This window comes from Salmo salar, chromosome ssa09 (assembly GCF_905237065.1).
Source record: "Salmo salar chromosome ssa09, Ssal_v3.1, whole genome shotgun sequence".
Lineage (NCBI taxonomy): Eukaryota > Metazoa > Chordata > Actinopteri > Salmoniformes > Salmonidae > Salmo > Salmo salar.
This window is the reverse complement of record NC_059450.1, coordinates 21606307-21748123: the sequence shown is the minus strand read 5'-3', so window position 1 is coordinate 21748123 and position 141817 is coordinate 21606307. Positions and strand designations below refer to the sequence as shown.

At 43.0% G+C, this 141817-nt stretch overlaps 9 protein-coding genes and 1 pseudogene across 19 annotated transcripts; 3 read left to right on the top strand and 7 right to left on the bottom strand.

Annotated features, from left to right (window-relative positions):
* The first annotated feature begins 2437 nt into the window (after positions 1–2437).
* Positions 2438–4401, top strand: LOC106611094 (maleylacetoacetate isomerase-like; annotated as a pseudogene).
* A 16-nt stretch (positions 4402–4417) lies between these two features.
* On the bottom strand, positions 4418–8758 carry zgc:163014 (rab9 effector protein with kelch motifs). The gene is made up of 13 exons (XM_014210844.2): positions 8433–8758; positions 8113–8289; positions 7930–8035; positions 7613–7726; positions 7364–7480; positions 7100–7268; positions 6889–7011; positions 6566–6753; positions 6264–6460; positions 6045–6136; positions 5898–5952; positions 5530–5627; positions 4418–5425 (listed from the first exon to the last, which is right to left on the bottom strand). The coding sequence occupies exons 1-13, from the start codon at positions 8492–8494 to the stop codon at positions 5199–5201; spliced, it is 1725 nt and encodes a 574-aa protein (XP_014066319.1). The 5' UTR covers positions 8495–8758; the 3' UTR covers positions 4418–5198.
* A 6700-nt stretch (positions 8759–15458) lies between these two features.
* Positions 15459–17643, bottom strand: LOC106611095 (protein TMED8). Of its 2 annotated transcripts, none has more exons than XM_014210961.2 (5): positions 17433–17643; positions 17116–17212; positions 16946–17042; positions 16414–16725; positions 15459–16246 (listed from the first exon to the last, which is right to left on the bottom strand). In XM_014210961.2, the coding sequence occupies exons 2-5, from the start codon at positions 17158–17160 to the stop codon at positions 16029–16031; spliced, it is 672 nt and encodes a 223-aa protein (XP_014066436.1). In that variant the 5' UTR covers positions 17161–17212; positions 17433–17643; the 3' UTR covers positions 15459–16028. The 2 variants fall into 2 exon arrangements, with proteins under 2 accessions (XP_014066436.1, XP_014066437.1); XM_014210962.2 differs by having other exon boundaries at positions 15465–16246; positions 16414–16707.
* A 5308-nt stretch (positions 17644–22951) lies between these two features.
* On the bottom strand, positions 22952–40923 carry LOC106611034 (autophagy-related protein 2 homolog B). Of its 2 annotated transcripts, none has more exons than XM_014210846.2 (43): positions 40788–40923; positions 39734–40141; positions 39459–39621; positions 39150–39302; positions 38948–39050; positions 38640–38802; positions 38379–38558; positions 38166–38262; positions 37902–38066; positions 37615–37766; positions 37408–37519; positions 37071–37314; positions 36818–36980; positions 36575–36667; positions 36147–36335; positions 35743–36016; positions 35531–35639; positions 35235–35436; positions 34969–35111; positions 34629–34792; positions 34209–34384; positions 33937–34087; positions 33604–33797; positions 33373–33453; positions 33148–33254; positions 30565–30657; positions 30406–30476; positions 30226–30302; positions 29960–30130; positions 29525–29657; positions 29233–29432; positions 28899–29128; positions 28602–28719; positions 28313–28504; positions 28102–28203; positions 27851–27929; positions 27494–27713; positions 26306–26375; positions 25992–26074; positions 25701–25822; positions 24225–24379; positions 23940–24089; positions 22952–23799 (listed from the first exon to the last, which is right to left on the bottom strand). In XM_014210846.2, the coding sequence occupies exons 2-43, from the start codon at positions 39893–39895 to the stop codon at positions 23569–23571; spliced, it is 6237 nt and encodes a 2078-aa protein (XP_014066321.2). In that variant the 5' UTR covers positions 39896–40141; positions 40788–40923; the 3' UTR covers positions 22952–23568. The 2 variants fall into 2 exon arrangements, with proteins under 2 accessions (XP_014066321.2, XP_014066322.2); XM_014210847.2 differs by having other exon boundaries at positions 40779–40859.
* A 13432-nt stretch (positions 40924–54355) lies between these two features.
* LOC106611035 (iron-sulfur cluster assembly 2 homolog, mitochondrial) lies at positions 54356–59279 on the top strand. The gene is made up of 4 exons (XM_014210849.2): positions 54356–54505; positions 57140–57314; positions 57540–57655; positions 58671–59279. The coding sequence occupies exons 1-4, from the start codon at positions 54402–54404 to the stop codon at positions 58843–58845; spliced, it is 570 nt and encodes a 189-aa protein (XP_014066324.1). The 5' UTR covers positions 54356–54401; the 3' UTR covers positions 58846–59279.
* A 5363-nt stretch (positions 59280–64642) lies between these two features.
* On the bottom strand, positions 64643–120469 carry LOC106611036 (echinoderm microtubule-associated protein-like 5). 4 transcript variants are annotated; one of them, XM_045723476.1, is made up of 44 exons: positions 119955–120469; positions 102421–102580; positions 99943–100041; positions 99454–99522; positions 90961–91146; positions 89945–90080; positions 89109–89310; positions 84443–84580; positions 84033–84289; positions 83213–83425; positions 82950–83117; positions 82078–82184; positions 81816–81934; positions 81490–81676; positions 81145–81250; positions 80631–80724; positions 78944–79044; positions 78652–78845; positions 77857–77968; positions 77530–77657; positions 76560–76701; positions 76285–76437; positions 75633–75764; positions 75119–75207; positions 74576–74752; positions 73940–74141; positions 73669–73795; positions 73278–73292; positions 72782–72790; positions 72501–72579; positions 72021–72150; positions 71665–71763; positions 71191–71211; positions 70144–70317; positions 69805–70013; positions 69213–69370; positions 68906–69020; positions 68602–68790; positions 68295–68467; positions 67999–68161; positions 67789–67892; positions 67001–67154; positions 66381–66481; positions 64643–66173 (listed from the first exon to the last, which is right to left on the bottom strand). In XM_045723476.1, the coding sequence occupies exons 1-44, from the start codon at positions 120149–120151 to the stop codon at positions 66137–66139; spliced, it is 5925 nt and encodes a 1974-aa protein (XP_045579432.1). In that variant the 5' UTR covers positions 120152–120469; the 3' UTR covers positions 64643–66136. The 4 variants fall into 4 exon arrangements, 2 of the variants coding, with proteins under 2 accessions (XP_045579432.1, XP_045579433.1); XM_045723477.1 differs by lacking the exon at positions 73278–73292; XR_006770960.1 differs by lacking the exons at positions 64643–66173; positions 66381–66481; positions 67001–67154; ... (4 more) ...; positions 68906–69020; positions 69213–69370 and having other exon boundaries at positions 69889–70013; positions 71669–71763.
* A 776-nt stretch (positions 120470–121245) lies between these two features.
* On the top strand, positions 121246–126900 carry LOC106611037 (tetratricopeptide repeat protein 8). Of its 3 annotated transcripts, XM_045723473.1 has the most exons (14): positions 121253–121515; positions 121901–121930; positions 122127–122247; positions 122460–122523; positions 122713–122962; positions 123101–123145; positions 123371–123456; positions 123552–123639; positions 123896–124006; positions 124261–124400; positions 124574–124748; positions 124945–125067; positions 125363–125446; positions 125550–126900. In XM_045723473.1, exons 1-14 carry the CDS (start codon positions 121402–121404, stop codon positions 125664–125666), a joined length of 1548 nt encoding a protein of 515 aa, XP_045579429.1. In that variant the 5' UTR covers positions 121253–121401; the 3' UTR covers positions 125667–126900. The 3 variants fall into 3 exon arrangements, with proteins under 3 accessions (XP_014066330.1, XP_045579429.1, XP_014066331.1); XM_014210855.2 differs by lacking the exon at positions 121901–121930 and having other exon boundaries at positions 121246–121515; XM_014210856.2 differs by lacking the exon at positions 121901–121930 and having other exon boundaries at positions 121256–121515; positions 122100–122247.
* Positions 126236–130689, bottom strand: LOC106611040 (C-type lectin 1). Of its 2 annotated transcripts, XM_045723475.1 has the most exons (6): positions 130354–130614; positions 130043–130159; positions 129373–129941; positions 128223–128385; positions 127214–127349; positions 126236–127028 (listed from the first exon to the last, which is right to left on the bottom strand). In XM_045723475.1, the coding sequence occupies exons 3-6, from the start codon at positions 129397–129399 to the stop codon at positions 126902–126904; spliced, it is 453 nt and encodes a 150-aa protein (XP_045579431.1). In that variant the 5' UTR covers positions 129400–129941; positions 130043–130159; positions 130354–130614; the 3' UTR covers positions 126236–126901. The 2 variants fall into 2 exon arrangements, with proteins under 2 accessions (XP_045579431.1, XP_014066337.1); XM_014210862.2 differs by lacking the exons at positions 128223–128385; positions 129373–129941 and having other exon boundaries at positions 130354–130689.
* Positions 130690–130760: 71 nt separating this feature from the next.
* LOC106611038 (C-type lectin domain family 4 member G) lies at positions 130761–133223 on the bottom strand. Of its 2 annotated transcripts, none has more exons than XM_014210858.2 (6): positions 132989–133223; positions 132678–132794; positions 132313–132606; positions 131928–132091; positions 131237–131376; positions 130761–131044 (listed from the first exon to the last, which is right to left on the bottom strand). In XM_014210858.2, the coding sequence occupies exons 1-6, from the start codon at positions 133113–133115 to the stop codon at positions 130861–130863; spliced, it is 1026 nt and encodes a 341-aa protein (XP_014066333.2). In that variant the 5' UTR covers positions 133116–133223; the 3' UTR covers positions 130761–130860. The 2 variants fall into 2 exon arrangements, with proteins under 2 accessions (XP_014066333.2, XP_014066335.2); XM_014210860.2 differs by having other exon boundaries at positions 132313–132576.
* Positions 133224–133422: 199 nt separating this feature from the next.
* On the bottom strand, positions 133423–135583 carry LOC106611039 (C-type lectin domain family 10 member A). Of its 2 annotated transcripts, none has more exons than XM_045723474.1 (6): positions 135325–135583; positions 134871–134987; positions 134419–134712; positions 134171–134334; positions 133813–133952; positions 133423–133693 (listed from the first exon to the last, which is right to left on the bottom strand). In XM_045723474.1, exons 1-6 carry the CDS (start codon positions 135404–135406, stop codon positions 133528–133530), a joined length of 963 nt encoding a protein of 320 aa, XP_045579430.1. In that variant the 5' UTR covers positions 135407–135583; the 3' UTR covers positions 133423–133527. The 2 variants fall into 2 exon arrangements, with proteins under 2 accessions (XP_045579430.1, XP_014066336.2); XM_014210861.2 differs by having other exon boundaries at positions 134419–134682.
* Positions 135584–141817: the final 6234 nt, after the last annotated feature.

The following is a 141817-nucleotide window of genomic DNA, read 5'->3' as shown; positions in this document are numbered from 1 at the left end:
TCAGTAGAGGATGCCTGGTTGTTTTTTTAAAAGTGCTTTCCTCACCATCTTAAATAAGCATGCCCCATTCAAAAAACGTAGAACTAAGAACAGATATAGCCCTTGGTTCACTCCAGACCTGTCTGCCCTCGACCAGCACAAAAACATCCTGTAGCATACTGCATTAGCATCAAATAGCGCACCGCGATATGCAACTTAGCAGGGAAGTTAGGAACCAATATACACAGGCAATTAGGAAAGCAAAGGCTAGCTTTTTCAAACAGAAATTTGCATCCTGTAGCACTAATTCCAAAAAGTTTTGGGACACTGAAGTCCATGGAGAATAAGAGGACCTCTTCCCAGCTGCCCACTGCACTGAGGCTAGGAAACACTCACCACCAATAAATCTACATGAATTGAGAATTTCAATAAGCATTTTTCTACGGCCGGCCATGCTTTCCACCTGGCCACCCCTACCAACAGCTCTGCACCCCCCGCAGCTACTTGCCCAAGTCCATTGTCACCAAAGCCCCATATACTACCCACCACTGCGACCTGAATGCGCTCGTTGGCTGGCCCTCGCTACATATTCGTCGACCAAACCCACTGGCTCTATGTCATCTTTTAGTCTTTACGAGGTAAAGCCTCACCTTCTCAGCTCACTGGTCACCATAGCAACACCCACCCATAGCACGCGCTCCAGCAGGTATATTTCACTGGTCATCCCCAAAGCCAACACCTACTTTGGCTGCCTTTCCTTCCAGTTCTCTGCTGCCAATGACTGGAACGAATTGCAAAAAAGTATATTAAAAAATGTAATCACTGAAGCTGGAGACATATCTCCCTCACTAACTTTAAGCATCAGCTGTCAGAGCAGCTTACCGATCACTGCACCCATTCACAGCCCATCTGTAAATAGCCCACCCAACTACCTCATCCCCATATTGTTATTTTTTTGCTCTTTTGCACCCCAGTATCTCTACTTGCACATCATCATTTGCACATCTATCACTCCAGTGTTAATGCTACATTTTAATTATTTCACCACTATGGCCTATTTATTGCCTTACCTCCATAATCTTACTACAATTGCACACACTGTACATAGACTTTTCTATTGTGTTATTGACTGTACGTTTGTTTATGTGTAACTATCTGTTGTGTTTTTGTCACACTGCTTTGCTTTATCTTGAGCAGGTCGCAGCTGTAAATGAGAACTTGTTCTCAACTGGCCTACCTGGTTAAATAAAATGTGAAATAAAAATAAAATATAGCTGCACACCTTGACAGAGAGCGGATATGATAAGCACTTAAAAAAAACAATAGCAGGAGGTTGATTTGGTACCCATTTCTAAGGAGGAATGCTTCCTAAAAGTGACCTACAGAATAGTCGATAACAAGACATGCGCCAAGCCACGAGATCTATCATTTTGTAAACAAAGTGAAACCTATCAAAAGCATTTAGTCGTCATTAACTCGTGGGTAAAGCATTATAACATGATTTCTTACACCTTTCTTCAATAGGGATCTCGATACAGTCCATGCCATGATGAAAATGTGTTTATTGCTCGATTTATCCCCAAATTACGTCCCTGGCCAGCGGTGTCAGCAGAAACACCCTTCCTCACCTACATCGAAGAAAAGAGGGAGCGGTCTGGAAATAGCTGATCACTTATTGGCGTAGAACACTTCCCACAAAAATATGAACCTTATTGGCTGAAATTACAATTGTATTAGCCAATCTCTATGTAAAATTATAGACGAGCCAACTTTTTAGAAAACATTTATAAAGCGCAGATCCGTCTTTTTGACAACACGACTGGGTTATTTATGGTCCACCACAGACAATAGCTGAATATGGTCCAAAGATAATGATAGAGGTCTCTAGTGGCCAAAAGGCTGTTTTAGAATGGGCAGCGCCACTAAGGGCTTCCACCATTTTAAATGTAGTCAACTGGGTGGGACTTCTACTTTTGTTGGCTGATCCCTTCTGGTGACCCTGTTGGAGTCTTGTCCAACCAGGTCATTAAGGAGGATTTAGCCTATCATGAAGAATAAAATGTACTTCTTTAAAATCGAGATATCATGTGTAGCGCCATTGAGGCTGTCGCCGACACTATAGTTGCACAGCTACAAAAACGAGTACTCTACCTATCTCTATGATGTGGTCGCCTACGCTATATAGGAAAAGTACCTACAAATGTACAATTAGTTGGCGCTAATTTTATGAAACACGGGGGAATTTATATAATCAGCATAATATAGTTAACGTTTCCGTCTTGCAGTATTGCGCAAAACCGCATAATAAGCTGTCATCGAAGTATTCTGTGACATGTAATGCCACATCCGCTGTTAAATGCACAACAAAGTAATAGTTTGTCTACTGTCTCTAGCCTACCTACCCCTTTTAACCTGCAATGAGTCCCTCACTCTTGTCTCACAAAGGAACAGTATCAATTATTGCTTGCAACGTTTCAGTACTAGACACTGAAACGTGGAATGAATTGAAGATGCCGGGAAAGTGCTTAGTCATAGACAAAAACCAGAGAGGATGGTATTTGGGCGCACATTATATTGGCTGCAAGGAACAAAGTTGTTTTCGTTATCATTCTGGAGTAACAGAATTTGCAGTAGTTAAATGCCTGATCTGTCTGAAAACTATGGCAAATCAAACCAAGGTGAATCAATGAGGAACGTTAAGTATGATATGAGAATATGACGTATCACGTGCACTGATGTACTTTTCTTTCCTTTAGCCCATTATTCATGAATATTTTAGGAGTTCGTGCTCTTGGAGGGTGTTATGGGTGTAAAATGGCACAGTGATGCCATCTGTTGGTAAATGTTAATTACTGAAACTCCAGTGTTTTTACCGGTGTGCTTGAAATACCCGGATGTATTGCAATATACTGAACAAGACTGGGTTACTCGCGTCAATCTCGTCATTTAACATTCAAACAGAGGGTTCGAATCAGCAAGTACCTTTTGACTATGTATAGTCCACATCTCTGCCTACTTTACAGCATAAGAAAAGTGTCAATTCCTTTTGACACTGGAAATAAATAACCTACGTTGCTTCTTCCAGCTTTTGCGCTGAAAGGTATTGAATTTGACCAAGTCCCAGTCAATCTTATCAAAGATGGGGGTCAGCAGGTAACTTCCTTACGCTTTTGTTTTTAGGAAGCGGTATTGAACATCAATGGTGTAAAATATATATGTTCTCATACTGTACACATCAATTTACAGAACAATACAAGGGGTTAAACCCTATGCAACAAGTGCCCGCTGTCCAAATTGATGGCATCACGCTGTCACAGTCGGTGAGTCCAATGATGTTATTGGTTTGTCTTTGTTTCAACAGTGATGTACTTCTGATACACTGATAAAAGTTAAGACAACTTAAATCTAGCTCCAAATTCTTCAAATGTAACATTGACAAGACTCATCCACTCACCCTCAGCTGGCAGTGATCCAATACATTGAGGAGACCAGAACAGGACACAGGCTTCTCCCTGCAGACCCAAAGAAACGTGTGCATGATCTCTGACCTTATCGCCTCTGGGATCCAGCCTGTGCAGGTAAGTGAATTACACCACAAAGAAAGTGGATAAACAAGAGATAAGTATATAACAAATTGAAGGCACACAGTCCGCTGCAGATCTGACCAAGTTTGCAAAACAAACTTTGTTTACTGTATGGACATGTTTGAATTGCCATTGCAACAATGATGACTGTAGAGCTTCTCAGTCACGTCTGATAATTTGTATTTCAGAATTTGTACGTGCTACAGAAGATAGGAGCCGAGAAGGTGCAGTGGGCGCATCATTTCATCTAAAAAAAATTGCCTTACATACAATACCAGTTTCGCTCTAGACAACCATTCCAGTCCTGATTAATGTCCCTGTGTCTTTCAGCCCTGGAGCCCATTTGGAAAGAGACAGCTGGCAAGTACTGTGTAGGGGACGAGGTGAGGGACACTCATCACATCACATCTCTTCAAGTTTAGGAATTCTTGAACTAACCATGTTTACCTTTTAGATTTCCATGGCAGACATCTGTCTCGTCCCTCAAGTCTATAATGCTGAACGGTAAGGCAACCAGTCATTCAGAATTGTTACAGAAGAACACCACAGTATGAGACCGATTCGTCGCTGAACATACAACCCACATGACTTGTACATTTGCCCAACAGGTTCAAAGTGGATGTTGATCAGTTCCCATCTATCAAAAGGCTAAACCAAACCTTACTGAAGGTAGATGCTTTCAAAGAGAGTCATCTGTCCTGCCAACTAGACACACCTGCTGAAATATGTACATGAGAACCCCTCTGATGTCTAAGGGAGCCAGTAGTGCCACCATCATTGAATGCTTCTATAAAATACCTTTGTCTTTGGTTTCAATCTCATTAAATAAGACAATCTATTACCTGTATGATGAGAAGTTTCGTTATTTTAATATTCATAATCACCCATCTACACAAAATATGCCAATGCTGACCAAAGTGGATTTGTTAAGGGAAGCAATACAAAATGTAAAAACATGAACAAATAGTGATGTATTAAATCAATAAAAAAACATTTACTGTACAAATTCCCAAGTACCATACTAGCCCGTTACATGTTACTGTAGAAGTTTATGGAAAGTGAAAGTGGCTGCACTTTGTTAAATAATCGGTTTTGTAAAAAAGCTGAAGTTCAACTTACTTAAATTCAAATAAAACAGAAAATTGATTTCAGCTCTACCATGTGATAACACACACATTGATGAGAAAATATCTAAAAAACAGAAGAGATTGCTTGTCAGATCTGATGTGTATACCATCTTCTCAATGGGAAAAATGCCACTTAAAACAAATGGGCCACGACCCATAATGTGAAACACCACAATGGGATAAAAAGGCATCACTTGCACCATAACTGACAATCAGCCCCCCCCAGGAAAAAAAGCTGATCAGATAAGACTACAGCACAGATCAAACAAAGGGGCCTAAAGCAGCCACAATAAAACTAACTGAAGACTTGATGAAATCTAAGCCAAACGTAACAGAGCCTTTACGCAGAACAGAAAATACCAAGGACTCAAAAGTCCTTGTACGAGTTCCGCCCATGGCACATTCATATTATTTAGAATGTGTAAACCAGATACATGGATAAAAAGTCAATTTATTTTCATTATTTCCCCAATAAGGTCGTTATCGTCTCCCCCTAAGATCCAGTCTCTTATTCTACAGGGATCTCCACTGTGCACTTCATTGTGTTATTGTAGAAGGTCCCAGCGCAGTCGGAGCCCCCAAACACCAAGAGGGTGCAGTGGATGTTGGCATACTCTCCCTGCTTCTGTTTATCAGCATCTGAGATGACAGAGCCTCCCAGATTAATCACACTGTGTCCAGCACAAGGCCTGGCACAGAGCAGAGGGGAGACCACTGAATGCCACATACTGGTGTCTGAAAAGAACCAAGACAGGCATTTTTATTCAGAGCAAATGAAAGAGGCTGGATTACCATCAACTTTCTTAAAAAATGATAGTCCTTGGTGAGTGTGTACTCACCCGTGTTGAAGATATGAACGTCCTGCAGGGCTCCAACAGCACTGCAACCGCCACTGACCAGCATCCTGTTGTCTGATACTGGCAGTGCTGCATGATATCTGGCCACAAAGATGACAGGGCAACGTTAACTTAGTGAAAAGGAATTTCTACACCAATGTACATCGTTGTTGTTTACAGATACTCAGCAATAAATATCAGATTAAACAAATGGCATAGAATTAAATGGTTGCAATATTGGTCTGTGTGGCAATATAGACATTTTTCATCACACCAAATACTTGTTGATGTCCTAGATATCTGAAATACGAAAAATGGCAGATGGGCATTGTGTTCATATTTTACAAGGTTTGTTTTGTATATGTTCTCACCCTCGAGGCAGCGGTGGCATGTTCTCATATTTCACAGCTGTGTACTCCATGAAGCCTTTTGCCAAAAATTAAGAAAATTACATTTGAAGATCGTGGCAACTAGCTTTTTATATAGAGTACTCCACATCACCACTGTCAGTGCCTTACCGAGATCCAAAATGTGGAGGTCGTTTAGGTAGGTTGCAGTCTTCCTGCCACCAAAAATGAGCAACTGGTTGGACAAAAGCGTGGTTGTGTGCCTGTAATGTAAACACAAAATGTGTTTATTAAATAAGCACTGTCGTCCTGTAATGGTTAGATACAGTAAGTGAAATATTCTAATAGCCCAATGCCTTGTCTACAGAAATATAATCAAGGAACACTGACCCAAACCTAGGTAGAGGTCGGTCCCCCTCGACAATGGGTTGGTACCAGAGCTCAAACTCTGGGTTAAAAATGTACAGAGCATTACTGCAGGCCTTGACTCCAGGACAGCAGCTTGGGTGAACCCCCCCAAAAACAAAGAGCTCTTTCTTATAGATAGTTGCAGAGTGGTAGGCCAACATGGGGATATCACCTCTTGCCTAGAGGAAGAATTTCCACAAGAGAGAAAATCAAACTTTTCATTTGAAGGTCCTTAAGGTCAATTAAACTATAAAGTGACAAGTGGCACTGGACAGGACACTCACTGTGACAAGCTTCCACTTCCAGGTTAGAGTGTTGAGGATATAGAGGTCGCTGTAGCGCTGGCCCTCCCTCAGGCCACCGTACACGTAGACGACCTTGGAATCAGGGTCATAGGTCGCAGAGTGGCCATGGGCACATGGGGGGACAGGTCCAGAGGTGGTGGAGTTCATTGGGAACCAAAAATCGTTGTCTGAGAAGATAATGTTGACAATCAATTTGATCAATTAAATGTGTGCTGGGCATTTCAAGATGCCAGGTAACAAATATTTAAATTTTGGCTCCAAATTGTTTTATACAAGTTATTAAAATGGGCAACTCATCTCACCTATCTCCAGTTTCCATAGGGAGTCCTCGCAGTGAGTCTGGTCAGAAGCTTCTCCTCCAATGACAATGGCCGTCTCAGGATCACTCAGACACATGGTGTGGCTCCAGCGCTTTGATGGGCAAACTGAAAACAAAATATCCTTAATGTTTTTCATTCAGCAGAATAGCTGCTATTTGAAATAAACAAATCATTTCATGGCGAATTCTGTAACCTGCTCTGTAGTTGGTCTTCTTCATTCCAGTCTTCTCAACACTGTTCCCTCTAGATAACTTGATTTTTTTGGGGCTAGATGCTCGACCAGTATCCTCCTGAGGAATCATTTCAGGGCTCCACGCGATGCGACCCCTCTTCCCAATCACCGTCCGTCTGGGGGTCTTATCCTTCAAATACCATTAAGATAAAAAAAAACAGGTTACATTTCTCTCGCCCCACCACTCCCTACTTGGAAAGTTTCTTATTCAAGCATGAGCCCTACCGTAAGCGAAATACAGGGTTTCTCAGATAAAGTGGAATCATCGATTTCTGTCTTGTTAGCTTTGAGTTCGGCATAGCAAATGCTGTCTCCTAGATGTGAGGAGTTGGGGGTTGTAATCTGCAAAGAGTGACATATTTGATTTCTGTCTCACTGAACTACAATTTTAATGACAGTGGAGACCAGAAAAATGCCTCAAAATCAAGAGTGTAGTGACAGGTCTACTAACTAGTGGATAACCCTGCAATTTACCCTCTGACTCCCAGAGGTGTTGAGCAGAGTATGGGAGAGATTGCTGTTGTGCTCAACTGGGCTGGAATGTTTTCTTGGCACACATGGAGTATTGCTGTTGAAACTGGCTTCATTCTTTTTGAGGAAAGAGTTGAATAACATCATTTAAGACACTGGTACATTATGTAGGCTGTTATTAATCATTCCAGAATCCTTTGCAAAGACCAATGTAGTATCTGGTCAGTATTTAATTGATAATGTGAGATGTCACAACAAAGTGACACCTGTCACATTAACAATATTGAAAATGTACCGAATAAAAACGCTGGAAACCATACCTCTCCACAAACAGTGAGCAAAACCTTCCCATATACTCCTCTCCTCCCTTTCTCTGTTGCCTCTTGGACAAGGTCAGCATTCCAATCTCCCTCCCAAGTCAAGCACCTTTAAAACAAGCAATATAGACCTTGTATGCATTTTTGCAATTGTTATTAATTAGAATGCATATAGGGCTAATGTACCTTGTTTGGTCTGACAATGTACCAATCCTCTGCGGTTTCACGTCCTGGCTAACCAGAACATCAACTGAAATGGTTGTCTCGCTAGATAAGAACCGCCATTCCCCAAGACTGAATACAACAAGTTGTTTGGGCAGTGGCAATGGAACATGGACCTGGTGGCACTGGCGATTGGATTTGCTACAATAGATACGGACAAACATTTATGCTGTGAACTACAAGGATGGAGATTGGGCATGTCTGTAATGAATAACGATGGCTCAAATTGGGAGTTGCTGCGTGCCCACTTTCAAAATTTCAGCAACGAAATACCTGATAACTACCTGATAAACTGACGGGGTGCATCGTTTAACGACCAGAGGACGAAAAAATGTAACCGTCCCATGTTGATTTCCTCTGAAGTGAATCAGCAAAATTGCAGATTTGCGTTAACGAAGATGGTCCCAATATCACCAGGACAAATCGCTCGCCAGTGCAAGTGAAAGTGGCGTGTAATTTATAAACTGCGCACCTGTTATCGGCTCTATTGGGTTGCAGTGTGCACAGATCTAGGGTCAGTTTAGTCTCAACCCAGTCCAAATCTTCACCATTATGCGGGCCGACTTTACCCTGCTGTCGTGTGACCTCGTTCTATCCTCATCTGATTACTTTTTGGAACAGCTCAAAATAAAACTGTTGATGGATGTTTCATCAGCTGTGTTATACTTACATCAACTCCCTCATGATTGTTCTTAATGGAGAATCATGGGACAAACTCCCATAAGAGCATAGGCCTTAAGCTGTATGTGTGAGATAGGTCAGCTCTTATGATCAAATCCTATAGCATTTATGTAATGGTCTCAATCTTAAACAATTCAGTTTATCCAACTGATTCCGTCATTTCAGCAGCTGCAGGATAACAAAACAAAATCAGATTATATTTGTCACATGTTCCTAATAAACCAGGTGTAGTAGACCTTACAGTGAAATGCTTCCTTACAAGCCCTTTTTACCAACAATGCAAAAACATTTTTAAAGAAAGAAAATATTTGCTAAAAAAATACACAAAAAAATTAAGTAGGAAAAAAACTGACACAATAAAATAACAATAACGAGGCTATGTACAGGGGGTACCGGTCCCGAGTCAATGTGTGGGGGTACAGGTTAGTGGATGTAATTGAGGTAAAATGTACATGTAGGTAGGGGTTATTGTACATTTTTCAGTACATATGTGGCAATTATTTATTTCTGAAGAAGCCAGCCTCTGGGTCATTAGACACCATTAGACCTGGATACACCTCTTGGGTTTATTCCAGAGGACTCAGCCGGAGGACATGGATTGGTTATTCCTGTAGCGTGCCAAGGTCTGTTGCTATGGTCCTACACGCATGAAACTATTTCTGTGAGACTCTACAGGTTGCATGTTCACTAGCGGTTCTGGGGGGGGGGGCCCTAAATGTCGAGTATGAAATTATTTTTACCAAACTAATTTTTGCTATCATTCTTTTTTTACATCCGTTATTAGACAGTGTCAACGATGATGATTATGAACATGGTCTTTTGCCTGCTAATGCCTGCAATGCAGTGAAGAAAAACGATACGACAACAATAACGTCTAATGTAACTGGCCCCTCTAACAGTACAACTGGCCCCAGCTTGCCCCCCCCCCCAGTTGAAATGGTCTAGAACTGCCACAGTGCATGTCCTAATGTGAAGGCAATATTTATTTATTTATTTTTATTTCACCTTTATTTAACCAGGTAGGCTAGTTGAGAACAAGTTCTTGTTTACAACTGCGACCTGGCCAAGAAAAAGCATAGCAGTTCGACACATACAACAACACAGAGTTACACATGGAATAAACAAACATACAGTCAATAATACAGTAGAAAAAAAGGGAGAAAAAAGTATATATATATGAGTACAAATGAGGTAAGATAAGGGAGGTAAGGCAATAAATAGGCCATGGTGGCAAAGTAATTACAATATAGCAATTAAACACTGGAATGGTAGATGTGCAGAAGATTAATGTGCAAGTAGAGATACTGGGGTAGAAAGGAGCAAGATAAATAAATAAATACAGTATGGGGATGAGGTAGTTGGATGGGCTATTTACAGATGGGCTATGTACAGGTGCAGTGATCTGTGAGCTGCTCTGACAGCTGGTGCTTAAAGCTAGTGAGGGAGACATGGGTCTACAGCTTCAGTGATTTTTGCAGTTCGTTCCAGTCATTGGCAGCAGAGAACTGGAAGGAAAGGCGGCCAAAGGAGGAATTGGCTTTGGGGGTGACCAGTGAGATATACCTGCTGGAGCGCATACTACGGGTGGGTGCTGCTATGGTGACCAGTGAGCTGAGATAAGGTGGGGCTTTACCTAGCAGAGACTTGTAGATGACCTGGAGCCAGTGGGTTTTGCGACGAGTATGAAGCGATGGCCAGCCAACGAGAGCGTACAGGTCGCAGTGGTGGGTAATATATGGGGCTTTGGTGACAAAATGGATGGCACTGTGATAGACTGCATCCAATTTGTTGAGTAGAGTGTTTTATAGTACCAGGCGACTGCCTCGCCTGGTTCACCAACTACTTCTCAGAGAGAGCTCAGTGTGTCAGATCGGAGGGCCTGTTGTCCGGACGTCTGGCAGTTTCTATATGGGTACCACAGGGTTCAATTCTCGGGCCGACTCTTTTCTCTGTATATATCAACAATGTCGCTCTTGCTGCGGGTGATTCCCTGATCCACCTCTACGCAGGCGACACCATTCTGTATACATCTGGCCCTTCTTTGGACACTCTGTTAACTAACCTCCAAACGAGCTTCAATGCCATACAACACTCCTTCCGTGGCCTCCAACTGCTCTGAAATGCTAGTAAAACCAAATGCATGCTTTTCAACCGTTCACTGCCCGCACCCGCCTGCCCGACTAGCATCACTACTCTGGACGGTTCTGACTTAGAATATGTGGACAACTACAAATACCTAGGTGTCTGGCTAGACTGTAACTCTCCTTCCAGACTCATATTAAGCATCTCCAATCCCAAATTAAATCTAGAATCGGTTTCCTATTTTGCAACAAAGCATCCTTCACTCACGCTGCCAAACATACCCTCGTAATACTGACTATCCTACCGATCCTCGACTTCGGCGATGTCATTTACAAAATAGCCTCCAATACTCTACTCAGCAAACTGGATGCAGTCTATCCCAGTGCCATCCGTTTGGTCATCAAAGCCCCTTATATAACCCCCCACTGCGACCTGTATGCTCTAGTCGGCTGGCCCTCACTACAAATTTGTCGCCGGACCCACTGGCTCCAGGTCATCTATAAGTCTATGCTAGGTAAAGCTCCGCCTTATCTCAGCTCACTGGTTACGATAACAACAGCCACCCGTAGCACGCGCTCCAGCAGGTATATCTCACTGGTCATCCCCAAAGCCAACAGCTCCTTTGGCCGCCTTTCCTTCCAGTTCTCTGTGGCCAATGACTGGAACGAATTGCAAAAATTGCTTTAGCTGGAGACTTATATTTCCCTCACTAACTTTAAACATCAGCTATCTGAGCAGCTAACTGATCGCTGCAGCTGTACATAGCCCATCTGTAAATAGCCCACCCAATCTACCTACCCCATCCCCATATTGTTTTTATTTACTTTTCTGCTCTTTTGCACACCAGTATTTCTACTTGCACATCATCATCTGCTCATCTATCACTCCAATGTTAATTTGCTAAACTGTAATTACTTCGCTACTATGGCCTGTTTATTACCTTACCCCCTCACGCCCTTTGCACACACTGTATATAGACTTTCTTTTTTTTCTATTGTGTTATTGACTGTACGCTTGTTTATTCCATGTGTAACTCTTTGTTGTTGTTTGTGTCGCACGGCTTTGCTTTATCTTGGCCAGGTCACAGTTGTAAATGAGAACTTGTTCTCAACTAGCTTATCTGGTTAAATAAAAAAAATGGACAAAATTACGTTGGATGACCAAGGATATTACTTCTATTCTCCAAAACTACTAAATATATGCTTTCAGTTGAGGGTTATGTAGCACTCAGGTTAACACACAAATGCTTTCACATAGAGCCAGACATTAGTTTAATCAATATATATAGTACCAGTCCAAAGTTTGGACACACTTACTCATCCCTTTACTATTTTCTACATTGTAGAACAATAGTGAAGACATGACAACTATGAAACAACACATATGGAATCGTGTAGTAACCAAAAAAGTGTTAATCAAATCAAAATCTATTTTATATTTGAGATTCTTCAAAGTAGCCAGCCTTCGCTTTGAACACTCTTGACATTCTCTCAACCAGTTTCACCTGGAATGCTTTTCCAACAGTCTTGAAAGCGATCCCACATTTGCTGAGCACTTGTTGGCTGCTTTTCCTTCACTCTGCAGTTAAAGAAAAACCCTTGAATGAGTAAGTGTGCCCAAATGTTTGACTAGTACTGTATATATGACCCAAAAATCCTTGATTGATCTTGAAAGATAATCATTGGCCGAGACCAAGCTCTCTATACTTTACTACTTAATGGGAACATAAAGTAAATGAGCTGTTGAAAATGTAAAAAATAAAACATAATGAAATGCAAATGAGAATCTTTCTTCTTTATTGTGATTTATTTTCAAAGGAAAGCTTATAAGAAACAGAACTGCATGCAGTACAAAGCACAGCAACCATGGGACACTTATTTTCGGTTCCTTATATTTTAACAGCACAATTCATATGATACAGTACCTTGGAAACATGCACAACACAGATGGATGAGGTACAAACATTCTTTTTTGGAACCACGTATGGGCGGCTATAATCATTTGAGATCATGATTAGGTGCATACAGAGCTACAACACAGAAAACACACACGCAATACAAATTTTCCTCCTTTACAGAGATCTGTGCATAAAATTGTACTTTAAAGGGACGATCCAAATCATACTTTTATACTGAACAAAAAATAAACGCAACATCTAAAGTGTTAGAGCCATGTTTCATGAGTTGAAATAAAAGATTCCAGACATTTTCCATACTCACAATATTTCTCTCAAATGTTGTGCACAAATTGGTTTACATCCCTGTTAGTGAGCATTTCTCCTTTGCCAAGATAATCCATCCACCTGACAGGTGTGGCATATCAAAGAAACCTATTAAGCAGCATGATCATTACACAGGTGCACTTTGTGATGGGGACAATAAAAGGCCACTAAAATTTGCAGTCACTCAACACAATGCCACAACCGTCTCAAGTTGAAGGAGCGTGCAATTGTCATACTGACTGCAGGAATGTCCAAGAGAGCTGTTGCCAGATAATTTAATATTAATTTCTCTACCATAACCTGTCTCCAACTTCGCTTTAGAGAATTTGGCAGTACGTCCAACCGGCCTCATAACCGCAGACCATATGTAACCACGCCATCAGGCAGCTTGACCTATGGGATTGTCTGGGGGGGGGGGACATCTGAGGAGTATTTCTGTCTGTAATAAAGCCCTTTTATGGGTAATAACTCATTCTGATTGGGTGGACCTGGCTCCCAAGTGGGTGGGCCTATGCCCTGCCCAGTCATGTGAAATCCATAGATCAGGGCCCAATGAATGTATTTAAATTGACTGATTTCCTTCTATGAACTGTAACTTAGTAAAATCTTTGAAATTGTTGCATGTTGCGTTTATATTTTTGTTCAGTATAGAAATATATTGAATCTGTTAGTATTTACAATAGTCTAATGCTAGTGTCCACAAAGACCAACCCACCACCTGACAACCAGCAAACTAAATAGGGACTTGGCAATGTAAATATTGAACCCATATTACATAAGAGCTTTTTGTGATAGGGGGTGGCTTTTATTTGTGTCATAAAGACAGACGGTGACCATTTGCTTTATCATTGAACTCGGAGCAACATTCAATATTCTTTCATTGACAATCACTCATTCCAATCACAGTATGCAAAAAAATTATTGAATTGTTGTGCAGAATATTTGTTTAACTGCATTTGGATTATCATACAATTCAAGTAAAAAAATAAAATAAATAAAAGGCTAAAAAGTGACATAGATGAAGCAAAAAATAAAACAAATACAGTTCTTTGGAACCTCTCCTGATTAAGCATTCCACCTAGCAGTCATCTTTCTACCAGTGTTCTTTGATCGCTGCCACCAAAGAAATGTTGTGTCTGATTAATATACAGTACCAGTCAAAAGTTTGGACACACCTACTCATTCCAGGGTTTTTCTTTATTTTTTACTATTTCCTACATTGTAGAATAATAGTGAGGACATCAAAACTATGAAATAACACATATGGAATCATGTAGTAACCAAAAGAGTGTTTAAAAAAAATCAAAATATATTTTTGATTCTTCAAAGTAGCCACCCTTTGCCTTGATGACAGCTTTGCACACTCTTGGCATTCTCTCAACCAGCTTCATGAGGTCTCCTGGAATATATTTCAATTAACAGGTGTGCCTTGTTAAAAGTTCACTTGTAGAATTTCTTTCCTTCTTCGTGCGTTTGAGCCAATCAGTTGTGTTGTGACAAGGTAGGGGTGGTATACAGAAGACAGCCCTATTTGGTGAAAGACCAAGTCCATATTATGGCAAGACCAGCTCAAATAAGCAAAGAGAAACAACAGTCCATCATTACTTTAAGACATGAAGGTCAATCAATGCAAAATATTTCAAGAAATCTGAAAGTTTCTGTGCCAAATTCTTTCTTTGAAAGTTTTGATTGTAAAAACAATCAAGGGCTATGATGAAACTGGCTCTCATGAGGACCGCCACAAGAAAGGAAGACCCAGAGTTACCTCTGCTGCAGAGGATAATTTCTTTAGAGTTACCAGCCTCAGAAAGTGCAGCCTAAATAAATGCCTCACAGAGTTCAAGTAACAGACACATCTAAACATCAACTATTCAGAGGAGACTGCGTGAATCAGGCCTTCATGGTCGAATTTCTGAAAACAAACTACTACTAAAGGACACCAATAAGAAGAAGAGACTTGCTTGGGCCAAGGAACACAAATAATGGACATTAGACCAGTGGAAATCTGTCCATATTTGAGCATTTTGGTTCCAACCACCGTGTCTTTGTGAGACGCAGAGTAGGTGAACGGATGATCTCCGCATGTGTGGTTCCCACCGTGAAGCATGGAGGAGGAACTGTGAGGGTGCTTTGCTGGTGACACTGTCAGGGATTTATTTAGAGTTCAAGGCACACTTAACCAGCATGGCTACCACAGCATTCTGCAGCGATACGCCATCCCATCTGGTTTGCGCTTAGTGGGACTATCATTTGTTTTTCAACTGGACAATGACCCAACACACCTCCAGGCTGTGTAAGGGCTATTTGACCAAGAAGGAGAGTGATGGAGTGCTGCATCAGATGACCTAGCCTCCACAATCACCCAACCTCAACCCAATTGAGATCATTTGGAATGAGTTGGACCACAGAGTGAAGGAAAAGCAGCCAACAAGTGCTCAGCATATGTGGGAACTTCTTCAAGACTGTTGGAAAAGCATTCCAGGTGTAGAGGCATTCTACAATGTAGAAAATTGTCAAAATAAAGAAAAACCCTTGAATGAGTAGGTGTGTCCAAACTTTTGACTGGTACTGTACATATACTATATATCTTTAAAATATGGTCAATTTGCCTTAACTCACGGCACATAACTTTTAAACAGAACATGGCACAAACACAAGGCTACGTCAAATCTTTCTCTATAAACACAGTAAAACATATGAGCAAAATGTCCCACTTCATAATTCTCTGGTCGTCTTAGATTTTAAGTGTAGATAGACTAGGAGCGAGCAACATACGCTGATTGTGATGAAAAATCTATGCACCTATAATTAACCATAACATGTTCTATGGAATCAAAAATATATGTAATTCTAGTAAGTCATACAGTCATATGCAATAGCTGACGCTTACAGTTCCTCAGGCACTGTAATACACTCTGTAGTACAGAGTCTTATTTCGCCATAGTGAGTAGGAGTTATTAAACTTCAGAAGGTAAGTGCCTTTTCCTGGATACTCGTGACTGCCACCTTGCACTGCCATGTGACTGTCCAGACGATACACAGGTAAGATTTCCCTTATGTTGGACTTGGCCAATGATTTAGAAGCCTTCTCAACATCCCCTGTGTTGATAAGTCCTGCATGAGACAACACATATGGCCTTCAAGACAATTACAACCTCAACTAATTTAAAGAGAAGTTATTATTAAATATATTCAAATCTTTTCAAATAAAATTGAGATTATTTCGTATTAAATTAGTTTGGAACTAAAATTTCAAACCAAAAGAGGAGGTGCCTACTGACCTTCTAGCGGATTTTCCTCCTCTTCGTCGTCACTGGATTCACTGATGTGGACTGTAATGGCCTGGCTGGTGACAGGGTTCCAGTCAAAGAAGATTCCAAAGGCTATGTCATAGCTATCTGTGGCAAACTCCCAGCACACCTGCTTTCCCTCAGGAATGGTGGGCACATGGACTGTCATAATGTTTCCTCGTTTCACTGTCACCACACTGTCCTTCTCCAGTCGCAGCTTGGACTTGAGCTCCTTAATCGCCATGGAGGTCCACGTGGAGGGAGGCTTCAGCGGTGGCATTTGGGCTAGAGCACAACCATAGACTATATGTGAGGACAACATAGGAACCAAACATGAGCAGCGTTCAAAAATGTGTGATATAATTACTCAATTTGAGATCCTTTGTCAAATATATTTTTTTTCAGCATACTCATTATTTTATTAATATGTTGCAATACAGACATCAGACTTCAGAACATGGATGAAAGCTATGAGTTCTCTTTAGTGGTAGTGGGTGTTAAACCCTAGACTAAATTGTCTCACCTTTTCTCTCTCCAGGGTTCTGGCTATTCCCACTGCTGTTGCTCTCCTCAACATCTCCCCCTGTGGCCTGCTGCCCGGCAGGAGACTGTTGATTAACCTGAAAACACACAAGTGCTTGCAGTATTTTCATTTCATTGCCATGTACTTTTTTTATGTGGCATGATGTGTACCTCAGCTGGCTGGTTGGACCCCTCTGTGCCATTGGTTCCATCCATATCAGGGTGACTTATGGGGTGGTTTGAGTTAGAGAGGCCTCTGCTCTGGAGCCTGTACACAGACAGTATGACCATTCTAACTTCTAAACACAATTCAGCATACAATACAATTGTGCTATGTAAGGCATACATAAAACAGGCAATGCATTACAACTATACAAAATGGTTATGCCGTATTTAAATTGTATTTAGTAATAGCATATTGCAGGAATTAAATACAGTAGATATACAGCAAAAGATCAAAGTAGGTCTAGCAAGAACAAGTGAGTAACCTGTCTAGCAGATTGGTCTCCGACGTTATCCAAGGGAAAGAGGAAACCGATAACACTGTCAGTCTGGATTGACGCTCCGAAGTAGCCTCTAATTCATCTATCTCTAAAATGAATGCATAAACACCGTTCAATCTCGCTCTAAATAGCGTACTGTATTAAGTCCCCCACCACTTCTCTCTATCCCTCCCCTTTACACACACACACACACACACACACACACACACACACACACACACACACACACACACACACACACACACACACACACACGAATGCCGCGTTCAAAACAACTTGGAACTCGGAAATCTCCGACTACAGTGTATTCAAGACAACTGGAAATCAGAAAAAAACGAGCTGGGGAAAATTGTTTTGAACGGTCACCTAACTCGGAATTCCAACTCGGACCTCTTTCTTGAGCTTCGACCTGAAGATCAGTGTCGTCATTATTTGACCTCGTATTTTTCACAGTTTCAAGTTGTCTTGAACACACCATAAAGCGCAGTTTACCATCATATCAGAAGACATTGTCAATCTGTCTGGAAGGCATTCAGATCCTGTATCATGAAAGAAAACGAATAGACACCAGAATACATTTTCACCAACGTAAAAACGAATAGACACCAGAATACATTTTCACCAACGTAAAAACGAATAGACACCATCATTGTTTTTTTTTACCAACGTAAAAACATACGAAAAAGTTTTTGGGGGAGGGGGGTATTGTTGTTGAATTGATAGATATTGCTACATTGTTGGAGCTAGAAACATAAGCATTTCGCTGCACCGTGCTTCTACATCTGCATTGCTTACTGTTTGGGGTTTAGGCTGGGTTTCTGTACAGCACTTCATGACATCTGCTGATGTAAATAGGGCTTGATAAATACATTTGATTGATTTTGCGTACGCAACCAACAAACTGATTTGATTTAGTCCGCGAACTTAAGTCCGATTGGTGCGCGCGCGGTTACAAAGTAACATTCCTAGATAGCTTCCTGGTCACATAATTGCAACAGATTTGAAACCAATTTCATGATAAAATGTAACAGATACATTGAGTTGTTACAGACTGCTACTGGCATGCTGATGTCCCCGCTGAGCAATCACTGCACCCACTGGCTATTCTGAGCTGGAGGTACGCGTGCTAACGTTAGCTATAGTTAGCTAGCCAGTTGAACTAGTCGTAAGATCCCCTGACATTCTTGGAATCGATGCATCTCGACATAATCTTGTAACTCGTCAACAAATTACAAATAAAATAAAAAACTACCAGAGATAATGATAAAGGCACTCGCACATCTGAGCTATCTTTTTTGCAGGTGCATGGTAATAGGTGAATAAGATTAGAAATAAGAAGAAACCCGCACACTGCTCTTTAATACGCCTTACGTATCGACCCCAAGGCTTTTGTGATTTAAAAAAAATATTAGCACCCTTACGTAGACACCCACATCCGTTCAATGCATCGAATGGTGTTGGAGTCGAGGGAAAATAAGTTACCAAATATAACAATGTTCATTTCATAACTATTCTTATAAAGTGTGTATATAAAACGTCTGTAAAACCACAATGAGGACATCGACCCATCAATTAAGTTTTCATAAATCATTGGGAACGTCAGAGTAATCTGAAATGGGGGCATTAATTCATGTTCACATTTACAACATAACAATACATAGGCATTTCATCATTAAGACCTCAGCCACAGTCATCTAACAGACTCCCATCCAGAGCGACACACATAAGCAACCAGGGTCAACGCCCTGCTCAAGGGCACGTCGACAGATCTCCCACAAGATCAAAAACAGGGACCGGAACCAGCGATCCATCAACCACCGGCCCAAGCTCCCCCCCACAGTTCACCAAGAGCTGCCCCTCAACCATCCGAGACCCCCCCAGAGAAAAAGAATATTCCATTCCCCACCCCTCAATGCACCAACAACTGAACAAAAGAGAAAAAAGAGAGACAAAGGAAAACAGAAAACTATGCAAAAAAACAACAAAGATATCAATGACAACAAAAATCATAACAGCAAGGCCAACTGAATATGTTTGAGTGTATGTATGGCACTATTTACCTTTGTGCATGTGCATTTGATTGAGTGTGTGTGTGTATATGCACGTGTACAAACACCTGCAAGGCATCAGCCTCAGGCAAACCGGTATTAGATGGAAAAACACTGCCCCTCAGTGTCATTCAAACTTACTTTTTCTTATGTTTTATTTTTACTTTGTTTTTTATACTTTTGTCTTTGACCTTCATTCTATCCCCCGCCCTGCAACTCCACTCCCACATCCCAACCCCTTATCTTGTCAAAGGAGAAATGCTCATTAACAGGGATGTAAACAAATTTGTTCACAAAATTTGAGAGAAATACGATTTTTGTGCATGTGGAAAATGTCTGGGATCTTTTATTTCAGCTCATAAAACCAACACTTTACATGTTGCGTTTATATTTTTGGTCAGTATAAATCCAATCTTTAAAAAAAAAAATTGGACATATACATATTGCCCCTTACAAAAAGTATCTGTACGTTGTGTCGCAATAAAACGTTTCATCCATTCTACTCAGGAGCACTTCTATTTTCCAAATCCACAGAGTTTACACCCCAAGGAGTGTTGCTGCTCAATTTGCACCCCTTAAAGAGTTTTTGATATTGGACATATACATATTGCACTGTACAAAATGATTTGTATGTTGTGTCACAGTAAAAGGGGGTCCATTCTCCTCAGGAGCACTTCTAGATTTCCAAATCCACAGAGGTTACACTCAGGGGGGAGTGGCTGCCCATTTGATGGCCCTGATATAGAGCAGCCCATCAACTTAAATCCAATCGTTTTTGTCATATTGGACATACATATTGCGCCATACAAAATAATCTACTCACTAGAGTCCATAGCAAAACAGATGAGTTGGAATGAAAAAGTTTGCGTGGGGCCCCTTGACACTATATGGCACAAACATAGCACTGTAAGGGAAAAAACAATTGATTGTGTCCATAAAACTACGGTCCAGTCTGCACTTTTGTACTGTCACTTTAACTCTCTGCTGACTGACTAATTCAGGAATATACAGTAACTATTTTAGCTTACTCTTTGTTTGCTTCCAGTGTGAAATAAAACGCCATTCCAAACCAGACTTACACTCTTGGCTTGCCTTATAATGGAGATGCCAAATTCTGACTATTAGCAGGTGATTAGGTGAGAAGCGAACTGCTTAAGCGAAACAATGCAATCAGTAAATGTATGTCACGAATTTCGAATGTGTCTATTTAATAAGCTGTGATAGTATTGGGCATGACAATGTACTATTGTAAGGTTACGTTTTATCAATATTTGCACAAGTACGGTATGCGAGTAGTACAACAAATTTACCAACTGGCGTCGCACTTGTCTCCTATTTTTTTATGCTGCACTGATGAACATTATTATAAAGGAGATAATGTTTGGCCACAAAATCTTTGGTTTTCTTCTCAAAAGGCAATATATTTCAGTGGACATTAGTTTATTTCCCTTTTAAGAATATTTCATGCATTAAATACAAATTGTGAAGATCAACTGTACACTTATGTACAATAAACAATATTCTCTATTATCACATGCATTACAATTCCCATTACAGTTAAACATTTTTGTAGTGAACTATTGTCCAAAACAACTCAGGGGTGTAGAGCAAATGTAAAGGCTGCATTATCACATGAGCTATCTCCAAAATAAGCACATAGGCCAAAAAAACTAGTCCAATATTTCAAACATGGGCATGATATTTAAGACCAGACAGCACAAGCCGACATAGGCAAATTTATATTGAAATAAAGTTTCACACTGACATTTGAAAAATGTCAAATTGAGAAGCAGTCTACTTCGCACATTAAAGAACTTGCTACACAGGCAATTATACCATACGACTGCTGCCTGCATCTCGCTTATAAATGTATTTCAAAGACAACAGCCATAAAAATCAGGGAAAAGTCTAACACCCCCATTGTACTGGTAACAAGTGACCTTCACATCACTTGTAATTAAAAGTGCAGATGATCTATATATTGTACCGCAACACATTCCACAATGCTGAGACTCTTTTAGGATGCTCTCTGCAAGAAATGTTACATAGAATGCTATAAAGCTCACACATACATATCCACATATGCTAAACCTTATAAAATGTTAGGGGACATACACTTCAATAGCTTACAACATCTCTGGTCGAGATATAGTGTTATTTGACACCAAGTAGGATAAGATCATGTTGAATATGACAAACTACAGACTTGCTGTTATCACAATTATGAAAAAAAAGATTCAATGAAATGCTGAGCTTCCAGACACCACTCCTTATCTCTGTCCCTTTTAAGGACATGGTATATTACTTTTCCTCACTGTTACCGTTATGGAAAGATTCTCCACATTCAAAACTATCCAGTTCTATCCTCAAAGCAAAGCTAATCAATTATGATCCACAGTAGGGAGGGACATGACAGTGACCTCTATGACTCTACATGAACTGCTCCTATGAGTCCCTCTATCTAACATATGGTATTACAACAGTATATTACCATGAAGGCACTGCAGGGGAAAATGTGCTAGGAAGTTAACACAAGCTGATTCACACTAGTTCAAACTGCAACAAGTCTACGAGATGAATTGTGTTTTATTTACACCAGCGCTGACTTTTCAGTGCCACTACATTTTGGCTATATACTCCATCCTGTATATAACCATGTTATTTTCTACTCCCTATACAGTGCCTTTGGAAAGTATTCAGACCCCTTGACTTTTTCCACATTTTGTTACATTACATCCTTATTCTAAAATGGTTTAAATAAAAAATCCTCAGCAATCTACACACAATACCCCATAATGACAAAGCGAAAACAGGTTGCTAGAGATTTTAGCAAATGTATTATTGTTTTTTAAACAGAAATACCTTATTTACATAAGTATTCAGACCCTTTGCTATGAGACTCAAAGTTGAGCTCAGATGCATCCTGTTTCCTTTATGGTAGAGTGGCCAGATGGAAGCCACCCTTCAGTAAAAGGCACATGACAGCGCTCTTGGAGTTTGCCAAAAGGCACCTAAAGGACTCTCAGACCGTGAGAAACAAGATTCTCTAGTCTGATGAAACCAAGATTGAATGCCAAGCGTCACGTCTGGAAGAAACCTGACACCATCCCTACGGTGAAGCATGGGGGTGGCAGCATCATGGTGTGGGGATGTTTTTCAGCGGCAGGGACTGGGAGAATAGGCAGGATTGAAGGAAAGATGAACGGAGCAAAGTACAGAGAGATCCTTGACGAAAACCTGCTCCACAGCACTCAGGACCTCAGACATAGCCAAGACAACGTAGGAGTGGCTTCTGGACAAGTCTTTAAATGTCCTTGAGTGGCCCAGCCAGAGACCGGACTTGAACCCGATCAAACTTCTCTGGAGACCTGAAAATAGCTGTGCAGCAACGCTCCCCATCCAACCTGACAGAGCTTGAGAGGATCTGCAGAGAAGAATGCAAGAAACTCCTCAAATACAGGTGTGCCAAGCTTGTAGCGTCATACCCAAGACTCAATACTGTAATCACTGCCAAAGGTGCTTCAACAAAGTACTGAGTAAAGTGTCTGAATACTTACGTAAATGTGATATTTCCGGTTTTTATATTCAATAAATTAGCATAAATTTCTAAAAACCTGTTTTTGCTTTGTCATGATGGGGTATTGTGTGTAGATTGATGAGAAGGAAAAAAAACTATGTGATCAACTTTAGGCCTGTAATGTATAAGGCTGTAAAAAAACAAAAAGTCAAGGGTTCTGAATACTTTCTAAAGGCACTGTATATAGCCATGTTATTTTGACTCTACATTTTTATTTGTTATTTACTATGTATTTGTTCCTCGCATCACTATTTCTATTTTATCTTTAACTCGGCATTAGTTAGTCTACAACGCCGGTTGTCTACGAAGCATGTGACAAATAAAATGCGATTCAATTTTTTGTATCAAAAAGTAAATCTGCAGAGCCAGTTCCTTCCAGCTTGTAAGACTCAAAAGGCCTTGCAACAGCTGAGACGGAGTGTGTTCTCTAAAACAAAATACACCGCCCTCTGATTCCGCACAATCATCTCTTCAGTCATTGGACAGCAGTCGGCAATCACTCCTCCCCTTGCCGCCATTTCTGGGATTCCTCCTGGCGTGCGTCTGGGTGAATCTGGTTCCTCATGCCCCCCAGTACGTTGGAGGTGGCCTCGGTGGCCATGATGAGAGGCTTGACCACAGCTGGGGGGAGCTGTCTAAGGACCCCACCCACTGCCCCGGTCATCCCACGCTGCTCGTGCTCCCGTGTGGCCGTGTCATAGATGGTCAGAGCAGTGTCCGTGATTCCCTGTGGGGACACACACATTGAACATGATTTATGACAGTCCTGATAAGTAACTTCATTCTGTACTCAATCTTGTAGTGTGTTACACTTTAAGCAGCACTACAAGCAGATGAGATGCAAATTGCTAGCATCTTGCAATTTACCTCTTTTACAACACTGTAAGCATTGGCTACTCCTTCTCTTAGATCAACTGGCTGATGAGCAAATCGGTAATGAGAGAACCGTTTTATTCTCTTCATTTCCCTCTCATCGGATCCTGGAGATACCATGTCATAGGCAGTCTCTGCTGCTGCCTGAAGAACACAAATACAACAAATTGTTTTGCATTACATTATGGAGCCTGACAAACTGGTAACACAGAAGTTGAGATGCAGGACAGTTACAACCTACATTAGAAATATTCTATCTGGACCAGGGTGTGTTTTTACCTGGATAGTCCGCACCATACGGTTGGTAAGCTCCAGAGCAGCCATAGCTGTGGAGGTGCCAAAGGAAGCAGTACCCCGCTGCAATCCACGTACAACCCGACCATCCTTCCGGTACTGCTCTATCGGGAGCCACACCAGATCCCTAAATCCCTGGACTGAACAGGCAGAACATTTTATTTGGTCAATACAAAAAAGGCCCAAAAGATCAGGATTTCTGACTTTTAATTTAGTTTATTAATACATTAAAAATACTCTAAAATACATACTGAACAAAAATATAAACGCAAATGTAAAAGATTTTACACTTCAAGTGTTACAGTTCATATAAGGAAAAATCAGTCAATTGAAATAAATTCATTAGGCCCTAATCTATGGATTTCACATGACTGGGAACGCAGATAGGCATCCCTTGGTCACAGATACCGTAAAAAAAGTAGGGGAGTGGATCAGAAAACCAGTTAGTATCTGGTGTGACCACTATTTGCATCATGCAGAGTGACATCTTTGCATAGAGTTGATCAGGCTGTTGATTATGGTCTCTGGAATTGTGTACAGATCCTTGAGACATGGGACAGTGCATTATCCTGCTGAAACATGAGGTGATGGTAGTGGATGAATGGCATGACAATGGGCCTTAGGATCTAGTCACCGAAACTCTCTGTGCATTCAAATTGCCATTGATAAAATGCAACTGTGTTTGTTGTCCGTAGTAAATGCCTGCCCATACCATAACCCCACCACCCCAATGGGGCACTCTGTTCACACGTTGTCTGCGGTTGTGAGGCCGGTTGGACGTACTGCCAAATTTTCTAAAACGACGAGAGGCGGTTTATGGTAGAGAAATGAACATTCAATTCTCTGGCAACAGCTCTGGTGGACATTCCTGCAGTCAGCATGCCAATTGCATGCTCCCTCAACTTGAGACTTCTGTGGCATTGTGTTGTGCAACAAAACTGCACATTTAAGAGTGGCCTTTTATTGTCCCCCGCACAAGGTGCACTTGTGTAATGATCATGCTGTATAATCAGCTTCTCCTTCTATGCCACACCTATCAGGTGGATGGATTATCTTGGCAAAGGAGAAATGCTCACTAACAGGGATATAAACAAATTTGTACACAACATTTGAGAGAAATAAGCTTTTTGTGCATACGGAACATTTCTGGGGCGTTTTATTTCAGCTCATGAAACATGGGATCAACACTTTACATGTTGCGTTTATATTTTTGTTCTGTGTAAGCATAACAATAGTATTTTTTATGTTGATCCAAAAGCTTACAGACTAATTTCCTGTGTAGCGCAATTGGCCAAAAGCATGACCTTTGTCACAGTATCTGTGTGGTGCTGAGAGGCTTAGACAGAGTCTTCTTACAAAGATCCAGTTAGTAATTTAAAGAAGCCCTTGCAAATGAAACCACATGCAACAAGACATTAGTGACTCAAAACCAGTTTATCAACATACACATGTCCTACTTACCCAACTGTACCAGCGAGTGGATAGGTCCCACTCCACCCAACAGTCCTGGCAGCTGGTTCTTCTTGATGTCGTTCAGCCACTCATTTATTGCATAGGAAAAGAGCTTATCCACTCCCAACAGTCTGGAAGAAACCAATAATGTCCTCACAGTTACTGCATACTGTATTATTCATACTATACATAGATACCCTGTGTGTCATATTTAACATAACGAATGACCAAAATAAGTGTTGGTAGGTCCAATCATAACGAATCATACTAATATGAGGGGACTGTACTGATTAAACCTACCCTTGTCTGTAGCATAATCGCCTTAGTTTCAACTCGGAGCAATTCAGCTGCGTCAACCCAATCACAATACCTGCAAACGTTCCCTGTAACAGAGGAACAGCGTAGGAAACATGAGCAAAATGTGCTACTGTGAGGGTAAGAAATGTTATACTTATAAAGAATGTGCTTATCCATCAGAGCTTGTGAACCAAAATATTGCACAATATGTAGGCTGGACAACACCAGTTGTCAAGCCTGTCAACACTGGAATCACTGAACACAAAACTGAATGTGTTGGTATGCAGTGTTTTGAAGAGATTGTTAAAACAACATACCTGCTCCATTGAAACATGTTTCCCATGGTAATCCAGACGAATGGGAACTTCAGAAGTAAACCGAAACTCTCTGAGGGAAATCAAACAAAAGAAAACAAATATTTCATAATTTCCTAACAACATCAATAAACACAATGTGGACACCTGCTTATCTCATTCCAAACTTATGGGCATTAATATGGAATTGGTCTCCCCTTTGCTGCTATAAAAGCCTCCACTCTTCTGGGAAGGCTTTCCACTAGATGTTGGAACATTGCTGCGGGGACTTGCTTCTATTCATTTCTTTATGGACCTTGCCATGCTGAAACAGGAAAGGGCCTTCCCCAAACAGTTGCCACAAAGTTGGAAGCACAGAATCGTCTAGAATGTCATTGTATGCTGTAGCATTAAGATTTCCCTTGACTGGAACTAAAGAGCCTAGCCCGAACCATGAAAAACAGCCCCGAACCATTATTCCTCATCCACCAAACTTTACAGTTGGCACTATACATTGGGGCAGGTAGCGTTCTCCTGGCTTCCGCCAAACCCAGATTTCTTCCGTCGGACTGCCAGATGGTGAAGCGTGATTCCAGAGAACACGTTTCCACTACACACTAGTCCAATGGCGGCAAGCTTTACACCACTCCAGCCGACGCTTGGCATTGCACATGGTGATCTTAGGCTTGTGTGTGGCTGCTGCTCATCCATGGAAACCCATTTCATGAAGCTCCCGACGAACAGTTCTTGTGCTGACGTTGCTTCCAGAGGCAGTTTGGAACTCTGTAGTGAGTGTTGCAACCGAAGACAGACGATTTATACGGGCAACAGCCCTCTGTGGTCCCGTTCGGGGAGCTTGTGCGGCCTACCACTTCGCCGCTGAGCCGTTGTTGCTCCTAGATGTTTCCACTTCACAATAACAGAACTTACAGTTGACAGGGGCAGCTCTAGCAGGGCAGAACTTTGATGAACTAACTTGTTGGAAAGGTGGCATCCTATGACGGTGCCACATTGAAAGTCACAGTTCTTCAGTAAGGCCAGTCTACTGCCAATGTTTGTCTATGGCAATTGCATGGCTGGGTGCTCGATTTTATACACCCGTCAGCAACGGATGTGGCTGAAATAGCTAAATCCACTAATTTGAAGGGCTGTCCACATACTTTTGTATATATAGTGTACCTGTCCACTTCTACACATAGTAAGGACACCTACCTGAAGAAGATGGGCTGGTCAGTGAAGGATGATGCAGTGGCAGCCTCAGCTTCCCCAGAGTCGCTGTTACTGGGCAGGGTGAGGCCATTGAGACTGAGGCTGGAGCGGCTCTGGGCAGGCACAGAGATGATGGGGGCAGGGTCCTGGCTCCCACCTCCATTCTTAGTGAAGCTGCACGAGACCTCTGGGGCAGACGGCTTCTTCATTGAAACACACAGTGCTGCAGACCAACAAATGCATCATTGAGGGTCAACATTTTGCTCAGCGACAAATCATGAAATAAAAGCTGTGATGGAAATGCTATTCAATAGGCTACATATTTCATACAGTAGTAGCCTCTAGCCAAGGATATTTTACCTTCTTGATCAGGTGGAGAGAACATCTCAACTTCAGCAGCAAGGCTAGCAAAGAAGTCTTTCAAGAAAAACAATGCATCCTACATGAAAATAAAAAGCCTGTGTCATTTCAAAGGGATCAATATTAAAACTGAAACATGTTAAATGAGATCATGTGAAAGCCTACCAATTTCCATGGCTTGAAATATTTTGCAAACCTCAGAAGGATGTATGATTAACTAGATAAAACCAGCACGTTTTTCTCTGGCTCACCTGATCGATGTTGAGGCGAAGGGGCATGAGTGAGACTCTCAGACAGCACTCCTGGGGTGCTTGACCCGTCTCTGGACACATGTGCAGAGCCCGAACTGTCAGCTGCAAGAAAACAAAAACACATTCAGCCTCAACATGCCTTATCCACTACCATGTCTTTGATATGACCACAGTCACATGGGCATTAGTCTAGATGCCCAGTGTCCCTCACCATGTTGGAGTGGGCCGTGCGGGGCATCTCCTTGCTGGAGTAAAGGTACAGGAACTTGTTCATCTGGGAGGTGGCCAGTCTGTCTCTGATCTCCAGGTCCTGGACGATGAGCACCTGCCGGGACACAGGCTGGTCCGCCGCCGACCCAGAGGCCACCGGGGACTGGGGGTATACCTCATGTTGGAACCGCACCTGAGAAAAGAGCAATTAGTCCTAAACTTTAGCTTCAGACTCATAGGCAGCATGTTGTATAGTTACAGGAGAGGGGGGTTGTGTCATGTTCTCTTACCTTGCTGAGCTGGATCTCCATCAGGACATCAGGGTTCCTGCCCCGCCCTCCCCCGGCCCGTCCTCCACCCCTGCTCTGTCTGACTGGGGTCTGGGAGGGGGAGCTGTGTGGGGTACACCTTCAACATAACCCAAATATTAACAGAGGACACTTGATCATCTGTTGCACCTTTTGACCATTATATCCATTTCTTTCTCTAGCCATCCTGACATTTCACACAATCTCAGTTCAATCACATCTCCCAGTATTGTTGTTGTAATAAAGAACAGCTGAACAGTCCAAAGCACAAACACTCACCCCCAACTTCTAGCTGGAGAGGAGGTGAATGTGGAGCTCCCAAAGTCCTTCCCCCCGTACAGGTGCCAGATGACAGAGATCTCCCTGATGAGGTAGCGCAGCTCTGGGACAGGGAAGTTCAGGGCTCCCCTGCTGGAGTCGCTGCTGTCCAGGGGCAGGCCAAAGTGGTCGTCTTTGATCTCAATGGAGTCTGGGATTAACTTGTTCACCAAGGGCTCCTCGTCCCGATCCTGAGACAAACACACCCATCACACCAATGCAATGGAGTGACACTAAAAATGTACAAGTTATTCAACATGCTGAGTAAGTAAGTGTATGAGATGCATGTTCTTACGTCTGCTCTGGAGCCTGGGGTCTCTAGAATACAGAAGTCGTCGGTCTCTGGGACCAGGCTAGGGGCAGGGGTGATGAGGGGTGAGTGGAGCGTAGGGTAAGTGGGACTCAGCTCCTGAGGCAGATTTCCGCTCTCGTCCGGGAAAAGGAAGAGGTCAGAGCGAGGCTGGTCGAGGTCATGATTCTGCTCCTCATGAATTCCTGTGGGGGAGAGTAAGGACAAGGTAAAATCACTTAGACAACTACTATGCATGTAGTAAATCTCCAGTCGTTTTAGTTGTATGTAGTCTCACCGTTGTGTTGCAAGGCCAGGCTGTGCTGGTTGTCTGTCTCCTCCATGGCCTCACTCATCAGGTCCTGCAGCATCTGCTGCTCAGCGTCGGGGAGCGGAGGAGCCTGGGAAGGGGGCCGGCTTGAAGCCTCTGACTGACCAAACAAACAATGACATGAACACCATTTTAACTCAGCAGACAGCAGTCCATAGCCTCACGACAGTATTTACACCAGTATAAATTCTACACAGTCCAGACTGGTCTTCTGTCTCAAGGCAATAGTTTGATATACTGTAATTGTAATGGCTATGTTGAGTCATAAATAAGCCTCACAATTTACAGATACAACAAATTCTCCACTGCCCAGTCACTGCTCTTCACTCTCAAGGCAACAGTTTGATATAGCGTAATGGCTATGATAAATCATACATGTATATGAGGGGTATAAATGCTGACCTTGGCTCTATGCTTGGAACACGTGCTTTTGGCCTCCGGCCCAGGAGGGGGCACTAGGTCTCCATAGCTGGCCACATACTGGATGAGGTTCATCAGAGCAGCACAGGAGTCTGAACACGTTCTGATGTGGATGACGTCACTGGAGCAGCGCAGCTCAAATCTGGGCTCAGTCTGTCAAAAGACACAGTGAGAAGACTGGATCAACGGTGCTGTCTTGCTGTTGGAAAGACTTTTCTCATAGATCAACAGAGGTTGTCAGCTCTTACCAATTCTCCATCCACTCCAGGTTTGACAGCAGTGATCCTCAGCTCTAATGTTCCCATGTCTACCACCTGCACATAGTCTGGGAGATAAAGCACATGGGTTACTGGTCCAAACAAATCTGTTTAAATAGAGAATATTTTAAAGCATCTTTGAATAACACATTTTACCAGAGTTTGTCTCACCTCGCATTAGATTTACAGAGACGGCGTTGCTCTTGTCAGAGAGGAACAACGCTGCTTCATCCAAAATGATCCTAGAACCAGCACAAAATACATACTGAAACACATAAACGTCCAACTTCTCATTTCCTGTCAATGACACGTCCAGTGCTGCAACTGTACCTGAGAGTGGAGGATGAGTGGTCTAAGGAGACACTGCTGGAGATGCTGAATGTCTCCACTACCAACAGAGACCTGAGTGGCAGGTACAAGGGCCTGCAGAGAGGATATACACCATGTTAAAATACAATCATCCAGATCAGGTATTCCCAAACTGCCGTCATTTATATTTTCCAACGGGGCTATACATTTGGGTGATGATTTTTCTTGCCTGAGTAGCCTCGTTTCACTGCCAAAAATAAAATAGAACCATCTTGTGTTCAGCAAAATAACACAATGTCAAATACAGGTAGCCTAGTCAAATAATTAACATCCAATCACATTAACCGTTACTCTCTCGCGGGAAACCTTCACTCTTGCGCAGACATTTAGAAACGAAACATGACAATTCGAAAAATAAGCCACAGGAGTTTGAGCGAGAATAAAGACGGCTTTCAAGTAGTAAGACATGTATAAAAGCAACAGATACCATTAATAAGAAGGGGCTAGAAGCGTCTTATATGGTGAGCTACAGAGTGGCTAGGACAGGAAAGCCCCATACTATTGTGGAAGACTTAATTCTTCCTGCTGTCGCAGATATGGCCGGGACAATGCTGGGAGAAAAGGCCCAAAAAACTATACAGACAATGACTTCATCAAACAACACTGTTTCACGACGCATCAGTGAAATGGCAGGAGATGTTTTGAAACAATTACTGCTTCGCATACAAGCCAGTGAATTATATGCATTACAGCTGGATGAGTCAGCAGATGTGGCGGGCCTGGCACAGCTGCTGGTATATGTCCGTTACGTTTATGGGGGGTCAATTAAGGAAGACATCCTCTTCTGGAAACCAGGACAACAGGACAACAGGAGAGGATATTTTTAAAAGTACTGGACAGCTTTGTGACATCAAATGGACTTTGGTGGTCAAGATGTGTTGGTATCTGTACTGATGGTGAAAAAGCCATGACAGTGAGACATAGTGGAGTGGTAACGCACGTGCAAGAAGTTGCTCCCGACACCACTTGGGTACACTGCAGCATCCACCGAGAGGCTCTTGCTGCCAAGGGTAATGCCTGACAGCTTGAAAGATGTTTTGGACACTACAGTGAAAATAGTTAACTTGGTTAAAGCAAGCCCCCTGAACTCTCGTGTATTTTCTGCATTATGCAATGATATGGGCAGCGACCATGTAACACTTTTACAACGTACAGAAGTGTGCTGGTTATCAAGGGGCAAAGTATTGACACGTTTTTTTTTTTAAATGAGAGACGAGCTTAAAGTTTTCTTTATTGACCATAATTTTCACTTGTCTGACCGCATGCTTGATGATGAGTTTCTCACACGACTGGCCTATCTGGGTGATGTTTTTTCTCACCTGAATGATCTGAATCTAGGATTACAGGGACTCTTCAACTATATTCAATGTGCGGGACAAAATTGAGGTTATGATTAAGAAGTTGGAGCTCTTCTGTTTGCATTAACAAGGACACCACACAGGTCTTTCCATCATTGTATGATTTTTTGTGAGCAAATTAACTCAAGCTTACGAACAACGTCAAATGTGATATAGCGAAGCACCTGAGTGAGCTGGGTGCATCATTACGCAGGTATTTTCCCGAAACGGATGACACGAACAACTGGATTCGTTATCCCTTTCTTGCCCTGCCTCCAGTCCACTTACCGATATCTGAACAAGAGAGCCTCATCAAAAACGCAACAAGCGGTTCTGTGAAAATGTTATTTAAATCAGAAGCCACTGCCAGATTTCTGGATAGGGCTGCGCTGAGAGTTTCTTGCCTTAGCAAATCAAGCTGTTAAGACACTGATGCCCTTTGCAATCACATACCTATGTGAGAGTGGATTCTCGGCCCTCACTAGCATGAAAACTAAATACATTTACAGACTGTGTGGAAAATGATTTAAGACACAGATCTCTCCAATACAACCCAACATTGCAGAGTTTTGTGCATCCTTTCAAGCACACCCTTCTCATTAACCTGTGGTGAGTTATTCACAATTTTCAATGAACAAATAAGGTTTTATATGTAAGATGGTTAAATAAAGAGCAAAATTATTGATTATTATTATATTATTATTTGTGCCCTGGTCCTATAAGAGCTCTTTGTCACTTCCCACGAGCCGGGTTGTGACAAAAACTCACACTCATTCTTATGTTTAATAAATGTATCGTATAGTGTGTGTGTGGCAGGCTTACAATGATGGCAAAAAAACTACATTTGAGAGTACGCTGACCCTGGTGCTAGAGGGGGTACGCAGCTGGAGGTTGAATGTTTGAAGGGGTACGGGACTATAAAACGTTTGGGAACCACTGATCCAGATACACAGCCAAGTTAGGTTACAAACGTGACCTATCTACACTGTAGTCTAGTCCACTGTTTCCCCAACTCCAGTCCTTGAGTACCCCAACAGTACACATTTTTATTGTAGCCCTGGACAAGCACACCTGATTCAACTTACCAACTAATCATAAAGCCCTAAATGAGTTGAATGAGGCATGTTTAGCTGGGGAAACAACAAAAACGTGTGCTTTTGGGGGTACTCGAGGACTGGAGTTGGGAAACACTTCTAGTCAACAGCACCTGTAGTCCAATGAGCAGCTCCACAGGTGCAGATGAAGGGTGGTGACTGAGGCAGGTGGGATGTAACCCAACACAGGCTCATCAGACACATTCAGGAAGTCCACAATCTGTTACACACAACAAAGAAACACTGATCAGACAAGAGTATGGTTTAACCAAGGGATGCTTAATGTTGTGGCCTCAGACCGTACACAAACACCTTGGATGGACAGGTGTTGCGTTTACCTGGTCATACCAGCCCAGTTTGGGGGGAACCACTCGGTGCTGGAGTGTGGTCCCTCTCACTCCCACTGCAACCAGGAACTCCTGCAGAGGAAACACATAGTAACAGTGAGCACATATCTCCCCGTCTGTCAAAAATGACATGGCTTTTCTTTCTCAAGCAACAGGCTAGTGTTTCAAACACTGGCACAAGTTAATGCACACCAATAGAAATGTAAAATGGGGTGTACCTACCTTGACATTGCGCTCCATGTTCTGGGAGGAGATCTTGACGGCGACAGACAGCATGCTGTGGTCCTCCAGGCCGATGCCCTCCGAAGGGGACGCCCTATCAGTCTCAGAGCGGTAGATGGCCGGCTCCAGCCAATGAGGACGCGTCCTGCAGGGCAGCTTGATGTCGGACACTGGGGTGTCTCCTTCCACCAGACCTAGGTAGAGATATAAACCCATACAATGTAACAGACACAGTGGCATCACCATGAACAATGGCATATTTACTCATTTGCAGAGGGGATCTATGAAGCTCCACCTCAAATGTGTGCCCAGGCTTAATGTCTCCAGTCTTACCTTGGTGATAGAGACAGATGTTGCTGGTGTGGAAGCAGATGTAGTGCCTGTCTTTGTAGCCTTCGTACTGTGTAACACTGAACAGGACCCCATTCTTCACCTCCAACCAGAATTCTCCATGTCGGTTATTCAAAATAGTCTTATCCTCCTGCTGGAAAATAAAAATAAAAATTGGGGGACCAGTCAGTCAAACAGTCTCAGAGAATACCCAGCTGTTTAAATGCAATGTAATTGAGAAATGAAAGATCATTGTGTATGTAACTCAGGGTTACCTTAGCGCTGGTCTGCAGAGCCACCAGGCCATGGTTGACAGTGAGGATTACAGAGAACAGGCTCTGTGAGGTCTTGCTCTGGGCCTTGGGCTTCTTCTTCCTGCGAGATCTGAAGCACTGCTCAGAGGCAGGGGAGTAGTGGTGCATGGTCTCCTCCTCTGATCCACTGTCCTCCTCTACAAGCACAGGACACCACAGCCATACGGGTGGGGAAAGTTGCAGTTCATTTGATATGAAGGGATAACATTTGAACCATTACATTTCAGTACTTTTTTTACCTGGAACAATTGTACACCTCAATAATATTAATGCACAGAACCGAGTGCACTACAGACTAGCAGCAGCGTATGAAAACCATGAATGAGATTGAGATGCAGCAGATGTTGGTTGAACTATGTAACTATGTGGGGAGAGTCTCACCCTCAGGGCCAGTGGAGCGGAACGGGCTGAAGCTGTCCTTGGTGTAGTGTGCAGCGTTGATCAGCTGGCTGGCTACAGACAGCCCTACTCCATACGGCATGTTCTCCACTGTCTCCACAGGCGAGGGAGCGTTGGGCTCCCATAACAGCAGGTCATTGTTTATCCTGCAAGAGAGGGGGTTGACTATAGACATAGTAAAATGATCATAATAATAGCCAATAGTCAATAGTCAAAGTAATAGCTGTGGTAGAAGCAGTGGAAGATGTAGTAGTTATTGTGATACTATTGTTTTCGCATTCCTAGAACATTTGATTAGTTTCCCGTTTTTTGTGCATAGTACCTGTTATGCAGTTTCTCATAAAAGGCCTTGTTGGGTAATGATAATTGCACATTTGGCAAGCATAACTCTAGGATAAAGCGGGAATTGCTCATGGTTTTCTCCTGGAACTCTGTCATTTCAGCCACATCACCAGGAATGACCATCTAAAGGAGAGGGGAAGAAATGTCAATCATTCAAGTTCCCAAATTGCCAGTCCTAACTAAATGTTGATCAATCAGTCCTAATTATGTTCAAATTAGCGTATCAATAATAAAATGTGCTCCTACCTCCTCATTCTCATACATGACCCGGCGTGAGGAGAAGGGGGAGGGTTCAGGCTTCCCAAAATCACAGACATCCTTCAGTGAGTGGGCACCTCCCCCCTCCTCCTCCTCCTCTGGGGAGTGGCCTTCAGCCCCCTCGTCCTCCTCCGCAGTCACACGCTCCAGGATGGAGTGGACAGCGGTGGGGTTGACTTTCAGCACCACTCTGGAGGGTTAGTAAGGAGTTTCACAACATCTAAGGGACAAGGTGTAGGTATGACATGAAGCAGTACAGTACTACATGGACAGGTGTACAGTACCTGGGCCAGTCAAACTTCCCACTGTCAGAGGTGGTCATGTCTCCATCCATGGTGTGGGAGACCCTGAGGAACCTGGCTGCAGGCTGGTCCTCCTGTTCCTGGAACTTCCCTGTGCGAATGGATGAAAAATGAATGCAGAAATTATATATATATCAAAAGTGGTTCTGGTTTTGAGGCTAACCTGTACGTTAGCAGCTGGGTGACATACATACCGACTAGCTCTCTGAAGGTGAGCTCCATCTTGGTCTGCTCTGGGGAGCTGCTGCCTGTGAACTCTGTCTTCACCTCCAGGTCCTCCAGCTCCAGGTACAGAACCTCCTTCTGCAGGGACTTCTTAAACCAGGGGCCTCTCTCCTGGTCCGAGCGCAGGTCTGGGATGGGGAAGCGCACCACCAGGCTCAACACAGGAGCGTTGACTCTTATCGACACGTGGGTGTTGGCTGGAGTACGGCTGTCATCAAGGAAGACCTCTGTAAAGGCCTTGTGCTATGGGGTGGACGGAAACATTTGAGATGATTTACTTTTTCATAGTTATTGCAATAATAGGCAGCTTCCTTAAACACATGGTATAATCGCTGCTATGACTGTGTAAAGATGGTATTAAGACGGTCCTCACCAAGCTGATGTGTTTATTATAGGACGTGTACATGTGAGAGGCCATCATCTCCGTGGTGACCAGTTTCTGTGGCTGTAGCAGAGAGTTGAGGCGGTCCACGATGCTGATGTCCAGTTCAGAGCGGACCGCCCCCAGCTCCACCTGGAAGTCAGCCTTCCTGGGCATGGTGCTCAGACGCACCTGTCCACCCTGGAGGAAAGCATGTAAGGGGGTACTGTATGAGGCACTGTACAGGATTTGCTACGTACTGTACATTGTGGGCCGAATACTAACTTGAGATGCACACAAATCTCAGTTTGACATTAATGCATGACTGATGCAGAATTAAGTTGCAGTTACTTGAGAGTATGGCAAGTTGGGTTGCAGAACTGGGAATCTAATTACGGTGCATTCACTGCAGCTTTTAATCTCCCTAAGATTGCTCTTACCTGCGGCCCTCTGCGTTCAGACAGTTTGTAGAGCAGGTGGAGGCAGGTGGCAGATGGTGCCTCAGTGGTGACAGGGGTATCAAATGTCAGGAGCTGAGGTGGGACAGACCGAGAGAACATCAACATCTCGACAAGCACATGCCATCTATGCCTAGATCCAAAAATAGACTTAAACATCTGTTATGTTGTTATGATATCTGTTTACTGGGACACTGTGGATGTTGTTGGTGGGGAGGCCTTTACCTCTGTGTACTGGACCCCTCTTAGGGACACACCCCTTTGGGCCTCAGAGGGGAAGAGACACTCCAGCAGCTCCATCTGGCCCAGGGACACGTCTGTGCTGAAGCTGTGCAGGCTGGAGCCCTGACAATGCTCATATGTCACCTTCATCCCCTGAGCCACAAACCTGGAGAGATAGAGGACACATATGACATGGGATTGAGTCAGTCAGGTTACTAAGGTGGCAGGGGAGTGCAAAATATGTCAATAAGATCACCTGAGGTGGTCATAGGGGCAGGCATCGTCAAACGCTGTGCGTAACTGGATGAACCCTGCTGGGGGGAGCTGGTCGGAGCAGACAACCCTAAAGAAGTCAGCAGCCATGGGGGCCAGTGGGCTGGGGGCAGCATCTGGTGGGGGCAAGGGGTCGATGTGGAGAACACACACAGCCAGGCTCCCCAGTGTCAGCCTGAAGACCAGCTCCGGCCTGGACTCATCACCATGGGCTTTGGTTGGGTGGGCTGAAACACAGGACAAAATGAGTGAATTACTGACTTGTAAACACTCTGCTCAGTTTATTCTAAATGGTAGTGACAGTGTATCCTGGTTCTTACAGGTCTGTCTCAGCAGCTTGTGTTGGAGTGGTGAGTCCCGCATCAGGAAAGGGCTTTCTTGGGTCTGCTTCTCCCTCTGTCTGGGCACATCAAGGTAATCGTCCCAGAGGTTCTTAGAGGACAAAGGAACAAAGAATTACTCTATGTTACAATAACCATGTCATTAGATCAGGTTAAGATGCTTTTACTAAGTCTAGTGAGACGTACCGTGGCATTGCCAGAGGGAGACTCTCCTGGAGAGGGGGAGTAGTTACTGTTGAGTGACAGGTCCAGGTCCACAGTGGGCGGTTCCCCCAGTGGGGGGAGGGACGACAGGCTGTGAGACATGTCCATGTCAGCCATGGAGAAGAAGACATCCTCTGCTCCAACGAGAAAGAAACTAGATCAAACAATTGTTCGTGATATTTAGATATAAGCCTACAATAACTATCAAAAAGCTCAATACAAGTCATCAGGTTATTAAACAGTGGTTGGAGGTAACAATTCATCTGAACCTCGGCTGGACACAGTTCTGGTGGTCTGGCTCTCGAAAAGGTCAGGGTCTTCCCCGGCCATCATTGAGTCCTTCTTCAGGCAGCGGTTTAGCTCCATGTGGAGCCGATACTCATCCTCCTGCTGCATGGGACGGTTCCTCTTGTCCTTCCCCCACTCCGGCCCACCTTCGGACACAAAAGCAGAGGCTTATAGTGTTTCACTCACCAACCTCTGAGGCAGCTCCTTTTGAGATATCATCATTAAATTGCAATCATTAAACCCACCTGAGCCTGAAAAAACTCCAAACATGTCCAGGAGTAGGTGAACTTGCCGTGGAGATAGCAGCATGATCATTGTACTGATCTGTCCATCAACATCCAACTGAAAAAGAAAAATACCCTTTCAAAGACCAAGACAATAGACATTCTGTGCATTTCAGTGTGTTCAAGTTTCACAGCTGCTGTGCCATTTGAATCATGTGAGAATGCTGACCAAACCTTTGCTCCAGGCATGGTTTGGTTCTGTTTCAGGACAAGCGACAGATCGATTCTGCCACTAAGGTGACCAATCTGCATGGGTTCAAAGGGTGTTGCAGAGGAAACAGGCTCTGTGAACTGGGGGTGTGGCTCACAGATTATTCTTGGGTTCCAGCTGGGGGATAGCTTGGCCTCTGTCTCCTAAGGGGGTGCAGAAAAGGGAAGAGCGAGTGAGTATCTGTGCTTAAAACTACACAGGAGATTATTTGGATGTAGACTCACTGCTGGGATGGGTGAGGATTTGAAGCCAGGTCTGGCCGCCTCTGAAAACTCGTCCCAGAAGACAGTGACTCCCTCCAGTTGCAGGTTTTTATGTGCAAACGTGGTGGGCTGGTGCACATTCACACTGGAGCTCTCCTCGCCCGTCTCATCACAGTAAACAATCCTGAACAACACAAAACAGATAAGGATTTAAGAGCTCATGTAAAGAGTGGAAAGCTCTGTAAACTGCTCAATAAAATCAGGATTACCTAAGTAAAAGTTATTGGACACTACTTGAATGTGCAAGTAGTTGTTATAACCTAACTTACTTGTTGATTCGCATCTCAAGAGCGATTCCTGTTTTGGAATTTTCTGGAACATGTTCTATTCTGAGAACCGTGTCCAAAAAAGTCACCTTGACTCTTCTCAGAACTACAGAAATGAAAGTAGAAATCATAATCAACCCTACTGATCCTTGGGAAAAAGGCCCACTCAAGTGTTGACTTATTGTACAGTAATTTTGTACTGCACCTGTTTCTATGGTCTCTGCAAACTTCTCCAATCCCTCTAGTGGCTGAAAGCTCTCCCCCAAGTCATCCGTTAGTCTCTGGCTCAGACACTCTTTGGCAAGCTGCATGCTGCTCGTCATGAAGCTGGACCAGTACATGGGTTCCATACCTGATGCTAGGGGCACACAGGGAGAAACAGTCATGGTGAACATGATTTATGCAATCTATAGTCGATGTGGAATCGTTAGCTAGTTAGCTGTGTGCGCACTAGTAGCAGGCAGCCATAGTACAATGATGCTGGAGAAACAAACAAATGGAGGTGTCCTCTTACCCATGCGTGGTCTGGGTCTGAACACCATCTCCAGTCCCTTGACCTCGAGGGCACAGTTCTCCTGCAGCAGGGACGCCCATGGTACGGTCAGAGAGATGGTCTGGATGAAGCCCTCTATTACCTCGAAGGGGGCATCCACCGACTCCAAGATCTCATTTAAAGACTGAAGGGGAAGAAATAGCACTTAGGCAAAGGTACACTTAAAGCATTTATGTCAATACAAATCCAATTATGCCATTGCTATTATTTGTTTACACAACAAAGGTTGAACTTACCCACTTGTCCAACGGCACTTGTGCCAGGGATCCAGTGCCTTGATAGAGGTCTAAGCTAAGCTGATCTAAACTCAGTTTCTCTTGTAGGAAATTGCCCAAATACCGATGCAAAAGGTATCTGCATGCCCGCTTCTTTATAGACTCAGAAAATGGCCAAGGCATGTTGGTCTGATAATTGTGGTGGTTGCCAAATGGCTGTTGAATACAGTATTCAACAAATATGGAGAAAAAGGATGTTGGAGAACTATATATTTATCTTAAAATAATTTTGCATTGGTAGTATCGGGCTTGTCATCCTGGCAACTTAAAATCAGGAAAATGTCAACTTAAACATCCTATACATACAGGGAGAATTATATGGTTTCTATGGAGATATGTGGCAGTAATTCCAACTTCAGTTTGCTGTACCTATCAATGAAAAGGAACATAAGATTGAAACTCAACTTCACATTTGAACACCACATCAGATAGCAAGTTAAGGCTTCAGTACCAGTACTATAGCAATATTGTTGTCACTCCTAGGAAGAGAAGTAGACAGTATTACTGTTGGTAGCTGCATGTTAGTGACACTACCCTGACTTCCAAGCGTCGGGCTAATATATATAAAGAATGGGTGGCAATATCTAGCTAGCATCACATCACATCATTGTTTGCTCAAACCGGGTGTCTAACGTTACTCGCTTGATAATCCTGTCTATACCGTTAACTGAAAGGATCCGTCGAAATATGATAGGTTTTAATGGTTTGACAATACTGCTAGGTTATTTTAGTTTGATTACAAATATGTAGCTAGTATGACAAGCTTACCAGGGTATGTCGATAGCTATAAAATTAAATCCCCACATAATCGACTTGTTTCTCGTCTGGGGTTGTTAGCTAGCTAATGTTAGCACGACTAAGCTAGCATGAACCTCTTGAACATCTTGGACTAGAACTAGTTTGTCTGCCACGCTCTTTTGAATATAGCTCAACTGACATGGCACGACAGTATGTTACGTGTCATATAATGAGTTCTATATAGCAATTTGATTGCATAATAGCTTACGTTTCTCACCTTCTGCATGAATTGTTTACAAACACTTTCATGACACTGCACCATTGAGGGAGTTCGATAAAGTGAACCGGTCTATGGCCCGTGACGTGACCGGGCAAAACCGGTGAGTGAGGGGCGCCCTCTCAAATCGAACAGTAATCTGCTCCGCTCATCCCTGTTGTCAATAAGGCAGCATGATGCATCGTTAAGAAACACACAACATTTATTTTCCATAAAATATGTTCTAATTTTCAAACGAGACAAATCATTTTGATCAAAATCAATCACTTTTGTATTTGAAAACACATAAACCTACTATTACTCCACGTGATTAACCTACGTCACTTTTGTTTTGAGCAGTCTTCGCCGTCGGCCAGAACGGGGCCCCTGGCTCACGACCGGTTTCCAAAACAGATGCAATCAAGGCTAACCCGCTTACCCCGGGTATGTCCGGGGCATTAATATAACTCCCTCTTGACGCTTTCCACGCTCCGCTGTACGTAAGAAGACAGAGGGACGTACACAACCGCACTCCACCCCTTCTGCGAAAATCTACTAAAAGTGTTTACGGCGCATATGGTCTCGGCAAAGCTTTTTCCTCCACAAGTTATTCCACTTCAACTTTTTCATATGACTTCTGATCTGAATATTGCCATGTTCAAAAACAAGGTGTAGAAATAATTGCAAAGAAGTAATTATCAAAAATATTTAACAGTGGTGTTGACCCGAAGTCACTAAGGGCAAAAGATTTTGAGAACTGGAAATGTGAAATATTCATGAACAAAACTCTTTGTTGATCACACAGAAGTACAGTTAAAAAAATTAAAAAATAAACCTGCGGTGGGAGGTAAGACAGCTAGAATTATTTTAATTGTTTATAAACAAATTACATTTCCCGATTAACTGTTGAAGTTTGCGTATAATCATGATTGTTTATTGGAAATACAAATCATTCTATAACGAGAACCCATAGCAACGTACATTGGCTGCTATTGGCGATAAGTTAGCTAGCATGCTAACATGGTGATGATGGTAGTGGACTGCAGTGGGACTGTCTTGTCACAGAATGAGAAGTGGTACGGTAGTGATGGGAAACCGAGGCTTTCTGAGGCACCAAATTGTGCCGAAAACGGTGAATTACTCAAAGCTTCATTATCTGTTCACAATGCATTAGTAACAACATATTTTCATAACTCCGTGGCGTAGCGGTAAATCCTTGGCTTTATTACCCAATAATCAGTTGGAATACCTGCGTCATACTTCCCGTTTTTGCCTTCCAAGTTTACTACACTGAACAAAAATATCAACCGCAACAAGATAATTCATCCATTTCACAGGTGTGGCATATCAAGAAGCTGATTAAACAGCATGATCATTACACAGGTACACCTTGTGCTGGGGACAATAAAAGGACACTTTAAAATGTGCAGTTTTGTCACACAACACAGTGTTTTGAGGGCGTGAGCAATTGGCATGCAGACTGCAGGAATGTCCACCAGAGCTGTTGCCAGAGAATTGAATGTTAATATCTCTTCCATAAGCTGCTTCCAATGTCGTTTTAGAGAATATTTGGCAGTAAGTCTAACCAGCCTCACAACTGCAGACCACGCGTAAGCCCAGGATCCCAACCCAGGTGCTGAGGAGTATTTCTGTCTGTTATAAAAAAAATAAAAACATTTTTATGGGGGATAACTAATTCTGATTGGCTGGGCCTGGCTTCCCAGTGGGTGGGCCTGACTGCCAAGCAGGTGGGCCGATGCCTTCCAAGGCCCACCCATGGCCGCACCCCTGCCCAGTCATGTGAAATCCATAGATTAGGGCCTAATGAATTAATTTCAATTGACTGATTTCCTTATATGAACTGTAACTCAGTGAAATCGTTGCATGTTGCGTTTATTTTTGTTCAGTATATAAAAAAAACGGAATCTATGGCATTAAAGATGCTTAAGACAAAAGCTTATACTAAATAAAACAAATTATTTAAACAGTGCAGAAAGTGTGGTTTCACTTTTTGTATTTTTTATGAAATAGTGTGTCTTCAACCTCACCCTCACGTCCCTGAATGTTCTCTGCTCCCTACCTGCTAAGCTAGCAGTCAGGGTAACGCCTCGATCACACCGACTTTTTGATACACCAGAAGTACATTTATTTCCAATGGAACGCTGCATTTGCCTTGCAGCATCGTGTTAGAGGCAGCTGCCGTGCGTTCTGTGTGGTGCATACATTGGATATATCGAGCGTATGCGTCAAACTGTATGTGCAGAAGTTGAATGTTGAACTTTTGTTACACACATAGAGATGATGCTCCATACCATTTTGCACAACAACGCTGTATGTGTGATCGAGGGGTAAACTACTTCTTCATTGAGGTTTATTGGCAGACTACACTCATAAGGTGTATTGGCACAACCTACTGTACGAAGTAGTAAAAAAGGTTAAACCTTTATTACAAAATACTAACTATATTTGTAAGTACATTATCCAGTAGAGGTCAGTGTTTGAAAGTAGTTTGGAATCGAAGAAAGCACCAGAATCACAGTGAAATCAGTGGGATCTCGCATTTTGCAACACATGGTTGCAAACGCAGCATTCCGTTGGAAATGAATGTACTTCTGGTTTACCAAAACGCTGTCGGCGTGATCGAGGCGTTAGCTGCTTAGTGATTTCAACTCATGCCTCAGCTCCGATATCAAACGTAAAATCACTAGTTAACAGTAGTAACTATGGTATGAGATGCTAGTCATACTCTGACTGGTCTCAGTAGTTATCACATGTTTCATGAATGAATTCCAAACCATCACAACACACCAGCCTTTAAATAAAATTAAATGTTGTAACATGAGCCGAATACAACAGTGAAATGCTTACTTACAAGCCCTTAACCAACAATGCAGTTTTAAGAAAAATAAGTGTGGGGGGGTAGTCCAGGTAGCCATTTGATTAGCTGTTCAAGAGTCTTATGGCTTGGGGGTAGAAGCCTTTTGGACCTAGACTTGGCGCTCTGGTACCACTTGCCGTGTGGTAGCAGGGAGAACAGTCTATGACTAGGGTGGCTGGAGTCTTTGGCAATTAAAAGGGCCTTCCTCTGACACCGCCTGGTGTAGAGGTCCTGGATGGCAGGAAGCTTGGCCCCAGTGATGTACTGGGCCGCATGCACTACCCTCTGTTAGAGGTCGACCGATTTATGATTTTATTGGATGACCAAAAAAAGCCGATACCGATTAATCAGCCTTTTTTCCCCCTTTTTTTTCTCTTCATTTTATTATTTTTTTAAATTATTATTTTAATTTATTTATTTGTAATGATTACAATTACAACAATACTGAATGAACACTTATTTTAACTTAATATAATACATCAATCAAATCAATTTAGCCTCAAATAAATAATGAAACATGTTCAATTTGGTTTAAATAATGCAAAAACAAAGTGTTGGAGAAGAAAGTAAAAGTGCAATATGTGCCATGTAAAAAAGCTAACGTTTAAGTTCCTTGCTCAGAACATATGAAAGCTGGTGGTTCCTTTTAACATGAATCTTCAATATTCCCAGGTAAGAAGTTTTAGGTTGAGGTTATTATCGGAATTATAGGACTATTTCTCTCTATACGATTTGTATTTCATATACCTTTGACTATTGGATGTTCTTATAGGCACTATAGTATTGCCAGTGAAACAGTATAGCTTCCGTCCCTCTCCTCGCCCCTACCTGGGCTCGAACCAGGAACACATCGAAAACAGCCACCCTCGAAGCATCGTTACCCATCGCTCCACAAACACCGCGGCCCTTGCAGAGCAAGGGGAACAACTACTCCAAGTCTCAGAGCGAGTGATGTTTGAAACGCTATTAGCGCGCACCCCGCTAACTAGCTAGCCATTTCACATCTGTTACACCATCCTAATCTCGGGAGTTGATAGGCTTGAAGTAGAAGTAATAAACAGAGCTGTGCTTGAAGCATCGTGAAGAGCTGCTGGCAAACACACGAAAGTGCTGTTTGAATGAATGCTTACGAGCCTGCTGCTGCCTACCACCGCTCAGTCAGACTGCTATATCAAATCATAGACTTAATTATAACATAATAACACAGAAATACGAGCCTTAGGTCATTAATATGGTCAAATCCAGAAACTATAATTTCGAAAATAAAACGTTTATTCTTTCAGTGAATAAATATTCCTGTTACATTGCACAACCTTCAATGTTATGTCATAATTACATACAATTCTGGCAAATTAGTTCGCAACGAGCCAGGCGGCCCAAACTGTTGCATGTACAATGAACGCAAGAGAAATGACACAATTTCCCTAGTTTAATATTGCCTGGTAACATGAATTTCTTTTAACTAAATATGCAGGTTTAAAAAAATATATACTTCTGTGTATTGATTTTAAGAAAGGCATTGATGTTTATGGTTAGGTACATTCGTGCAACGATTGTGCTTTTTTCGCAAATGCGCTTTTGTTAAATCATCCCCCGTTTGGCGAAGTAGGCTGTCTTTGTTAGGAAGAAATAATCTTCAGGTGGCCCAAACTGCTGCATATACCCTGACTCTGTAGCACAGAATGCAAGAGAAGTGACACAATTTCCCTTATTAAAATAAAATACATTTAAATAATAAATTAAAATATTAAAATAAATGAATGTTAGCAGGCAATATTAACTAAATATGCAGGTTTAAAAATATATACTTGTGTATTGATTTTAAGAAAGGCGCTTTTTTGCGAATGTGCTTGTTAAATCACCGGTTTGGCGAAATAGGCTATGATTCAATTTTAAATTAACAGGCACGATTATATGCAACGCAGGACAAGCTAGATAAACTAGTAATATCATCAACCATGTGTAGTTAACTAGTGATTATGTTAAGATTGATTGTTTTTTTTATAAGATACGTTTAATGCTAGCTAGCACCTTACCATGGCTCCTTGCTGCACTTGCATAGTAGCCTGCCACGCAGTCTCCTCATGGAGTGCAATGTAATCGGCCATGATCGGTGTCCAAAAATGCCGATCACCGATTGTTATGAAAACCTGAAATCGGCCCTAATTAATCGGCCATTCCGATTAATCGGTCGACCTCTACCCTCTGTAGTTCCTTGCGGTCGGAGGCCAAGCAGTTGCCATAACAGGCGGTGATGCAACCAGTCAGGATGCTCTCGATGGTGCAGCTGTAGAACCTTTTGAGGATCTGAGGACCCATGCCAAAGCTCTACTGTAATATTGTTTACAGTCAGACTGGGTCCATCCACAAAAACGTAAACCCTGGAGTTAGGTGCATTCTGATGTTTGAAACTTTGGACTTGCTTGTACCATGTACCACCTACCTTACATCTTAGTTTACAAACTCTCCTATGATAACAAAACACATTTATTATATGGTGAAACACTACTTTTTTCTTTTTTTTGTACTTAGCTTGCATTTGTTATACTTAATTGTATTACTTATTGCACCTTTAACATCAGTTGTCCAGTGATTTTGTATGTGTCTGGTGAAGGGGATGGAGATACACTACCAACTAGAGGACTCACCTGTTTCCTTGTTTGATGGAGACTGTATTAATCACATGAAGGACATGAGGTTGGAAGCAGAGGCAGTGGTCAATGATGTTCTATTCGCCGTGGCCAAAATGTACGTGTCCCAAAATCTGGACAGTGTTTTGGATGTGGCCTACATAAACGTGGAAACTAGAGAGGAAAATCATTATTGCTTTGAGCTCACTGAAGCCGGAATAAGGGTGAGGGATATTGACTTGATGCTGTGATTCAATTTGTGCTGTTGAACTGTTATTCTGTGTAGGCCTATATGATGGGCCGCTCTATATTTGACCATACAAGTGGTTGGCTACGCCTTCGACCAGGTGGATGAGAGCTTTTGCACCCAGTACTATGAGACTGTTTATTCGCTGCTGGACACCCTCAGCCCAGGTTACAGAGAAGCCTTTGGGAATGCCTTGCTACAGAGATTGGAGAGGCAGCAGCAAAATGGCCAATAGAAAAGACACTGTAGCTAATGCTGTGGAAGTGAAACAAGGGTTGTTGGGACATCAATTGTACTATCTGAATACAAACAGAAACCTTTCTGGTTAGGTCATGATTTACCGGACATCCATCTGGCTGCTACCACCACCACCAGGGAAAGTAGAACGATTTTATTCACATGGGGAGCAGGGGGGGGAAAGGTATTTCAAGGGAGTATGCGAGCACACTCGTTCGGTTCGCCTAGCCGAACCGAAGCATACTGCCGCTTTAACATGCTGACCACACGCTCGCATCGCAAAATAAATGTACACATGTTATTCAATCATTGCACCCACACTGTGCAAGCGTCTGTGTAGCCAGGCGTTAAAATAGAACTTGGTTCTATTTGTGATGCTTGACAAGCTGTAAGTCCCGCCTCTCCCATCTCCTCATTGGTTTTTAGGAGCATATACCCACGTAGGTGATTGAAAGATGAACTGAGGTCCACAATCCAGACCAGTTGGTAGTGGTAATGCACCTTAAAGTTGGTTGCCAACCGCCATATAAAGTCCAAAGAAGAAGAAGAAGCCTGAAGGAGGAGAGATTACTAGAAACAAACTTGGTTTACCCTTTTATCTGTGGAATTGTCGGAGTAGAGGACCTTGTGCATTTCAGGTAAAATAACAACCCAATGTTTATATCCCAGGACAAATTAGCTAGCAACAGCTAGCTAGCTGAATTGCCACAAATGTTTAATGCTTTTTTGACCTATCCCCAAATGCATGTAGTTGGTTCAGAGTTAATTTTGATATTTCAACCTGCGTGTCTTGATCGCATCTGGTGTGGGTGGACAAAATCAATATGTGCGCGGTCTGGTCAGCATGCTAGCCCCTTCATCAATGATTGGTCAACAGTACTATTTTCTAGTAGGAGTGGGAACATGAAATGTTTGTCATTCAATGAGAGACGACTAGTTTTCATGCCCATTTTTTTCATTGCATCAAACATTTTAGCTAGATGTAAAATTGCGCAACTTAAGACCTCAACAAATTTCTTGTTTTATCTTAGATTAATTAAGTCTAAGGTTTTTGATGAAGTGTTTCCGTCTATGTTGTTGCTACGGCGTCTCTATATGGACAAACAGTAATGTTGTCACTTTTTTCTCGTTTCCAAGCAAAGGTCTTTAGGGAGTATGAGAGCGCAGATGTTGGCTTCGCCTTCGCCTGCTAGGAGCAAACTGAACCCATGTATGTGGACGCCTTTAGGCAAACAATTTAAGCACCTGAAGATGACTTGAAGAGGATGGATCATTGATAAACGTAATTGTTTTGGATATGGAACATAAACTGCATTTGGTTCCTCAGTAAAAAGCACTGAGTTTTAACTACCGGTTCCACCTCCGAGAGTCAACATATTTGAATTATTTCAGATGTCAAAAGATGGAATCATATCCATTATTGTGAAGCTGCTTTAGGATGTTGGCCCATACATCTATGATTAGCCCCAAGTCCATATCAGTTTCACAGATCTGGTACTTTTACAGTTAGTATTTTGTGTTGGGAATATATTCTCATCCCCAAATGAATAGACAAATGTATAGATTGTTTCCGGTATATGGGACATTGGACAAACAATGCATAAATGTTTCCCTTTTATCAGACTTGCAGCCGTCTTCAATAGGGATGGGAATGTGAGTGATCACCCCATGGACAATTGCTCTACTCGTCTGGCTCTCAACCACTAAAACGAGACCCAGGAAGAATGAAAAAAATATAGGCAACATTTACTTTGAATTAAACCTTTACACTCATGGGAATTGGCCTATATGAATAGGGCTAAATTGAAATGCTTCTTACAGAAATATATGAAATGCATAAGCATGGTAGCAACTGAAAGGGAACAGTTTGGAGATTATGGGGAAATTATTAGACCAAAGTTGAGGATGCAACAGTTCACCGGACACAAGACTGAATCCAAACATTACACTTGATTTTATGTGCATTTTACACTTACTATACTTTCCACCACATTTGTTGGTAACAAATTCTGGAAATACTCATTCAGTAACATAAGAATATTCCTAGGAAATGTGGGGTAGGAGCAACATAAAATGAAAACTGACAAGGGTTTGAGTGAGAGGACTAACTTGTCTACTATACGCACAAAAAGCTGGCAGAATGTTTGTTGTTGCCCAATTAGCTGGAGGGTTGGGGGCAACTTCTTGTCATGTGTTCAAGTTCAGAACGGCTGTCAGTCAAAACCCATACAGTGCTGTGAAGCGCAGAGCTTGAGCTCTGACATCATTTATAGCATGTTACTGTACAGCCACTGCATTCCAATAGCCGTTTATCAGTGACCAAATCTGAAATGTTCAACCAGTATGTGGGTACGAATGTGAAGGGCTATAAAAAATCTGTTGATGATAGATATATTTTGGGGAGGCAGGTAGCCTAGTGGTTAGAGCATTGGGCCAGTAACTGAAAGGTTGCTGGATCGAATCCCCGAGCTGACAATGACAGATTTTTACCTTCTGCCCCTGAACAAGACAGTTAACCCACTGTTCCCCAGTAAAAAAATATACCGGTACTTACCACAATTGAATGTCACATTGACAGCATAGGCCTGTCCTTTATGGAGCTGGCATGGTTGTTTAGGACAAGGGTGGATGTCCACAATCACAACCGTACCAACAGCAGAGGCTGGAGAGAATAGAAAACAGATTGCATTGTCACTATTCGTTATTCTAGTAATGGAACCAAGCCAAAGAGCCACACCTTGTAACATATGTTATTTTGGTAACCTTCCCTTGTGGTAAATGAAAACAGCCTTGCAACAAATAGAGGCCACACATCACATGACAAGATGAGACCAAAACATTCAGTAAATGAAATAATTTGTCATCAAAATGCCAACACATAAATCAAAACGTACCACAATCTGCAAATTTCACAGGTTCTGCGCAGGTGAGAGCAATCGGGGAGAACAGATGGAAGCTAAGTGAAAATCCATAGCTGCAATCTGGACCTGAAAGCGGTTACATACAGTTGAAGTCAGAAGTTTACATACACTTAGGTTGGAGTCATTAAAACTAGTTTTTCAACCACTCCACAAATTTCATGTTAACAAACTATAGTTTTGGCAAGTCAGTTGGGACATCTACTTTGTGCATGACACAAGTCATTTTTCCAATAATTATTTACAGACAGATTATTTCATTTATAATTCACTGTATCACAATTCCAGTGGGTCAGAAGTTTACATACACTAAACTGACTGTGCCTTTTAAACAGCTTGGAAAAATCCAGAAAATGTCATGGCTTTAGAAGCTTCTGTTAGGCTAATTTACATAATTTGAGTCAATTGGAGGTGTACCTGTGGATGTATTTCAAGGCCTACCTTCAAACTCAGTGCCTCTTTGCTTGACATCATGGGAAAATCAAAAGAAATCAGCCAAGAGACCTCGGAAAAAAATTCTAGACCTCCACAAGTCTGTTTCATTCTTGGGAGCAATTTCCAAATGCCTGAAGGTACCACGTTAATCTGTACAAACAATAGTACGCAAGTATAAACACCATTCTGTCTCCTAGAGATGAACGTACTTTGGTGCGAAAAGTGCAAATAAATCCCAGAACAACAGCAAAGAACCTTTTTGAAGATGATGGAGGAAACAGGTACAAAGTATCTATATCCACAGTAAGACGAGTCCTATATCGACATAACCTGGAAGGCCGCTCAGCAACGAAGCAGCCGCTGCTCCAAAACTCCCATTAAAAAAAGCCAGACTACGGTTTGCAACTGCACATGGGGACAAAGATTGTACTTTTTGGAGAAATGTCCTCTGGTCTGATGAAACAAAAATAGAACTGTTTGGCCATAATGACCATTGTTATGTTTGGAGGAAAAAGGGGGAGGCTTGCAAGCCGAAGAACACCATCCCAACCGTGAAGCACGGGGGTGGCAGCATCATGTTGTGGGGGTGCTTTGCTGCAGGAGGGACTGATGCACTTCACAAAATAGATAGCATCATGAGGAGGAAAATTATGTGGATATATTGAAGCAACATCTCAAGACATCAGTCAGGAAGTTAAAGCTTGGTCGCAAATGGGTCTTCCAAATGGACAATGACCCCAAGCATACTTCCAAAGTTGTGGCAAAATGGCTTAAGGACAACAAAGTCAGGGTATTGGAGTGGCCATCACAAAGCCCTGACCTCAATCCTATAGAACATTTGTGGGCAGAACTGAAAAAGCGTGTGCGTGCAAGGAGGCCTACAAACCTGACTCAGTTACACCAGCTCTGTCAGGAGGAATGGGCCAAAATTCACCCAACTTATTGTGGGAAGCTTGTGGAAGGCTACCCGAAACGCTTGACCCAAGTTAAACAATTTAAAGGCAATGCTACCAAATACATCTTACACCTATAACACCGCTCTCTACAGGTGAAACTAGCTAAACTACAGTGAACTGGTTGCAAAGCTAAAACAAAACACAGAGAGCTGGAGAATATTGCCTCTTTCTATGATGGGGTGCATTAATGCCATGGAAATAGTTTCTCCCCCCAGGTTCCTTTATCTTTGCCAGTATCTCCCAATATTTCTTAAGACTTTGGACTGGACAATCTTGTCATTTGTCTAAGGTTACAAAAACCACTGTATTCGTAAAGCCCACATGCAAAAGCCCAAGGAAAGTGGCGGCTTAGACCTACCCATCTTTAAGTATTATTACTGGGCTGCAAATGCCAGGGCATTACTGGCAACTGGGTTTCCCTGATAAGTTGGACACTGTTACCCCCTTGTGGCTAAATATGGAACTCAAGTCTGTCACAAACTCCTCTCTTCCAGTCTTGCTTTTCTCCAAAGCAGAGTTCCGTATTCCATACAAACTGACAGGCAACAACTTTGGTTTGAGAAATTCTTTAAGAATTTTAAACCAGATTAAGCATGGTTGTAAGGTGCCTGATACCTCTGTATACACCCCTATATGCTTTAATCATTATTTTGTTCCATCTCGGTCTGATAAGGTGTTTCTTGAATGGAGGGAGAAGGGACTGGCCACAATTGAAGACTTCTACATAGATAAGCAATTAGTATCATTCATCCAATTAGAATAAATTAAATCTCTCCCATTCACATTTTTTCTGTTACTTATAAGTCAGACACTAAGGGGAAACATTCGTTTTATGATTTGTTACAGCACCCTCCCAATTCAAAACACCTCATCTCACAGTTTGTCTCCTTTTCCTCCAACTACACAGAGGCCTCTACTAGCCATCTCAAGGAGACCTGGGGTAAAGAGTCAAATATTGAGATCTCAGATGATCTATGGGGAGAAGCCCTGTCAAGAATTCCCTCCTGTTCCATCAATGCCAGATATCAATTGATACAATACAAAGTCGTGCTTAGACTTCATTACTCCAAAACCAAATGACATAGAATTTACCCCCAGGTCTCCCCACTGTGACAGGTGTAAAGCCTCAGAGGGTTCCTTAACACATCTTTTTTGGGTCTGCCCCATACTCAATAATTATTGGAGGAACATCTTTGATTGGTACTCAAAGGTATATGAGAGGGCCATTGACCCTGAAGCAGAACTCGCTCTCTTTGGCTGCTCATAGTCAGTTCTAAGACCGTCCTATGAGGAACAACAGGCTCTGATGTTTGGAATGGTGGCTGCTAAAAAAAATGATCCTCACAGAATGGAAGTAACCCACCCCCGCTGCTTTAGTAGATGGCTATCAGAAATGATTAACACCATTAACTTGGAAAATATTTGTCTTTTTAGGACCAACTCCTCCAGCAGATATCTCAAGGTTTGGGGTCTGTTTCTGGACCGTCTGGACAGAGACTGACTGTGAAACTGACTAGGAACACTTACTGTTGTTGTGACTCATTGTTGCTCTATTCCTGTCCCATGTCTTGCCTAAGCAATACTAGCAGCTGTGTTTCTTTTTTATTAGTACTTTTTTTCATGTGTGCTTTTGTTTTGTACAACATTGCAAAAGAAAATCCTTTAAAATAAAATATTACATTTAAAAAAAGAATGATGGAGGCCACTATGTTCTTGGGTACCTTCAATACTGTAGACATTTTTTGGTACACTTCTCCAGAACTGCGCCTCGACACAATCCTATCTCTGAGCTCTACAGACAATTCCTTCGACCTTATGGCTTGGTTTTTGCCCTGACATGCACTGCCAACTGTGGGACCTTATATAGACAGGTGTGTGCCTTTGTAAATCCTGTCCAATCAATTGAATTTACCACTGGTGGATCCAATCAAGTTGTAGAAACATCTCAAGGATGATCAATGGAAACAGGATGCACCTGAGCTCAATTTCGAGTCTCATAGCAAAGGGTCCGAATACTTATTTATATAAGTTATTTCTAGATTAAAAAATGTATACATTGTAAACATTTCTAAAAACCTGTTTTCACTTTGTCATTATTGGGCATTTTGTGTGTGTAGATTGATGAGCAACATTTTTTATTTAATCAATGTTAGAATAAGGCTGTAACTTAACAAAATGTGGAAAAAGTAAAGTGGTCTGAATACTTTCCAAAAACACTTCAGAAAGTGTTCATACATACAAGTATTCATTTTGTTACGTTACAGTCATTCTAACATTGATGACGATTTTTTAAATTGAATCAATCTGTGTTACAGCCTGAATTCAAAATTGATTAAATAAATAAACACCTATCTACACCCAATACCCCATAATGACAAAGTGAAAACATGTTTTTAGACATTTTTACAAATGTATTGAAAATAAGAATACAGAATTCTTTGGGATGCTGGCCTTCTAGGCAGAGTTCCTCTGTCCAGTCTCTGTTCTTTTGCCCATCTTAATCTTGTATTTTTATTGGCCAGTCTGAGATATGGCTTTTTCTTTAGAACTCTGCCTAGAAGGCCAGCATCCCGGAGTTGCCTCTTCAATGTTGACGTTGAGACTATTTAATGAAGCTGCCAGTTGAGGACTTGTGAGGCATCTGTTTCTTAAACTAGACACTAATGTACTTGTCCTCCTGCTCAGTTGTGCACCGGGGCCTCCCACTCCTCTTTCTATTCAGGTTAGAGCCAGTTTGCGCTGTTCTGTGAAGGGAGTAGTACACAGCGTTGTACGAGATCTTCAGTTTCTTGGCAATTTCAGAAGAAAGTTCTTTGTTTCTGGCCTGTAATCAAACCCACAAATGCTGATGCTCCAGATACTCAACTAGTCTAAAGAAAGCCAGTTTTATTGCTTCTTTAATTAGAACAATAGTTTTCAGCTGTGCTAACATAATTGCAAAAGGGTTTTCTAATGATCAATTAGCCTTTTAAAATGATAAACTGCACACGCGCACTCCGCAGAGTAGGTATTCCCTAACAGAAATATGCTAATAAATGCTAGAACGCGACAATAGGATCTCACTAGCTCGTTCTTGGCTCTGCCCACGATGATTCATTTTCTCCCATTAGAAACGACAGCCTCTGGTCTATCTTGGGTTACTTATAAAACATCTTTGCTTCAGGTGCAGGCCCACAGACACTCCTCGTCACAGGAAAATGTCGCGAATCTACAAGGTCCGCTGACTGGCGTTGAAAGTAACGAATCAGATATTGTATATATTGCACGGTAGGCGTTTCTTATGACGTTGTGACCAATCGTTTTTCGTCTCTTGATCTGACGCCGCAGTTTATCCATGTTGGGGGTGGGCTTTCTAGCTACAGTGTTATGGAAGATGTCATTCGTATTTCGAGGAGCTATGTTGAGTGCGACAAAGACAAGAGCATGGACCCTTGCTAGGTATACAATAAGCATTTCTATGGGTATTGAAATATAAGGGAATTGTTTAAGGAGGCATATAAACAACTTAATTCTGTCCATTCCGCTCTCTTAACATTACAGCATTGGTTATCATTTAGGGTCAGTCAAGCTTTCGTCATCTAGCTACGTAAAAGTTTGATTGCTGTTAATTAAACATTGTCCTACCATCTAATCAGACAAATACTTTGGACTTAGTCAACGTTGTGTGTCTTGATCTAGCTACACATGGGTCTAGTCAGCATGACCCCAAGGCTGGACCGATCCATATAGGCTTTGGGACACTGGTTGGACTACCAGAGTTATGCATCGTTCTGGTGGGTGGCGATGGAGAAAATAACTTTACCACAATACTAACCAACAGACTCACGATGTTGTGTTCCAAAGCTAATGCCTCGATCACACCGATAGTGTCGTAGCATTTTGGTACTCCGGAAATACATGAATTTCCAATGGAACGCTGCGTTTGCCTCGCAAGAGCAGTTGCTGTGTGTTCTGTGGTGCCTATGTTGGATTTATCCAACGTATGTGTAGACGGCTTGACATAAATGGTAGCAGAAGGTGAATGTTGAACTTCTGATGATGCTGCATACTATTTTGCGACAGGTCTCTATTGGTGTGATCAAGGGGTAACGCCTCGATCCCACTGACAAGTGTTATCACATTTTGGTACACCAGAAGTACATTAATTTCCAATAGAATGCTGTGTTTGCCGTGTTGTATTGCGTTCTATGTGGTACCTACATTGGATTTATCAACATATGCGTCAAACTGTAAGCGTAGAATTTTGCACAGATGCCCTTTTTTAAATAATTTGTTAAACCTTTATTTAACTAGGCAAGTCAGTTAAGAACATATTCTTATTTAGAATGACAGCCTACCAGGGAACAGTGGGTTAACTGCCTTGTTCAGGGGAAGAACGACATAATTTTACCTTGTTAGCTCGGGCATTTGATCCAGCAACCTTCCAGTTACTGGCCCACCGATATAACCACTAGGCTACCTGCCACCCCTTCCCTGCAGCGAACGCCTCGATCACACCGATTAGCGTCTTTGTGAAAAATGGTACGCAGCATCATCTGGATATGTGTGCAACAAAAGTTAAACATTCACCTTCTGCTACCATTTATGTCAAGCATACAGTTTGACACATAAGCGTTCCATTGGAAATGAATGTACTTCTGGTGTACCAAAATGCCTCGACACTATCGGTGTGAACGAGGCATAAGTAGTAGTAACTAGTAGACTGCACTGCTGTCCGTGTAACGTTAGGCCTTATATGTCAGTAGTATAGACATAGAGTTGCATTCATTTGTACTTAGTTGGTCAGCATTAACTAGTTGATTCGTTTTTATTTGGATTAAGAAATTGTAACTAACTACACTATATATACAAAAGTATGTGGACACCCTTTCAAATGAGTGGATTTGGCTATTTCAGCCACACCTGTTGCTGACAGGTTTATAAGATTGAGCACATAGCCATGCAGTCTCCATAGACCGATATTGGCAGTAGAATGGCCTTACTAAAGAGCTCAGTGACTTTCAACATGGCACTGTCATAGGACGCCACCTTTCCAACAAGTCAGTTGGTAAAAATGTTATCCTGCTAGAGCTGCCCCGGTCAACTGTAAGTGCTGTTATTCTGAAGTGGAAACATCTAAGAGTAACAATAGGAGCAACAACAACGGAGCCGCGAAGTGGTAGGCCACACAAGCTCACAGAATGGGAACCCCGAGTGCTGTCCTCTGTTGCAACACTCGCTACCGAGTTCCAAACGGCCCTGGAAGCAACGTCAGCACAAGAACTGTTCGCCGGGAGCTTCATGAAATGAGCAGCCATGGAAGCGTCGGCTGGAGTGGTGTAAAGCTCACCGCAATTGGACTATGGAGCAGTGGAAACACGTTCTCTGGAGTGATGAATCACGCTTCACCATCTGGCAGTCCAATGGACGAATCTGGGTTTGGCTTATGCCAGGAGGACGCCCCCTGCCCGAATGGATAATGCCAACTGTAAAGTTTGGTGGAAGAGGAATAATGGTGTCAGGCTGTTTTTCATGATTTGGGCAAGTCCCCTTAGTTCCAGTGAATGGAAATATTAACACTACAGCATACAGTGACATTGTAGATGATTCTGTGCTTCCAACTTTGTGGAAACAGTTTGGGGAAGGCCCTTTCCTGTCTCAGAATGACAATGCCCCCGTGCATAAAGCAAGGTCCATACAGAAATGGTTTGTCGAGATCGGTGTGGAAGAACTTGACTGGCCTGCACAGAGCCCTGACCGCAACCCAGCCAAACACCTTTGGGATGAATTGGAACCCTGACTGCGAGCTAACATCAGTGCCCGACCTCACTAATGCTCTTGTAACTGAATGGACGCAAGTCCCTGCAGCGATGTTCCAACGTCTAGTGGAAAGCCTTCCCAGAAGAGTGGAGGCTGTTATAGCAGCAAAGGGGGTACCAAATCCATATTAATGCCCATTTTTTTAGAATGAGATGTTTGACGAGCAGGTGTCCACATACCTTTGGTCATGTGGTGTATATTCAAAGTGAGTGACGTGTATGTCTTGAGCATCTTCGGTACTCTGATTTGACTGAATAATTGTATTTATTTTAGGGCCTCTGCTCCCCTTGTCACCAATGTGGGCCAACCAGTATTACTGAGATGTCCCCAAAGGTCACAACCCCTCTACACAGATTTCTCTCGGTTAAGCAGCACAACAGCCGAAGAGGAACCAGCAGAGTCCAGTCCAGTTGAAGAGAAAGTATATCTCAGTGCATCATGTGTTAAGGTTAGTGCAATTATTGACTCAAATTGCTTACACGTCATGTACAGTACATAATGTAACTTCTCATTTGAAATAATTCCCATATGTGTGGGCTGTAAAGCTCTACTGTTTTTCTTTGAGCGCTCACTTTCACTTTCATCAACACTGTTGTGGATGATCAAGTGATACAAGGACACTCCACAATGTCAAGGACTGACGTAATTACCCTTTTCTCTGTGTGTTGTTCAGAGGCTAGGAGAGATCATGGGTAAGGGAGAGTACCTGAGAATACAGGTGGAAGGGGGAGGCTGCTCTGGGTTCCAGTACAAGTTTATCGTTGACAGTACTAGGAACGAGGATGACAGGTAATTGTCATTGATTGATTGTCTCTCTGTAATCATTCAAGAAGAACTCATTATGAATGAACTATTTAATGTGTTGAATGGCATGCAGCAGTAACACAATTGTTTGTGCTAACACAATCATATAACATTTTATTGGTCACATACACATGGTTAGCAGATGTTATTGCGAGTGTAGCGAAATGCTTGTGCTTCTAGTTCTAACAGTGCAGCAATAACTAACATGTAATCTAATAATTCCACAACAACTACCTAATACACACAAATCTAAGTAAAGGAATGGAATAAGAATATATACATATATGGATGGGCAATGACAGAGTGGCATAGGCAAGATGCAATAGATGGTATAAAATACAGTATATACATATGAGTGATGCAAGGTATGTAAACATCATTATTAAAGTGGCTAGTGATCCATTTATTAAAGTGGCCAATTATTTCAAGTCTGTATGTAGGCAGCAACCTCTCTGTGTTAGTGATGGCTGTTTAACAGTCTGATGGCCTTGAGATAGAAGCTGTTTTTCAGTCTCTCGGTCCCAGCTTTGATGCACCTGTACTGACCTCGCCTTCTGGATGATAGTGTGGTGAACAGGCAGTGGCTTGGGTGGTTGTTGTCCTTGATCTTTTTGCCATTCCTGTGACATCGGGTGCTGTAGGTGTCATGGAGGGCAGGTAGTTTGCCCCCGGTGATGCGTTGTGCAGACTGCACTACCCTCTGGAGAGCCTTGCGGTTGAGGGAGGCGCAGTTGCCGTACCAGGTGGTGATACAGCCTGACAGGATGCTCTCAATTGTCCATCTGTAAAAGTTTGAGGGTTTTAGGTGACAAGCCAAATTTCTTCAGCGTCCTGAGGTTGAAGATGCGCTGTTGCGCTTTCTTCACCACACTGTCTGTGGGTTTGTATATCTAAACATTACACTGTGTTGCGTGCTATCTCTCTGTCCCCAATCCCTTCCAATGCCCCTTTTTTAATCCATTCTAAACTCTTTCCACTGCACCCCATTTTTTTTTCTCAGGATGTTTGAGCAGGGAGGGGTGGGGATCATTGTGGACCAAGATAGCCTGGAGTTTGTGAAAGGCTCGACACTGGACTATACTCAGGAGCTGATCCGCTCCTCCTTCCAGATGCTGAAGAACCCCCAGGCAGACCACGGCTGCTCCTGCGGAACCTCCTTCTCAGTCAAGTTATGAGTCTCGGCCTGAGGCTTTCAGCTCTCAAACCCTCATCCCTACATCCCTCACTAAGTCATAAAATTATATATTCGTAGACCGTGTTCTCATGGTTGCATAAGTTATTACACAATTCAGACGATCCTTGTAGCAACTCAGCAACTAAAAACATTGACAGACTGGTGTATCTTTAGGTAAAGTATGCTTGGTTACATATTAAACTAAGTGGATGAGAATCTGAGATTTTCTTGGATGCAAATAGATGGATTGGTTTTCAAGTTTTAAATTTCACTACAATATAAAAACTGTTGTCTTATTGATTCATTATACATTTATACTAAATGAAGACTATGCTTTGGAGTGGTTGGAATGTGCAAGAGTGTATCCCGTACCTAGATGTGTTTGTATATATAAAGAATGGGTCATATCTCTAACAATAAAATGTGTTAAAAGGATGTTACATGGCTTTTTTTATTTGGGATCAAATTGATGCTGGTGTATGTAAACTGGTCATAGAGTACCACAGTATGAGTCATAATACCCATAAAACCTAGCGGTCAAACAGGGAAATGGTTCCAATTGTTTTTCCACCATTCATTTTTCCCATAGGAGATTTTAGAAACACTTAAAATAAGGGCTGTGTTTCATGTAGGCTTACCCTCGCATGACGTTTTGATAACTGTAAATCCTACTAGGACAAGGTGATTTATCAATATATTTGCCTGGATTAACCCCGCAAAAATGAAATGCAATTTAGCTGCTAATATGGCTATCATAAAGAACTACACATGCCATGATGATCTGGACAAGACTGCCGAATCGAGGCAAAGGTAAGAATCTCTTTAACTATCTAATGTTTGTTATATGTAATAATGAATAAATTGGCAAAATGTCTTTAAATTGACAATTATGTGAACTATCTTGTGCTAGTTTTAAATTGACACAATACCTGTTAGCAAAGGTGTCAGCTAGAGATGACGTGCAGGACCTTGCAGGTATTTGTAGTTTTGCATGATGCAAATGGTATTCACACCAGATACTGACAGATTTTCTGATCCACACCCTCCCTACCTTTTTTTTAAGGTATCTGTGCCCAACAGATGCATATCTGTATTCCTAGTCATGTGAAATCCATAGATTAGGGCCTAATGAATTCATTTGAATTGACTGATTTCCTTATATGAACTATAACTCAGTAAAATCTTTGAAATTGTTGCATGTTGTATTTATGTTTAGTGTATTTACCCATTGAATTGGGAGCTTTCTGATTATGTCATGATGATTGAGTAGCTAGGAAGTGTGGTCAGTCAATCACAGATAGGTCTATCAATCAGCACTAGGTAACTACAGTACAGGAGTTCAAGTTCTCCATCACTGCGACGAATTTCCATCATATGGATTTGTTTCTAAATGTTTTAAATATTTTTATATGAAAAAATATTAAAAAGGAGGAATTGGTCAAACTCACAGTTTAATACATGTACAAAATGATCATCTTTCCCTAAAATCATGATGGTCATGACTTTTTACATGAAAGGGGAGGTTAACTTGGCCCCTCAAACAATCCATTTGAGATCGACAGTTTCAGTCATGGAGTTGTTGTTGTTGTTGCTTTAACCCCTGCAACTACCATTAGGGCATTACCATTTTAAATACTCTTCTCTGTTTCGCAACATCAACATGTTTGTGAATGATAAGGGAATTATTTGTTCTGAACAGGCTATCATCTCAACAGTTTATTATTAGCTCACCAAACCGTCAAATTTACATAGCTTAGATCACTGGCTGTATGCAAATAGTTACTGGATTGATATACATATTTGGTTGAGTTAGTACCCTCTGCCTGATAAAGAACTTGTGTTGTTTATACATTTTCTTTATTAAAATGTGATTTAAGAAACATTTCACAAAAAATATACAAAATAATATTTACAAACTATATTTACATTGATGTAATCTAAATCAAATATGAAGTAAACATGTCATCTATTTAACAACAATTAAAACGAGGGAAAATATTCTGCACATTTCGTATTTTCAATTTACTCAGTTATATCATATCTGGTTACAAGAAACATACACCTATATCCTTGTAAAAATAGCCACTCACTTTAAAACATACAGTGCCTACAGAAAGTATTCATACCCCTTGACTTATTCCAGATTTTGTTGTTCCAGCCTGAATTAAAAATGTATTACATTTATTATTTTCTCACCCATCTACACATAATGACAATGTGAAAACATGTTTTTAAATGTATTGAAAATGAGATACAGAAATATCTAATTGACATAAGTATTCACACCCCTGAGTCAATACTTTGTAGAAGCACCTTTGGTGGCGATTATATTTTTGAGTCTTTGGTACGTCTGTATCAGCTTTGCACATCTAGATTTGGGGATTTTCTCCCATTCTTCCCTGCAGATTTTCTCAAGCTCTTAAATTAGATGGGGAGCGGCAGTGAACAGCAATCTTCAAGTCTTTCCACAGATTTTCAATGGGATTCAAGTGTGGGTTTTGACTATGCCACTCAAGGACTTTCACATTCTTGTTCTGAAGCCATTCCAGCATTGCTTTGGCTGTATGCTTGAGGTCATTGTCCTGTTGGAACATAAATCTTTGCCTCAGTCTAAGGTTGTTCGCACTCTGAAGCAGGTTCTCATCAAGAATTTGCCTGCATTTGGCTCCATTCATTGTTCCCTCTATCCTTACCAGTCTCCCAGTCTCTGCTGCTGAAAAGCATCCCCATAGCACGATGCTGCCACCACTGTTCTTCACAGTAGGGATGGTGTTAGACAGGTCATGAGCTGTGCCTGGTTTTCTCCAGACATAGTGCTTTGCATTCAGGCCTTAGTTACATTTTTGTATCATCAGACCACATAATATTTTGCCTTTTGCTCTGAGTCTTTCACATGCCTCTTTGCAAACTCCAGGCGTGCGGTCATGTGCCTTTTGTTTGGCTTCCATCTGGCCACTCCCATAAAGCCCAGATTGGTGAAGCGCTGTAGAGACTGTTGTCCTTCTGATGGGTTCTCCCATCTCAGCCAAGGAACTCTGTAGTTCTGTCAGATTGATCATTGGGTTCTTGGTCAAATCAAAGTTTATTTGTCACGTGCGCTGAATACAACAGGTGTAGACCTTACAGTGAAATGCTTACTTGTAAGTGCAAGCTCTAACCAATAGTAGAATTTAACAAAAAAATAGGTTTAGGTTAACAATAGATAAGTAAAGAAATACAAAATAAAAAACAGTAAAATGACAGTGAAAATAACAGTAGTGAGGCTATATACAGGTGGTACCGGTACAGAGTCAATGTGCGGGGGCACAAGTTAGTCAGGCTAATTGAGGTAATATGCACATGTAGGTATAGTTAAAGTGACTATGCATAGATGATCAACAGGGAGTAGCAGCAGAGTAAAAGAAGGGGGTGGTGGGACACAATGTAAATAGTCCGTGTAGCCAATGTGCAGGGGCAACGGTTAGTCGGGCTAATTAAGGTAATTAATATGTACGTGAATGTATAGTTAAAGTGACTATGCATAGATGATAAACAAAGAGTAGCAGCAGCGTTAAAGAGGGGTTGGCGGGGTGGGGGGGGGGGGTTAGCCATGTCATTACCTGTTCAGGAGTCTTATGGCTTGGGGGTAAAAGCTGTTGAGAAGCCTATTGGTCCTAGAGTTGGTGCTCCGGTACCGCTTGCCATGTGGTAGCAGAAAGAACAGTGTATGACTGGGGTCTTTGAACATTTTTAGGGCCTTCCTCTGACACCGCCTGGTATTGAGGTCCTGGATGGCAGACAGCTTGGCCCCAGTGATGTACTGGGCCGTACGCACTACCCTCTGTAGTGCCTTGCGGTCAGAGGCCGAGCAGTTGCCGTACCAGGCAGAGACGCAACCAGTCAGGATGCTCTCAATGTTGCAGCTGTATACATTTTTGAGGATCTGAGGACCCATAACAAATCTTTTCAGTCTCCTGAGGGGGAATAGGTTTTGTCGTGCCCTCTTCACGACTGTCTTGATATGTTTGGACCATTCTAGTTTGTTGGTGATGTGGACACCAAGGAACTTGAAGCTCTCAACCTGCTCCACTACAGCCCCGTCGATGAGAATGGGGGCGTGCTCGGTCCTCCTTTTCCTGTAGTCCACAATCATCTTTGTCTTGATTACATTGAGGGATAGGTTGTTATTCTGGTATCACCCGGCCAGGTCTCTGGCCTCCTCTCTATAGGCTGTCTTGTCCTTGTCGGTAATCAGGCCTTCCACTGTTGTGTCGTCTGGAAACGTAATGATAGTTTTGGAGTCGTGCCTGGCCATGCAGTCGTGCGTGGACAGGGAGTACAGGAAGGGACTGAACATGCACCCCTGAGGGGCTCCAGTGTTGAGGATCAGCGTGGCAGATGTGTTGCTACCTACCCTCACCACCTGGGGGCGGCCCATCAGGAAGTCCAGGATCCAGTTGCAGAGGGAGGTTTTTAGTCCCAGGATCCTTAGCTTAGTGATGAGCTTTGAGGCCAGTATGGTGTAGAACGCTGAGCTGTAGTCAATGAATAGCATTCTCACGTAGGTGTTCCTTTTGTCCAGGTGAGAAAGGGCAGTGTGGAGTGCAATAGAGATTGCATCATCTGTTTATCTGTTTGAGCGGTATGCAAATTGAAGTGGGTCTAGGGTTTCTGGGATAATGGTGTTAATGTGAGCCATTACCAGCATTTCAAAGCACTTCATGGCTTAGGATGCGTTTGCTACGGGTCGTTAGTCATTTGGGCAGGTTACCTTAGTGCTCTTGGGCACAGGTGGTCTGCTTGAAGCATGTTGGTATTACAGACTCAATCAGGGACATGTTAAAAATGTCACTGAAGACACCTGCCAGTTGGTCAGCACATGCCCGGAGCACACGTCCTGGTAATCCGTCTGGCCATGCAGCCTTGTGAATGTTGACCTGTTTAAAGGTCTTACGTCGGCTACGGAGAGTGTGATCACACAGTCGTCCCGGAACAGCTGATGCTCTTGTGCATGCCTCAGTGTTGTTTGCCTCGAAGCGAGCATAGAAGTGACTTAGCTCGTCTGGTAGGCTCATGTCACTGGGCAGCTCACTTCCCTTTGTAGTTTGTAATAGTTTGCAGGCCCTGCCACATCCGTTGAGCGTAGGAGCCGGTGTAGTACGATTCAATCTTAGTCCTGTATTGGCGCTTTGCCTGTTTGATGTTTCGTCTGAGGGCATAGCAGGATTTCTTATAAACTTCCAGGTTAAAGTCCCGCACCTTGAAAGCGGCAGCTCTAACCTTTAGCTCAGTGCGAATGTTGCCTGTAATCCATGGCTTCTGGTTGGGGTATGTACATACAGTCACTTTGGGGACGACGTCCTCAATGCACTTATTGATGAAGCCAGTGACTGATGTGATGTACTCCTCAATACCATCGGAAGAATCCCGGAACATATTCCAGTCTGTGCTAGCAAAACAGTCCTGTAGTTTAGCATCTGCTTCATCTGACCACTTTTTTATAGACCGAGTCACTGATGCTTCCTGCTTTAATTTTTTCTTATAAGCAGGAATCAGGAGGATAGAATTATGGTCAGATTTGCCAAATGGAGAGCTTTGTATGTGACTCTCTGTGTGGAGTAAAGGTGGTCTAGAGTTTTTTTCCCCCTCTGGTTGCACATGTGACATGCTGGTAGAAATGAGGTAAAACTGATTTAAGTTTCCCTGCATTAAAGTCCCCGTCCCCTGGTCACCCCCATGACCAAGGTCCTTCTTGCCCGGTTGCTCAGTTTGGTCGGAAGGCAAGCTCTAGGAATAGTCTGGGTAGTTCCATATTTTTTCAATTTCCCAATGATGGAAACCACTGCACTCTTGGAAACTTTCAACACCCTAGAAATGGTTTTATATCCTTCCCCAGATATATGCCTCATCACAATTCTATCTCAGCGCTCTACAGACAGTTCCTTGGACTTCATGGTAGTTTCTGCTCTGACATGCTCTGTCAACTATGGGACCTTATATAGACATGTGTTTCTTTCCAAATCAGGTCCAAACAATGGAATTGGCCACAGGTGGAATCCAATCAAGTTGTAGTGACAGCTCAAAGGAATGATCAAAGGAAATTGGATGCACCTGAGCTCAATTTGGAGTGTCATAGCAAAGGGGTGTGAATATTTATGTAAATGAGATATTACTGTATTACATTTTCAATACAGTGCAAATAAAACATGTTTTCACTGTCATTATGGGCTATTGTGTGTAGATGAGTGAGAAAAAAACATTTAATCAATTTTGAATTCAGATTAATGAATCAAAATGTAGAATAAGTCAAGTGGTATGAATACTTTCTGAAGGCACTGTATATCAATATGTATGCTCTTAATAATGTAACATAGCAGCACACTGAAAAATTATCAAACGAAATATGCAACAGTGCATTGAAACATCCATTTTTAAGCCTTTTTCCTTTCCTGAGGAATTTGGTTGGACAGGGAATCAGGTATTGTCTTTCGATAAGCCATACACTCCCATTGCACACAAACCCTCAAACATGTATACACACACATAATATGTTATGAAGGGTTACAGCACAACCTAAAAGATCGCTACAACATGGTCACACACTGCTGGGGGTTTGAGGTTCAACCAGTGGACAACACGGTAACATACACAAATCATTAGGGTAACACAGTGACCAGGTCGGGTGTACAGTGCACAGTATGCTTTGGCATGCTCACATCCAGATCGTTACTGTGGATGTTACATTCAGGAGGAAGGCCACAGGAGTTTAAATCATTGGTAAAAAATATTTAAAAAAATAAAAACTAGAATTAGTCCAAAAAAAGAATCAGAAATGATAGAAAACAAACATCAAACCACTCTAAACCTCATCAGTCAAGTAGATTAAGGCTAAGGTAGTTTGTTACACGTCTTTCAAAATTGTATTTTCATCCGTCACATTTACTCGTACTAACGGGCAAAACTGCCATTTAGAACATTGACACAGAAACACTCCACCAATCCACAATGTCCATCAAAATCATGTGCAGGTGATATGAAAGGAAGTTTTACAACTGTGATGTGATGTTTTGGAGGGATATTTTGCAACGGTAGTGACTCAATGTCCTCTACCTCAGGGCTTTGCACCTGAGTGCACCTAGTGTTGAGGCAGTGAGTCATGTTTACTAGCTGCCAGGTGTGTTGTCTGTTTTGACATGCTTGCCCCACAGCGAAGCGGGTTCTTCTCTCTGAATAGCCATGCTGGGAAAAGCCCATGCAGCCCCCTGGACTGGACTCAGTGGTGGATGGATGATGTGTCACTCCAGTTATGTATCTCAGTGTGGGGCATGGACGCACCTCCAGACAAACAGGCTGCAGAGGACACCGAAAAGGAAGACGCAAAACACACTTATTACTGTAACAGTTAGACAGCAGTCTAATACTAACCTACAGTATTTCATACACCCTTACAATGTTTATTTCATTGTTAATTGCTGCAATGAACCAAAAACACTAATGACAATGTTGTAAATTGAGACTTTCAGAGGAATATTTTTCGAATAGAGACGGGATTTCTACCTTCTATCATCCCCGCCAGCACTAATGACGAAGCGATCCCCACTTGTGAAGCGAATATTAGTCAAGTGGGCTGAGTGGCCCAGAAAGCGTTTATGTTTGGCCTGCAGGGAACAAGAAGTGTGTTAGCAAAATGGCTACCCCAAAATACCAGTAGCTGAGCTAAATTTAGACTGAATTTAGAATAGATGCATACTGTAGGTTAGGTGGCACTGTTATTATGTCATCCTGGTCAATCACAGGCACAATAACATCACACAGACACATGAATGGTACACATTGAAACCAGGAACATAAGCCCGGATCACATTAGTGGAAGTTCACCAGCAAAATACATAACTCCTTTCAAATCAATGTCGAAAGCTACTATTTTATTTAAGTCAAAGTGAATAATGTAGACTACTGTACAACATGAAACAATTCATGAGTAATCGATTCAACAAGTATTAGCAGTTAGAAAAAATGTGCAGTACTACATTTTTGTAAGTGATGTAAATAAATATATTTTATAACTGTAAATGTATACATTTCTACCATCTTGGATTCATAAGGTACAATTCAACCAGAATTCAATATTTACACAGAGACACAAATCAGCATCATAGAATACAGATTATACTTACAAACTTTTCTGGACATGGAAAGTCAAACAGCTTTACCATTCCAAAGTCATCGCCTGTGACGATGTTCAGGCCAGAGTGGGACACACAGGCACAGGTGACGTCTGCTTTGTCAGTGTTACGGGACCAGATCCCCACAACCTCGTCCCCCAGGACACTGACCAGACAGTGAAACATCACACGTTAGACAGAAAGTAACTCCAATGATCATGTGATGCTTTGACGGGCCTTTTTTTTTATTTTGAATTTGCTCAACTACTTTGTCCTCTTTCCTCAGTCCTCTCTCGCCTCCTTATGAAAAAGGTCAAAGGTAATCGAGGAAAGGTGGCGAGGAGAAGGAACATGGACGAAAATGCACTTGTATTAAATGAGACTCTCCTCTCACACATTAACAGGCAAATGACGTTTACAGGGAAGGAATCGTAGCATATCGGTTTTAAATGTAGCATCTTTTTCTCCTTTGAGAAAACAACAACTGCTTTAAAACGGGGTGTGGCAGATATCAAAACTCTTCCACGAAGAACTCCGGTAGGATACACATGACTGTCCTCGATGAAAGGTGGCTATCGAGGAGGCGAGGTCACTCTTCCGTTCGCCTACTAACTAATTGGCACACCCTTTGACCACTTGACCAATTATCGGTTTCCAGGTCACAGAGGAGAGGAAGGAGGACAGACTTTTGCCCAAATGAGAAAAGGCCAGGGTGTAACCCCTGTGTCCTCAGTATGGATTATTTCATATGGCCACGTCAGTAGTGTGATTACTATGGCCCTAACATAACACACACTCACCTTGTCCATGTGGCCCAGGTTATCCTGTCTATGACTGCCTGCTCTGTGGCCTGCTTCCCAGACGGTACCTCATATACCAGCCGCTTGTAAGCACCAGTAGATATCTGTTTGGGTAATAGCAAATAATAATAGTCTGAATATTGTGAGAGTTTCATATTGGAGAGTTAGTACACATTTGCACAATCATAGATACACAGATATTGTGCCTACCTGAACATAGCAGCTGTCTGCAGAGAAGTCCATCTGCATGACAAAGCTGGGGATGTCCCTGCAGCAGTTAATGCGGTTGAGTTGTGGTCCAAGCGTTAGATCGTAGAAGTCAACCGCACTCTCACTGGAGCCCACTGCCAAGTAGCGTGAATCTGGACTGAACCTGAGGAAGAAAGATGTTCAGTTGAAAATGTGTCCTCTGACACTTGTTTCAACACAGAGAAGAATACTCAGTACACTTGGGATGGGTTTCCCCCATAATAAGCACTGAGTGATTTTGAGAGGGATCCCCCCACCTGATATCTTGGATGGGGGAGCGGCGGTCCCTCTTCTTGCCCCAGATCTTGAGTGAGGTGACCAGCAGGATAATGAACTCTCCGTTCTTCATGCCGATGGCCACCATGTCCCCCTCAGGGCTGTAGGCCACCGTACGAGCTGGGTGGCCCAGGTTCACCTTGTTCAGCATCTTCTGTTACCCCCAAAAAGATTCAACACAGAGAAAGTCAACACACAAGGTTCTTATAGTGCCTCACTCACAACACATGAGTAGAATCAAGTACAATACATCTGTAAGCTAACAGGACACACTGAGAGGCTCCTGACCTTCTCTGGGATGTCCCACAGCCTCACAGTGCCATCCTCTGCAGCAGACAGGAACACATCCCGAGTGGGATGGGTGCCCACACCCCAGATCGGTCCATCCATGTGGCCGTTCACCAGGATGTTGCACGCCGCGTTCTTTTCTCCCACCTCAATGATCTCAGCGTTCCTCGTTCCTACAAGGATTTTACCCTGCAACAGAAACAAGGGAAATGTGGATGAAAAATCCAGATGTGGACTTGATCCTTAACCAAAGCATGACCCATTACCCTATTCTTCATTCCCAGTGGATGGTGGAGAGCCTTACCTTTCCTCTGCATACGGAGCGCACACAGTCTATGATCTGTCCCGTCTCCAGGCGGAAGGCTCTGCAGCGCTTCAGCTCCTGGTCCCACAGCTTCAGAGCACCTCCTTCCTTTGACCTATAGGGGGCACCAAACACAACATCGTTGTGACTACTGTAAACCATTCAGGTTTCTTACAAAAACATATTTAGGAATGAGAGAAAACGCATTAAATAGCAGACTTAGATTAATTAATCCAAATCAGTTTATTGAGTTCAGAGGGCTAACAGTAGTGGTAGCTGGTACAGTGAGGAGAGGAGCAGTACTCACGGTCTTTCCTTGCCTCCTGTAACGATGAGGCCATCTCTTAGTGTGGTGTACATGGTGAATACAGGCCCTGTGTGGGCCTTAGCCACTACTCTCACTAGAATGTGCTCCTTCCACACACACACATCCCCACTAATGGTACCTGTAAATGTCAAGTTATTCTGAAACAAAAAACAAAAACTGCACTAATCTAGTGATCTGAAAGAGCAGAGGATCATTGCACAGACAATCAAGCAGTACAATAATCAATTACATTGCATGTTATCAGTTGTTATCCGTATTATCGTTGTTAACCATAGCCAAGTATATTCAATAGGCTTTTATATGCATGTAATTATTACTACATTTATCATATATGGTGTCTACACACCATTGTCATGCCTTTGAAATGAAAAGGTAGGTTATATTCAAATGTTTTCAACATGAATTCAAGTCATTATGAAATAAATGAAATAAGTATAGTATGTCTTAACAATAAGCAAAATGTCAAATATTAATGCTGATTATACATATTCCGTAGGGGAAATTGCATATGCAGTAACTGTATTGTCCGATTGGGTATCATATGGCAATAGAGAGTGGGGAATAGACTTACAGCCCCAAATGCCACAGAGAGCATGGTCTGCATGCGGGCGTCCTCTATGTTACTCATCACGCCCTTCTTACTGAGCAGAGCCCGGCCCGCCAGCGTCCAGAACCTCACATGCTTGACACCCACAGACACAAACTGGGTGTCCGAGTCTGGACGGAACTCCGCCACAAAGATCCGCTGAATGTGGCCTGACCGACTGGCCACGTTGGCACCTTGAGAAGAATGATTTATTAGAACAAGTTCTGTAGGTGATACATGGACCTGTATTAATTCCAGCTGGGCACTAACAGGTGCACCGTGATGAGGTAAATAGCCTTTACTGAGTTAGTGTTAGGTGTTTACCTTCTTGCCACTTCCAGATGGTGATGGTGTGTTCTGGGTCCAGACCCACAGAGAGCAACAGCTTCCCAGTGGCACTGAAGCTGACCGAGCAGACCCCCCGGGAGTGGAAACAGCGCAGGACAGACAGCGTCTGCTTGTTCATGGCGTCCCACACGTGAATGGAGGGCGACGTGGCTGAAGGAGGGAACAAGACAATTGTAGATTCAAGCTTCATGTATGCTGGCTGAGAAGAGGACAGAATCTTTTGGCCCAAACTAAATCCACAAATGAAATTCAAGTGATTATGTGACTTTTTGATAAAAAATTGTTGATCAAGGATATTAAATATCAATGGTGCATTCATATAAAAATGTGCCTTGAATAAAGTAGCCTACTAATAATGTAAGTGGGGGTCAAACAAGAGCTGCAAAGACTTCAAAGCAAGCAAGTTTGTGTGAGGTGCACATTTGCCCTTCCCATCTAACCCACTAGGTGGCAGTGTATCAATATAATACATTGTGGATGAAGTAAAACAGGGTACCCCAACTGGCGGCCCGTGGGCCGAATTTGACCCACGGGTGGTTTTATTTGGCCCCCCCAAGTTTTCTGAGCAATAATTTTGAAAAAAAGTTAATTGTTGGTCTTAAAAGTCTGTAAAAACACCAGTTATTAGAAGTTTTTAAATCTGTTCCCAAGTATTCCCACGCTTAATAGAGTCACGTGATCGTATACAAATGGAAGCAAGGTTTAAAATGATCATGTTTTTGTCAAATATTATATCTGTTTGGGATTCGTGAGGTCAAATTGCAGTCTACAAATGATTTGTAATTATGTTCCGGCCCCCCGACCATCCGCTCAATAAAAATAATCACCCTGTAGTAGAAGGTATCTGGATAGCTGTCAATCAATTAAACCATGCTCTGTATGAAGAAGATAAGGACATTCTCAATCTACCATAAGAAACACATCTTCATATTTTCCCTTTAGTTTATTGAAACCCTCTCCCTCAGAACAACATTCTCTGGTGTCTGGAACAAACCAAAAGTATTGAAATGGCAAAGTTCTTACCTGACATATCACCAGTATCACCTGTAAGGAAAAGAAAAAATTGAAAAAAAAAATTGAAAAAAAATTGAAAGAAATACTACTTAGATCAATGGCACCACTACAACTCTATGACACTATTTTACACAGTCCAAGTGTTAATAAGATTATTGTCAGCATACTGTATTGTAGTAGTTTTCCTCATTAAGAGCCAATAGGCACATGGGAAATGTACACATGCAGCTTTTGATTCTCTCTTTCCAGACAAATAACAGTTGTTTACAGACCAAGTGTGTTGATAGGTTTCTGTGGATTGCGAGGCACAGAGCATGCGTTACAATTATTATTTTATTAAACCGTGTGGATATTGCGATTATACAGGTTAGCTGCTTCAGAGCACAGATAAGAGAGGGGAGGGGAGCACAGTAGTCCCCCAGCAGAACACACAGTTACAACACATAGGGAAAAAAACACGAGGTCAACCTCTCACAAACATACCTACTTGGCCAGTTGCTACCACGTTGGGGAATTTGGGGTGTTGATTGATAGTCAGGCACAGAATGTCATCACTATGTTCTATATAGAAGCTTTGGCAGGCTGCAAGGAAGCACACACACACACACACACACACACACACACACACACACACACACACACACACACACACACACACACACACACACACACACACACACACACACACACAAAGATATATATGAATTGACATGAACGAACATGAAAGGACATATTTAGGATCTCAAAGAACAGCATTAAGACTCATTCAACAGTACTGTAAAACTCTGTTCAGATGAACACAAGTCTGCCCATCCCTTCTTTACTCTAACCCCGCCCACCTGTGGTTAGGTTGAGGACGATGCCAACAGAAGCTGTGTGGTAGATGATATCTGCCCCCTCATTCAGGTAGTGGACGTTGTTGCGGCAGTCATTGCCACGGTAACCAAAAACCAGATCCAGCACCAGGTCCTGTGGGAGAGTCATGAAAAGGCCAGGGTCAAAGGTAATCCCCATAGCAACAGAGAGCGAGACAACTTTCTTTTTTGTCAGTGCCAGGAATGGCAGAACAGCAGGAGCATGTACTTCCTCAAGATGAAATTATGATTAAATCAGGGTCCCTGAAGAGGAGGTCTGGAGTGGACAAAGAAGAACACTTGATTCTAAAGGATTGCATTACCAAAACAATGACCAACCCATTTGTTGAATGACAAACGCCAATGTAAAGATCTCATTTGATGAAATAGGTGGGTTGCAATAGCCAACATCCATAAAACATTATTTGGATGTGTGTATTTGTCCTGAGGTAACACCAGTCTCACCTCGATGGGCCTCTTCTTCTTGCCCACGTTGTTGGTCTGCAGCTTCTCAGGCTGTGGCAGCGCCCTGCTTACAGGAGGTCTGACACAGAACAAGAGGAGCTGCTGTGTATGATCCCATCGACCAATCTTTCTCAAGTCAAAGATCCAAAATACAAGTCAAGACATTCATGAAACATGTATTTCCAGAAGACCTTTCTTGAGCTGTAAGTGCTCAACAAGTGAAATTCGGGTCTGAAATATTTAATCAGAACTTAATATGGACCAGAGGAGATGTGTCTTACCTCGACCCTCTTCCATGGCAGCAATAACAAAGGGGAAGGGAACGTTAGAACAGGGGTTTTGACAGCACAGCGTTCACAGCTGCCCCACCGACACAGCAGCGCAACACAACACTGACACTGCAGCCACTGAGGACATAAAATACACCATATTCAGCGCCACGGAGTATCCATAACAACCAGCCCCTTCAGGATCTCTATGGCAACCACTAACCAGCACCCACAGATGCTGCATGGGTTGTCTAACCATAGACTGAAGCATACATGATTTATTATTAGAGCTGGAAACCAAAAACATTTCCAAAGCCCAAATAAAGACCTTATGTGCAGCTTATTTGGACAACAGGTTCTGTGAAATACCATATATTAACATCCTTATCAATCGATACTTGAGATATCTGAAATTGAGATACTGTATCTCAGGGTTTAAAGTATATTGTGCCTAGCAAGAGCTACTTTTCCCTAAAGTAATGGTGATGTCTTGTGTAAAGTCTCTTACCTGACTACCCCCTGCCTTCAAGTAGAATGAAAGAGGAGAGCAGGACAGACAGAGACAGATGGACAGACATTGAAGAGAGAAGAAGAGAGAGGTGAGGTTATCCTCAAATGAGCAGTATGAATTCACGTAAAGGCAAAAAAAGAAACGTGATTGAGTAAATTTGAATTTACACAAATTGAGTTGGTGGACCGTTTGGTCTCACTTTGATACATTCACTATGAGTTCCCAATTGGCTGTGCTTTCACTACATCTCGTTTCAGTTTAAACTGATTGGCTCAAAGTATTTTGACTGTTCAAGATTTGTCCATCATGTGTCCAATAAAGAAAGCTCAAAAGAAAAGAGAAAGATTTGATCCCTTGGGTATCTCTCCACAGTCCTGTGGTTTGTTACCTCTCGTCCACAGACGGCTCCTTCAGCTGCAGGTGGGGTTTGACCCCAGTCATGGGTCGCATGTTGGTGGATAAGGCCTTGATGGTGTAGCTGATCTCATTCTCCCTCGTCACATCACTGTCATAACCTGGCCAATGACAGAAAATATCAAGATACTAGATCAGAACACAGCCTTTTTACCATCTACGGGAGGCTAAATATATCAGTAGATAGTGACTCTGTGATGACTTCAGACTGAAGCCTCAGGTTTAGTTTGGGGTGTATTTCTCACCCCCATCATCCTCGCTCTCGATGTCCGACTCTTCACTGTCACAATGTCTGGCCTCCCGGTGCCCCTCGGCCTCGTGGGTCCAGATCATGAGGCACGTGTCACCTCCGCCGACCGTCACCAGGAGACCGTCATCATGCGTCCACCGCACGTTAGTCACATGGGTGCTATGGGCCACATAGCGCTTGAACTTTGCATACTTTCCCTGTGGGCAGAAGTAGCATTAACTTAAAATAACATTGTTTTAACATTAGCATAGAATTAACATTACATTAGTGTAAATGTTACACTTTAAAATTAAAATAAAAAAAGAGTCATTTAGCAGACGCTCTTATCCAGAGCGACGTACAGTTAGTGCATTCATCTCAGCTAGGTGGGACAACCACATACAAGTATCTCAGTCATAGTAAGTCAATTTTTCTTCAATAAAGTAACTATCCACAAAGTCAATGCTAGTAGGAAAAAGTCAAGTGCGAGTCTTAGTTCACGAAAGGCAAGGGTGTTTATATTTATGCTTTTTTAGAGGGGTAGGGTGGGGGGGGCTAAGATATTGAAGAGGGTTTACATTCCAGTAAGGGCAAGGACATTAAAATATAATATTTATTATATTATAATAAAATACTATTAACAGTGTCTTACCTTGACAGGATACCTGAATAGCTTGACGTATCCCAGATCATCACCTGTTGCTAGCACCTTTCTGTCGTTGCTAAGGCAGGCAGCAGTCACCTCGGTAACCTCACTGACCACAGGCCAGATCCCCTCACAGGACGTCCCGAGCACACAGGTCCATGTGCTCCAGTCTATCTTCTCCACCTGAAGGAGAGGAGGAGGAGAGAGGAGAAGTGGGAGAAGGGAGGAGAGGAGGACACCAGTGGTTCCTATGAGATATGACACAGCACCAGCCTGACAGAATCTATCATCTCTAACCCCCATCTCCTTAGTGCCCCCCGCTCGCTGTGTCTCACAAGGTGTCTGAATGTCACACAGTATAAGGCCCTAAAAACACTATCCCATTTAAATTGCCAGAATAAGAACGATGCTGGTGAAAATTGGGCCGTGTTAATGCTTGAATGCCCTTCCCACGCCGTCCTGTGACATCCCGGGGGGGAAAGTAGGCCAGCCCCGCTATACCCACTACAACGCCAGGAGCCATGGCAGCAGTGTCTGTGCTGTACTTACCTCGGTAGCAGGAATGGTCTGCTTTTTCCCCCGTGGAGCTTCGAAAAATAACTGCTCTTTAGCACCAGTGTTTACTTGAAGTAGTTTTCCTGTGAATGAGAGATCACAGTTAAGATTGAATCAGATTACAAATTAAAACACTTTTGTGCTTTATAGTAGCATTATCATTCAGTTTTATACTTGGAATAACACAAAACAACTATTTATTTACCCAGGGGTTTAAAATGGATTTCAACACATTGTGAATGAGTCAACAGTAAGAATAGCCTGAAATACAATGGCTTTAGTCCAAGTCCACTGTCAGTTGCAAAGGTCACTGCCACAATCAGTGTAGATGTTAAACCAACATGTTTACCTCTCTTGTCCCAGTCCAGATGGGTGACGTAGATGTTAAACCAACATGTTTACCTCTCTTGTCCCAGTCCAGATGGGTGACGTAGATGTTAAACCAACATGTTTACCTCTCTTGTCCCAGTCCAGATGGGTGACGTAGATGTTAAACCAACATGTTTACCTCTCTTGTCCCAGTCCAGATGGGTGATGTAGATTAGGGACCCCTTGCACACCCCCACCCTCTTGCTGCTCATCACATTATAGATGTCCACAAAGCTGTCACCCGACGCCACCGCCAGGTACTTCCCTGCACCTGAATAAACACAGCAGCCATGTTTCAAAAGGGTTTCCTCATCTGTTTCACAAGACTGACAGACCTTCTGATCAGCAGCCAAGACATCAACACAAATAAAATAAACTCTGACTCCATATCTACAGTATGTGGTCACAATTCTTTATAACAAAAACAACTATCTTCAAACCCTTTTTTAGTTACTATCGGCGATGTGTTGGGAAACTGGATCGAGAGTTTAGTTTCTAGCTCTCACTTTATCCTCCCCCACTATTCTCTTCCCACTCAGACAGACTGTCTCTCCCTGCCTGGCCTTGTTACATACAGTAGTGTATTTGGGTCAAGCCTGCAGCAATACTTCTCCTCACAGCAGGGGGGAATATGAATACCTGGCCACATCTCTGCTTATTTTTTTTATTTCTTTTTAAGAAAGTTCACTTTTACACTCTGTCTTTCTTTCCTCAGGGAAGAAGATCTGGATGGGATTTATAGGGAGGGAGGGATGAAGAGAGGGAGAGATGGAGGGAGGCGAGCATCTGACCTGGTGAGAAGCGTATGTCTGAGATGATGTCCTTGCGGTGGTGGAAGGACACTAGGTCCTCCAGGGTGTCTGCGTTGACGATGAGGAAGCTGCCATCGTTCAGGCCCACCGCCAGGGCCTTGCCCTCAGGGGAGAAGCAGCAGCAGCGCCCCCCTATGGAGGACGTCAGTTAGTACCAATGCACCTAATAACTGTACAAATGCACCACAGAAAGAAAGGAAGGAGGTGAATGAATGTAGCATAGACTTCTCTATTTTCAGGGTTAAGTGACTCACCTTTCTTGAGCTTGCGTACAGCCAGCATACAGTGGCTGGGGGACAGGTCCCATATGCGCAGGGTTTTGTCATCGCTGACAGTGGCACAGAGAGGGAGATGAGGATGAGTGGCCAGGCCCCACACCTCACCCTCCATGTGACCCTGTGGACCCATCAAATAGACAATACCATTGAATTCAGTGCAGCTCAGTTCAACCTAATCAAGGTCAGAGAGAAAGGAACCACATTTTATAGGGTGAACCATCTTCTGACTCCTACATAAAATATTTGATATACTTAGTTAAATAAATACACGTCTAGCACAGCCTTGTATTTGGCACGCACACATCCACAGATGTATTGTTAGAATTATTAAGTGCATAATGAAAATCAATGGAGGAGCCGAGGAGCCATAGCTTCTGTTGCTTGGCTTCACCCATAAGAAATTGCTCATTTGCTCTAGAGCATTTAACTAAAGAAATCAATAACATTAGATCTGGGTTTCCTATGGGTCAAAGGAGGCCTGGGGAGATAGTAGAAGCACTTCTCTTTGTAAAATTAAATTTACTAATTAAAAGTCTGCAGTGCAAATGTATCAGTCATAAACAGTTGCCTAACCTTTTCTGAAACATTATTCCAGGTAAAGGGAAAGGGAAGTGGGGATACCTAGTCAGTTGTACAACTGAATGCCTTCAACTCTAGTGTGCAGTACTTTTACAACGGTTTCCAAAGTGATGGGACAGTTCCCCTCACTGCCAGTCTGTTAGTACATTTGCAGGCTTTAAACCCCAAAATAATGTGCCCCCAGCTGACCCCTTCATTACTGACATCTCATTGGCTCTCACATAACCAAACTGCTAAAACCTGGCTGACACATCCCTGCTTGCCAGAGTTACAGCTGGAGCATGTCATGTGTGCTGGTCATTGTGGCATTTATGACAGACAGTTGACTTTATAATTACACTGTATGTAACTCTGTGTAACCGCTCACCTGGACCAGCAAGGTGATGGGTCCACTCTTATCCACCTCCAGAATCTCGCCATTCTTTGTCCCCACCAGTATATAACCATGACCAAGAGATATGGCACGTATGGAAGGGTTGTCCTCCAACAGCAACCCTATAGAGTGAATTATAGGATAAGGTCAAAGACCTTCACTTTAACCAGGGGCAAAGGAAGCAATCTTCATTAAAGCTAAATGGATTGAGTGTTTAAATGGATTTCCACTGAATGATTCCATTGGCGTTGGAGCTATGAACCCAGTATGTAATGTGATTGGCTCCACGGCGGCGGTATGAGAGAAAGGTGAACTTTTTACCTTTGGAACCTGGTGCGAGGACTGCTCTCTTGATGGCGTACGTCTTGAGGCATCTCTCAAAGGTGTTGTCCCACAGAGCCACTATGCCGTCCTTCCCTCCAGTCACAAATCCCTACAGAGTGGGACATCACGAGAGAACAGGAGATAGATTAGAATCTCTCTTCTTTAATCACTCACATAACATCTTTGTATAAAACTGACAACTGAAATAATACAATCCTAGTACTCTCTTCATTGACAATACTACATCATCAGAATTGTAATGGCACAAACAAAGAGAGAAACAAAGATAGCGAGAGAGGAAGAACGATAGAGATAGAAACAGATAGCGAGAGAGGAAGAACGATAGAGATAGAAACAGATAGCGAGAGAGGAAGAACGATAGAGATAGAAACAGATAGCGAGAGAGGAAGAACGATAGAGATAGAAACAGATAGCGAGAGAGGAAGAACGATAGAGATAGAAACAGATAGCGAGAGAGGAAGAACGATAGAGATAGAAACAGATAGCGAGAGAGGAAGAACGATAGAGATAGAAACAGATAGCGAGAGAGGAAGAACGATAGAGATAGAAACAGATAGCGAGAGAGGAAGAACGATAGAGATAGAAACAGATAGCGAGAGAGGAAGAACGATAGAGATAGAAACAGATAGCGAGAGAGGAAGAACGATAGAGATAGAAACAGATAGCGAGAGAGGAAGAACGATAGAGATAGAAACAGATAGCGAGAGAGGAAGAACGATAGAGATAGAAACAGAGAGAGCCGTCTCCATTTGACCCCTTCCCTTCCAGTACCTTCTCCAGGGCGTGCATACTGAAGACTGGGCCATCATGGGCTTTGACTGTCTTCACCAGGAACATGTCTCTCCAGATACAGATGTCTCCTGTGCATGTCCCTGAGAACACCATCTCCTCTGTCCAGCCATACACAGCACACATCATCGTCTCGGTCTTCCCCATGTTGCCCTTACGCCCGATCAGACCACCACCTGAAAGAAAGGTCGTGTCAGTAACTCCCATAACACATCACACCGTTCCTTGAGTCACTGCGGAGTCAACTCTCTTGTCTGACTTTGGGGTCTCTTACCTGTTTTATGCCAGAACTTCATATGCTTTATTCCTGCTGTGATGAGCTTGTCAGGACAGTATGGATTCACTTTGATGACAAAAATCTTATCCTTGCTTCCCCTGAAAAATTATTACAAACGTTGCATTAATTCCGTTCACACAAAAATACTATGGATCTGTAACGGAAGAGGAATACACTTAGAAGACAGTTAGTATACAGTGCATCTGCCCTCCCTAAGGGCTCTTGATCACTTCACATATGAACAATAAGGATCAGTGGCCTTTCCTGTCTGATCCAATGGAGCGTAGTGCACTCTGGGATGGCTCCTTAATCACTGGCCTTTGAGCTGCTGCATCACTACATGGCACTCACTGAGGCCAGAGCTGTACTGACACCTACTTCATCTCTTGATCCCTTTCAAGCCTTCTCACTCACTTCCATCCCTCTCTCTTCCTCCCCCTATCCCTTTTTCCTCCCTCTATCTCTTCCCCTCACCATGCTCCTCTCACAGCTGAGGACTAGGCAGTGCAGTGCACAAGGCAGGCTCTGTCAGGCCCCATTTCCCTCTGTCCGCCTCACTGCACTGCCCACCAGGGCCTGCAAAGTAGATTAGTGCAGCTCCAAGCTGTCTCTGAGCTACAACGGGAGCACAGTACACAACAGCTACGGCACGCAGACAGGAAGAGGAGCAGTCCTCCACTGCTCTAACAAGCCTGATGGAATTCCAATAGATTATATTATCGCTATGAATATCAAGTGCAAAGTCATAGAGGAACAAGACCAGCAAAGACTGGGAGAAATGGGGGTGTCCACATAAATGCTAGATGACTATTATGAAGTCCTGGATATTGGATATTTGCTCGTTTGAATTGCCATTTCGATTTTACATAATTGTCTATTTCTAAACGGGCACTTTCAATTTGAGATTAGCGCCCACAGTGAATACAGTCTGAACCCAGGTTAAGATGGATCCAGGTTAAGATGGATCCAGGTTAAGATGGATCCAGGTTAAGATGGATCCAGGTTAAGATGGATGGATGGGCCAGAGACCAGACATACACTTTAATCATTCAGCTGTGAGTTGGCAGGGCCGGGTGTTCTCTATTCAGAAAGGAACAGCTTTAAGAGTCTGCAGGGTGGTTCCCCTCCCTCCTCTCTTTATCAATCAACCAGTGAACCCTCCTATATAAATGTCCACATTTAAAAGTGGAGGTGTTCAAGTTGTCTAGAGAATTAAAGGGAAGGTTTAGATCGAGAGCATTGATGTACTTGTTGTTATTCTCTCAGCTCTGGAGCCTGTACTGTACAATGGCCAGGGGATGGCTGAGATGCTCGACATTGCATGACTGGACATGTATCTGTGAATCAGTGGGGCTGGATGACTAATTTATCCTGCAGGGACTACTGACCGGGTTATAGCCTGTGGACAAAGATCTCACATTTCCATGAATACAACCAAACTGAATCTGCACCAAAACCAGTATTATGAGATCAACATGTATAACACGCGCTAACTCCCAGAGAAAACAGAAAACCTTCTCTGTTCTTGTTTTTCATCAGTAAGAGTGCAGTGTTCCTAAAGCATGTCAACCCCTAGGACTTATCTTGACCTTTGACCTCTCCAGTCTCTGCCTATCAAGGAGACGGCTGCTGAGATCTGAATGGCTCATCTGAGATGCCATAACAGCTACTGTAAGGAACCAACCTGATGGCTGAGAGCTTCTCCCCCTTCCTCCAGTCCCAAAGGACAATGGTGTGATTGTCATCCAGCCCCACCGAGGCCAACCGCTTGCCATCCGCTGAGTAAGAACAACAAAACACAACTTCCTTCAATACAAAATTCACAGGGAGGCTTCATATTTACTCTTGTTTTGTGAGGAACAGTAAACTAGCCTGCTCCCTGGTATGATCCATGGCATGTAATGGCAGCTATGCCTCTGTCTGTGGCCAATTAGTGGGAGAGAGATGAGCGCCTTTTTCTTGATGTGCCAGCCTGCCACAGTACACTATCTCTGTAACATGTTTGTTCAGACCGATGCTCTTAAATTGACACAGATTTGAACTCGCCCCTCCTGTGTGAAGGAAGAGTTATTTTTCGTCATGGCTGACTGAGAATGTCAGGTTAGATTAAAGCAAAAATTGGTCGTTGTTGTGTTCAATGTGTTACATTATCTGGAGAGTGTATGGAAAGCAGCTGTAAACAACTCTGAGGGTATTACCTGAGAAGTCCAAGGCACACACTCCTAGTTGGTGGAATCCTTTCAACACAGACATGGGTTTCATCATCTCTGTATCCCATATGTGGATGGAAGAGTCTCGCCCTACCTGGACAGACAGAATAAACAATTAGCTTCCACATAATGCTTCCACTCATCCACAGCAACTTCCACACCCATTCATGGCAATTCAATAGTTTTAGCACAGTCTTGGCAGTAGGAAATCATCTTTGGTTATCTTTGCGCCATAAGCATATGAGCCTCCAGCTCCCAAAGGCATCCTCAGAGGTCAGCCTCTCTACCCTTAGGCCTGTCTCTGAATAGTTCATTGTTAGCAGTGCTACCTACCTGGCCTGTTGCTACATAGTCCTTGAGGGGGTGTATGGCCAGGCACAGGATGTCATCGTCATGGCCCATGTAGAAGCGCTGGGTGTTCTGCTGTCGGTTGTACACCACCCCCACGGCCGCCACGTGGTACACTATCTCCCCTGTCTGGGTGTAGAACAGGTTGCTCCTGCAGTCGTAGCCTCTGTAGCTGGAGCACAACAACACAGGGAACAATTATTCAGATCAATAATAATGAATGGTTAATATCGGTCACAATCTAGCTCTTGTTTGTGTGATGTTTGATGGTATGTGGTGCCGCCGTGGATGGTGGTATGAGGTGTCCTAACCCGTGGATGAAGTGTAGCTTCAACCCGCTCCCTGGCGCTCTCTCCCTCTTCTTCATGGCCACCGCACGGTGCTTCTCCTTGGACTGCTCTTTGAGCTGAGGTAGATCTTCTTTGTAAACCTGGACATGGAAATGCAAGGTGAGGAATCTGTTAAGGTTTTTACTCAATGTAATATCAATTGTTTTTCATATGCAATGTTCATAAATGTGTCATTTTCAAAGGCAAAGTCATCTGAGAGGAGAGCAGGTGTTGTGTCGCTAACCTGCCGCCGATATGTGAGGTGTGTCTCCTGCTCGATCTCTGAGTCCATCTCAGGCACGTCCGACTGGTCCGAGTCCGACTCCTCACTGTTGGAGTCGCCCAACGTCTCTGCGGGAGAGAAGAAGACGACTACATCATATCTATTCTACCACCCAGCTGCTCTGCGGGAGAGAAGAAGACGACTACATCATATCTATTCTACCACCCAGCTGCTCTGCGGGAGAGAAGAAGACGACTACATCATATCTATTCTACCACCCAGCTGCTCCCACATCAGTCTGTTGAATAGGGTTAAACACACTAATCCAGAACTAGCAGACAACCAGTATTGAGTACCATTTTAGCCAACACCAAAGTGGATCACAGAACAATAGTTTGCTGGGTGAAGATGACATCTCATATTCATCAAGCAAGCCTTTTAGAAGTCTTAAGTGGTGGACTGCTTGCCCTGTTCCACAACCCTATTACGCAGACTGAGACATAAAAATGCTGACGCAGAGAAACTCGGTTGGCCGTGCCAAGACCAGGCAGTGAGTAGCCCTGGCACTGCTAGGCCGGTACTCGCTGGTCCATTAGGAAGATTAAATGGAACGGCAGTTAGTATGTGGCTTCATTTCACAAAGCGCAGCGCAGCTCTGTCTGAGACCATTTAGGTGAGAAACATTACTTACAAATGAGGACAAGGTTGTAGGAGCTGTACACAAACACAAAAGTGCTCTTCTATGAGCTGATGTAGAAAGCTTTTAGCTGGACTAAGGAACATCATTCAAGGGGAAGGGTCACAGACTTCTCCACACTTCAGAGTCATATTCACATTGAGCAGGGGTGATGTTATAGAATGGGGGCGGTAATAGAAACGGGACAGCGGTGTACCTTGAGGTGCTATGTGAAGAGCTTCTTTCGACTTTCTGTCTGTGACAAACTTCCACTGGAAAACTGAGTGGTCAGCACCACCAATGGTTATCACCCACTGGTAGTCATGTGACCACCTGGCATTGGTTATATGGGCTGAGTGACCTAAATACTTTTTAAACTTTGCACCTGGGATAGAGAGAAGAGTAGTTCTAGGTTAATTTGTGAATGCATGAACTGACAACATCACATCAATGAATAGAGAAACCAATGGAAATCCTTACCTTTTCTTACACACGGGTACCGTAAAAGCTTCACTAATCCATAATCATCTGCCGTTACTAAAACTTGATTATTAAAGTTGGCGTCAACAGAGTTGATGTCATTGATCTCTGAGTATTTGGGCCATATTCCGTTGACCTCGGGGCCCAACACACACGTCCACGAGGACCACTGCACCAGCTTCAGTTCTTCCCTGTTGGTGACCTCTTTACCGCCTGAGTAGAAAGACAGTAAGAACTCCATCACGTGCAACTAAAGCGTCAAATGAGCAGCACATTAGTCATCATGACAAGGCACAATTATCGTATACCGTCAATGACCAAACTAAAAAGAATAAACATCATCGTCATCTTTAACACATTCATATTAGAAGGGGGAGGGGATTCAAAGTAGATAGATATACAGTAGTTTACACAATAGCAGCTTAACGTTTTTACATGAAGTTGGTAAAGTCGTTAATCATTTTACACCAGGACGGCACAGTCGAGAGGAGAAGCTACATTTCCAAAAGTTCCAAGCAGTCAAAACCATTTGTTTTTGAGCCAGGGGCGTCACCAAGGGTGTGTTATATGTAGTAGCAAATTTTCAAAGATGGCCATTTGAATGACAATTAATCGTTACCTAAAATTCCACAATCGTCACAGCCCTAGCCCTACAACAAGGCATACATGACAAATATAGCTGTAAAATATCATTAATAACAGTGTAGAAATGACACAAGAGAAATCCTGTCTTAGCCGGTGCACTTTCCTTCCCATAGAGAATAAGGCTCTTCACAGTGTCATTAATCTACAGGCCGAGACGTCTAATCGTCAGACTTACTTGGCATCCTGTAGAAGAGCCTCTTTCCGTTGCCGTCGTTGGTCTGCAGATACTTGCTGTCTGTGGACCAGTCCATGTGTGTGATGAAGCTAGTGGAGCCAATGCACTCTCCCACCTTCTTGTACCTCTGCACCACGCCGTAGATGTCCACAGAGTTATCATTGGAGCCCACGGCCAGGTGAGCTCCGTCAGGAGAGTACTTCAGCTCATGGATGGCCTCCTTCCTGTCCTTGATGTGGACCACCTCTGTCATATCTCTGTGGAGAGGAAGGACGTTACTGCAAGCATCCACTAACTTGTCATATTGTTCATGAGTAATGAAATTGCAAAAAAAGGAAGTTAACATGAAGTTCATACCAAGCTAATCAGAAAGAATCAGATGTGCCCTTTGACCTCTGCCCTGTACTCACCTGACCCGTAGGACGGTGAAGGAGCCGTCCTTCATGCCCAGCGCCAGGTGAATGCCGTCCGTGCTCACAGCTGCACAGCGGATAGGTTCCTCCATATTACAGCGAGCTATCAGCGCATGATCTATAAGGCTCCATATTCTACAGAGACAGAGGGAGAGACAGAGAAACTAACTAACTATAACATTTTCCGCCAAGATAGAACTGCCAAAGGGGGCGGTGTTGCAATCTACTGCAGAGATAGCCTGCAGAGTTCTGTCTTACCATCCAGGTCTGTACCAAAACAATTCGGGCTTCTACTTCTAAAAATGCACCTTTCCAGAAACAAGTCTCTCACCGTTACCGCTTGCTATAGACCACCCTCTGCCCCCAGCTGTGCCCTGGACACCATATGTGAATTGATTGCCCCCCATCTATCTTCTGAGCTCGTGCTGCTAGGTGACCTAAACTGGTACATGCTTAACACCCTGGCCATCCTACAATTAAAGCTTGATGCCCTCAATCTCACACAAATTAATCAATGAACCTACCAGGTACAACCCCAAATCTGTAAACACGGGCACCCTCATAGATATCATCCTAACTAACTCGCCCTCCAAATACACCTCTGCTGTTTTCAATCAAGATCTCAGCGATCACTGCCTCATTGCCTGCATCCGTAATGGGTCTGCGGTCAAACGACCACCCCTCATCACAGTCAAACGCTCCCTAAAACACTTCAGCGAGCAAGCCTTTCTAATCGACCTGGCCCGGGTATCCTGGAAGGATATTGACCTCATCCCGTCAGTAGAGGATGCCTGGTTATTCTTTAAAAGTGCCTTCCTCACCATCTTAAATAAGCATGCTCCATTCAAAAAACATAGAACTAGGAATAGATATAGTCCTTGGTTCACTCCAGACCTGTCTGTCCTTGACCAGCACAAAAACATCCTGTGGCGTTCTGCATTACCACCGAATAGCCCCCGTGATATGCAACTTTTCAGGGAAGTTAGGAACAAATATACACAGGCAGTTAGAAAAGCTAAGGCTAGCTTTTTCAAACAGAAATTTGCATCCTGTAGTACTAACTCAAAAAAGGTCTGGGACACTGTAAAGTCCATGGAGAATAAGAGCACCTCCTCCCAGCTGCCCACTGGACTGAGGCTAGGAAACACTGTCACTACTGATAAATCCACAATAATTGAGAATTTCAATAAGCATTTTTCTACGGCTGGCCATGCTTTCCACCTGGCTACCCCTACCCCGGTCAACAGCCCTGCGCTCCCCACAGCAACTCGCCCAAACCTCCCCCACTTCTCCTTCACCCAAATCCAGATAGCTGATGTTCTGAAAAAGCTGCAAAATATGGACCCCTACAAATCAGCCGGACTAGACAATCTGGACCCTCTCTTTCTAAAATTATCTGCCGAAATTATTGCAACCCCTATTACTAGCCTGTTCAACCTCTCTTTCGTATAGTCTGAGATTCCCATAGATTGGAAAGCTGCCGCTGTCATCCCCCACTTCAAAAGGGGGAGACACTCTAGACCCAAACTGTTACAGACCTATATCTATTCTACCCTGCCTTTCTAAGGTCTTTGAAAGCCAAGTTAACAAACAGATTACCGACCATTTTGAATCTCACCGCTATGCAATCTGGTTTCAGAGCTGGTCATGGGTCCTAAACGCTATCATAACCACCATCGATAAGAGACAATACTGTCCAGCCGTATTCATCGACCTGGCTAAGGCTTTCGACTCTGCCAATCACAACATTCTTATTGGCAGACTCAACAGCCTTGGTTTCTCAAATGACTGCCTCGCCTAGTTCACCAACTACTTCTCCGATAGAGTTCAGTATGTCAAATCGGAGGGCCTGTTGTCCGGACCTCTGGCAGTCTCTATGGGGGTGCCACAGGGTTCAATTCTCGGGCTGACTCTCTTCTCTGTATACATAAATGATGTCGCTCTTGCTGCTGGTGATTCTTTGATCCACCTCTACGCAGACGACACCATTCTGTATACCTCTGGCCCTTCGTTGGACACTGTGTTAACTAACCTTCAGATGAGCTTCAATGCCATACAACACTCCTTCCGTGGCCTCCAACTGCTCTTAAATGCAAGTAAAACTAAATGCATGCTCTTCAACCAATTGCTGCCCGCACTTGCCCGCCCGTCCAGCATCACTACTCTGGACGGTTCTGACTTAGAATATGTGGACAACTACAAATACCTAGGTGTCTGGTTAGACTGTAAACTCTCCTTCCAGACTCACATTAAACATCTCCAATCCAAAATTAAATCTAGAATCGGCTTCCTATTTTGCAACAAAGCATCCTTCACTCATGCTGCCAAACATACCCTCGTAAAACTGACCACCCTACCGATCCTCGACTTCGGCGATGTCATTTACAAAATAGCCTCCAACACTCTACTCAACAAATTGGATGCAATCTATCACAGTGACATCCGTTTTGTCACCAAAGCCCCATATACTATCCACCACTGTGACCTGTATGCTCTCGTTGGCTGGCCCTCGCTTCATACTCGTCGCCAAACCCACTGGCTCCAGGTCATCTACAAGTCTCTGCTAGGTAAAGCCCCGCCTTATCTCAGCTCACTGGTCACCATAGCAGCACCCACCCGTAGCACGCGCTCCAGCAGGTATATCTCACTGGTCACCCCCAAAGCCAATTCTTCCTTTGGCCGCCTCTCCTTCCAGTTCTCTGCTGCCAATGACAGGAATGAACTGCAAAAATCACTGAAGCTGGAGACTCATATCTCCCTCACTAGCTTTAAGCACCAGCTGTCAGAGCAGCTCACAGATCACTGCACCTGTACATAGCTCATCTGTAAATAGCCCATCCAATCTACCTCATCCCCATACTGTATTTATTTATTTATTTGTTTATTTATTTATCTTGCTCCTTTGCACCCCAGTATCTCAACTTGCACATTCATATTCTGCACATCTACCATTCCAGTGTTTAATTGCTATAGTGTAATTACTTTGCCACGATGGCCTATTCATTGCCTTACCTCTCTTATCCTACCTCATTTGAACATGCTGTATATAGATTTTTCTACTGTATTATTGATTGTATGTTTGTTTATTCCATGTGTAACTCTGTGTTGTTGTATGTGTCGAACTGCTTTGCTTTATCTTAGCCAGGTCGCAGTTGGAAATGAGAACTTGTTCTCAACTAGCCTACCTGGTTAAATAAAGATGAAATAGGGAGAGACTGAGGGAGAGACAGAGGGAGAAGGAGAAACAGAGAGACAGAGACCGAGGGAGAGACAGAGACCGAGGGAGAGACAGAGACCGAGGGAGAGACAGAGACCGAGGGAGAGACAGAAACAGAGAGAGAGACAGAGACCGAGGGAGAGACAGAAACAGAGACAGAGACCGAGGGAGAGACAGAAACAGAGAGAGAGACAGAGACCGAGGGAGAGACAGAAACAGAGAGAGAGACAGAGACCGAGGGAGAGACAGAGAGAGAGGGAGAGACAGAAACAGAGACAGAGACAGAGGGAGGGAGAGACAGAGGGAGAGACAGAGGGAGAGACAGAGGGAGAGACAGAAACAGAGGGAGGGAGAGACAGAGGGAGAGACAGAAACAGAGGGAGGGAGAGACAGAGGGAGAGACAGAAACAGAGGGAGGGAGAGACAGAGGGGGAGACAGAAACAGACGGAGAGACAGAGGGAGAGACAGAAACAGAGGGAGAGACAGAGGGGGAGACAGAAACAGAGGGAGAGACAGAAACAGAGGGAGAGACAGAGGGGGAGACAGAGGGGGAGACAGAGGGAGAGGGAGAGGGAGAGGGAGAGACGGGGAGAGACAGAGAGAGAGGCGAGACAGAGACAGAGGCGAGACAGAAACAGAGACAGAGACAGAGGGAGAGACAGAGGGAGAGAGAGGGAGAGACAGAGAGAGAGAGAGACAGAGAGAGACAGAGACAGAGACAGAGGGAGAGACAGAGGGAGAGAGAGGGAGAGGGAGAGACAGAGAGAGAGAGAGACAGAGAGAGACAGAGACAGAGAGAGAGGGAGAGACAGAGAGAGAGGGAGAGACAGAGAGAGAGGGAGACAGAGGGAGAGACAGAGGAAGAGACAGAGAGAGAGGGAGAATGAACCATATAAGTACCTGAATATGTGTCCCTGTATATGTGTCCCTGTATATGTGTACCTGTATATGTGTACCTGTATATGTGTACCTGTATATGTGTACCTGTATATGTGTACCTGTATATGTGTACCTGTATATGTGTACCTGTATATGTGTACCTGTATATGTGTACCTGTATATGTGTACCTGTATATGTACATTGCTTTGGATGCACCAGATCATTGGGAGAGGGAGAGAATGAACCATATAAGTACCTGAATATGTGTCCCTGTATATGTGTACCTGTATATGTGTACCTGTATATGTGTACCTGTATATGTGTACCTGTATATGTGTACCTGTATATGTGTACCTGTATATGTGTACCTGTATATGTGTACCTGTATATGTACATTGCTTTGGATGCACCAGATCATTGAGGGTAACTGCATTTGTGGGAGGGATACTGTAGTTCTAATGAGCATAAACTAATTTCTAAGTCGCTCTGGATAAGAGCGTCTGCTAAATGACTTAAATGTAAATGTAATCCTAGGGTTTGACAGTGGTTGTGCTTGGTCACCCACCTGACTGAACGGTCATCGCTGCCGGTCATGGCCAGGGGCTTGGTGGGGTGCACTGCCAGCGCCCACAGCTCCCCCTCACAGTGACCCTGCATGATGAGGAAGGGCTTGGTGCGATCATGGACCACCACCTCAAAGATCTCACTGTCCTGGGTGCCCACCAAGATGTGATCTCCCCGCCAACACACGCTGCGCACTGACAACCCTGCCAACACACACATGCATGCACAAACAGTTAATAAATAAAAACATTCAGACAGACACCTACACACAGAGTGGCTGTTAGAAACAGAACAAGACAGAAGGAATACAAGAAGACTACACAGTCTATTAGTTGTTATGGAGACAGTGTAGTTGGCTGTCTCTGGGGTAAGAAGGAATTGAGGTAGCTATATACAGTATATTCATACATTGTATACATATTCATATACTGTACATACATAAATATGTATATAAATAATACAATAACACTTTGGGCTGAATAACCAACAAGGGGAATGGAACAATACAATACAGGGACGTCTATGCACATAAGGACAGAGGTAGTACTCCGATTGTCCAGTGCCCTGCTCACTGTTACCCACCTCCGCTATTTTCACCTCTAGCTACTGTTAGGCCCAAGACCACAAATCAAAACGAAAGAAAGAAGAAAGGAAACAACTATTAGTTCCTAGAATACATCCTCTAGATGTAATAGAAAAGGCTCTAGCGGTATACAAAAGGCCTGTACTATCAAACAGCATGAAGAACACACTGGTTCATTTAACAACTGGCCTCCTGTGGACTGACTGTGTGTGGGGGTAGAGAAGAGGAGAGTAGATGAGGGAGTTGCATGTCACCTTTATATCCCTGGTCTGTTTCCCTGAGATCGATAACAGTAATTGGTTTGAAGTTGAGGTCCCATAGCCGGACGCAGCCGTCCCGGCCCCCCGTGGCAAAGCCCTCCTCACAGGCATTCATGCTGAAAATCCCGGACTGGAAGAAAAGACAGTCGGTCAGTGGGGATGTGCACCATAAATGAAGAAGACAGACCGGCGGTACAGCAGCTACCAACAGCCCTGCTGCAGCAGACACATGTCTAACAAGGCTTTCACAATTACAAACTATCTGCTGCGTGAAGAGATGACACAACGCTGCGTTACATAAAGCGCTTCAACCATTGTTTTTCTCCTCATTTATTGGCAGGCTCCGGGGACCACCTGCTGTGCAACACAGTGACTGAAGTAGACTGTTGGGAGTGTAGAGGACAGACGTGGACCAACGTAGAGTGCCCTCCCCCACCCCTCCAGCCCTGCATCCAGCTGTTCAACTCACAGATATCATTTCATCCCGAGAAGTAAACGGCTGATTCTTTTCACTGAGGAAAATAAAAGAGAGCCAAAGAGGCTTCATGACATAACCGGTCCTCTTGTATGCTGGCATCAGACTAAATAAACCAAGCTCTATGGACGGAGGAGTTGATCAGTCGCAGGTGGCTGAGTTGGACATGGATGATGACGTGCTTTATCATCCACTGGCCAGCCAGGCAGGCAGGCAGGCAGGCAGGCAGGCAGGCAGGCAGGCAGGCAGGCAGGCAGGCAGGCAGGCAGGCAGGCAGGCAGGCAGGCAATGCAATTGAGTGAGTTTTGGGTCTGAATGTGAAAGCAGGCCTGTGGCAGACATGTGGGGGCTGTAGCAGAATGCAAGCCTGAGCTGCATAGCATGACATCTCTTGATTTGAGAAGAGTCTGCTGCTTAGCATTCCCCAAACTACATCCCACTACTGACAGGGGTGACACAAACAAGAGACACCACCAGGAAGTGAGGCAGAACTAAAGCTGATTTGAAGTTAGAACCAACAACCCCACACACTTACTCCATGGGCTCCTTGGACTGTCCGGATCAGGTTGATGCCCTTCCAGACGTAGATGTCACCGTTCAAGGCACCTGAATATGTGACCTCATCTCTGGCACAGGCCAGGCACAGGATGGTTTGGAGATCTCCCGTTTTGCCAAAAACTCCTCGCTTAGGGGTCAGGGCGTTGCCACATAAGCTCCAAAACTGAACCCAGAAACAAACAGGGGAGACAGGAGAGAAGACTGAGTTTAACGGGGTGGTTAATAAATAAATCAACCAACTCATCCTACTCTGAGAGTCATACATTAATAATATCATACAAAAAACGTTATCTAGCATGGAAACAAGGCTGCAGCATTTTAACTTGTGTTTATTTGTAGAGTGAACATTAGTTTAATTTTGTAAAGTAAAGTACAAGGTCTGTACAAAATGACAAAGACAAACACTGGGATCACATTGCGCACGTAACGTCTCAATTTGCATGCACACACACCCAACACACAGATCCATCTCCATACACAAACTAAAATCTAACCTTGCACACAAAGGCTCAAATCTAAATCCCTAAAGTCCACCGTCATGAACCCACGCTGGAGGTCAGAGCTGTAATCAGCTGATCAGCATGCAGACACACCCTGCCTCAGGGCAAGTATCACCATCACACACAGTCTCCACCTCCACCGGTCACCATCAAGCTCAGACCCACCATAGTTCATGAACAAGGTCATCGGGATGCACGGGCACATTCCAGACCGCGGACAAATTCCATAAAGCGGAGAGCCGCTTTGTCTGCATGACGAGGAGATGAAAGGAAAGAGTTGAGTGTGTGTTGTGTTTCCTATGCCCAGACACTGGCACCCTGACATGTGTCAGAACACAGAGAGATGCACTCGTCAAAGGGAGCAGCTGGAACATGACAGCCTTTTTCATTTCCTGCCTTAGGAGGATGTCTCTCATGTCAATATTTATCCCCCTAGCTTCAGCTAGAGCTTGGATCTCTCTTCAATTGTAATATGCCTGCAGGTGTAATCATGATGCATTATACATACAGGCTTTAAGTAAACCAACTTCCAAACAACCTTTGAGTCTGATGTAGATAGTAGCAATATCCCAACACATTATAGTGTGTCCTACGTATCAGACGAGAACGTCTCAGAGCTGTACGTCTGTAGAGCTAAGATAGGACCCAGGGATGAGCTCTGGTACCAGCCCAGCCGGTGAGAGTATCACTAACACTGTGCTGTTAAGGGAGAGAGGGCCAGTGTGTTAACGGGAGGGATTGATTCTCACAGGCCAGCATCATCAGCTCCACTACACAGCCCTAGTGTCCCAGACTGCTGAAAGTCTGAGGTCCTGGGACACCACAGGGGAGGATGCTTTTAATCCTGTTGGGGAAGTAAAGCCAGAAAGTAGTTTCCAGGAAAAGAGAGCGGGTGCTTGGCGTGAGGGCAGGTCGTGTTGAGTTGTGTGGTCGTAATGGTGCTGCTCAGTGGAGCTCGGCAGGGCTTTGTGTCCCAGCCTCAGCCTGTTGTGGAGGCAGGCAGTGGGAATGGAGGCGGCGCGAGTGGGCGCCTGGCTGGCCCTGCCTGCCTGGGTCTGATAAGACAGGGACACGCAGGCTACGGCTAATCCCCTCACTGCTCTAAATTACTGCTGAGAGGAGACGAGAGGCTGGAGGGTTTATAATGAGACCAAAACGAGAGAGAGAGAGAGAGAGACGGAGCTAGTGAGAGAGAGTGTGAGAGAGAGCCGCAGTGACAGTGGATTTGAACACTTCAATTCTGCTAAAGAATAACAAGTAAAACCACTCTCTTTAAAAGCAGAGATAGCAGCAAGACCAGACAATCCTCCCCAGTCAAAACTTAGTCTGGCCACAGTGCGTCATAAAGAAGATGAAGGGAAAAGAGAGGAGGAGGAGGAGGATGCTCTAGCTAACAGTGCCCAGCCCAGGATCTGCAGAATGTCAGTGATCAGTAACATGGCCACGTGCACAACAGAACCTTTCTGCACCACTTCTCCAGGGAAAACCTTTTAATGTAATCAAAGTTGAGAGGGTGTAATTCATCAGCCAGGGCGGGCAGGCACCAACCCCCCCCCTCACCACACCATTCCCCCTCTCTGCTTGCCGCTCATAACCACCACAGTGACTCTCAATGTCATGGCACTGACGGCTTGACTGAGCATTATAGAACTGATTGACTGACTGGCTTATTATCCATTTTACAGCAATGACTGACTGACTCAGTGTAATGATACTTGCTGACTGAGTTGTGTCAGGGCAGTGGTGTAAAGTACTTAAGTAAAAATACTTTCAAGTACTACTTAAGTAGTTTTTGGGGGTATCTGTACTTTACTATTCTATTTTTGACTACTTTTACTTCACTACATTCCTAAAGAAAATATTGTACTTTTTACTCCATACATTTTCCCTGACACCCAAAAGTACTAGTTACATTTTGAATGGCTAGCAGGACAGAAAATGGTTCAATTCACACACTTATCAAGAGAACATCCCTGGTCATCCCTACTGCCTCTGATCTGGTGGACTCACTAAACAGAGAACCTCCCTAGTCACCCCTACTGCCTCTGATCTGGAGGACTCACTAAACAGAGAACATCCCCGGTCATCCCTACTGCTTCTGATCTGGTGGACTCACTAAACAGAGAACATCCCTTGTCATCCCTACTGCCTCTGATCTGGAGGACTCACTAAACAGAGAACCTCCCTAGTCACCCCTACTGCCTCTGATCTGGAGGACTCACTAAACAGAGAACATCCCCGGTCATCCCTACTGCCTCTGATCTGGAGGACTCACTAAACAGAGAACCTCCCTAGTCACCCCTACTGCCTCTGATCTGGAGGACTCACTAAACAGAGAACATCCCCGGTCATCCCTACTGCCTCTGATCTGGTGGACTCACTAAACAGAGAACATCCCCGGTCATCCCTACTGCCTCTGATCTGGAGGACTCACTAAACAGAGAACATCCCCGGTCATCCCTACTGCCTCTGATCTGGTGGACTCACTAAACAGAGAACATCCCTGGTCATCCCTACTGCCTCTGATCTGGTGGACTCACTAAACAGAGAACATCCCTGGTCATCCCTACTGCCTCTGATCTGGAGGACTCACTAAACAGAGAACCTCCCTAGTCACCCCTACTGCCTCTGATCTGGAGGACTCACTAAACAGAGAACATCCCCGGTCATCCCTACTGCCTCTGATCTGGTGGACTCACTAAACAGAGAACATCCCCGGTCATCCCTACTGCCTCTGATCTGGAGGACTCACTAAACAGAGAACATCCCCGGTCATCCCTACTGCCTCTGATCTGGTGGACTCACTAAACAGAGAACATCCCTGGTCATCCCTACTGCCTCTGATCTGGTGGACTCACTAAACAGAGAACATCCCTGGTCATCCCTACTGCCTCTGATCTGGAGGACTCACTAAACAGAGAACATCCCTGGTCATCCCTACTGCCTCTGATCTGGAGGACTCACTAAACAGAGAACATCCCCGGTCATCCCTACTGCCTCTGATCTGGTGGACTCACTAAACAGAGAACATCCCCGGTCATCCCTACTGCCTCTGATCTGGAGGACTCACTAAACAGAGAACATCCCCGGTCATCCCTACTGCCTCTGATCTGGTGGACTCACTAAACAGAGAACATCCCTGGTCATCCCTACTGCCTCTGATCTGGTGGACTCACTAAACAGAGAACATCCCTGGTCATCCCTACTGCCTCTGATCTGGAGGACTCACTAAACAGAGAACATCCCTGGTCATCCCTACTGCCTCTGATCTGGTGGACTCACTAAACAGAGAACATCCCTGGTCATCCCTACTGCCTCTGATCTGGTGGACTCACTAAACAGAGAACATCCCTGGTCATCCCTACTGCCTCTGATCTGGAGGACTCACTAAACAGAGAACATCCCTGGTCATCCCTACTGCCTCTGATCTGGTGGACTCACTAAACAGAGAACATCCCTGGTCATCCCTACTGCCTCTGATCTGGAGGACTCACTAAACAGAGAACATCCCCGGTCATCCCTACTGCCTCTGATCTGGAGGACTCACTAAACAGAGAACATCCCCGGTCATCCCTACTGCCTCTGATCTGGTGGACTCACTAAACAGAGAACATCCCTGGTCATCCCTACTGCCTCTGATCTGGTGGACTCACTAAACAGAGAACATCCCTGGTCATCCCTACTGCCTCTGATCTGGTGGACTCACTAAACACACATGCTTTGTTTGTAAATGATATCTGAGTGTTGGAGCGTGCCCCTGGCTTTCTGTAAATGAAAAACAAGAAAATGGTGCCATCTGGTTAGCGTAATATAAATAATTAGAAATGATTTATACTTTTACTTTTGATACTTAAGTATATTTTAAACCAAATACTTTCAGACTTTTACTCAAGTAGAACTTTACTTTTACTCAAGTATGACAGTTGGGTAATTTTTCCACCACTGTGTCAGGGTCCTGGCGGAGGAGGCTTAAAATCATCCCACCCTTCTGCTTAACATCCCTCTTTGCATGACTGCCTCTCTTGTCTGCCTGTCTATATCATTAACATTTCAAGTTCTCCTTCAATCAATCAAATGTATTTATAAAGTCCTTTTTACATCAGCCGATGTCAAAGTGCTATACAGAAACCCAGCCTAAAACCCCAAACAGCAAGCAATGCAGGTGTAGAAGCACGGTGGCTAGGAAAAACTCCCTTGAAAGGCCGGAACCTAGGAAGAAACCTAGAGAGGAACCAGGCTCTGAGGGGTGGCAAGTCCTCTTCTGGCTGTGCCGGGTGGAGATTATAACAGAACATGGCCAAGATGTTCAAATGTTCATAGATGACTAGCAAGGTCAAATAATAATAATCACAGTGGTTGTAGAGGGTGCAATAGGTCAGCACCTTAACAGCTCAGCACAGAATGGGTGTGTTAGTGTGCTTGTGTGTATAGGAATGTGTGTATGTGCACATTGGATGCCACCCTCATGAAGGGAAAACAGAGTGCAAATGGTGAAAGACATGGCGGGATCTCCTTAATCAACAGTAAACATGTCGTCACAAATGTCAAAATCAGGCCAGTGGTGTCTGTAATATCGCGTGTGACTAGCATACGTACAGTTGATTACCACAGCACCCCCCTTGGGCCAATCAGTGTCATTTTGTCTCTATGACAAGATGCATCATTCACCCAAATTTTGTCAAAATCGGGCCAGCGGTGTCTGAGATATTGTGTTGATTAGCTAGATTAATATCCCTGAACATGTGTACCAAATTTCATCACTCTGAGTCAAACAGATCAAGAGATATAAACTTGTGCCCGTTATAGCGCCACCGTGTTGTCAATATGAATGTTGTTGCATATGCTGAGTCTAGACAGTGTTTGCAACATGTGTACACATTTATGTTACAATACAAATATCCTTCACTGATTTATATGCATTTATGTGCCAGACCACACCCACATGAATGTTTATTGGTCAATAGCGTTTTAGGTACTCGTCTGGAAAATATTGCCTTGAGAGACCTTAATCCAGATGCCACATATCAAGATTTGTGCCAGAAAAGTAAGGTTTTAAGTGTTTTTCACAAAATTCTAAATAGCATAAAGTCAATCATGGTGGACCTTATGGATCCCTGAGGGAAATGTGTTCCTTGTGAGGAGAAGGACCTATGTACCAAATTACTTTAGGTCAAATGGGGTGAGGAGCGTAATCTTTCAAGATATTTAAATATCTTGTTATAGCGCCACCTTCTGGCCAATCAGTATAATTGTGTAAATGCCGGATCTCTACAGCAAGACGCATCATTCACCCAAGTTTTGTCAAAATTGGGCCAGTGCTGTCTGTGACTAACGTACAAATGTACTAATGTACCAACGGACGGAGACAGATCCACAGTCCCCTCCCAGACTTCATCGTGGGGGACAACTAATCATCTAACAGCCAGACGTGTGCTTGTCTGCAAGTCCCAGGCACAGGGCTGCTAAGCAAATGTCACAGTCAAACCCAAATCAAATGACCTTCTGATCGCAAAAGGATTTTAGCTAATGGTGGATCCTCTTGCTTCCCTCTTGTCTTTTGTGTTGAAGTGGGAGCCGCAGACAGGCCCAGAGACTGTGTTTTTCTGGGACTATAGTGAGGGGATTATTGGGGCTAAATCTGCTGGATGCATTGAGTGCTATAATCGCTGAGTGAGCACAGGGCTGGGGAGCAGATGTCACATGGTCCGCAGGGGAAAGGCTCGGGAATTATGTGGGACGATTGCTGGATTGCCTTGGCATCATGAGATAGAAAGAGAGGAAGAGAAAGACAAAGAGAGAGATAGACATGGACAGGGAAAGAGAGTGAGAGGGGGGAGGGAGAGAAAGAGCACGCGCGTGAGAGAGAGAGAGAGGAAGGGATTGGTTTGCTGCACTGGGGTCCGTGCGTGGGGTTGTGGGAGAGTAGAGGTATTATCATGAGGGATGGGGGTGGGGGAGACACCAGGCAGGGCAAAGAGGATGGAGAGTCATCCTTGAGATCTCATAAGAAATACTAAACATATGTCAAGGAGGATAGCACCTCCATATTACAGATAAGGTAGATCAATTCCTATCCCAATGATGAACACACAATCACACACAGAAGCACATTGAACTAAATGAAAAATATTTTATGAACGCAGAAGTTCCCTGTGAGATGATATCTATCTCAAGACAACAATTTGATCTAAATTTCATTTGGGGAGTAGTGTTTAATGACCATTCAAGGGGAACACCGTGAATCTAATACAAGGCGTTTGCAGAGATATGAGTGCTTCATTGAAGACAGTAGTTTGTATAGAGAAATGTAAAGCTGAATGTGGAGAACTGAAAGGGAAAAATGTCCATACAGCTGAGTATCATAGCCACTGCTGAATTCTCCTTGAAAGATAAGAAATTGTTCCTCCTCTACAGTCCACATTAATAGAGATGAACTTGAAAAGAGAGATTTCTATGAGTCATTCCCTGTCCTACTTATGTTATGAATTAATAGTCATAAACTCCAGAATAAAAGTAATTTGCATATATCACTTAGGGCTTTGATATGATCATGATACAGCAAAGAAGATAGAGAAAAGGAGAGCATTACCGTTAAAATCTTTGCGTAACTTTTTGAAAACATTACGCTAATAAGACACAAGACATCATACCTTTTCAAAATCAGACTGGTTATGTACAACATACACGACCAAAAGTATGTGGACACCTGCTCGTCGAAAACATCTCATTCCAAAATCATGGGCATTAATATGGAGTTGGTCCCCCCTTTGCTGCTATAACAGCCTCCACTCTTCTGGGAAGGCTTTCCACTAGATGTTGGAACATTAGTGCGGGGACTTGCTTCCATTCAGCCACAAGAGCATTAGTGAGGTTGGGCACTGATGTTGGGCGATTAGGCCTGGCTCACAGTCGGCGTTCCAATTCATCCCAAAGGTGTTCGATGGGGTTGAGGTCAGGGCTCTGTGCAGGCCAGTCAAGTTCTTCCACACCGATCTCGACAAACCATTTCTGTATGGATCTCGCTTTGTGCAGGGAGGCATTGTCATGCTGAAACAGGAAAGGGCCTTCCCCAAACTGTTGCCACAAAGAAGGAAGCATAGAATCATCTAGAATGTCATTGTATGCTATAGTGTTAAGATTTCCCTTCACTGGAACTAAGGGGCCTAGCCCGAACCATGAAAAACAGCCCCAGACCATTATTCCTCATCCACCAAACATTACAGTTGGCACTACGTATTGGGGCAGGTAGCGTTCTCCTGGCATCAGCCAAACCCAGATTTGTCCGTCAGACTGCCAGATGGTGAAGCGTGATTTATCACTCGAGAGAACATGTTTCCACTGCTCCAGAGTCCAATGGCTGCGAGCTTTACCTCTCCAGCCGACGCTTGGCATTGTGCATGGTGTTCCTAGGCTTGTGTGTGGCTGCTCGGCCATGGAAACCCATTTCATGAAGCTCCTGCCGAGCAGTTCTTGAGCTGAAGATGCTTCCAGAGGCAGTTTGGAAGTCGGTAGTGAGTGTTGCAAACGAGGACAGACGATTTTTACCCTACACGCTTTAGCACTCCCGTTCTGTGAGCTTGTGTGACCTACTACATTTCCACTTCACAATAACAGCACTTACAGTTGACCAGGGCAGCTCTAACAGGGCAGAAATTTGATGAACTGACTTGTTGGAAAGGTGGCATCCTATGACGGTACCACGTTGAAAGTTACTGAGCTCTTCATTAAGGCCATTCTACAGCCAATGTTTGTCTATGGAGATTGCATGGCGGTGTGCTCGATTTTATACACCTGTCAGCAACGGGTGTGGCTGAAATAGCTGAATCCACTCATTTGAAGGGGTGTCCACATAATTTCCTATATATAGTGTATCTGTGTGTGCTAAGTATCCAACCAATCCAAACACATCTTGACAGCTGAGGGCCTTGAGTAAGCCAGTTTTGTAAGGACGAACTTGATTTAAACAGTACCTTGATATGTTTGACACCACAGCTAACAAGCTTGCTTGGCTGGTACAAGTCCCATGATATGTCAAATATCTGTGGGAAAGATCACATGGTAAGTTTAACTATATGCAATTAAATGCATAACATACCGTGCAACAAAATTAGTTTACAACACTTTTGATGTCATCTTCAATTAACGTCAAGGCGTCACACAAAACCTTAAGGTGTGGCAGTGCGTGTATGTCTTTGTCTGTGTGAGTCTTTGTGCGTATGCTGGTTGAGTAAAGAAATAACACAGCAGCATACATATTTTTTTTAAATTCTACTCCATTAGCTTAGCGTCTCTTCAGACAGAGTCTGGAATGCTAACGGTCAATCAGGCCTAACTTGTTTATGTGCGTCTCCTTTGGGCTGCTGCTCCTTCCTGGCTGCATTTCTAACTACAGTAATTGAGGAGATTGATCTGGGCCTGGTGCCTGGGACAGAGAGGTGAGGATGGTGTTGTATAGTTACCCTGTCAGTGTGGCCAGGAGCCGCTGCCAGCACCTTGCCCCTCCTCCAGTCCCACACACAGATCGTGTTTTTGGAGTCCAGACCCACTGAGACCAAACACTGCAAAGGAAACAGCATTTTATGAAACAGAATGACGACTACAATAAAATAAAAGATAACATTGGCTGCATACTGTAAAAACACCAGTTTTCATGCCTCTGGCTCTGGCTGGGAGCCCATCTGTAGGAGTCTGCTGGAAGGGGCTCCTATAACCTAGTGAGTAGGCAACACCAGGAGAGGGGATGCTTATGGAAATCCAGCTCTACTCTGCTGCACCTTGCTCTGTGTGGTGCTGAGAGGCCACTTCCATCTGCCATTGAATCAATGTCTGGGCATGGAGAGAATCCACGGGAGGGGAGGAGAACTAGTTTAACTGTGTTTGAGAAGAATGAAGGGTAAAGCTCCACCCCATGAGGAAACTGGGGGTATTCATTCAGCAACGAATGCAGAGATTATCTGGATCAAAAAGTCTACATGAAGAAATGTACTGAAATGATTCAGAATGTTTACGCATGTGGATATAGGGCTCTAACTTCTGCCATTGAGGGGATTCGATTAAGCTGTGTCGGGTTGCACCGAGCTATGACCCGCCACGGGTCCGGGAGAAGCCGGTCCCTGCTCAAATCGAACAGTAATCTGCGGCGCTCTGTAATATTGTCAACAAGGCAGGAAGATGCATCATTCAGAAACATACAGCATCTCTTTTCCATAAAATACCCTCTGGGGAAAGGGTTCTACATGGGACCCAAAAGGGTTCTACCTGGAACCAAAAAGGGTTCTTCAAAGGGTTCTTCCATGTGGACAGCTGAAGAACCCTTTTAGGTTCTACATAGCACCTTTTTTTTCTAAGAGTGTAGTTTTCATTGGGATGTTGCCATTATTATCTGGGTGAATTGTTTACTGCGCCTTCTGATGCTAGTCTGGTTGCAAGTCTCCGAAGCTAACATTTCACTCCTTTTATGGCACATGGCATATGACACAGAGTACAAGGAGTGGTATAAAAAGACTGGCAAACAGACTACACTGGTGCAACCAAATCAAAATCCCAGGACACACAGTAAAGCTATCTAGTGGCATATGTGACCAACTGGTTGCAATTAAGAGCCCTATGTGGATATTAAGGCTACTATACAGAGTTAGAGCCATATTGTTTGAGCCATGTCACATTTTTTGGATAAAACCTTAATCTATTAGACATGGATGCTTGATTTCTTTTTCTGGAAGGGGCAATATAACACAGAATTCATCCACACAATGTTGACTTGAACATAGACATGACCAGATCAGGAGACCCAGTGAGCACAGAACCAGAGCCTGGCTCGGTTTACAACTGTCACATCCTATCTCAATCCCTAGATGACTCTATCCAACCAGGAAAATGTATGGGGTCATTTCCATGGTCTAGCTCTGTAAACAGCGGCGGTAGAACCACTCTGAGGGGCCCTATGGGAAACTCAGAGATAAAAATGAGTGCTTGAGCCATGACATATAGATTTTTTAAATATGAGTACTCCAGCAAACACTAGACAAGAAACGACTGGACATAAACCCTGACTGTCCATAAGCCCTAAGTATTACTCTGTGGAGAGTTGGCAAAGAAGCTAACATTTCAGTGGAAGGGTATACATGAAACTGTTATAATGCCTAATGCATATTTACAGTATAATGATAATAAAGAGGAAACAATTACAGTTACATAAGTAACCTTTATTAAAATGCAATGGACTCGGGGGGGACGGGGGACTTACACTTTAACAGTAAGTAAATGGACATGAGGCGTAATAAACGTGATATTTAATAATTTGGTGCTTATATTTGTCCTATTTCACACATTAATACGCATGTGGGAATTGGAAATGTGTTCTTTTCATTTCCCACTCTCCCTGAGACAGCCTCGGAGAGTATGTTTTCACCTTGTCAGCTCGGTGATTCAAACTAGCGACCTTTCGGTTACTGGCCTAATGCTCTAACCGCTAGCCTACCCGCCACCCCCTTTAGTGTCATATTACAATATGTAGGTGTTGTGAAGGTCTTCAACTGTCTCAGAACACTCCCCAAAAGACCTTTAGTCATTTATAAAATTGGGGAACATGTGCATGAAGCTCTGCAATATTATAGCAAAGAGTTTGCAGAAAGAAAACAACCCCATAAGTAACTATTGTAGTACAGGCCTGCCCCAGTCGTCAAAGCTCAGGGCCCTATACTGTTTGGTTGGCTCACCGTAACTTCACAACATCCTGTCAAACTCTGAGTCAAAAAAAATCCACGTTTTACATAGAATTCACTCTGTCAATACTGATTCATGAGTAGCCATATGTGTCACTGTTTTTGTACGAGCACACAGCATGGTTACGCATAAATGCGCAAGACACATTTCGGTTGAATGCATTCAGTTGTGCAACTGACTTGGTATCCCCTTTCCCTTTCCCAGAACTGTACCTGTCCATCGAGGTCGAAGGCTAGGCAGGCGATGCCGTGTGTGTGAGTGTCCTTGAGGATGGACACGGTCTGTACGGTATAGGAATCCCACACACAGATGTAAGGCTCCTTGCCCACCTGTCCTGTAGCTACCAGCACACGCTCCGGATGCAGAGCTAAACTGTAAGGAGAGAGAGAGAGAGAGATACATTCAGAGAAAGAAAAAAGCAGCGTGACAGAGAGGGGGGAAGAGAAAGAGAGAACCCAGAGAACCCAGCTGCACCCTCTAAAAAGAGACCAGTGAGATGATTCACAGTCTATAGGCCTAATGATCAGTGATTATCCCCCTCAGATAGCCTGGGTAAAAAAAGAAGGGAAAAAACACAGAGCAGAGGAAGGCCTAACGTTATCAGAGAGTGGAAGCTATTATCCTGAGTTGCCACGTTGGATCTGTGATAGGCCAAGGCAGGAACATGGTGAATCAGAATGGCAGCTTTACCCCTCCTTTCCATACTATACACTCACACAGGGCACGGCAGGAAATAGCCTACCCACTGCCCTAATTCAGGACTTCTCATCCTCTAAGCCCTGCCCTTTGCCCCCTTTACCTTTACAACATCCTCTGGGGCTCCCAAGCACAGATACTGTAGGCATCAGAAGCAGCCACTCTTTGCTCCCCCCTGCTCTCCCCCTCTTCCACCGGGGCACGCTCTACATCTAAGCAACAGCCTGCAGTCTGATGCATGTAGCATCCCCCTTCCAGCAGCTGCCAGTCACGTTCCAGGCACATCTGAATGATTCACAGGGCAATTCTTTCCCTTGCGTTGGCCTGTTATATATTTCATGCTGTGACGGAGCTTCCACCATTATAATCAGGGCACCTGTTTTGCCAACTGCACTCCACAACTTCTAATCCTGTATCTGTGTATTCAGAGAGCAGGCCAGAGATCAACCGCATCAGCATGCTGGGGGGTTTCTCTGGGAAACCAGCCTTCCCTGGGTCAGGAGTTTTTCATATTTTATTGTGACACTCAATTTGCATTTGAAATGCGCTTCAGAACTATTCTGCTCGCTCTGTCACAGCTCCGGAAATTGCTTTTTAGCCTGGTGGTGTAATTCCTCTATTCAGCCGTGGTGCTTTGTTAGCGATACAGATGTAGGATCTTAATCTGATCACTCTTTTGTTGCTGAGAATTTTCCTGCACCGCAGGAAATACAGATGAGCTTTGTGATTTACATAAATTCACTGAAAACCCACACTAACACACGGTGATATTGACAGTATTGCACTTTGGGGTATGGTAGTAGGTGTCAGGCGCACCAGTTTGAGTGTGTCAAGAACTGCAATGCTGCTGGGTTTTTCACTCTCAATTGTTTCCCGTGTGTATCAAGAATGGTCCACCATCCAAAGCACATCCAGCCAACTTGACACAACTGTGGGTAGCAATGAAGTCAATGCGGGCTAGCATCCCTGTTGAGCACTTTCGACACCTTGTCGAGTGCCCCGACGAATTGAGGCTGTTCTGAGGGCAAAAGGATTGTAAACTCAATATTAGGAAGGTGTTCCTTATGTTTTGTACACTCAGTGTAGGTCAAATTAAGATCATAAGTCTGAGATAGGCTTGAGGAACAGGGCAGGGGCTATCACACCACATCTCCACATCTCCTTCACTCACTCATGAGAGAGGTTTACTCTTTATCTCACCCCTCGCCCTCCCTGTCATCTCCCCTCCCCCCCTCCAACTTCTCATCACCTCTTGTATGAATTACATAATCATATCCAAGCAGCTAAAAATAGTAGTCAGAGGAAGAGAATATGATTTGTGCTCTTTGGGATAGAGGAGGAGATGAAAATGCTTTTCAAACTGTGTAAAGTCATCAGGTCAAGAGCACACTGATACCAATACCATACATTCAGCAGCTTTATTCAGTACACAGATTAAACAACGAGAAGGACATCGGATCAATGAACCTTTGTACAAACATTGCTGAGTACAAACTCTGTGCAGGTCAGAAACAGTCAAAAACCATTTGACTGTGACTCAGAATACACTCTACATTTCCTACAGAGAGGTTGCATTACTCTAGCCAAATAGCACTATGAATTTCACTGTCTTTCTACACAACAGACTCAGAGAACGCCAGCTGCAGGGACAGGGGACCTTCCTTTCTAAATCCGAGGGTAGAGAAACATCCTTATTAAGGAAATTCCAAGCAGAGGTCTGTGTTCTCCTCCGAGCAGCTGGAGAGTGTGTGGAGAGACCGGGGACCCGTCTACTTTTTCATTACCAGTGACAGTGAGGGTTGAGACAAGGGCATTAACCTCTCCTCCTCCCAACTCAACCCTGTGAAGGCAGGGCTAAGCTGGGGCACACCACATCAGTCAAGACTCAGCTCCTAGGGTCGCTCTACTAGTTAATAAAGATAGTTCATCTCTTGACTCGTAGAGTCAGTTTTTTTTCCTTACTCGATGTCCAGTCATACCTCTCTCTTGGAGTTTTCCGTTTCCTGTACTGACATAATGTGACAAACAACTACAGACAGTAAAATAGCAACAATCCTCCCAGTCCTTCCGTCACAATAACGTCACTGCTTCTATTACATTTCTATCAGCTAATGAGACTGGGAAATCTCTGGGCTGGGGCGTTCTGCAGTGCTCTGGTTTGATAAACGGCTGTTTAATGTGGCTGGCTTCCACCTGCCAAGAGCACTCGGAGTCCTGGCTGGCTGGCTGGCTGGCAGGCAGGCAGGCAGGCGTGTTGGGTTGGATAACTCTGTAGTCATAGAGGGTGGTGTTGGATGCCACTGCTATACAGATGTAGGATCTTCATTTTGTTGCTGAGAATTTTCCTGCTAAGCAAGAAATGAAAAAGTGTAGTGTATTTAAGTTTTAAAAAGGCTTCTAAAGTTAGTAATTTCCACTTTGAAATTTCAGACTTGATTTGCCCCCGCAAAAAAATACTAAAAAATAAACCCCTACAAGAATTTCCATGAATTATAATCCACATAATAATTCACATTTCATGTTGATCAAATTAAGATCCTACATCTGTACTGTTGGGAAGAGGAAGTGAATAGGGCATTTTCAGATGAAGCAATGTAAAGCCCAGGGACAGGGACAGTGGCTCAGGGACTTGGCATGGATTATGGCCCATCATCATGGTGACAGAGCCATGGCAGGAGAAACGTCATTCAGGGCCAGCCATGGAACCATTTAACTAAAGTGTTCGATCAATGGAGTCATTAGGAAAAAGGGTTTCACTGAAGCACGGTGTGCCTGCTTGCATGCGTGTGTGTTTATTTAGTTTCACAGTAAGTCTGCTAATTGTATAAATCTTAATTGATTCCTCTCAAACAAGAATTGTTGCAACTCAATTATATTGACATGGCTAATAAAGGAACAAATTATGCTCTCAAATCGGCGACTACATCAGCCTATCTTTCTTGAATCCAAGTCCCCACATTTGTAATGACTTCACTTAACAAAAAAAATCAAATACAAACATATTTGTCTCTTGATTGATAGAGTAGAAAATGCATGTTAAAGGTCTATTAAAAAGGGAGATATGATGATGTTTCACAGCCAAACACGCACACACACTCCCACACACCACTTGTCACAACATAGCTAGCTTCCAAGTCAGTTTTGATCCACACTAATGCAGCAGTCACCTTGTCTGCTCTTGTTCAGGATTATAAGGAAGTATAAGATTAGCACATTTTAAAAAGTATTTATCTTCCTTGGCTTTTAGAAAGCTTGTTTAATCTGTCCACCAATTTTACACCATGGCTGTGTTTACACAGGCAGCCCAATTCTAATATTTGTTCCCCTAATTGGTCTTTTGACCAATCAGATCAGCTCTGAAAAAGATCTGATGTGAAAAGATCTGATGTGATTGGTCAAGAGGCCAATTAGTAGAAAAAATATCAGATTTTGTCTGCCTGTGTAAACACAGCCAATGTACTGCACCTGTCTGTCTGTGGCGAGGCAGCTCCAAACTATACATAGCAAAGTGGCAAAATTTAGTTTTTCCTATTATCCTATTAATTGAGATCACAGTTTGTTATGCTATTATCTGGAACCAAGACAACACCTCAAAATGTAGTTAATCTGGATCCTTCTTTAATAAACCAACAACAAGTGTTCTTCTTTTTCTATTTCTAAAGCTTGGTGTAGTTTGGTGAAGATGCTTAATACACAGTCCAGCATTCTGGAGGATCCTAATTGGACTAGACAGACATGATCTTTAGAGTGCACAACGGCATTATCCCACCAACCTGTCAATTCTCTTGTGCAGTCATGCATCAGTCAGATCCTATGATGATCAGGATTTAATTGTGTGTGTGTGTGTGTGTGTGTGTGTGTGTGTGTGTGTGTGTGTGTGTGTGTGTGTGTGTGTGTGTGTGTGTGTAGGAGAAGGGGGGGTCAGGATGTGCTTGAAGAGGGATAGCAGTATGGGGGGGTTGAAAACAGCACTAACCAAGATAAGCAGCTTTGGATAATGAATGAATGGATGACTGTAGTACTAGTGTACTCATTGGGATTTTGAACAGGCATGCGCCAACCAGGATGCAGAAATGAATAGCCAAGCTGATGAGTGTGTGCTGGAAAACCATGAGCAAAAGGCTTGTCCCCAGCTATTAGCATCACAATAATAAGCTAAACCGCATGCATGACTTCACACTGACAACATGCATGTTCATGCCGTGCTTGACCGAGCATAGGTTCAACACATGTGTTACACACACACACACTATGCCCTGCAAACAAAAGGTATCAATAAGACGTCCCCAGAACGTCAGGAGATTGTGTCATGGTCCCCTGTTTGCTTGGATGTGTTGTTTAATATATAATATATATATATAGCACACCAACCCTAATAAAAGGATGACACATTACATTTCTACTGCACAACTACATCTCTATAACCTAGATACAACACAGTGCACATTCATTACCAATGAAGACTTGGGACCTCATCTTAAAAGAGCACAGCAAGCAAATGTGTCAGAGTGCACGAAAACGAGTGTGGCTGGATCAACTGTCACTGTATGAGCATACCTAAAATCTGCATCTCATCATATCAATAACAAGGACAACCCATCTGAGGTCAGAGAGAAGTGTTAGACAGATGTGTCAGACATTCCTGCTTTCAAGCTGACGCTTGCATCAAAAGAGGGAACAGCCTCACGCAAAGTCCTGCTAATAAGATAAGGGATCCAGAAGAGCTGATATAGATCGTAGAGTTGGTGAAACAGAGAAATGAGGCAAAGCGAGAGTGAGTAGGTTGCTTAGAATAGCTATAAATACTACACATCCTCAGACAGACGCAAGCAGTCCTGCTGCACCCTCTCATTGATACTATTAGAATAAAGAACATCCTGAATCAAAACAGATTTGGTGTTACATGAGAAATGAGTGAATCCAAGTGCACATGGTTTACATATGGACATGGACACAGAGCAGAGAGTAGGGACGATTAGGAAGGTAGAGAGAACGAGAGAGGAAGAATTACAGCAAGACAGACAGAGAGAAAACAAGTAACAGTGGTTCATTTTTTTAAACTTAATTTAGGCTGGGGGTCAAGCTGATGTAATGGGGTAATATTCAACAAATATTCATATTATACACAGTTGAAGTCGGAAGTTTACATACACTTAGGTTGGAGTCATTAAAACTGGTTTTTCAACCACTCCACAAATTTCTTGTTAACAAACTATAGTTTTGGCAAGTCGGTTCGGACATCTACTTTGTGCATGACAAGTAATTTTTCCAAAAATGGTTTACAGACAGATTATTTCACTTATAATTCACTGTATCAATTCCAGTGGGTCAGAAGTTTACATACACTAAGTTGACTGTGCCTTTAAACAGCTTGGAAAACTCCAGAAAAGTATGTCATGGCTTTAGAAGCTTCTGATAGGCTAATTGACATTATTTGAGTCAATTGGAGGTGTACCTGTGGCTGTATTTCAAGGCCTACCTTCAAAATCGGCGCCTCTTTGCTTGACATCATGGGAAAATCTAAAGAAATCAGTCAAGACCTCAGAAAGAAAATTGTAGACCTCCACAAGTCTGGTTCAACCTTGGGAGCAATTTCCAAACGCCTGAAGGTACCACGTTCATCTGTACAAACAATAGAACGCAAGTATAAACACCATGGGACCACGCAGCCGTCATACCGCTCAGGAAGAAGACGCGTTCTGTCTCCTAGAGATGAACCTACTTTGGTGCGAAAAGTGCAAATCAATCCCAGAACAGCAGCAAAGGACCCTGTGAAGATGCTAGAGGAAACAGCTACAAAGTATCTATATCCACAGTAAAACGAGTCCTATATCGACATAACCTGAAAGGCCACTCAGCAAGGAAGAAGCCACTGTTCCAAAACCGCCATAAAAATGCCAGACTACGGTTTGCAACTGCACATGGGGACAAAGATCGTACTTTTTGGAGAAATGTCCTCTGGTCTGATGAAACAAAAATAGAACTGTTTGGCCATAATGACCATCATATGTTTGGAAGAAAAGGGGGAGGCTTGCAAGCCGAAGAACCCCATCCCAACCGTGAAGCACGGGGGTGGCAGCATAATGTTGTGGGGGTGCTTTGCTGCAGGAGGGTCTGGTGCACTTCACAAAATAGATGGCATCGTGAGGAGGAAAATTTGGTGGATATAGTGAAGCAACATCTCAAGACATCAGTCAGGAAGTTAAAGCTTGGTCGCAAATGGGTCTTCTAAATGGATAATGACCCCAAGCATACTTCCAAAGTTGTGGCAAAATGGCTTAAGGACAACACAGTCAAGGTATTGGAGTGGCCATCACAAAGCCCTGACCTCAATCCTATAGAAAATTTGTGGGCAGAACTGAAAAAGTGTGTGCGTGCAAGGAGGCCTACAAACCTGACTCAGTTACACCAGCTCTGTCAGGAGGAATGGGCCAAAATTCACCCAACTTATTGTGGGAAGCTTGTGGAAGGCTACCCGAAACGTTTGACCCAAGTTAAACAATTTAAAGGCAATGCTACCAAATACTAATTGAGTGTATGTAAACTTCTGACCCACTAAGAATGTGATGAAAGAAATAAAAGCTGAAATAAATCATTCTCTCTGATATTATTCTGACATTTCACATTCTTAAAATAAAGTGGTGATCCTATCTAACCTAAGACAGGGAATTTTTACTAGGATTAAATGTCTTCCGACTTCAACTGTGTACACATCACATACCTGACTCCATTTTAAGGATATGCATATTATTGGTACCATTTGAAAAGAAACACTGAGGTTTGTGGAAATGTGGACTACAGGTAAAGGAGGGTCGAACACGCCCCCATTCTCATCGACGGGGCTGTAGTGGAGCGGGTCGAGAGTTTCAAGTTCCTTGGTGTCCACATCACCAACAAACTATCATGGTCCAAACACACCAAGATAGTCGTGAAGAGGGCACGACAACACCTTTTTCCCCTCAGGAGACAGTAAAGAAAAATTAAAAATGTATCTTACCTTTATTTAACTAGGCAAGTCAGTTAAGAACAAATTCTTATTTTCAATGACGGCCTAGGAACAGTGGGTTAATTGCCTTGTTCAGGGGCAGAACAACAGATTTGTACCTTGTCAGCTCGGGAATTTGAACTTGCAACCTTTACGGTTACTAGCCCTACGCTCTAACCACTAGGCTACCCTGCTGCCCCAAGATTTGGCATGGGTCCCCAGATCCTCAAAAAGTTCTACAGCTGCACCATCAAGAACATCCTGACCGGTTGCATCACCACCTGGTATGGCAACTGCTCGGCATCCGACCGCAAGGCACTGCAGAGGGTAGTGCATACGGCCCAGTACATCACTGGGGCCAAGCTTCCTGCCATCCAGGACCTATATACTAGGCGGTGTCAGAGGAAGGCCCAAAAAAATTGGCAAAGACCCCAGTCACCCAAGTCAGAGACTGTTCTCTCTGCTACCGCATAGCAGAGAGTACAGTACAGTAAAATACATAGCAAGCGGTACCGGAGCACCAAGTCTAGGTCGAAAAGGCTCCTTAACAGCTTCTACCCCCAAGCCATAAGACTACTGAACAATTAATCAAATGGCCACCCGGATTATTTACATTGAACCCCCCCTTTTGTTTTTACACTGCTGCTGCTCGCTGTTTATTATCTATGCATAGTCACTTTACCCCTACCTACATTTACAAATTACCTCGACTAACCTGTACCCGCGTACATTGACTCAGTACCGGTACCCCCTGTATATAGCCTCATTATTGTTTTTTAGTGTTCTTTTTTTTTACTTTAGTTTATTTAGTAAATATTTTCTTTACTATATTGTCTTAAAACGACATTGTTGGTTAAGGGCTTGTAAGTAAGAAATTACTTTTTTTCCCCAGAGATCACTTTATATACAGTTTCAGTTTGTCACAACATACATAGTCACTACTCTTTATGTATATGATCCACATCTTTTGGTATTCTGCCACTTATTGTTTCCTAATCTTACTTCTAGCCTGTCTACGACCATCTTTACTTGGTTTCTCTTCCCCTTCTTGGCACATACTTCAGGGCATAGATTATATTGGTGGCGTAACCATAGCAACGACACAAAAAAGAATACAGACATTCATTCATAATGTAGGTGCATGTCCAAGGACACCCACAGGACTAGGCAAAGGCCTCCCTCAAGCCCACAATTGCCCAGTCACACACACATACACACACACACACAAGGGCCTCCCCCCAAGCCCACACTGATTGTGCTCACCACTCCGAGACGCACAACACATGCACCGGAAAATCCCTCATAGAAACAAACCCATTCTTCAGTAAGAAGGCCCTCTAACATCCGCCTGAATTGCCCTAGAGGAACCAACTTGAAAGAGTTTTGGAGATCATTCCACATGAGAAGCACAAAAAAAATAAAAGCAGATTTACCTAACTCGGTGGAGATTGAAGGCATCTCCAGGGTTAGCCATCCCTGAGTCTGGGTCTGGTAACTTACACATCTGAAGGTTAACAATGAGGTAAGGTATGGCGGAGGTTTATGCAAGTGGGCTTATAGACAAAAAATAATGCAATGCATCGATCTACGAGACTTAATGGAGGGCCAACCTACTTTCTGATATAAAATGCAATGATGTGTACTGAACCGATCGCCCATAATAAAGTGCAATGCGCTGTGATAAACTGCATCCAATGGCTTCAATACAGAGGCAACTGCATTCAAATAGACCAGTGGTCACCAACCCTTTCTGAGTCAAGATCACTTTCGCATTCAAAAAGCAAGCCGGGATCTACCGCTACAAAATGTTTTTTTACATGACTTAAAAACATTAACCTAATAAAAACAGTTCTGTAGGAATGAGGTTTGCGCAGTAGGCCTAATACATTATCACAGCATATTGGCTATATGACTGGCCTGCCAATATTGTTCTTCTCAGACCATATTAGCTTTGATAACAAAATAGATCAGTTGGTGTAGCACTTACAAGGCACAGCTGAGCATAAATTGAAATAATTTGCTTTTTTATTTGATTGGACTGATGGTACCTGCATATGATGGTAATGGTGTTTTCAAGACAACTGGGAACTCGGCAAAAACAAGATCAAATCATGACGTCAGTGAACTTCAGGTCGGAAAGTCGGAGCTCTAGAAATATGCCCTAGTTTCCGAGTTCGATGACCGTTCAAAAATATTTTCCCCAGTCTGATATCGTTTTTTCAGAGTTCCCAGTAGTCGTGAACGCATTGAAGTCGGAGATTTTTGAGTTCCCAGTTGTTTTGAACACGGCATTGGTCTCAGCGGAGGGAGGGACAGAGCAGCACAGGGTCCGCCTCTCACGGTCCCTGCTCTGTCCTTTCTTTCCTCCGATGAGACTGACCAGAGAGAAGACAGTCTTCCACCTGATGGCGAAACTCGAGTCGCACCGCATCTACCCCAGGCACACATTCATGTTGTTCCTATGACCAGAAAACATGAAATAGGCATACTCTTCGATATTAAAATAGACACGACCAGTTGCTAATAATAATACGAATGCTTGGCTACTCATTAATTGCAGCTGCAGCGCGAATGGAAGTAGAGAGAAGCGTATTTTGTAATAGTGTTGAATAAAAACAGCGTTGACAGTGCTGAATAAAACTTAAACATGAACTCACTCATAAAAACAGCAGTTATTTGCTATATTATCGATATAATATACATTATCTATATCTGTATTATTGTGTCTGGTCATGGTTTTAAAAGTCATGAAATCTCACCTAGGTTAGTACCAAACTTTGCTGTAGCCACTGTCGTGGAAGCTGTAAATAGGCACAGTGATTTGAGCTATCCATTTGGCCAGCACACTTTACAGACAAATGTAATGTTTCAAAATGGGAACACTAACTATCCGGTGCGCAGGGTTACCGCCAACAGCTCAACACGTAGAAAATGCCTTTATCGTTGGCTTTTCTATAAAAATGTTTGGTGATCGCCATAGTCAATAACCAGAATGAATAATGAGTGAATTTGTCTACTGCGGCTGGCTGACGTCACGAAAATGTTGCATGCGCATCGATGTGGCTGGAAGTCTTGCATCGTTATGATTCTGAACGGCCACACAGCTAGTGACAATGACAAGAAGCTGCCATGTGGGGGGTCGTACGTGGCTCGTTTCAGCTCATTGTGTCTTGTTATGGATAGATACCATGTCTTGTTTTGAGGAGTTTTGACTGATGTCATGTCTATGCTAATATGTCCAAAAATGTGCTAGCTTGCTAACCAACAACTGTAACGATGTATTTCAAATCAAACGTTATTTGACACAGGTGTAAACTAACAGTGACATGCTTTCTTACTGGCCCTTCCCAACAAGGCAGAGTAAAAAAATATAAAAAAATATTTAAAAAAAAATTATAACACGAGGAATAAATCGGAAATGACTAACTATAACTTTGTTATACAGGGGGTACCTGTATCTAGTCGATGTGCAGGGGTATGAGGTAGATATGTACATATGGGTAGAGGTTAAGTGACTAGGCAACAGGATATATAATAAGCAGGAGCAGCATATGTGATGTCAAAAGAGTTAGTGCAAAGGATGGTCAATGAGGATAGTCCGGGCAGATCGTCCGACAGAAAATACTTATACTGTAGTTACTGTAAACTAGAGGACAGAAAACACATACTGTAGTTTCTGCAGACAGAAAACACTTATACTGTAGTCTATTATTATTTTTATTTAACCATTATGTAACTAGGAAAGTCAGTTAAGAACAAATTCTTATTTATAATGACGGCCTACACCGGCCAAACCCGGACAACACTGGGCCAATTGTGCGCTGCCCTATGGGACTCCCAATCACGGGCGGTTGTGATACAGCCTGGATTCAAACCAGGGTGACTATAGTGACACCTCAAGCACTGAGATGCAGTGCCTTAGGCCGCTGCGCCACTCGGTAGCCCAGAAAACCCTTATACTGTAGTTACTGTAGACTAGAGGACAGAAAACACATACTGTTGTCATGACTTGACTTTAACATTAATCTGAAGACTTATTTATCTAGTTACCTAAATAGGTTTAATTGTTAACCGATTAAATTAATCATGTAACAATTAACTCATTAGGATCTGGGGCACTACGAGAGCAGTTCTTTAAAGAGTTACCATCTCCTGAATTAAACTCTAAAGGTCTCTAACTATCACATCTATAAACAGTCAACTTATTAATCATAACCTTGTATCATCATTCTGAACAGTCGTAACTTCCTTGCATCTGCAAAAACCTGAGTCTTACTTATGATTCAGTACTACACAAATTGGTTTAATTATTTATTTACTAGCTAATTAAATGGTAACACAGGATAAACATACACACTTAATACATTAGAAACAGGTCCCTAGCGGACTGATACAATATGGCTGCTTGTTACAAAAGACATGGTGAGGGCGAAAGAGGGACAGAGACACTTAACGTTGGTACATTTAGAAACTACTCTCACTTATGTGACACACACAGTGGTCTCCCGAGTGACGCACTGATCTAAGACACTGCATCTCGGTGCAAGAGGCGTCACTGCAGTACCTGGTTCGAATCCAGGTTGCATCACATCCGGCTGTGAGTGGGAGTCCCATATGGCGGCATATAATTGGCCCAGCGTCGCCGGGGTAGGCCGTCATTGTAAATAAGAATTTGTTCTTAACTGACTTGCCTAGTTACATAAAAGGTAAAATAAAAATAATCTTATACTTGCACACGAACCGCTGCCTGCTTGGAGTAAGAAATCATGAATGTATTTACATGAAATGCCTTGGTTCGCCGTGTATCTCTCTCGGAACCGGGCTGCTTTGGAAAGGGGGTTGGTCCTTTTTGCGGCACGCTTGTAAGCCTTTGATTGTCCAAAAGGGAGTCTCCTCTGCAGTTGTCCAGTATCCGGTGTTTTGTCGCGTAATCCTGAACAGAACTACAGAGTTTATTCTCCATCCATTCGCTCTGGAAGATGCTTCTTTGAAGATAGGCTAACCAGCCGTGTTGATGGTTCCCAGTGAGAGTAGCATAATATGATGGTTTGAACAGAGTAGTAGAATGGTCCCACTTAAATTAACTTTCAAAGATACTTTACTTAGGACAGCTAATCAGCCGTACCAGTGATTGTCCGGGAGGTGAGTTCATCATTTCTACCTCGTGTTGAGATTCAGAGTTCAGACCACTTTAAACGTAAGCTGCAACTCTACGTCTCTCTGGTCTGATGTGTTTTTTTCTTAACCCATCATTTTATGAAATTTGTTCAAAAGGGGCGGTTCCGTCAGGCTGACACGCTCTCTGACCTCACTCTGGGGCGTGACTTGTCACTGTGAAAAGCTTATGTAAAACAATTATCTCTTATAGCTTCAGAAATCACATCCCTCTCTTAACAAAAACAGTTTCATAATATTTCATGCACAATGCATAGGATGGACACTTCATACATGTAATGGGTTTACTTTCCAAGTTACAGTATTTCCTCTATAACATTTTTAATGACATCACAAAATAACAAAGAAAATGACATGAGTGTTCTATAGATCGCCTCTGACCATTCCCCACGTTCTATGTTAGAAATATTGTTCCAGTATTCGCTTTTGAACGTGTTAGAGTTTCAGCGGGAAAAGGTCTGTTGAAACAAAGGACATTCCTTCTGTCCTTGGGTGAACCTTGGAGAGGGAGAGCTGAATGTTCTCTCCTTGATTTACAACAGGGCGTGTGAGAGGGGGTCAGAGTGAAGTTATTCATTGCGAACCTGATCTGACCTAATTGGATTCTTGTAGACAGTCATGACACTGTAGTGGAGTGGATAGACAAGACAGTACCACAAAGTACAATGCTGGGCGCGACTCAGTGAGAATGAACAGGTCCTAGTCAGTCCAATGAAATGGCCTTTCATTCATGTTCCTAACCTGGCCATTAACTAGCTCTCCTCAGGCAGTCAGACAGTCCGAGGGTCAGTCAGTCAGACTGGAAGACTGGCAAACCGAGAACGCCACAGGGCAAGATAACATCAGAAGGGTGATATGAGGAGAGGAATGAATTCATCCAGCACACAAAACACTAACAAATCTAAACATAGTTACAAGACAAAGAAACTGAAGAACTGAATAAAGTCTGACTGACTGAATAAAACACAGACTGACTCTAAGAAATGAAAGTTAGACTCCATTCACTGTCGAGAGCTTTCTCTGTGGCTGTTTCTTCGTAGAAAATGTAATCACAGCACAGTGAGGAGGGAGACGACTGCACCTCCCACTGCTATTTGAGGCGGCTGCATCTTTTTCACATGACTTTGTGCAACGTGAGCGAGAGCTGCCCGCCAAACAGCTGCAGTTCTGTCTTCTGTGTCTACTCCGCACTGCTTCCCCTGAGCCCTACCTCTGAGGTAATCTAAACAGTAATCTGCGCACCACAACTGTATTAGCTCACCAAGCTAAAGTCTAAGCATGGAGAGCCAACACAAGTCCTCAGGTCTCAAACAAGGCCACTCATGGCATGAGCTTCACTGAACTACCTCCACTACACATATGCTTCTGATACAGTACCAGTCAAAAGTTTGGACACACCTACTCATTCATGGGTTTTTTCTTATTTTTTACATTGTAGAATAATAGTGAAATCATCCAAATTTTAAATAACACATATGGAATCATGTAGTAACCAAAAAAGTGTTAAACAAATCTAAATATATTTTATATTTGAGATTCTTCAAAGTAGCCAACCTTCACCTTGACTGCTTTGCACACTCTTGGCTTCATGAGGAATGATTTTGCAACAATCTTGAAGTAGTTCTCACATATGCTGAGCACATGTTGGCTGCTTTTCCTTCACTCTGCGGTTCAACTCATCCAAAACCATCTCAATTGGGTTGAGGTCAGGTGATTGTGGAGGCCAGGTTATCTGATGCAGCACCATCACTGTCCTTGGTCAAATAGCCCTTACACAGCCTGGAGGTGTGTTTTGGGTCATTGTCCTGTTGAAAAACGAATGACTGTTCTACTAAGCGCAAACCAGATGGGGATGGCGTATTGCTGCAGAATGCTGTGGTAGCCATGCTGGTTAAGTGTGCCTTGAATTCTAAATAAATCACAGACAGTGTCACCAGCAAAGCACCCCCACACCTCCTCCTCCATGCTTCATGGTGGGAATCACACATGTGGAGATCATCCATTCACCTACTCTGCGTCTCACGAAGACACGGCGGTAAGAACTAAAAATCTTAAATTTGGACTCATTAGACCAAAGGACAGATTTCCACCATTCTAATGTCCATTGCTCGTGTTTCTTGGCCCAAAGCAAGTCTCTTCTTCTTATTGGTGTCCTTTAGTAGTGGTTTCTTTGCAGCACTTCAACCATGAAGGCCTGATTCACGCAGTCACCTCTGAACAGTTGATGTGTCTATTACTTGAACTCTGTGAAGCATTTATTTGGGCTGCAATCTGAGGTGCAGTTAACTCTAATGAACTCCTCTGCAGCAGAGGTAACTGGGTCTTCCTTTCCTGTGGAGGTCCAGTTTCATCATAGCGCTTGATGGTTTTTGTGACTGCACTTGAAGAAACCTTCAAAGTTCTTGACATATTCTGAATTGACTGATCTTCATGTCTTAAAGTAATGATGGACTGTTGTTTCTCTTTGCTTATTTGAGCTGTTCTTGCCATAATATGGACTTTTACCAAATAGGGCTATCTTCTGTATACCACCCCTTTATTTATTTGAACCTTTATTTAACTGGGCAAGTCAGTTAAGAACAAATTCTTATTTACAATGACGGCCTACCCCAGACGATGCTGGGCCATTTTGCGCACCACCCTATGGGACTCCCAATCATGGCCGGTTGTGATACAGCATGGAATCGAACCAGGGTCTGTAGTGACGCCTCTAGCACTGAGATGCAGTGCCTTAGACCGCTGCACCACTCGGGAGCCCTACCTTGTCACAACACAACTGATTGGCTCAAACGCATTAAGAAGGAAATAAATTCCACAAATTAACAAGACACACCTGTTAATTGAAATGCATTCCAGGTGACTACCTCACGAAGCTAGTTGAGAGAATGCCAAGAGTGTGCAAAGCTGTCATCAAGGCAAAGGATGGCTACTTTGAAGAATCTCAAATATAAAATATACACTACCGTTCAAAAGTTTGGGGTCACTTAGAAATGTCCTTGTTTTTGAAAGAAAAGCACATTTTTTGTCCATTAAAATAACATTGATCAGAAATACAGTGTAGACATTGTTAATGTTGTAAATGACTAAAACTGGCCTTTAGACTAGTTGAGTATCTGGAGCATAGTAAAAATAAAGAAAAACCCTTGAATGTGTGTCCAAACTTTTGACTGGTACTGTATGTCCAGGAGATGGATCGCCTCCTCACGGCATTTGAACTGAAGCACTTCCCACAGAAGTTAAGGCAATGCAAGGTCTGTCTCTCTGTTGACCAATTAATAATGGATCAACTCAACAGCTGACTAACAATATAAATCCAAGTAATTTCTAGTCTAGGCCAACAACACAGCCACTGAAGCAGTGGATACAGGTCATTCAGTACAATGAATCATTGTATGGCGCAAGCTGCTGCAATTTGTCCCCTAGAAGTGAAAGAGGGGTAATCTCCATAGACCAAATTATAATAAAGGATCTTCCTCCCATTGATGTGAATGATTGGAACGATCACATAAATGTGGGTCTCTGTGTCAATTCAAGTTTACCTGACCCACCACCAGAAATATCTCTGTGGGAATCACAGACTACAGCTTTTCAAATATTCCCTGAAGGTCCTGGAATGTTTCAAGTCCATTTATCCAGTTGGGCTCCCGAGTGGCGCAGCGGTCTAAGGCACTGCATCTCAGTGCTAGAGGCGTCATTACAGACCCTGGTTTGATTCCAGGCTGTATCACAACTGGCCGCGATTGGGAGACCCATGGGGCGGCGCACAATTGGTCCAGTGTCATCCGGGTTAGGGTTTGGCCGGGGTAAGCTGTCATTATAAATAAGAATTTGTTCTTAACTGACTTGCCTAGTTAAATAATGGTTAAATAAACTTTAAAAAGATGGATCACTGCAACCTGGTCTCAGAGCATTTCGTATTATTCTGTATGTAAATCTGAGACACTCCATTTAGTATGATATGTTACATTTCGTATTGTTACATAAGACAGATGGTTATGACAGGTGGATGGGTGGTTGTATAACGTCAACGTCTCGCAACCCAAAGGCTGTGAGTTCGAATCTCATCACGGACAACATTAGAATTTTAGCTAATTAGAAACTTTTCAACTACTTACTACTTTGCAACTACTTAGCATGTTAGCTAACCCTTCCCCTAACTCTTTTAGCTAACCCTTCACCCAACCTTAAGCTTTTTAGCTAACTCCTAAACTTAACCCTAACCCTTAGCCTAGCTAGAATTCGTAACATAGCATACGTTTTGTAAATTCGAAACGTATCAGACATTTCGCAAATACGTAACATATTGTACATTTTGCAAATTCTTGTTACATATAAAAAACAAATTGTAGTATGTATCATATCATACTAATGGAGTCTTGCAGATTTACATACAGAATAATACGAAATGCTCTGTGACCAGGTTGCTCAAAATCCTTTGATAAAATGTCTCACCTTTTCCTCCTGAAAAAAACAACGGTATCAGAGATATGATACAGCAACTGCATCCTTCAAGACAACTAACACGTTCAAATCATTACTCCCTCCCCAAAGCCTCTACTTTGATTAAAGTCGCTCAGTAGGTGCTGAAACGAAAGCTACTTTTAATGGAAGTGGCTGTCCATCCAGTAGGTGCTGAAAGAGGTTAGTTAGCTCACAAGTTAGGCCTCAGTCTGATATTTTCACAAACTATATAATTTTCACTCTTTGAAACTGTATAACGTTAGTCACATATTACAACTCATAACCTCGATTCAATAGAGACTTAGGCAAAGTATCTCCTCGCCAGAAATATAAACTTGACAATTTGTGTTTTTTGTTGGCCATGTCGTCCCGTTTTATTTTTAATCTCGGCATATCTGTGAACGAATGAGTTTCTGCAAGTGGGATTACCTGATTATGTCATCGTTGTGTCCCAAGTAAAATTTTTGCTTGTGTTCCCGTGTGTTGTACACTACTCCCACACCAGCAACGAAGTAGACAATTTCCTTGGCCGCTGTGTAGTACAGGTTGTTGCGGCACTGATGTCCACGATACCCGTAAACCCACTCTAGTCGCAGGTGACAATTCGGAGCGGTCCTGTCAGCCATGTCCGTATTTATTTTTTGTCGAGAGTTTTTGATATTTCTTCATTCACCAAGACGGATTTCATTCAATCCCGTATCCCTTAGTTCCACTGGAAATGCATCGTATCCGGTACAAGTGGTAACAGCGGGCATTCGAGTGCCATGTGCATAATAGTCTAACTGAGTCTAGTTTTACTTCGAGATTATATGCTTATCTTTAATTCAAAATGGTTAACTATGCCGTCCTTTTCATAGTGAAAACCATATATCTACCTCTACTTCAGCCTTAGGCTAGCTGCCCCTCTTGAGAGTCGAGGCAGGTCGAAGCTCTTGTCAAATCCTATAAAGATGGAGTTTTCGCGTTTATTTACAAGCACCGCCCCCAAATGTTATCTACATTGGTGATAGATCAACAATCTGTCCAATCACATCCCCAAATATCTATTTAGCGTTTGAAGGGATGTTCACGGACCAATGGCAATCATTATAATTGGACATGAACGTCCTCCCATAAAGAATGTGCTCTAACCCATGGTGTGAAATCAATGACAGGAAGATTTTGACAGCTGTCAATCCAAGTATATGGTGTCACCGTTTAATATTTTACCCCATTGCACATTTCTTCAACATTCTGCAGTAGTTTTTCTATCCATGCAAAGGCTCTATCCCACGGAAAGTAGGTATACTTATATGTTTCAGAGACTATATAAATGCTGTTGAAAGTGACATTCAAAACATTAACTGTATAACTACAGCTAATACACCAACTGGATTCTTTTTTGAGAAAACACGCATTCAGGTTCACATTATGATACTTTTGCCTCCCATCCTCCCAGCTTCTACTTTAAATAAAGTCGTTGTCTACTCAGTTGGTGCTGAAATAAAGGTCACATAATTTAGCGAATGAAACTTGGAATACAAAACAAAAGCGCTCGAAAGGTTTGAGGAAACCCATTGATCATGCTTCACTTCAGAGAATACTATTTGTTCTCGCGGTAAATACCCCAAAAAATCAATGTACCGGGTGGGAAGAGTTCGTACTATAATGGATGGGATGGTCCTAAAAGCAGTGCCAGTGCACACCGCCATCCGCTCCGGCATGCTGAGCGAGCTCAATCAAGTGCACATACAAAAGGACCTCCCCTCTCCTCCGTTGCTGGGAGTGACAGGACACTTGCTGCTTAAGCAACAAGCTTTGTGTTGATATCTAAACTCTAATTTACCTAGCTAGCTACCTCTTCATTTATTTTAGCACCACAAGCAAATAAGACAAAATGGAGATACCTATGGATCCCTTGTTTCTTGCATGGAGCTACTTTAGAAGACGGAAGTTCCAACCATGTTCCAATATTTGTTCGAAGATATTGGAGGACAGTCCATACGACCAGGTAATTATAAGCTAAACTTGCTATATATAGTTATTTTAGCTCTGCTAGCCAGCTCCAAGCATTAATCCAATTTAGCTAGCAGTAGCAAGCTAATGTTGATAGTATGCTTGCAAAATCTGCCATTGCTTGCTTGCTGGCTAGCTAGCTGTTTTGCTAGCACATTGTTAGCTAGCTAGGTAGTATTGGCTGCAAGAAAAAAACTACTTGTTAACTAGCTAGCTAGCCTAGCAATCATATCTGGCAAATTTAGACATTAGCCGTCAATTTCATTTCACTTTTAGTTCATCTAGTTAATCATTTTTCTTGAAATGTGCTTTCTATAATGCATGCATCAAATCTGTATTCACCTCTTCTCTCATAATTTCACTCACTGCTGTATTAAAAGGAACCTGACTCCTCATCATATATCTCTGAGGTAACCTCTTTCTTGCCATGCTGATTCTAACCTGGCATGTTGACATACAAATAGAATGGATAGCTAAATTAATGAAATATCTGTAGTACATCTGTACTGGAGTTCCATACCTTGTAACATCACATTGTAAAATAAAATCTGACTCACTGTAAATATGCCTTCTAAACAGGTTAAACACCTGTTACTTCTTTGACAGGCTGCATGGAGTCTGAAGACCCGTGCTCTGACAGAGATGGTGTACATTGATGAGGTGGAGGTGGACCAGGAGGGGATCGCTGAGATGTTGCTGGATGAGAGCTCCATCGCTCAGGTTGCTCGTAAGTCTGAACTCTGAACTGTCCCAGAGGGCCAAGAGTTTTTCCTGGTCAGGCCAAATGGTCAGGAAAAACTCTTGACCATGCCCACAGTACAGCCTACTGAATCTCAAAGTCTGTCTCAATCACAAAAATATATAACCATTCTGATCTGGTAAAATCTGTCCAAAATGTTCTCAGCTCTTTGAATGTACTGTAATGAAGCTTTCTTTCAGGCCCTGGGACATCACTGAGGCTTCCAGGAACAAGCCATGGCGGTGGACCTACTCCAGCCATCAGGTATGTGACATTTTAGAATTCACAACTATCTTGTATGTGTTAGGTAAGTATCCCAAGGCATTTCCCCTACTGAAATTGTGTAATTACTGTAACAATGTTTCTGACATTGAGTCGTGGGGAGCATTATGTTCCTTGAAAAGCATCAGATTAGTTCTGAATCTGAACTGAGCTTTTTTGTCCTGAATCTAGGCCCATGACCCAATCGGGACGTCCTATCACAGGCTTTGTGAGGCCCAGTACCCAGTCTGGCAGACCAGGGACGATGGAACAAGCCATCAGGACCCCTCGCACGGCACACACTGCCCGTCCTGTCACTAGTGCGTCTGGGAGATTTGTCCGGCTGGGAACAGCCTCCATGTTGACCAATCCTGAGGGACCATTTATAAACTTATCTAGACTCAACTTAGCTAAATATGCCCAGAAGCCCAATTTATCCAAGGTAAGAGTATTTTTATCAATGTAATGCAATGAACATGGTATCTCCAAAAATATTTTTGTCATTGTACTTGTATTTATTTGGGTTATTCGGGTTCAATACATGTTCTAAAAATTTCTGTGTTTTTTTTTCTGCCCCCAGACCTTATTTGAGTACATCTTTCATCATGAAAATGATGTTAAAAATGTGAGTTGCCAATACAGATATACACTGAGTTTACAAAACATTAGGAACACCTGCTCTTTCCATGACATAGACTGACCAGGTGAATCAAGATGAAAGCTAGGATCACCTGTTTGGTGTCACTTGTTAAATCCACTCAATATTAGTGTATATCTTTGGCTTCCCATGTTGTTTTTATTTGTAAGTTTCACTCTAAAGGCATTTGTACCTTTTTTTGTTTGTGTACAGGCTTTAGACCTGGCTGCTCTGGCCACTGAGAATGCTCAGTTCAAAGACTGGTGGTGGAAAGTCCAGCTGGGGAAATGCTACTACAGGTAAAGCTTTAGATAATTACTTAGATCTCATACAACTGTTATTATACTATATTACCACTACAATTCTACTACATTGTGACTGTTTTCATTGACAGACTTGGTTTACACCGGGAATCAGAAAAACAGTTCCGATCTGCTCTCAATCACCAGGAGGTGGTGGACACATACCTGTATCTGGCCAAGGTAACAGCATACAACCTACAATGTCCCTAACACTGTAAATACTGTGTAACTACAAGTGTAAAACCACTGTGTATACAGAATGGATTAACCATGACACGAGGCTTCTCCGTAGCAGATAGCACGTGGTGCGTCACTCAACGGCGAGTTGTTTCTATAAGTCCAAATAGGTTTTTGTTTTTTATACATCGATCTACTGCCCTATATTTGTCACAAATTATAGAAAAATACTTTTTGTTCTGTTTTGCCGCTAAAACAGGTCTATCAGCGGCTTGATCAGCCTATAACTGCACTGAACCTCTTCAAGCAAGGTCTGGACCACTTCCCTGGGGAGGTCACTCTCTTAACAGGAATTGCTCGCATTCACGAGGCACGTGACATGATTCCTTTTTTGTTGTTGTTTGTTTGTGAAGCGTTCTCTTGCTTAAAGAAACCGGTTGAAATCGGCATGTCAGATGTGTAATCTGAAATGATCAGCTGATTGCCCTGGAATTTAGAGCCTAATTGTTTTGCATCTCTAGTAGCTATTGAATAATTCTACTGTCAATTGAGAGAACAGATGCAGGTTGATCAGGAGGTCCAAAATCTGTATTTAATAGTATCTGTTATCTGCGTCTCTCACAGGAGATGAATAACATCACCTCAGCCACAGAGTACTACAAAGACGTCCTGAAGCAGGACAACACTCACGTTGAGGCTATCGCCTGCATAGGCAGCAATCACTTCTACACGGACCAGCCTGAGATCGCACTGCGCTTTTATAGGTTAGTCACACACACACACATACCACTGCCTTTAATTCCCTCATTTTACTCTGATTATTACGGCTATGCCAGTGTGATATTAAAGAATGTTGATCATGTCAGTGGATACACATGCCTTGTGTGGTTGCGTTGATTTTACAGTTGTTTTCCCCTCTAACCCTCCTTTCCTGTAGACGGCTGCTGCAGATGGGAGTATATAATTGCCAGCTGTACAACAACCTTGGACTGTGCTGCTTCTATGCCCAGCAGTATGACATGACCCTCTCCTCCTTCGAGAGGGCTCTGGCCCTAGTGGCCAACGATGAGGAGCAGGCTGACGTCTGGTACAACATTGGACACGTAGCTGTGGTGCGTTAGCGTTAGCTTAGCACACACAGATGTTATTGTTACTGCATGAAGTTACTCTACAGCACCCTCTTCTGTATGCCAACTGGTTTCTCTTGGACAGGATCCAAACTCTGGCTGCGTGCTTTGAACATATAGCATGCTATCACTTCTTCACGTTTCTGTTTATGTTACGTGCATCTTATGTTTCTCTCCACAGGGAATAGGAGACCTGACTCTGGCATCCCAGTGTTTTAAACTGGCCTTGGCCTTCAACAACGACCATGCTGAGGCCTATAATAACCTGGCTGTGCTGGAGCTACGCAGGGGACACATTGAGCAGGTGAATGAACTGGGGTTTCTAGATCTTCAAATATATCATATTGATCAAATGTTAGTTTTGTTAAGAGAATTGAGAGAGTAAATCTGTTGTAAATTGCATACCTTCTTTCCAACTGGTGTAAGCTTCTTCCAGGCTTGTTCTTCTAAGGCGTTATACCAAGTGGTTATTTTCCATATAGTAGAACACATTATGTAATTAGTCTTTAGGAGCCTCTACAGTAGTCAACTGTTTATGATGTTTTGGTATAGAGTCTAATTCAGAATGGTTGTTTTTGATTTCCTCCTTTTCCTCACAGTCCAAAGCTTTCCTCCAGACCGCTGCATCACTCGCCCCTCACATGTATGAACCACACTTTAACTACTCCACTCTGTCAGACAAGGTAACGTGACACTTCATCAGCACTTTTTAATCTATTTAACTATTGACATGCAGCCTGCAGGGATCATATTAATTGATGTGCTGTTGTCTTCTGCTGTGTCCAGATTGGAGATCTGCAGAGTAGCTACACGGCAGCCCAGAGGTCGGAGGATGCCTTCCCTGAGCATGTAGATACCCAACAGATCCTGAAACACCTGCGCCAGCACTTTGCTGTGCTGTGAGCTACTGACCAACACACCTGACCTGAAAGTCCAGTCTGCCTGTGCGATAGCTCACTTACTCACTTGTCATAGAGTGCTGCTATTAAACAACAGTGACTGGCCTCCTCATGTAATGGTTAGACGTCTTCACGATCTACAGACAAATATTTTTCCTGCAGGGACACAACTGTTACTTGATGGTGACACTATACAGGCTAAATGATACCAAGGGCAATCTGGCTTGGGCAACTCACTGCACAGACATTATTGTAAAACAGTAGTTTACAACTGCCTAGCCCAATGTAGGTCTTATTAGTTGTAATTTAAGTGTTTTATGTGCTTATTTTTCTCTTCACTGGTTGGTTCACAGGCTTGTAGAATAGTGTAAGGTACTTTTAAGCACTGATTAGTAAATGTACATAGTAAAGTATGAACATGGAAGAAACAAATATTTATAGTAAATGTATTTATACTGCTATCTTTTTATAGTGTATTCAGATGTATTTTTATACTACCATTCCTCTTGTCACAATTGTTACGCGGAGTGGAACAGGGGAACCCAAGAGCAGACTCAGACAAGGAGACTGGGATGAAGTAACCAGGGTATTTATTGAAACACGGGGAGATGGAGTGCAGGTCAGGGGAAGCTCGGGCAGGTTGCTGGAAACCAAATGCTGAGGCTGGAGCGAGAGGGTTTGAGACAGGGTGAGCAGGTCCAGTGGGGAATCCAAGGGAGTAGTAGAGTGGGGAATCCAGGACAGAGTAGCAGGATGACGAGACGTTGGACTGGAGACAGGGACCAGAGTCAGAGCAGGCAGAATTAACAGAGATTAGGATCTGGCAGTGAGGAAGAGGCAGGACTGAGTATTTGTAGAGGTCTTGATTATGAAACAGGTTGCAGCTGGTGGGGATCTGCTCTGACTCCAGCACACCTGTCTCCGCCCACACAATCACACACAGGGAGAGAGCACTGGGGGAGTGGCGGCAGGTCAAGGAGACACCGGATGAGCACTAGAGGACGTGGCAGGAGCAGATGTGACAACAATTTGTAGTCTGTCTTGTTTGTTTTTGATTGATTACTCGTTACAATCAAAAAGATACAGAACTCATATTAATTTCTATGTGTTTAACTTTACAATATGACAATTTATTTCAACAGATACAATCTTATGCTATGTACAACTTCAATTTACATTTGATTCCAATGCCTATTATTTTCAATGTATGTATTTCCTTAATGAAATAATGGACATTTTCTAAGCCTTCCTTGATTGCATTTCACTTGTACAAGTAGCATCATTCCAGAACTTCATGGGATTTATTTTGATGGCCGCAAAGTCCTCCATTCCATAGTGGTCATTGGGCTCTCCATCTTCCCAGTACCTTTTAAACCAAGTTAAAGGTTACTTTCTAGACATTCTGGTATTATCCTGAAGGATAATGGTACAGTGTCACAGGCAGTGGAAACATTTAACCAAGAACTGCTTAACATGTTGGTCTATACAAATACATAGAAGATCATACATGATTAAACCTGTATCCAGTCCATTAACTTGTGCAGCTCTTACCCCTGAGTCAGATCAGTCCCATCAAGCCATGTCCAGGTCCCCTCTGTATCCTCTTCCTCCTTCAGTCCTATCCAGAACCCTTTTATGTGCATGGGTTCGGAGTTAAACTGCACTGTGTGCATCAACTTATGAATGCCTGAGCAAACAAACACAACAAGGCAGGAAAGAAGCTTATTTAATCAGTGGTAACTGAATTTTGGACAATCTTTCTCTTATAGTGCTCTCAAACCATTACAATGTAAAGGGCCCTACTCCATGGAGTAGGGCACTTACAGCATTCCACATAGAGACACATTGCATAGAACTGATGGAAATGTTGGGGGAGGGGGTTCTACTAAGCTAACATATGGAATTGTTTTGACATGGTCATACCGTGGATCATTTAGCTATTTGATTTAGAATTTTAGGACCCCTGTAGTTATAAAAATATATATATATATATATATATATATGTATATATATATATATATAAATGGAAAAACAGTCAAAGAATAAATCATAAGGAATAAGGTTTTGAAGTGTGTCATATCTAGGAGATATATACGAAAGCTCAGGAAATACTGTATATATATGTTTTGGGGACACAAAACCCTTTTTTTTTGTTGGCACAAAACCACTTCCATACTTTCATGAATTTGTTTAACTGGTACTGGGTTACTTTCAGACAACACTTGTGGAGAAGACCCTCGTGAGAGTCTCCCCTTTCCATAGTGTGGTCATATTAGTTTGTAGGGCAAACCATGTCGTTTTTGTGAGAAGACCGAGTTTTGGGATGTCTCCTGGTCTGGCAAACAGCGCTGTAGATCTGCCACTTTCCATCGCAGGTGCGGAAGGCCGACATAGGCGTTAGCGGTGGATTGAGACTCACCCCATACAAAAAAACATATCTCTAGCTTAAACAGACAAGTCAATCGACTCCTAAAGATTTACTAAGAATTTACATTCATCAATGTCTGTTCTACATACAACATTGCATAGCATACAAAAGACTGAGTCCCAAAAGTCTCACCAACTTCAGTGGCGCTGGACTGCAATGCCACCTGTTCCTGAAGGCTTTCAACCTGCCTCTGTAACTCCATGCCGGTGTGTTTGGCACTCCCTAGCTGCCTGCTGGTTTTGTTCACCTTTTGGAGCTCTCGCAACCTGGTCTCAGAGCATTTTGTATTCTGTACCTAAAACCAGGGCACTCCATTTAGTATGATATGTTAAATTTTGCATGGTTACATAAGACAGATGGTTACTTAAGGCAAAAACGAAAGGAGGATGGTTGATCGAGGTGGGTGGATAACGCGAACATCTAGCAAGCCATAAGTTGCAAGTTTGAATCTCATGACGGACAACTTTGCAACTACTTAGCATGTTAGCTAACCCTTCCTCTAACCTTAACCCTTTTAGCTAACCCTTCCTCTAACCTTAACCCTTTTAGCTAACCCTTCCTCTAACCTTAACCCTTTTAGCTAACCCTTCCCCTAACCTTAACCCTTTTAGCTAACCCTTTCCCTAACCCTAACCTTAACCCTTCCCCTAACCTTAACCCTTTTAGCTAACCATTCGCCTAACCTTAACCCTTTTAGCTAACCCTTTCCCTAACCTTAACCCTTTTAGCTAACCCTTTCCCTAACCTTAACCCTTTTAGCTAACCCTTCCTCTAACCTTAACCCTTTTAGCTAACCCTTCCCCTAACCTTAACCCTTTTAGCTAACCCTTCCCCTAACCATAACCCTTTTAGCTAACCCTTCCCCTAACCTTAACCCTTCCCCAAACCTTAATCCTTTTAGCTAACCCTTTCCCTAACCTTAACCCTTTTAGCTAACCCTTCCCCTAACCTTAACCCTTTTAGCTAACCCTTCCCCTAACCTTAACCCTTTAACCATAAACCCTAAGCCCTAGCCTAGCTAACGTTAGTGAGTTGCTACAATTAGCCACCTAGCTAGAATTTGTAACATACAGTGTACCATACATTTAGCAAATTCGTAACATATTGCACATTTAGAAAATCCATAACATTGTACATTTTTTTTACATTCGTAACATATAAGAATTGTAATTTGTAACATATCATGCAAAATGGATGATGAACATCCACAAAATAATACATACTGTAGCGACCCGCACAGACAGCTATGTGTTAGGCTATTAGTTGGTTGTGTTGTACTTACCAGCACAGTGTTCGCAGGGTCCGCCATGCCAATCAACTTGCTATCTGCCAATCACAGGAATGCCTGGAATGTTCTGATACCGGGCGTCCTGGTGGTTGGCGGAGTGGCGTGCAGGGGGGTTGGGCAGGGGATGGAGCATTGGAAGTTAAGACCGGGTTTAGCCATTGTTCTCTCTCTTACGTCTGGCCTTCACAAGAGAAGGTCACGGTTGTTTTATAGGGGTATCCTTCGTTTATTTGGCGTGGGCTACGGCCAAACAGTAGCCTGTGTGAAGTTGGGTTAATAAACCGTAAATTCTTAAACTCAATCCTCTGTCTGGACAATTGTTCCTTTATGATCTAGTTAGGTCATTACAATACCATACGAAATGTAACATATCAAACTATATGGGATGTTTCAGATTTACATACAGAATAGTATGAAATGCTCTGAGACCAGGTTGCAACCTGTCAGGACCTCCTCTTTGGCATGGATCATATTACTGTGGGTGGCTCTGAGTTGCTCCAGCTCACTGCTGATATGTGTCAAGTTCTGATATAGTGGACCATACTTCTCACTGACTTTGCTGTCTGTGGGGACCAAAGAGAGACCTAACATCACTAGAGGAAGAGGACAGAATTATTCAATTCATTATTTAAAGCAGAGTGAAATGATAAAGGACACTACTCACATTGGACCCCCAGACCAATGTCAACGACCAGTAGAAGAGCACTGAGCATGCCCAGACTCACTGCAACCAATCGGTAGAATCGAAAACTCTGCCCATCTCTCACCATGAACATGAACACTGGACAAGAGACAATTTTATCAAGTATTACCGCAATAATATTTGGGTTAATCCACAGGATTTTTGTGACATACCCGTATTCAGAATTTCATTCTCAAATCTACAATCTGTCACCAAGCTCCTGGATTGATATTTTATAGGAGAGCAGATTTTCTCTTGATTTTCTGAAAAAGGTCACGTTCTCCTTACGGTACCTTGTTGTTGGTCTTGTCTGTTATGGAGAGGATGTCCATCTGTGCTGAAATCATCCTGACATATCAGCTCATTATATGTTCCCTTGAATCCTTTAAACACATTTTTTGATATGTCAGAATTCTCCATTGACTTGTCTGTCTGCTGTCTGCCAATATTGAATAAAACAATGGTTTACTCATTCTCTCTGCCTGTGGAGGATTTGTTTAGTCATTGCCCTATGTCAGTGCTTCATGTGAATACTGTGAAGCCATTGGTGGTTTGAGTGGAGGGAGGAGTGTTTGTTTGTGTGTGTGTGTGTGTGTGTGTGTGTGTGTGTGTGTGTGTGTGTGTGTGTGTGTGTGGGTGTGTGTCTGTGTGTGTCTGTGTGTGTGTGAGAGAGACAGAAATATCCTCAAACAACCAGTGATATATTATAACTGCCCAATATTCATTTAATTTACTTTTGTTAAACATTTTCATTTAACATGTAGTGTCTTTGCAAATGGCAACACTCATGGGACAAATTATTACAACTTTAATTCCTGGGCTGCCTTTGCTTTCATTTCACATATCCATTTCAGTGCATATCTACATGGGGCATCGTTCCAAGTCTTCATGGCATCCCAAGTCGCCTTTGGATGGTTTTTGGAGTAAATGGCTGCACAGTCCTCGTTATTCATATCGTCGTTAGGCTCCCCATCTGCCCAGTATCTTGAACAAAGGTCATGCTCATTTTTAGATCATTTGTCTATCTCCATACCGTGCCACAGCAGATAGGTTAAACGTATGTTAATCAAATCTACATGGCTCTGATATAATTAATAGGTAATAGGACAGTAGTAATAGTCAATGGTAATACTCGCTACTAAACAAACCAATTCCAATAACTTGTGCAGCTCTTACCCCTGAGTCAGTTCAGTCCCATCAAGCCATGTCCAGGTCCCCTCTGTATCCTCTTCCTCCTTCAGTCCAATCCAGAACCCTGTTAGGTGCCAGGATCCTGAGCTGTATCTTAATGCTTGTATTGCCTTATTGATAAAATCCTGAGCAGACACACACACACACACACACACCACACATACAGAGAGAGAAAGAGAGAGAGAGAGAGAGTGAGATAGTGGTCAAACCTTTACCATGTAAAGGGGTCTATTCCATGGAGTGGCGCATTAACATAATTCCACTTAGAGGGACATTCCATAGAACTGATGAGAATGCTAGAATGTTCTACTCATTCTATGCTAACCTGGTATGTACTGTATATTTTCTTTAACACATTGTGGAAGTTACACCATATTTAAATTTATATATATATATATATATATATATATATATATATATAAATATATATTAACCTTTATTTAACTAGGCAAGTCAGTTAAGAACCAATTCTTATTTACAATGACGGCCTACCCCGGCCAAACCCAGACGACGCTGGGCCAATTGTGCGCCGCCCTATGGGACTCCCGATCACAGCCAGATGTGATGCAGCCTGGATTTGAATCAGGTACTGCAGTGACACGTCTTGCACTGAGATGCAGTGCCTTAGACCGCTGCGCCTCTTGGGAGAAATATGGAATATATCCAAATAACTTACCTGCTTCTCGTCACTATCTATTATTGCCAGGTCAGCTCCTTTTTTAATGCAGTAATCTCTGCTTCTGTCCCACGTTTTCAGAGGAATGGAGTTAGACAAGGGAAAGTAGTAACACAACGAGTTGAGCAATGTCCATCCTGGCAAACAACGGCCACAGCTTTCCACTGTTATAAAATGAGATGGAAAACATTGAAACATTACTTTTGTTGTAACGTGACAAATGAAGGCCCCCATATAAGCATGCACTGCTGTTTCAGATCTCCAGATTGGGATATTATCAAAGCAATTATTTTGTTATGAACATCTACCAATAATAAATGAATCAATGTCGGTTCTACATACAACATTGCATAGCATACAAAAGACTGAGTCCCAAAAGTCTCACCAACTTCAGTGACCCGGGACTGCAATGCCACCTTCTGTTCCTGAAGGCTTTCAACCTGCCTCTGTAACTCCATGCCGGTGTGTTTGGCACTCCCGAGCTGCCTGCTGGTTTTGTTCACCTTTTGGAGCTCTTTCTGCAACATTGTCAAGGCCTCCTCTTTAGCATGGATCATATTACTGTGGGTGGCTCTGAGTTGCTCCAGCTCACTGCTGATATATGTCAAGTTCTGATATAGTGGACCATACTTCTCACTGACTTTGCTGTCTGTGGGGACCAAAGAGAGACCTAACATCACTAGAGGAAGAGGACAGAATTATTCAATTCATTATTTAAAGCAGAGTGAAATGATAAAGGACACTACTCACATTGGACCCCCAGACCAATGTCAACGACCAGTAGAAGAGCACTGAGCATGCCCAGACTCACTGCAACCAATCGGTAGAATCGAAAACTCTGCCCATCTCTCACCATGAACATGAACACTGGACAAGAGACAATTTTATCAAGTATTACCGCAATAATATTTGGGTTAATCCACAGGATTTTTGTGACATACCCGTATTCAGAATTTCATTCTCAAATCTACAATCTGTCACCAAGCTCCTGGATTGATATTTTATAGGAGAGCAGATTTTCTCTTGATTTTCTGAAAAAGGTCACGTTCTCCTTACGGTACCTTGTTGTTGGTCTTGTCTGTTATGGAGAGGATGTCCATCTGTGCTGAAATCATCCTGACATATCAGCTCATTATATGTTCCCTTGAATCCTTTAAACACATTTTTTGATATGTCAGAATTCTCCATTGACTTGTCTGTCTGCTGTCTGCCAATATTGAATAAAACAATGGTTTACTCATTCTCTCTGCCTGTGGAGGATTTGTTTAGTCATTGCCCTATGTCAATGCTTCATGTGAATACTGTGAAGCCATTGGTGGTTTGAGTGGAGGGAGGAGTGTTTGTTTGTGTTTGTGTGCGTGTGTGTGTGTGTGTGTATGTGTGTGTGTGTGTGTGTGTGTGTGTGTGTGTGTGTGTGTGTGTGTGTGTGTGTGTGTGTGTGTGTGTGTGTGTGTGTGTGTGTGTGTGTGTGACAGAAAGATCCCGAAACAACCAGTGATGTATTATAATTGCCCAATATTAATTTAATTTACTTTTGTTATAAACATTTTAATTTAACATGTAATGTCTTTGCAAATGGCAACACTCATGAGACAAATTATTACAACTTTAATTCCTGGGCTGCCCTTGCTTTCATTTCACATATCCATTTCAGTGCATGTGTACATGGGGCATCGTTCCAAGTCTTCCTGGGATGTGTTTTGGAGTAAATGGCTGCACAGTCCTCGGCTTTCTTATCGTCATTCGGCTCCCCATCTGCCCAGTACCTGGAACAAAGGTCAAGGTTAATTTTTAGACTACGTAATAGGTAATAAGACAGTAGTACTAGTCAATGGTAACACTAGCTACTGAACAAACCAATTCCATTAACTTGTGCAGTGCTTACCCCTGAGTCAGCTCAGTCCCATCAAGCCATGTCCAGGTCCCCTCTATATCCTCTTCCTCCTTCAATCCAATCCAGAACCCTGTGTTGTACCTGACTATTGAACTGTATCTTAATGCTTGTATCACCTTACTCATAAACTCCTGAGAAAACACACACACACAGAGACAAACACAGAGAAAGAGAGAGAGTCATGCACAGACAAGCTGGTGAACTAGGTCCGTTAAATTATTAATAATGCCAAGTTTGGAACAGTACTCACTGTCCCACTACAATGCCCTCAGAGTCACACAAAATATGATAATAAACATCACACTCCCAGTTACAGGAACAAGATCCACACTGACGGTCCATGTCTTACCTGCTTCTCCCAGCTATCTACCACAACCAGGTCAGCTCCATAACTTAAACATTCTTTTCTGGCCTCTCCCCAGCTTCTAGACTCAATGGCATCAGAAATGGCAAAGTAGTAACATGTTGAGTTTAGCAGATCCCATCCTGGCAAACATAGGCCACAGCTTATCTCTGTAAAGACACATTGGATGTTTGTTTTTTTACTAGTCAGTAGATCAAATTCTAAATTAGGTGTCTCACAATAAGTTATCTCACCAAGCGAAGATATTTGGGACTGCAGCTGCGGCTTGTCCTTGCGAAGGCTCTCAATCTGCGCCTGAAAGTTATCGTTGCTGGTCGTCTGTTGCTGTAATGCTATCTCTAGTTGGTGGAGGCTAGTGAGCTCTCTGTGTAACTTTCTCTGGGCCTCCTCTTTAGCATGAATCACATTGTTCCGGACGGCTCTGAGTTGCTCCAGCTCACTGCTGATCTGTGTCAAATTCTGATATAGTGGAAGATGACTCTCACTGACTTTATTACCTGTGGGGATCAAAGAGGGACCCAATATCACTAGGGAGAAAAAAAAACACCTTTCATGAACAAAGTAGTACGTTTAAATTTTTTCTTTGTAAACAAAAGGACATGCATGCTGCATTGACATGTACATTGAGAGTGAGAGATTACTATACTTAGTGTTGAGACTTATCTTTGGACATGGTTATACTCACAGTATACTCCCAGGACAATGGCAACAACCAGTAGAAGAGCACTAAGTGGCCCCAAACATATTGTAACCAATCGGTAATGCGGAAAACTGGGCCCATCTCTTACTGTGAATGTGGATTCTGAAAGGGATAATTTCCGTCAGTATCAGAGTGTAGAGGTTATAAACAAGTTATAAACAGTCCACAAGATAGTAATGTTTTCACTGAACGATTTCAGTGAAACATTCTAGACAGCTTACTAAAATGTATGATTTGCACAAACTGGATCAGGGTTACACTTTTAGAGGTGGGCAGTGTCAAAGGTCACATTGTCTCAAAGAGCTTTTTAAAAGCCAATTCAAAAACATACTAAAACAAAAATGTACAGTCACAATAAGCAGAAGAAAATGGTTAACACATTGACTTAATATCTAAATCCTATTAGTTTATACTAGAAAAATGTATTTGTTTAAGGTACCTGGTTTCTGGTCTTGGCTATGATAGAAGGGAGCTTCATCTGTGTCGAACCCATTTTCGGTATATTTCTCGTAATTCTCCATTGAATTGCCTGCCTTGTTAAAAATGTTCCAGTCAGTGGGGATGGTCGTATCTCTCTGTGGAGTTTGTTCAAACACTGGACTGTGTCAATATAGTGTGTGTGCTTGTTTCTGTGTGTGTGTGTGCGTGAGTGTGTGTGCGTGTCTATTTGTGGATTGACTTCAGTGATACAGTGATCGTAGAAAGGGGTTACCGTGATTTTGACAGTAGCTTATAGGCAGCTCGTTGGCAAGTAAAACTCTATATTTCATATTAAAACACACCTACTGTAATATAAATACGGTATCAAAGCAAGTACTGTGTAGTGACACACAGGACTGTTGCAAGCAGGTTGGCTGCTAGGTAAAATGTTTACAAACATTAAAGCATATGAATTAATACTTGGTGTTTTATATCACTTGCACTTCTAGAGGCCATAACAAAGGCTTCCAAACTGGCAGCAACTACAGTGAAAAACAGACCAAAAGGACATGGCAAAATGCTCAACCATTTAAGGTTTAAGACTTCCTACCTCTCCAATCTGTCTCCTATATATTTTAAATTGATGGGGCACTATAACCACATAGGGGTTAAATAAGTACAGCATTCTCATTAATGGGTGCAACAAATATGGCCTCTTACAAGGCACAACTCAAAATATGTTAATGAGCCAGAAACAACAATATCACGCACCCACTAGCGCTCCAAAGGTTTTGGGGCGCATCAAAGGTACGGTATGGTAAATCAAATCAAATCACATTGTATTTGTCACATACACATGGTTAGCAGAGTGTAGCGAAATGCTTGTGCTTCTAGTTCCGACAGTGCAATAATATCTAACAGGTAATCTAGCAATTCCCCAACAACTACCTAATACACACATATCTAAAGGGGTGAATGAAAATATGTACATGTAAGTATATGGATGAGCGATGGCCGAGCGGCATAGGCAAGGTGCAATAGATGGTATAAAATATAGTATATACATGTGATATGAGTAATATAAGCTATGTAAACATTATTCAAGTGGCATTATTTAGAGTGGCATTGTATAAAGTGACTAGTGATCCATTTATTAAAGTGGACAGTGATTGGGTCTCAATGTAGGCAGCAGCCTCTCTGAGTTAGTGATTGCTAGTTAACAGTCTGATGGCCTTGAGATAGAAGCTGTTTTTCAGTCTCTTGGTCCCAGCTTTGATGCACCTGTACTGACCTCGCCTTCTGGATGGTAGCAGTGTGAACAGCCAGTGGCTCAGGTGGTTGATGTCCTTGATAATCTTTTTGGCCTTTCTGTGACATCGGGTGCTCTAGGTGTCATGGAGGACAGGTAGTTTGCCCCCGGTGATGCGTTGTGCAGACCAGACCACCCTCTGGAGAGCCTTGCGGTTGAGGGTGGTGCAGTTGTCATACCAGGCTGTGATACAGTCCGACAGGATGCTCTCGATTGTGCATCTGTAAAAGTTTGTCAGGGTTTTGGGTGACAAGCCAAATTTCTTCAGCCTCCTGAGGTTGAAGAGGCGCTGTTGTGCCTTCTTCACCACACTGTCTGTGTGGGTGGACCATTTCAGTTTGTCTGTGATGTGTACACCGAGGAACTTAAAACTTTCCACCTTCTCCACTGCTGTCCCTTCGATGTGGATAGGGTGCTCCCTCTGCTGTTTCCTGAAGTCCACGATCATCTCCTTTGCTTTGTTGACGTGAGTGAGAGGTTGTTTTCCTGATACCACACTCCGAGTACCCTTACCTCCTCCCTATAGGCTGTCACGTCATTGTTGGTAATCAAGCCCACTACTGTTGTATTGTCTGCAAACTTGATGATTGAGTTGGAGGTGTGCATGGCCACGCAGTCATGGGTGAACAGGGAGTACATGAGGGGGCTGAGCACTCACCCTTGTGGGGCCCCAGTGTTGAGGGTCAGTGAAGTGGAGATGTTGTTTCCTACCTTCACCACCTGGGGGCGGCCCATCAGAAAGTCCAGGACCCAATTGCACAGGGCGGGGTTGAGACCCAGGGCCTCTGGCTTGATGATGAGCTTGGAGGGTACTATGGTGTTGAATGCTGAGCTGTAGTCAATGAACAGCATTCTTACATAGGTATTCCTTTTGTCCAGATGGGATAGGGCAGTATGCAGTGTGATGGCGATTGCGTTGTCTGTGGACTTCTTGGGGCGGTATGCAAACTGAAGTGGGTCTACCTTGGCCGGTAAGGTGTAGGTGATATGATCCTTGACTAGTCTCTCAAAGCACTTCATGATGACAGAAGTGAGTGCTACGGGGCGGTAGTCATTTAGTTCAGTTATCTTCGCCTTCTTGGGTACAGGAACAATGGTAGCCATCTTGAAGCATGTGGGGACAATAGACTGGGATAGAGAGTGATTGAATATGTCCGTGAACACACCAGCCAGCTGATCTGCGCATGCTCTGAGGACACGTCTAGGGATGCTGTCTGGGCCAGCAGCCTTGTGAGGGTTAACACATTTAAATGTTTTACTCACGTCAGCCACGGAGAAGGAGAGGGGGTGGGGAGCAGTCCCTGTTAGCGGGCCGTGACGGTGGCACTGTATTATCCTTAAAGCGGGCAAAGAAGGTGTTTAGTTTGTCTGGAAGCATGACGTCGGTGTCCGTGACGTGGCTGGTTTTCTTTTTGTAGTCCGTGATTTCCTGTAGACCCTGCCACATACGTCTCGTGTCTGAGCTGTTGAATTGCGACTCCACCTTGTCCCTGTACTGGCATTTCGCTTGTTTGATTGCCTTGCGGAGGGAATAACTACACTGTTTATATTTAGCCATGTTCCCAGACCTCTTTCCATGGTTAAATGCGGTGGATCGCGCTTTCAGTTTTGCGTGAATGCCGCCATCCATCCATGGTTTTTGGTTAGGGTAGGTTTTAATAGTCACAGTGGGTACAACAACTCCAATGCACTTCTTTAAAAACACACTCACCGAGTCAGTGTATAGGTCGATGTTGTTCTCTGAGGCTGACCGGAACACATTTGTTTGTTGTTTGTCAATTAGGGTGTGCAGGGTGAATACGTGGTCTGTCGTATGATAATTTGGTAAAAAGCCACATTTGACATTTGCTCAGTACATTGTTTTCACTGAGGAAATGTACGAGTCTGCTGTTAATGATAATGCAGAGGATTTTCCCAAGGTTGCTGTTGACACATATCCCACGGTAGTTGTTGGGGTCAAATTTGTCTCCACTTTTGTGGATTGGGGTGATCAGTCCTTGGTTCCAAATATTGGGGAAGATGCCAGAGCTAAGGATGATGTTAAAGAGTTTTAGTGTAACCAATTGGAATTTGTTGTCTCTATATTTTATCATTTCATTGAGGATACCATCAATACCACAGGCCTTTTTGGGTTGGAGGGTTTTTATTTTGTACTGTAGTTCATTCAAGGTAATTGGAGAATCCAGTGGGTTCTGGTAGTCTTTAATAGTTGATTCTAAGAATTCTATTTGATCATGTATATGTTTTTGCTGTTTGTTCTATGTTATAGAGCCAAAAAGATTGGAAAAGTGGTTTGCCCATACATCTCCATTTTGGATAGATAATTCTTTGTGTTGTTTAGTGTTTTCCAATTTTTCCAGAAGTGGTTAGAGTCTATGGATTCTTCAATTACATTGAGCTGATTTCTGACGTGCTGTTCCTTCTTTTTCCGTAGTGTATTTCTGTATTGTTTTAGTGATTCACCATAGTGAAGGCATAGACTCAGGTTTTGTGGGTCTCTATGCTTTTGGTTGGACAGGTTTCTCAATTTCATTCTTAGGTTTTTGCATTCTTCATCAAACCATTTGTCATTGTTGTTCATTTTCTTCAGTTTTCTGTTTGAATTTTTTTTTATTTGATAGGGAAGCTGAGAGACTATACTGCTTAGGTTTTCTACTGCCAGGTTTACACCTTGACTATTACAGTGAAACACTTTGTCCAGGTAATTGTCTAGAAGGGATTGAATGTGTTGTTGCCCAATTGTGTTTTGGTAGATTTCCACACTACTCTCCTTCCATCTATAGCATTTCTTAATATTATTCAGCTCCTTTGGCTTTGATGCCTCCTGATTGAGTAAAGCTCTGTTCAAGTAGTGTGATTTTGCTGTGATTGGGTTGAGGTCAGTGATAAAGTAGTCTACGGTACTACTACCAAGAGATTAGCTGTATGTGCAGCTACCATAGGAGTTCCCTCGAAGCCTACCTTTGACTCTGTACATACCCAGCGTGCGACAGAGCTGCAGGAGTTGTGACCCGTTTCTGTTGGTTATGTTGTCATAGTTGGTCATCCCCAAAGCCAACACTTCCTTTGGCCGCCTTTCCTTCCAGTTCTCTGCTGTCAATGACTGAAACGAATTGCAAACATCTCTGAAGCTGGAGTCTTATATCTCCCTCTCTAACTTTAAGCATCAGGTGTCTGAGCAGCTTACAGATCACTGTACCTGTACACAGCCAATCTGTAAATATCACACCCGACTACCTCATCCCCATATTATTACTTAGCCTCTTGCTCTTTTGCGCCCCAGTATCTCTACTTGCACATCATCATCTGCACATCTATCACTCCAGTATTAATGCTACATTTTTATTATTTTCGCCTCTAGGGCCTATTTATTGCCTACCTCCCTACTCTTCTACATTTGCACACACTGTACATAGATTTTTCTATTTTTCATTTATTTTGTGTTATTGACTGTACGTTTGTTTGTGTAACTCTGTGTTGTTGTTTTTGTCGCACTGCTTTGCTTTATCTTGGCCAGGTCGCAGTTGTAAATGAGAACTTGTTCTCAACTGGCCTACCCGGTTAAATAAAGGTGAAATAAAAATAAATAAATAAATAATTGTGCCTAGTGGGGGATATGGGGGAGAGAATGCTGTCCCCTCCAGGTAGGTGCTTGTCCCCCTGTGTGCTAAGGGTGTCAGGTTCTTGTCCAGTTCTGCCATTTAGGTCGCCACAGACTAGTACATGTCCCTGGGCCTGGAAATAGTTGATCTCCCCCTATAGGATGGAGAAGCTGTCATTGTTAAAGTATGGGGATTCTATTGGGGGGATATAGGTAGCACACATGAGGCCATTTGTCTCTGTTGAGAAAATGTCCTTATTCATTTCTAGCCAGATGTAAAATGTTCCTGTTTTGACAAATTTAATAGAGTGGGTTAGGTCTGATCTATACCAAATTAGCATATAGTCTCTTCCCTGTTTCACACCTGGTAGTTTGGTGGATGGGACTACCAGCTCTCTGTAGCCTAGATGGCAACCAGTGGGTCCGTCTTCTTTAAACCATGTTTCTTGTAGGATGACAATGTCTGTATTTCCAATTTCTTTGATGAAGTCTGTGTTCCTGCTCTTTAGGCCAAAGGCAGATGACCTCAGACCTTGTATATTCCAGGATGAGATTGTAAAAGCTTTGTGCTCCATATTGTCTAGTGTTGTTTTTGTATGGTTTACGTCCAAAGATGTTATAACAAAATGAGGTGAGTAAGGGTTCACTCATTTTATTGAGAACTTCCAGAATTGAATGGTGGAATATGAACAATTGTAGACGACAGACCCATTCAACATGCATACTATAAACAGACCAAACTCATCTTGTCTTTTCTTATTATCTTTGGTTTCTGTGAGAAAATAAAGCATGGCGGCGTGCAGAAACTACCCATCGTCGGATTATTTTCGATTTCTAGAAAGTGTTTTACTTAAATATTTAGATAAATGGTGAGCTCACCCGTGACCGAAAGGTTACAAGACTGAATCCTCGAGCTGACAAGGTCAAAATCTATCGTTCTGGCCCTGAACAAGGCAGTTAACCCAGTGTTCCTAGGCCATCATTGAAAATAAGAATTTGTTCTTAACTGACTTGCCTAGTTAAATAAAGGTAAAATAAAAAAAATAAAAAATCTTTGAAATGCAAGAGAAAGGCCATAATATATTGCTCCACCCCAGGGATTTAGATTTTGGCCACTAGACGGCAGCAGTGTATGTGCAAAGTTTTACACTGATCCAATGAACCATTGCATTTCTGTTCAAAATGTTGTATCAAGACTGCCCAAATGTGCCTAATTGGTTTATTAATACATTTTCGAGTTCATAACCGTGCACTCTCCTCAAACAATAGCATGGTATTCTTTCACTGTAATAGATACTGTAAATTGGACAGTGCAGTTAGATTTTGTTGGGTATTAATGCGCCCTGAGATCTACAGAAACGCAGTCTAAATAAAGATTTATGAAGTTTGCTTCTGCCCACAGAGTTTGCGCTGCACCACCATTCAGATCTAAGCACAAGTAACTTGAGTGTTTCTGGGTCTTTAGTGAATGCATAGAAATGAAAAAGATGGACTCCTTGTGCTGTGGCACAGTCAGCTTCCAAAATGTAAATTTAGTAAAGTGGGTGTTTAAACTGGAGACAGTAATGTATACAGAAAAGAAGATATCTACTATCAGAGATC

Coding starts and splice junctions, on each gene's coding strand:
- zgc:163014 (XM_014210844.2), bottom strand. CDS start 8,494: ATGGGACGGTTACATTTTTTCGTCCTCTGGTCGTTAAACGATGCACCC. Junction 8,036..8,112: donor ACATTGTCAGACCAAACAAG/GTACATTAGCCC, acceptor CTTGTTTTAAAG/GTGCTTGACTTGGGAGGGAG. Junction 5,628..5,897: donor ATGCCACCGCTGCCTCGAGG/GTGAGAACATAT, acceptor CTTTGTGGCCAG/ATATCATGCAGCACTGCCAG.
- LOC106611095 (XM_014210961.2), bottom strand. CDS start 17,160: ATGGATGGAACCAATGGCACAGAGGGGTCCAACCAGCCAGCTGAG. Junction 16,726..16,945: donor GAACCCTGGAGAGAGAAAAG/GTGAGACAATTT, acceptor CCTCACATATAG/TCTATGGTTGTGCTCTAGCC. Junction 16,247..16,413: donor GGAGGAAAATCCGCTAGAAG/GTCAGTAGGCAC, acceptor TGTCTCATGCAG/GACTTATCAACACAGGGGAT.
- LOC106611034 (XM_014210846.2), bottom strand. CDS start 39,895: ATGCCTTGGCCATTTTCTGAGTCTATAAAGAAGCGGGCATGCAGATAC. Junction 36,336..36,574: donor CTGAACGCAGAGGGCCGCAG/GTAAGAGCAATC, acceptor GCTTTCCTCCAG/GGTGGACAGGTGCGTCTGAG. Junction 23,800..23,939: donor CTTACAGTGTTGTAAAAGAG/GTAAATTGCAAG, acceptor GTGTCCCCACAG/GGAATCACGGACACTGCTCT.
- LOC106611035 (XM_014210849.2), top strand. CDS start 54,402: ATGTTGGGGGTGGGCTTTCTAGCTACAGTGTTATGGAAGATGTCATTC. Junction 54,506..57,139: donor AGAGCATGGACCCTTGCTAG/GTATACAATAAG, acceptor TATTTATTTTAG/GGCCTCTGCTCCCCTTGTCA. Junction 57,315..57,539: donor TCAGTGCATCATGTGTTAAG/GTTAGTGCAATT, acceptor TGTGTTGTTCAG/AGGCTAGGAGAGATCATGGG.
- LOC106611036 (XM_045723476.1), bottom strand. CDS start 120,151: ATGGCTGACAGGACCGCTCCGAATTGTCACCTGCGACTAGAGTGGGTT. Junction 81,251..81,489: donor ACTATGTAGCAACAGGCCAG/GTAGGTAGCACT, acceptor CTGTCTGTCCAG/GTAGGGCGAGACTCTTCCAT. Junction 74,753..75,118: donor AGACCATTCCTGCTACCGAG/GTAAGTACAGCA, acceptor CCTCTCCTTCAG/GTGGAGAAGATAGACTGGAG.
- LOC106611037 (XM_045723473.1), top strand. CDS start 121,402: ATGGAGATACCTATGGATCCCTTGTTTCTTGCATGGAGCTACTTTAGA. Junction 122,248..122,459: donor CTCCATCGCTCAGGTTGCTC/GTAAGTCTGAAC, acceptor GCTTTCTTTCAG/GCCCTGGGACATCACTGAGG. Junction 122,524..122,712: donor GGACCTACTCCAGCCATCAG/GTATGTGACATT, acceptor TCCTGAATCTAG/GCCCATGACCCAATCGGGAC.
- LOC106611040 (XM_014210862.2), bottom strand. CDS start 130,480: ATGGAGAATTCTGACATATCAAAAAATGTGTTTAAAGGATTCAAGGGA. Junction 127,350..130,042: donor CATTGGTCTGGGGGTCCAAT/GTGAGTAGTGTC, acceptor TTGTTTGCTCAG/GCATTCATAAGTTGATGCAC. Junction 127,029..127,213: donor GGGACTGATCTGACTCAGGG/GTAAGAGCTGCA, acceptor TTGGTTTAAAAG/GTACTGGGAAGATGGAGAGC.
- LOC106611038 (XM_014210858.2), bottom strand. CDS start 133,115: ATGGAGAATTCTGACATATCAAAAAATGTGTTTAAAGGATTCAAGGGA. Junction 132,092..132,312: donor GTCCCGGGTCACTGAAGTTG/GTGAGACTTTTG, acceptor ATTTTATAACAG/TGGAAAGCTGTGGCCGTTGT. Junction 131,377..131,927: donor TAGATAGTGACGAGAAGCAG/GTAAGTTATTTG, acceptor GTGTCTGCTCAG/GATTTTATCAATAAGGCAAT.
- LOC106611039 (XM_045723474.1), bottom strand. CDS start 135,406: ATGGAGAATTACGAGAAATATACCGAAAATGGGTTCGACACAGATGAA. Junction 134,713..134,870: donor CATTGTCCTGGGAGTATACT/GTGAGTATAACC, acceptor TTTTCTCCCTAG/TGATATTGGGTCCCTCTTTG. Junction 133,694..133,812: donor GGGACTGAGCTGACTCAGGG/GTAAGCACTGCA, acceptor CCTTTGTTCCAG/GTACTGGGCAGATGGGGAGC.